At 45.3% G+C, this 144,179-nt stretch overlaps 1 protein-coding gene across 1 annotated transcript; it reads left to right on the top strand.

The window, feature by feature from the left end:
- Positions 1-47,781: 47,781 nt before the first annotated feature.
- Positions 47,782-140,053, top strand: ZDHHC12 (zinc finger DHHC-type containing 12). Its single transcript, XM_029613333.1, has 5 exons — positions 47,782-47,955; positions 48,545-48,681; positions 85,968-86,057; positions 114,511-114,677; positions 139,287-140,053. Exons 1-5 carry the CDS (start codon positions 47,859-47,861, stop codon positions 139,600-139,602), a joined length of 807 nt encoding a protein of 268 aa, XP_029469193.1. The 5' UTR covers positions 47,782-47,858; the 3' UTR covers positions 139,603-140,053.
- The last annotated feature ends 4,126 nt before the right edge of the window (positions 140,054-144,179 follow it).

Genomic DNA, 144,179 nt, shown 5'->3' with positions numbered 1-144,179 from the left:
GACCCAGAGAGTTACATTTGTTGGATGTCCATCTGTGCTTACTTTGGTGTCTGAAGGTTACCAATGGATTTCGACATCTTATCACCTTTTTGTGCTGATCAGTGGAGCAAAGAAGGAGTGCAAATCTTTGAAAGTTACAATTGCATGGTGGCTGAAAGAAGCCCTAATTTCAGATTATATTTGAAAGGGAAGGGCGCTTCCTGAAGGGGCCAGAGCATAGGTAACTTTCTGGGCAGAGTGTCAGTTGGTTTCTCTGCAGGAGATCTGCCGTACGGTGACTAGGTCACATTTTCATCAGATATTACCAAATAGATGTTCGGGTGCCCGATGAGGTGCTGTTTGGGGAGCATGTATTGCGAATTGGTCTTTCAGGTTCCTGCCCAGTTTAGGCGAGCTTGGGTACATCCCACTTGTCTGGACTGATCTGGGGTATGAACAGGAAAGGAAAATTGGATCTTACCTTCTAATTTTCGTTCCTGGAATACCACAAATCAGTCCAGAGCCCCACCTTATTGAAAGACCAATATCTTGGCTATGTGTATCATAGAGAAGTCTGAAAAGTCTTGTTGTTATTGTTTAACTTTCAGGGGTTTTGATCCCTGCTGTGGACTTAAGGCCTCTTATTGAAGGGCTCTATCTTTATTCTCCTGCTCATGTAGAGGAGGGAGTTAGGTTAGCGTTTGAATTTGTCTACATCTTGGCTTGGGCACGGGTCAATACTGAGGGACTGCAGGTAGCACTCTAGCTTATGTAGCAATTTCAGGAAAGATTTTGTTCTCTGACTCCATCTACTGGTAGGGATGCAAATCCGACGTGTCTGGACTGATCTGGGGTATTCCAGGAACGAAAATTGGCTGTGCGCCTCAGCTGAGAATTTTGGCAAATTATGTGCTAGTTCTCTCTGGAGCAGATGCTGCAGAATCAGACCTAACCCAGGCCACTGACTTCCTGACCAATAGTATTGTTTAATCTTAAACCCTTGTAGAATATTGTAAAATTACAACTTCCTGAGGAAAGGCAAGAAATGTCTCTATTTTGTAGCAATGGGGCAAGTTTAACCTGTTCAGTCCTGCATAGGTCAGGAGGTCACTTGTAAGGTAACTTAAGGTAAGGAGGTCACTTGTAAGGTAACTTAAGGTAAGCTAACTTAAGATTCACAAGGGGAGGAAGTTCTCAAAGGAGAAAAACGCAGTCCTAGGGCAAATCAAGAAATCATATCAGGCACAAATATCCCTGTTTTGCCACAGGTGCCATTAGCTGTTATTTGCAACTACCCTTAGATTTTCTGCCTATTTTATAGTTGCCCTTCCAACTTTCTTTTATTCTGTCATTTCGGTAATAGTCTTTGGCCAGGGCCACATATCAGGCCTTCTTCTGAAATCCTGCAATCATGGGCCCTAAATCTGGCTACTAAGTGTCAACATTACGTGATGATTATGCCTGTCCCCTCCCCCCACCAGGGGCTATGAACACTGCCCCAGCCTACTTGTAAAAGAAAAGAACTGAGTCAGGAATTGAACCAGGTCCTCCGAACACTGCCCCAACCTACTTGTAAAAGAGAACTGAGCTAGGAATTGAACCAGGTCCTCCACCTGAGGCACTGTGCTGGCCCTGGAAGGATTTTTCTAGCCTTTTGAGTCCATCACTAATAGCAGTGCTGCTATCCTGCTCATTTATAAATATGTATTTGTAGGGGAAACCAAGATAGCTGCTCCCAAGCAGTATCTGACTGGAGTTGCTCCTGTGGCGTTTTACTTTTTATTGGAATATATTTCATGAAACCCGTTCTTTGTGATGGGTAAAAGCAAAGGAGCCATTAAGAAGGGTAAGCCTGTAGAATCATCGGCTACCCTTCATCAGACCACAATTCCAGAGCTTGCATCTACCCCTGTATCGGCGGCAATATCCAGCTTGGCTTGAACTGGGGAAGCCAGCCCATTGGCGGCAGAGATTTCCCTCAGCCCTGACCACCGTTCCACTCCGCGTCTTCCTGAAGATGCCGCAATTTTCCTGGACTCCTCGGAAAGTACAGGATTGTTTGGCGGCTTTGTTCTGTCTTCTGGCTCTCCTCCTGCTAACCTGGAGCAGGTTTGGCTGCAGAGGTCAGTGGAGGTGATGCAGGAGTCCCGGGAAGCGCCCTTGCATGCAGAGGGCACGGTTGTGCAGTCTCCCTTGACTGGTGGATCCCTTGAAGTAAGTCCCAAAGTTTCTGCTGTTTCTTCATTGTTTCTTCATTGTTTCCCCCCCCCCCTCCCTTGTGGGCTCAGGCGATCTTGCTTCTTCGATGAAACCTCCTGTTATAACTCTGGAAAGTTTGTGGACAGTAATGATGTCGATAAATAAGTCAGTTTCATCTTTAGTATCTATGACCACTGACTTGCATAATCAATTTCAATCTCAAGAGCTTTGTTTAAATTCCCATGGAAAAGAAAGTATCTGAAGGAATGTCATCTTTGGAGAAAGTACAAGAAATGCAGGTTAATATTATCAAAGACCTTTCTTCTACTTCACGTAGAATTGAAAACATTGAAAATTATTTAAGGTCTTTGAATCTGAGGATTCTTAATTTTCCTCAGATTCCTCTGATGGCACTTGCTGATTTATTTACTACTTATCTGAAGGAAGTTTTATTACTAGCAGAAAATGCATTGCCTCCAATGGAAAACATTTTTTCCTGCCTATTCCTAAAAGTTCAGGGGGGCAACGCTGTGGTGGAGGTTCCTACTAATTTAACAGATTTCCTGGAGAATTCAGAGAAAGAGAACATGACAAGTTGTACAACCTTGATGGCGACTTTGTTTTTATGCAAGATCAGAATAACATCTTTCGTTTGTATTTCCGTAATAAGGATGTTCTTTTCAATGTAGAAAGAGTTTTTTTAGCAATGAAACCTGAAGTTCTATCTTTAGGAGCCACTTGCGTAGTGCGTTTTCCTTGTAAATGTGTGGTAACTTTGGACTCTTCACGTCTTTTCTTTTATTGACCCATTAAAGTTGAGGGATTTTTTGGACTCTAAACATAATTCTGCGACCTCTATTCCCTCTGCCAATGTGGAATTGTAATGATTTATTTTTATTTATTTATTTATTTATTTATTTATTTAAGGTTTTTATATACCGGCAATCATGAGAACATATCTTGCTGGTTTACATGAAACGGGAGTGCATTAAATACATCAAACTAGAACTGAGGTGACCGAAGGTACAGTTACAATTAACAAGGGTAGCAGAACTTGGAGAAGAGGAAGAAACAGGAAAGAATAAATGGTTAAACGATATACAAGTCAAATTACAAGTTATGTACAAATGGCATGATTAATGGCTGAATGTTTTGAGGAGTCCTTGGATTGTGTCCTTGGATTGTGTCATTAGATTGTGTCTGGGAAAGCTTGCTTGAATAACCAAGTCTTAAGTCTTTTCCTAAAAGTTAGGAGGCAGGGTTCCAGTCTGAGATCTGTGGGCAAGGAATTCCACAGAAGGGGGCCAGCTGTGGAGGTGGCACGATCTCTTAGGGTAATGTGTCTAGTCGTTTTCGCAGGGGGAACTTGGAGTGTGTCTCTATAAACATCTCTGGTAGGTCTTGTCGAGTTATATACTTGGAGAGGGAATTGAAGATCGAGGGAAGTGCATTGATGTATAGTTTTGAAAATGATACATATGGCTTTGTACATGATACGGAAGTATACGGGTAGCCAATGTAGCTCTTTCAGGATGGGAGATATGTGGTCTCTTTTTCTTGTGCCTGTTAGTAGTCGGGCTGCTGAATTTTGCACCATCTGTAATGGTTTGGAATAGGAAGAAGGCAGACCTAGCAATAGGGAATTGCAATAGTCTAATTTTGAAAAAATGACTGCCTGGATGATCGTTCTGAAGTCTTGGGCATGGAAGAGAGGTCTTATCCTTTTCAAAACCTGGAGTTTATAGAAGCAGTCTTTGGTTGTTTTGTTGATGTGTGCCTTGAAGTTTAGCCATTAACACTCCTAAGTCTCTAACTTGTGTGGTAGGTAATGATTGTCCATTAACACTCCTAAGTCTCTAACTTGTGTGGTAGGTAATGATTAGGTAATGCACTGCTTGGTTGCCTTCATCCTTTCTGTTTTTATATTTTTGCCATTTATTTATTTATTTATTTAAAACTTTTTTTATACCGGTATTAGTTGGTACATCATAACTGCAGGTTGAAATTACATTAAACAGGTACAGGGAGTGGGACTAGAAGGAACAAGAGCGATTGCTAGAAGCTAGCAAACTAGTGCAAAAAACGAATGCAATAAATAGGTAAACAAAGTAAACAATGTAACAGGTGGCAAAAACTGGTAAACAAAGTGATTTAACTTTATACATAAGCTCCGGTCAAATATTGTTGCAGCAAGGAATAAGAGTGTGGAAGGTCTAATCAGGGTAGGCCTGTTTAAAGAGCCAAGTCTTTAATTTGGATCTGAATTTGATGGTGCAAGGTTCAAGACGGAGGGTAGTTACATTCCCCCCCCCCCCCCTTTATCGGGGTCTAAACTTGGTAATATACATTGTTTTACTTTTTACTTTATTGTGTAAAATGTTCTTCTTAAATTGAAATTATGATTTGTATACTATCTATTTTTCTTTTCAAATATATTGTTTTTGTATATTTGATTAAAACTTATAAAGAGTTTTAAAAAAATATGTATTTGTAAATGGTTTGACTGTGCTCTGCAGGGGTGGTTCTATCATGAGGCAGGATGAGGCGGTGGCCTCAGGCGGCAGAATTTTGGAGCAGCAAAAAGTGCCCTTCCAAAACACCTGTACCACAGCCGCCGCCTCACCCTGCTTCCAAAATCAAACATCGGATCAGTCAGGATAAACCAAACCTCTGCCTGATCCTCTCAGTGGCAACCCCAGGCAGCAGGAGATGACATCTGGAGAAACACAACTCGTGATCTGCTGCCACAAGGCTGGCAACCCAAGAGAAGAGGAGGAAGCTGTGGCTGAAAAAAAGGTCTAGGCCCTGTGGGTGCTGCTTGGGTGTGGGTGGGTGAATGAACGGATGCCTTCCTGGGGTCAGAGAATGGGTGCCTACCTCTGTGTGTGTGTGTATGTGTGTGTGAGAATGAATGTGTGCATGCCTGGAGGGGGTGAGGAGCGGAGTGAGAATGAATGGGAGCTTGCCTGGGTATTTATTTATTTATTGTTTTTGTTATACCGAGTTTCATGATAGGCATCACATCAACCCGGTTTACAAATAACAAGGAGTGTAAAGCATAACGTAACGTAAAAAACAATATTTTCAATAAGAACCTTGAACTTTAAATACAGTGAATCAGAAAAAGGGAGAGGGAAAGTTACAAAAAACAAGGAAAATAAACTTGGGATGGAAGGGGAGAAATTGAACAGCACAATATTTACATTTCAGCCTATTGATACGTGTGTATGTGTGTGTGAGAGAGCCAGTAAGAGTGAGAGCGTGTGTGTGATTGAGAGAATCCGGGGGAGTAAGAGCTTGTGTGTGTGTGTGTGTGTGTGGGGGGGGGGGGGGGTTGAGGGTCTTAGAGCCTGAGAGTGTCAGTGTCTGTGAGAGAGGTTGTGGGTGTGTATAAGAGTATGTATGTGTGTGTGTGTGTGTGTATGTGACAGTGTATGTGTGGGGAGGTGGGGGGCACCATCTCATCCCTTGCCTCAGGCAGCAGAATGCCTTGAGCCACCCCCTGTGCTCTAACTCACCATCTTTCTGCTCTTTGCATTCTTTTACAGTTTCCGCAGTAATCTTAACATTAAGCAGATCACTGCCTGCTTTTGTGCAGCTTTTCTACTTGTACCTATGGAAGAAGTTACCCTCTTTGCTCTCTTCTGGTCCAGGTTAAAATCCCCCCATTTCATACATGCACACCCTGATTTTTAATACTTCAATTTTATGCCATTGCTAGTCTCGCTCCTCAGTTAACTTTGTATCACCCACATATTCCCAGATCTGTTGTTAACTCTTTCTGTGAGCCGCATCGGGTGGGGTGCCATATAAACATCTCTGAATGGCGAGGTAGATGTGTACATCACATAAAATGTGTTTGTGTGCTATTCCCCTCCCCTTGCATCACTGAAATGTGAAAATACTGATGTGTTCTAGTGGTGACCATTGTGAATAACACCACTGATAATGGACAGCCCTGCCTTGTTTCCCTGTGAAGAGAAATTGAAGGGAACAAAACCCCATTAGTTTTGCCTTCAAGCTTTGATACATGTAGATAACCAAACTACTAAGTTTGGGCAAGGAGGAAATCTGTACAATACTCCCAACAGAGTCACATGGCCCCACCCTGTCATGCTTTTTACCATCTAATGGCATGATTAGTGCCTTCCTGAAGAGGGAGCAGGAGATCAGCTGTGGCCTATGGCACTGCAAAAGGAATCTAATTGGACAGACTGGATTGGGGTCTGCCATGGGGTTTTACAGATTTAGGTTATGATTCTGCATTGCATTTTGAGCAGTTCTTCGTTTTATGTAAACCGGATTGATTTGTAGTCCATACAAGAACTTCGGTATATAAAAATTAAAAATAAATAAATAAATTGCATGGACCATTTTAGTAGCCTTGCTTGTAAACTTCCAGTTGTTGGTTTGGCCCTTATCTGAAGAGTCAGTGACCCAACACTCTGTTCAGTCTTCCAGTGTGGAAGTATAACCATCTTGTTTCAGGCTGGAATTTTGTTGTATACATTGTAGAGAATAAAATACTAGTCATAGTTTGAGTACAATATTACTCCTCCATATCACTTTTGCACTGGTTCTTGCACAGCTAGTCCTCTTTGAAATGCTGGTTCTAATTTAAAATAATGGACTACAAGTCCCAGAATTCCCTAATGCCAACAAAGCATTTCATGTAGTTGTGTCTCCTTTCCCTGCTGGTGTCTGTTATGCCTGGGATAGTCATTCGGGAGGGGAAAGGAGGAAGCTGGAGGTGGGCACATTGTGTACTTTGCTTCCTGTTTGCTGCTGTTGCCGAGATTCTTCATAATTGCAGACTGGGGAGAAAAAAAAAAGAAGAAATTAAAGCCAAGTGCCAGAGAAAGCTGCACAGGGCTACTGGGAACCGTAGAAAGCAAAGGAGGGCTGCAAGATCCGGCCAGTTACAGACGGAAACAGCAGCTGCTTTATCTTGCTTTGTGGATACAAAGGTTTCAGCCTCTGCTCTGTGACAAGTCCAATAGGCCCCCAAGTATCTTTTTTATTGGGCCTCCAGTCACCAAACATTTTTAAGGTAGGCAAATGTATTCTATGTTGTGTTATTGTCTGCCTGTTATATAAATATATATAAGTAGTTTTAAAAAACGGAGATTTTGTTTAAAAATTAATATACATAAATCATGAGTCATTTCATGGCCAACAGAGCCAGGAGGGTTTGGGTGTGCCATAGAGACAAGGCACCGGAGCCCAGCACGAGAGATGGCAGTGGCCACTACTACATTGAGCCCTGCTGCCAAAGAGGCTAAGGCCATCTAATCGGAGTCCTCTCTCCAACTCAGATGCATAGTCATGCCACGTGAGGTGGGCAGCGTGGGTTGGAGAGTAAAATCATAACAAGAATAGTTAATTTCATTTTATTAAAATTTGTTGATCGCCTGTCACAAAGTAGGTCTAGGCGATTCACAGTAAAAACATACACTATGTGATTTGATAACGTACATTACAGATAGCAAACATTCCATTAACCTTAAAAAAAAACCAACAAGACAAAAGATAATAAAGACATTTGCCGGAGGAAAATAATACTTAGTTTTTATGAAAACTGCACAGCTGTATTATCTTAAAATGTAAAATAAAAACAAAGGTAGCACACAGCTCAACATTTTCAAAGGAAAAATACTTTAAGGTTAACAGAAAAATTACCAGGTGCTCTTGGACAAAGCCTATATTAACCAGTCCATCTGGTATGTGACAAGGGATAACTCCAGCCTGGCACACCTGAGTAATCAATAACAATCCAATCAAACACCCAATTGGAAGCAAAAGACCCAGCAGAGACTACATGTGTCAGATTGACAAAGTGATAGCTTATGAAATTGCTCAGTTGGAAAAAATGTACCTAAATGAGTTGGTGTACATAACACTCGCTTGTGTAAATTGAAACATCATTATGTGTTTATAAAAGTAATACTTATATTAATGATATGAAAGCTGAAATAGGTTTCAAAGATTTTTATATTTCTCTTTCTACTGATCGGGCTGGGGCTAAAATTGAGTGAAGGCAGACAAGATGATCACCAGAGAAAAAAAGATGGGAAACTACAAGTCCCAGCATGCATTGGTTGACAAGAACCAATGGGACTCTGGGGATGGAGTCTTGAAGAGAAGGGTGGGCAGAGAGGGAAGCTGACCAGGTAGTAAGATCTGTTTGTACAGCAGCCCAGAACAGCCAAAGAGATCGTCCTTATCTGGAACAGGGCCAGAGGAGTATCTCCCATGGAAGTGTGGAGAATTCAGCCAGCGATGGAGACGTCAGCTTTTTGATTTGAGACTGCGAGACAGGCAGTAGTAATAGTTATCATTACAACTGTATGAAAAGCTTTTAATAAAGCATCATGTTTTTTCAAGTATTTGACAATTCGGATCCCAATGAACCTTCTTCAGGGCTAAAATTTGCCAAACTAGGGAGTCAATGTACTAATTGCAGAACTGATGTGCCAGTTATGATGGTACCCCCAAACGACGGTATATAAAAAACTATAAATAAATAATCTCAAATCTTGTTTCCAATTACAGTTTTGTATTCCACTGCAACAAACACAGCAGTCAATCAGTTGTGACAATAAAAGGTTATGGAACTGGAATTTAACATGTAAGTTCACTGCCACCCAGGCCCTCTGAAGTACTGGGTCTTGATAAACTGGGACCATTTTATCCCCATGTTTGAGGTGTTAGCCAACACATTTCACTTATTTTTTAATAAATGAAAAAAAATAAATTGAAAGTTTGAATTTCAGAAATACAAGGAGTGCATACTTCCCATGAAAACACTAATGGCCGGATTTTAAAAGGCCTGTGTGCATAAAATCCGGGGTTTATGCACGTGGCCTGGCCTTGTGCACGCTGTGTGAATTTTCAAAAAGGCCCGGCCACGCTCGTAAAACCCAGTACGCACACAAGTGCCAGGCCTCTTCGAAGGGGCAGGCGGGGGGGGGGGGGGGGGGTGGGGCCGGGACAGCACCATTGTATGCTGTGCCGAGGAAGTAGGTGCCGACAGCTGGGTGGCGCACGTAAATTCTCAAGGAGCAATAAGTAAAAAAATAAAAAAATTAGGGGTAGCTAGGTAGGGATTAGGGGTCAGGGTGGAGAGGGGAAAGGGAAGGAAGGTTAGGTGGGGGGTAGGGAACTCGGGGAGGCCAGATAGCGTCACCGCGCGTACTCTTACAAAATTTGGCCCGCCCTCCCCCCTGCGCGCACCGCCTGCACATGCGCGCGGGGATTATAAAATCCGGTGCCATGTGCGCGTGGTCCAAGGATTTTATAACGCCGCGCATGTTATAAAATCGGTGCGTCCGTATGCACGCGCCAGGAACCACCCGCACACGCATGTTATAAAATCTACCCCTAAATTTTACAGTTACATTAAGTTCCTGCTTATTTTTTATGTTATTATAGTCGCAGATGCTGAACACTCCTTTTTACATTGTTTAATTCAACAACAATTACTCTTCCTGAGCATTCATTTAAGAATGCATTAAACCATCTTTCCCCACACTTTCAAGGAATGGTCTCCACATTTGGCAGGGTTTTATGTCTAAAGGAAAGTTGGGTTTTTTTTGGCCCCTCTCTCTGACTCCACTTTGGAGTAACCCACAGTTCCATGGTCATTTTACTATAACAAACTTTGAATGACTATGCTTGCAACATTAAATTTGCAGGTCAGCTTCTTCATTCAACAAATGAAGGAAAAATTTTACCTAAATTATATATCCATATTTAAATATGTACAAATGAAGATCTACTCTGTAAGAACACAAGAAAACATGATCTTGTCTCAAATATGCAATAAAAAAAAAAATTGATTCTTACCTGATAATTTTTGTTCCTGTAGTACCACAGATCAGTCCAGACTCCTGGGTTTTGCCTCCCCTCTAGCAGATGGAGACAGAAGTTTACAAACCAAAACTCCGCCTATATCTAGGCTGGTGCCACCTACAGTCTGGCAGTATTACTTAATGTCAAAGCAGAATAAAAACAAACATCTCCAACTAACTATATAACCAAGATCCTCGATACCGGTTTACAACACCCCAACTGGGAACAGAACTGAACAATACACCATCGCATTCTGACTGAAAAACACACGAACACTCAGACAATGCTGCCTCTCCCGGCATCAGCACCACAACAGGGCGGGACTCTGGACTGATCCGTGGTACTACAGGAACGAAAATTATCAGGTAAGAACCAATTTTCTTTTCCCTGTAGTACCCAGATCAGTCCAGACTCCTGGGATGTACCAGAGCTTATCTTACTTGGGAAGGGAGCTGGAGAGGCCTGCTCTGAGCACTCCTTCTCCAAATCCCGCCGGTCCTGGAGCCTTGACATCCAGACGATAGTGCCTGGCAAACGTATGCAAAGATTTCCAGGTGGCCGCCCTACAAATCTCTTCTGTAGAAATATGGTGACATTCCGCCCAGGAAGTGGCCTGAGAGTGAGTACAATGGGCTCACAGCCCCAAGGGTAGCGACCGCCCCTGCATGAGATATGCTGAACGGATGGCCTTCTTCAACCAACGAGCAATGGTAGTCTTGGAAGCCGCATTACCCCGTCTAGGTCCACTCCAGAGAACGAACAGATGGTCGGAAACCCGGAGCGCATTGGTCACTTCCAGATAGTGCAGCAGTGCGCGTCACACATCCAACTTACGAAGATCCTTGGCCAAGGGATCCGAACCATCCAACTGCAAAAATGACGGCAGCTCGACCATCTGGTTCACATGGAACGAAGAAACCACCATGGGTAAAAAGGAGGGAACCGTACGCAACGAGACTCCCGACTCCAAAATCCTCAAAAAAGGCTCTCGACACGATAGAGCCTGAAGCTCGGAAATCCGCTGCGCCGAGGCAATGGCCACCAAAAACACCACCTTCAGAGTTAAATCCTTCAAAGTGACTTTGCGAATAGGCTTGAAAGGAGCCCCACACAATGCCTTAAGGACTACATTCAAATTCCAGGACGGACAGGGCTGCCGAAACGGAGGACGTAAATGCTTCGCTCCCCCTAAGAAACTGCACTACATCCGGGTGTGCCGCCAATGAAGCCCCTTGAATCTGTCCGCGCAAGGAACCCAGCGCCGCTACTTGTACCCGTAAGAAACTACATGACAGACCCTTAGACAAACTGTCTTGCAGAAAAAGAAGGATATCCGTCATGGCCGCTCGAGTAGGAACCACGTCGCGAACAAGACACCATGATTCAAACACCTTCCAGACCCGCACATAAGATAACGACGTAGACACCTTTCGGGAACGCAGAAGAGTGGATACCACCGTCTCCGCATACCTCTTGGATCTCAACCTTTGCCTCTCAAAAGCCATGCCGCTAGACAAAAGTGATCTACCTGGTTGAAACAAACGGGACCCTAGTGCAGGAGATCTGGGAGATACGGGAAACGAAGTGGTTCCTCGACCGCCAGATTCAGAAGATCCGCGAACCACGGGAGTCGCGGCCATTCAGGAGTGACTACTACCATGTCTGCCGGGTGTACCTCGATTCGCCGTAACACCCTGCCTATGAGTGGCCACGGAGGAAACACATAGAGCAACACATCGGTTGGCCACAACAATGCCAGAGCGTCCACTCCCTCTGCCGCCGTCTCCCGGCGCCGAGCAAAAAAGCGAGGAGCTTTCGCATTCTTGAAGGTTGCCATTAAGTCGACTGCGGGTGTGCCCCATCGGGCACAAATGAGCTGAAACGCGTCCCCCCGTGAGCTCCCACTCTCCGGGGTCCAGCCAGTTGCGACTGAGAAAATCCACATGAACGTTCTCTACCCCGGCTATGTGAGAGGCTGCTATGCTCCGCCCATGCTATCAACAGTCGAGCTTCAGTCGCCACAGCCCGACTCCTGGTTCCCCCCTGCCGATTGATGTAAGCCACAGTGGTCGCATTGTCTGAGAGGACCCTGACGGACTGACCGCGGATGAGAGATAGGAACTCTAGCAGAGCCAGCCGGACCGCTCGGGTCTCCAGGCGATTGATGGACCAAGACGCCTCCTGTGGAGACCATTGCCCCTGTACCAATTTTCGCAGACAGACTGCTCCCCAACCATACAGGCTGGCGTCCGTGGTAATCACCGTCCACGACGGAATCTCCAGAGGGACCCCTCGACTCAAGTTGTTCGGACACAACCACCAATCCAAGCTGGCCCTGGCCGCCGGGATCAGTGGCAATGGGAGACGAAATTCTTCCGATACCGGGTTCCAGCGGGAGAGCAAAGCTGACTGTAAGGGACGCATATGAGCGAAGGCCCAGGGAACCAATTCCAGAGTGGAAGTCATGGACCCTAACACCTGTAAATAGTCCCAGACGATCGGAACCTGCTTGGATAACAATCTTCGAACTTGCGCCTGCAATTTGAACATTCGCTCCTGCGTGAGAGACACTGTTCCCTGGTGCATGTCGAACAAAGCTCCCAAAAACTCCAGCGACTGCAACGGCACCAGGTGACTCTTGGATACATTGACTATCCAACCAAGGGTGCGTAACAATTGGAGCACTCGCTGAACAGCTGCTTGGCAGAGTGTCTCCGACTTGGCCCGAATCAGCCAGTCGTCCAAATACGGGTGCACCAACAGACCTTCCCTGCGTAGCTGTGCTGCTACCACAACCATGATCTTGGTGAACGTTCGAGGTGCCGTCGCAAGGCCGAATGGAAGCGCCTGAAACTGGAAGTGCTGCCCCAGCACTGCGAACCTGAGAAACTGCTGGTGTTCCACCTGAATACTGATGTGAAGATATGCCTCCGTGAGGTTCAGGGAGGCCAGAAACTCCCCCTGTCTTACGGACGCGATCACAGAATGCAAGGTTTCCATCCGAAATCGAGGAATCCGAAGACATCTGTTAACTCTCTTTAGATCGAGATAGGACGAAACGTTCCTTCCTTCTTTGGCACCACGAAGTAAATGGAATACCGGCCCCTGCGGAGCTCTTTGGGAGGAACCAGGACAATTGCGCCGAGATCTCGAAGGCGACCCAGCGTCGCCCGTACTGCCCGGCGCTTGTCTGAAAAACCGCAAGGCGATACCAGGAAACACTGGTGCGGCCGGCATAAAAAATCTAACGCGTAACCGTGTCTTATCATCTCTAGGACCTATTGATCCAACGTGATTCTGGTCCATTCCTCGTAAAACCGACTCAACCTGCTGCCGATTCTGGGTACGAAGGAATGGACCGGCCGCACATCATTGTGCAGGCTTACCCCCCTGCACATTCTGACCGGTTCCCGGACGACCAAAACGGCGCCTGCGAAAGGACTGCGAATAAGATTGTTGCCGGTTAGCACTGTGATGAAAGGAAGAAGTCGAGCCCCGAGATGTCCTAGGCCGGCGACCGCCGTGAAAACGAGAGCGAGAAGTTGGAACTCCCCTGTTCCTTGGTCTATCTTCTGGTAGCCGATACACCTTATTCTCACCTAAAGATTCAATCAGATCTTCTAATTCCTTGCCAAACAAAGGTTTTCCCTTAAAGGGTAAAGAACCCAATCGGGCCTTGGAGGTCACATCCGCCGACCAATGACTGAGCTACAGCAGATGCCGCGCAGACACCGCGGAAACCATTGTTCTGGTCGAGGTGCGCAAAAGATCATAAAAGGCATCAGCACTATAGGCAATAACCGCTTCTAAGCGCCCCGCCTGGTGCGCCTCCTCAGGCGACAGAGATTCATTGGCCAAAAGTTGTTGCGCCCAGCGAAGACCTGCCCTTAAGGAAAAATTACTGCAAATCGCCGCACGAATTCCCAACGCCAAGACCTCGAAGATTCTCTTCAGCTGAACTTCCAGCTTCCTGTCCTGTAAGTCCTTAAGTGCGGTACCCCCGGTTACCGGGATGGTGGTCGTCTTCGACACTGCTGCTACCGCCGAATCTATCTTCGGCATGCCCAACATCTCCAGGGCGTCTTCCGGCAAGGGATATAGCTTATCCATTGCCTTTGCCACCTTCAGCCCCAAGTCAGGAGTATCCCACTCCTTAAAGAGCAAATCCGAGGCAGAGAAATGCAAAGGAAAAGCTGAAGGAGGACCCCAAAGTCCCAAAATTTCCGGGTCCGTCATGCCGAGCCGCGACTCTTCCTGTGGTACCTGGATCCCTAATTCTTCCAGAATTTCCAGAATAAGGGGCCCAGCTCATCCTTTTGGAACAATCTAATCACCTTCGGGTCATCTCCCTCTGTCCCGTGGGGAACGCGGGAACCCGTGGCCCCCTGGTCTCCGTCCCCATCAACCCCTCTCGGGGGCTGGGACGGAAGGTCCTGATCCTCTGTATGCTCCTTCGGCTCATCCGTATCCGTTGTGGAATCTGGCTCACCTCTGGAAGCCCGGGGCCGGAGGGGCCGGGACCTGGCTGGGCCCTCTGGCACTGGGACGGACTTAGACCGCTTCCCCGCTCTAGACCCTGGGTCCAGAGTGGAGGTGTCCTGGGACCTCTTCCTGGCCCGTCTACGGGCCTTGAATGCCTTGTTCATAAGAAGTACAAACTGGGAGCCAAACGACGAATCCGAGGACTCCCCATCGTCATCCCCCTCATAAATGGGAGCCTCAATGTGAATAATTGGCCATGCAGGTCTGTCCCCCCCAGGGACCCTGCGCTGGGGTGATAAACACGGTGGAGGGTCATCCTCCCCCCGATCCACTGGCATCGCATTTGCCTTGGCTCCCTGAGGCGAGAAAATGGCTGCCGTTCCCGCCGAAAATGAAGAGGCAGAATTCAAAATGGCGCCCGTCCCCGGGATCCCCGAGGACGGCCCGACAGTAACCGCTGCTGTGCCTGCATTGGACCCGGCGCGCGTCTGCTTACCCCCCCCCCCCCCCGGGTCCCCATCGCAGTCGCCAAACCTCCCTCCCCTCCAGAAATGCAGGAGGAACAAAGGCTGTCCCTAGACAGCCGTGCCGACGCAGGCCCGACAGGCAGACCGCCTTGGCATGCTCTGCCGCGACGCGGGAGAGAGGAGCACACAAATCAAAACTTAAAAATAAACAGGCCCCGCTGATGACGACGATACAGCGCCCCCCCCCCCAGCGAAGGAAGGGAGACAAGGGAAATAGGCAATCCAAAAAAACGTAACTTTTTTTTTAACATGTTACCGATCACCTCGGGTCCGGAGCCAGCTGGGGGGAGTGAACTGGGCACCCCAGTGTCACCCCCAGCCTCGATAGCGTGCCGGAATATGGGGATCCCCCACTCGTCGGCGGCCTCAACCAGAAGGGATGGTCCCTTCAGGACCTCACAACCCTCTGGGAGGCATAATCCGGGACCAGCAGGCAAGCCTCTGTGGTCCTTAACTCTAGCTGAGCTTATCCCTTTTTTTTTTTTTTTTTTGAAACTAACTACCACCTAAAACTTAGGACTCAGCACAGACTGTAGGTTTTGCACCCTCTCCACCTGCTAGGAGACAGAAGAATACTGCCAGACTGTAGGTGGCATCAGCCTAGATATAGGCAGAGTTTTGGTTTGTAAACTTCTGTCTCCATCTGCTAGAGGGGGGGGGGCAAAACCCAGGAGTCTGGACTGATCCTGGTACGTACAGGGAACATAAAAATATGTGCATGTATATTGTGGACACATGGTAACAGACAGAAAAAGAGTTGAATGTGATGAGTGAATGTAAGATGTACTGCCATTTGAAAAATCTTTTAAAGATAATTGAATTGTGAATGTATATGAAAGATACAGTAAAGGACAGCAGCCAAAGATGAAGCCTTAAGGATGGTGCTGCTTCTCACAAACCTCAAACTTAATCTAACTCAACCCCTTTTGTATTAAAATAAAGCTATAAATGCATGCAGCAAACTGTTACATTGAACTAAGTCTAAGAAGGGATGTCTGGAAGATGAGGGCCTCTTAGTAAAGCTGAAGAGCCCCTCATCCAGACAGAAATTGTTCTGCTTTGGGGAGTCAAGGTGGGGGGGGGGGGGGGGGGGAGACATAGGGCCAGATTAATTTCTGACACTTATAGGCAGCATGGGGGAGGAGGGGGGGTAGGAGATGCAGGGTGGGTGTCCATTCTCAGCTGCTTACCTAAAGTGCTGGCATCCCAATTCTGCAGCAGCAGCAATTTAAGAAATTCAGTGTGGAGTCTGCAGCCCTTTCATACTCAAGGGCCTGCCCGTCATGCAGATTTTCATAGTAACAGAAAGCCCATGTGATAGGAGAAGACAGGGCCATAAGCATGCAGTGGGTGACTGCAGGCCCCTTGCTGAATTTTATTTTTTTAAGTTGCTGCTGCCACTGCCGCCGCAGGATCGGGATGCTGGCACTGTAGGTAAGCGACAGGGAAGCAGACCTAGACAGAGGCATAGCAACAGCAGTGACGTTCTGGTGCCTATCAAAATTTGGCACTGGAGGCAGTTGTCTATGCTGTCTATGCCTAAATCCAGGCCTGGAAAGACACAAATAGGGGTGACCGCCCTGGGCTCCACATCACCATGGTAGCTCTATCCCCAATGCAGTGATTTCCTGTCAGCTTGGGGGTGGAGTCATGCACTTCAACTTTCCAGGGCTCCACACCCCCTAAGGTCAGCCCTGTCCTCAGCAAACTGCCCAACTACTTCCCATTCAGCAGAAAATTTCAACTTAGGCCCTTAAAAATTAGGTATCTAAATTTAGGCTTGCACTTTATTTGTCTAGATTTAGGTGCCTAAGAGCCAGATTCATTAAGGCTTTTCTCCCATGTCGAAAACGCGCGTCCAACCCCCTGAAACTAATAGCGCCCGCGACATGCAAATGCGTTAATTTCTGCCAGCCCCGGGGAAGTGCACAGAAAAGCAGTAAAAACTGCTTTTCTGTGCACCCTCCGACTTAATATCATGGCGGTATTAAGTCGGAGGTCCTAAAAGTTTAAAATAATTAAAAAAAAATAAATAAATTTAAAATCGGCTCGCGGGTTGAAAACCGGAACTCAATTTTGCCGGCGTCCGGTTTCCGAACCCGTGGCTGTCAACGGGTTTGAGAATCGAAACTGGCAAAATTGAGCGTCGGCTGTCAAACTCGCTGACAGCCGCCACTTCCGTCAAAAAAGAGGCACTAGGGACACGCTAGTGTCCCTAGTGCCTCTTTTTACCGCAGGCCCTCATTTGCATAGGCCACCCTCCTGAATCGCGCACCCAGGAGAGTGGCCTGTGCGCGCGCCGGGAGAGCAGGTGTTCGCCAGCTCTCCTGCGCATTTTTCTGAATTGGCCTGTAAGTTAGGTGCCTACTGCTAAAAGTCAGTGCTAAGCTCCTAACTTTGTTTTCCTGCCCTACCTCCACCCTCCTAAATTTAGGCACACAGCCGTAGTCAACTTTAAAAGGGGCCAATTTAGGATCCTAACTTGTAAACCCTTTGAAAATTGCCTCTGGGATATTTAGAACATTCTGGACCTGATTTATGAAAACGTTTCCCTAGCATTGAATTGGAGAAAGCTTTGATGTTTATTAATCAGGCTAGGTTTAAGTCTGTCCTGTGTGATGGTAACTAAATTTACATGTGCATAATAATCTCTTACACACTTCCCATAGGTAACTAACCATGGTATACAACTGGGTGCTGTTTCCTTTACAAGACAGAGAGTGTTTATTTTTAGAGATTCATGCATGTGCAAGTAGAGAATATGTCTGGTTATAGCATCCTTGCCAGAAAGATTTTGCACAAGGAGGCAGCAAGTGGCAGTGAGTCTCCAGCTTTACAGCTTGGGGATCTTACCAAAGCACTATTAGTCCTGGAGGAGTCACCTTTTATATAATAGCAATACAGGGAAATGAAAACCTTTACTGATAAAAATGCCAGGCCCCCTTAGTCAATGTCGTTTGTTACTTGTCTTTCTCCATTTGTCACAAAACATTTTCTATCTCCTCTTCTATTCTTTTATGGTTCAAAGATGTCTCTATCAGATGAATCTCTGGAGGGCGACTGCGTAATTCTCATGAAGGACCTTGAGCAGCGTTTGAAAAGTCGGGTTCACAAAATGCAGCAACTGCAGTTGTGCTTAAGCAAGGTATGAAATCTCATTCTCACTACCTCCACAATACATGACAAACTGTACCTCTTTATAACACTGTACCTCTTTATAACACACAGTAAACTGGTTTATTTAGAATAAAGGAAAGAACCTTCTGCAATGAATTAGACAGGATATAATAATGTTCTCTTCCCCATCTACCAAGTAACTTAAGCCCAGTCTCTCACATCTTGCACCTCCTCTCCAAAATGCAGCTTCGAAAATCTTCCCTCTTCCTAACCAGTGATTGCATTTATAGGAACAGAGACAGCACCTTCCTCTCCTAGTCCCCACAGCTGAAGAAAGCAGTTTGCAGCTCATGTATTACTTGCAGGATTCATAGTGGAGCAACATAAGAATTATCCCAAAATAATGATGCAGATGAGCTTCCCAGACCATGATTTCAGTAAAAGAGATTCAGATCTGATGAAGGGACCTGCGTGTCCGTGAAAGCTCCTGTATAAGATATTCTCCGAATAAGTCTTATATTGGTTCCAAAAAAGGTGGAAACTAGAAAAGGTAAAGAGTACTGAAATTACCACATCAGTAGATACATACAAAAATGTAGAAGTTAAATTATACACATTATTTTATTTTAAAAAGACTGGCAAAGCTACTTAATGAGCCAAAAAAAGAAAAGCAGAGGCCAGAAGCAGTGTGCTGGAGACAGGAGTGTGGAGAGAAGAGATGAACCGGGGTTTTGTCAGAGACAGTAGCTTCTGAATCGGGGCTCATCCAGAGAACTGGGAGACAGGCAGATTGGGCAGCCTAGAGATAAGGATAAACTCAACACACTGAGGGAGACCATGTGATCCAATGAGCGAGTGAGACACGTGGCAGACTCGCTCCGGGTGTCTCCCCCACTTACCAGCCTACAAGAGTATTTTTTCAAGGATTTTCGGGTCTTAAACTCCTACTTTCCTGTAGCCAGATGGACTCAGAACAAGTGGGTATAGTGTGCTCGTGCTAGCAGTTGGAGACGGATCTGACGTCAGCACGGGTACATATACCCCCACAGGAAGTGAAGCTCTTCAGTAATTTCCATCTCCAAAGCAGTTTGGAGAGCCTGCACGCTCGCTGAGCGTGTTTCCAATCTACTTTCTATTTTCTACTTTCTACTTACCAAATTTCTACAGGAACATCGAGCCCCGCACTCCTGCGGTGATACCATTCGGTCCCTCCCCCAGTTGAGTTTCCCGAGGTGATTTCCGTGGTCCCTCGGAGGTTAGGCCTCGGTCCGGTGGCCGAATCGCGGCAGGGACCAAGCCCCTGAGCAGGAAGGCTTGGGTCGGGCTAAGAGGCGCCTCGGTCCAGGCGTGGACTTGGGAGGCAGTGGGTGCATTCCTCAAGCGCAGCGGTGAAGGTATTTCCCCTCTCCCCCCGCAGCCGGAGACCGCCCGGGTTTCAGCCGGGAAGCGCCGAGGATCAGGTAAGGCGCAAAACTTTTACTTTTGGTCTCCGAAGTTCGAGGATCAGCGGCGTTGCCTGTATGTGACACGCCGCGGAGGTCGCCATTTTGTTGGCCCTGTGCAGGTATTGAGCGCCCATGATAGGCACCTGTATCGTATTGAGCGCATATTGTGTTTAGCGTATATTGCTGACCGCATATTATTGAGCACATATTGTGTTTAGCGTATATTGCTGACCGCATATTATTGAGCGCATATTGTATTGAGCGCGTATTATATTGAGCGCTTATTGCATTAAGCAGATATTGCTGCCGCATATTAATCAGCGCGCAATGGAACAATTGATTGCCCCGGTGTCCCCGGCGGCGGCGCCTCCTGATTCCGGCATGAAAGCTCTCGGCCTCTGCTCAGCATGCCAGCTCAGAGCCACGCACAGCGAGGAGCCAGACTCCCTTTGTGCCCAATGTGAGGAGGAAGTGGGAGCCTTGGGCCAGGACCAGTCTCAACTGAGGTTTGTTGACAGTTCCCCAGGGGCCACCCCGGATCTAGCAGGCAGTCTCGAACAACCTGGGATCCCGGGGGACCTGGTACCCCGACGACTTGAGACCACCTCCATTTCCTGGGTGGATCTCTTTAAGGGGATCCATGCCTTTGTACAGATGCAATCAGCTTCCCGTCCAGGCCCTGCTGCTGCTGCTGCTGCTGCTGCTGCTCCTATTGCTGCGGCTCCGGTTGCTGCTCCAGCGGATCCTGCCCCTGGACCTTCGCGCCCTTATTGTGGGCAAGTACACCCGCCTCCGGGCAGTCCGGTTCAGGCGGACCCTGATGTCTCGGAGACTGAATCAGAACCCTCCGAGGAGGGGGAACTTCCCTCGGGGATGGAGCCATATCGAACCATGAGGTGGTTCTTTCCCAAGGAAGATCTCTCCGACCTAGTATCTCAGTGCCTGGCGGAGTTGGATAATTCAGGCCCCAGCACTACGGTGCTGTCTACACAGAACCCTCTACTGGAAGGTCTTCATCCTACAGCCCGCCATTTTCCCTTCTTGCAAGCCGCACAGCAACTGATAGATCTGGAATGGGCTGCACCAGCGGCCTCATTCAAAGGGGGTCGGGGCCTGATAGGCATGTACCCCCTGGATCCGGCAATCAAGGAGATGCTGGCGTGCCCTCAGGTGGACGCCTTGGTTAGCGCGGTGGTCAAGCGCACTACCATTCCAGTTGAGGGGGGGCGGCCCTCAAAGAGGCTCACGACCGGCGACTGGACGCCATCTTGAAACAGACATTTGAGGTGGCAGCTCTGTCTTTGCGAATCGCAACCTGCTGCACAGTGGTGACGCGTTCCTGTTTGTCACAGGTCAGGAACAATGCTCCGGCAGCGGACATGGAGTCCGCTCTTTCGTTCCTCACGGATGCCGCATCCGACCTTGTCCGTACAACAGCCAAGGGGATCTCATCTGCTGTGGCTGCCAGGCGGCAGCTCTGGATACGGAATTGGTCAGCGGATGCTCCTTTGACGACACGCCTCACCAGAATGCCCTTTAGGGGTTCTTTCCTGTTCGGCAGCGACCTTGATAAACTGGCCAGCACATGGGGTGCCTCTCCAATACCTCGACTGCCGGAAGACAGGTTCAAAAGGAACCAGCGCGCCTTTCCAAGGCCTTCCAGAGGCAGAAGTTCTCAACGCTTCATTCCCTATAGGGGTCGCTAACAGGCACCTCGTCCTCAGGCCAGGAACCAGTCCTTTCGGCCCAAGCAACAGAAGAGGGGAGCCGGCTCGGGTGCAGGCCCCGGCCGCGCCTCCCAATGAGATTCAGCCGATCCATCTGGGGGACGGGGCCATAGGGGGCAGGTTAACCCTCTTCTACCCCAGATGGGTCGAGATTACTTCGGACCAGTGGGTCCTCGCCATCATCCGAGAGGGTTATTTTCTGGACTTCCATCATCTTCCTCCGGACAGGTTTGTGGAATCTTCGTGTCCAATCCACAAGAAGGCAGCATTGGAAGCTACCCTGGCGAGGCTCCTGTCCCCGAGAGCCATAATCCCGGTACCTGCACGGGAAATGAATTCTGGGCATTATTCCATTTATTTCATGGTACCCAAGAAAGAGGGCACCTTCCGGCCCGTACTGGACCTCAAGTCAGTCAACCGATACTTACGGGTCCCGAGGTTTCGCATGGAAACTCTGCGCTCGGTCAAGAACGCAGTGCAGCCAGGAGAATTCCTCACGGCCTTAGATTTATCAGAAGCCTACCTGCATATCCCGATTCACCAGGATCATCAGTGCTACCTACGCTTCAAGGTGCTGGGACGCCATTTCCTGTTCCGGGCTTTGCCCTTCAGGCTGGCCACGTCACCACGGACCTTCACCAAGGTGATCGTAGTAGTAGCAGCGGCGCTCAGACGGGAAGGAATCCTTGTCCATCCCTACCTAGACGATTGGCTGATCAGGGCGAAATCACGAGAGGAGAGCCATCGGGCAACCAACAGAGTGATCGCCCTTCTGGAAAGCCTGAGATGGGTAGTCAACCTAAACAAGAGTTGCCTACAGCCTTCCCAATCTCTGGAATATCTGGGAGTCCAGTTCGACACCCAGGCAGACAAGGTCAGTCTCACCACCAAGAGAAGATTAAAACTTCAGATGCGTCTTCGGTCCTTGATGGGAGCCAGTCAGCCCACAGCTTGGGATTACCTGCAGGTTCTCGGTCTCATGGCATCCACCCTGGAAGTGGTACCCTGGGCAAGGGCCCATATGAGACCTCTACAAAGCTCCCTGCTCTCTTGCTGGAGTCCCCGCTTCCGGCATTACTCCATGCATCTACCTCTACCAGCCAGAGTGCGGACTCAGCTACGGTGGTGGTTGCAGTCCAACCACACGAGCAGGGGGTCAAAGATGTCCTCCCCCACGTGGACTCTGCTCACCACAGATGCCAGCCTGAGCGGATGGGGAGCACACTGCGAAGAACTCACCGCCCAAGGACGGTGGAGCAGGGAAGAGTCAGGGTGGAACATCAATGGACTAGAGGCACGGGCAGTCCGGTTAGCCTGCCTGCGATTTGCTCACAGACTGAGGAACAGAGCAGTCAGAGTGATGTCGGACAACGCCACCATGGTGGCATACATCAACCGACAGGGCAGAACCAGAAGCCAACAGGTGTCCCTCGAGAGAGCCCCGCTGATGGCTTGGGCAGAGGCGAATCTTCAGGACATCTCCGCCGTCCACATTGCCGGAAGGGACAACACCACGGCAGACTTCCTCAGCAGAGAAAGCCTAAATCCGGGGGAATGGCAGCTGTCGCCCACAGCCTTCCAGATGATTGTGGATCACTGGGGAATTCCGGACATGGACCTACTTGTGGACAGGTCCAATGCTCAAGTACCCAGTTACTTCAGCCGCAAGCGAGATCCGTTCTCTCACGGGATCGACGCCCTGGTTCAGCCGTGGCCTCCAGGGGCCCTGCTATATGCCTTTCCTCCGTGGCCCCTGCTGGGCACCCTTATCCACAAGATTCAGAAGTACCGGGGCCTAGTTCTTCTAGTGGCACCAGACTGGCCAAGAAGACCCTGGTACGCGGACATGAGAAGACTACTGGCAGGGGAGCCTCTTCCCCTGCCTCCGCTCTGGGACCTCTACGTTAAGGTCCCATCCTTCACGAGGATCCGGCTCAATTCTCTCTTACGGTCTGGCCATTGAGAGGGCTAGACTGAAGAAAAGAGGTTACTCGGAGCCAGTGATAGATACACTCCTCCGAGCTCGCAAGTTTTCCACATCCCTCACCTACGTCAGGATTTGGAGAGCGTTTGAAGCCTGGTGCGACACTCATGGCACCAATCCACATGCGACTACTATCCCTATTGTTCTGGATTTCCTGCAGGATGGGCTTCAGAAGGGTCTATCCCTAAGCTCCATCAAGGTTCAGGTGGCTGCACTGTCTTGCTATGGTCCCAGGAGGGATGGCAAGACCATTGCCATGCATCCCGATGTTTCTCGCTTCCTGAAGGGAGTTAAGCACATTCGTCTGCCACTGAAGTGGCCAGTGCCTTTGTGGAACCTCAACATTGTTTTGGATTTCCTCGCGGGATCCACCTTCAGACCCCTTCGGGGCCTGTCTCTCCGTTCTCTCACTTTGAAGATGGTGTTCTTGCTGGCTGTATGTTCAGCACGCCGCATCTCAGAGCTACAAGCACTGTCTTGCCGTGATCCTTTTCTCAGAATCACTCCTGAGACTATCCATCTTCGCACGGTTCCATCCTTCTTACTTAAGGTAGTCTCACAATTTCACCTCAACCAGACCATATCCTTGCCAACCACGGCGGGTTTGAAGAAATCAGAAGAAGGGCGTTTGCTACGCCATCTCGACATTGGCAGATTGCCGCCCAGATATCTGGAAATGACAGAAACAGTACGAAAGACTGACCATCTGTTTGTCCTTCACAGCGGGAGGAAACAAGGTGAAGCGGCCTCTCGGCCCACCATCGCCCGCTGGATTAAAGAAGTTATCAGAGCGGCCTACGTAGAGGCCGGGAAGTCACCGCCTCTTCAAGTCAAGGTTCATTCTACCAGAGCCCAAGCAGCATCTTGGGCGGAATCTAGGATGCTGTCGCCTGCAGAAATATGTAAAGCGGCGACGTGGTCCTCCCTCCATACCTTCTCCAGGTTCTACCGTCTGGATGTCCAGGCCAGGGAGGACACAGCATTTGCGAGGGCAGTCTTACACGGTCCTCAGGCAGCCTCCCGCCCAGTCCGGGAGTAAAGCTTTTGTACATCCCACTTGTTCTGAGTCCATCTGGCTACACGACAGGAAATGGTGAGATTACTTACCTGATAATCTCGTTTTCCTTAGTGTAGACAGATGGACTCAGCATCCCGCCCAGCTGCCTGTCTACATTGGTTTCACCGATTCAAGGTAAGCCTTATCACTTCTTACATGAGTGCGTCCACTCTGCCAGGTGTCGACGCCTTCCGGTTGGGAATGCTGGCGGTCTCCAGCTACTATCAATCGGTCAGGGGAATCCTGTTTTCACTATTTCATTGATCGTCAGTACACATATATCCATAACAGCTTTTGCAAGGAAGATTACTGAAGAGTTTCACTTCCTGTGGGGGTATATGTACCCGTGCTGACGTCAGATCAGTCTCCAACTGCTAGCACGAGCACACTATACCCACTTGTTCTGAGTCCATCTGTCTACACTAAGGAAAACGAGATTATCAGGTAAGTAATCTCACCATTTTGCATTTTACAGTTGTATATGGACAATTTTGTAATTCGTGGTGGTGGCGAGATATTGGTAAAGCCACAAAAATAAAAGAGAAAATGGCGGGCAAACAACTGGAAAGCAAAATGGCTGACAGGTCTCCCAGCCTGCAATCTCCGATAGCAAAAACTGAGGTGCTGGTGATTGATGTGACTAAGGCGGTTGTGGCTGCTTTGGAATCTAAGTTTGCAGCGATTTCTCAACCCAGGGCCTGCAGTGTGTTATTCAACATGGACTAAAGGGGTAGTTGTTGTTGCAGTGGAATCATTGTACTTAGATCATACCCTGGAGCAGTAATGTTCCAAGCTGCTATTATATAGAAATTTGCAGCTTGGAATTGCTACTTTATGTTCATAAAGTAACAGTAACAGTGTACTGTTGTCATGTTTTCATAAAAAGATGGGGATGAGGGGGACAGATCTATAAATATAACTGTGCAAAATGTTTACTGTTGACAAAATGATATGTACAGTTTATGTAAAACTAAAATAAAAGATTTTTTTTAAAAATGGCAAAATTTTAATTGATCAAATTAAGTACCAAATATTTAAAATTAATAAAACAAGATGTTCAGTTTGATAGTGTAAGGAAATGCAATATGAAGTCCAGAAGAGAACCAAATCTTCACATCTGTATGAAATGTCTCACATCTGTAAAGAGAATTATGAGAAGATGAAAATTGATACCTGTATGGAGTATAGAGCATCGTAAATGTCATTGAACATTACCAAATTGTAGAAATAAACTGGTGAAACCAATTCATAAAAAGAAAACAGTTCTGAAAGCAGTGGAAAAAATTCACTTGCAACAACTTCAAAGATGAGCTTTGTGCAAATGAAAGTAAGTTGCTGGAAATAATCCGAAGTTTGCTTATAGAACCGAAGCCTGATGATAATGAAGCTCAATGTTTGAAAACAAAAATCTTTTTACATTTACACTTAAGAACAGTCACATTGCCAATATTTAATTGTGCTTTGGATATCCGTTTTTTGGGTAATTGCCAGGTTCTTGTGGCCTGGTTTGGCCTCTGTTGGAAACAGGATGCTGGGCTTGATGGACCCTTGGTCTGACCCAGCATGACAATTGCTTATGTTCTAAATGTCTCTGAGTTACGTGAGATTCATTCTCAAAAGTTTCAAGAAGTGCAGAAAAAGGTGGGATAATATAGAGAAGCAAGTACAAGATATCCAGAAAGTCAATGTTACTATAATCTAGGGTAAGAACATGGTTCATAGGAAAACTGAGCAGCTTGAAAATGTTTCCAGGCGTTTGAATTTCTGTTTCCTATGTTTTTCCAAGGCTTTTGGAATTCCTGTTAGAGATGCATTAAAGAAGTATTTCATTGAAATTCTGGGATTGCCTGCTGAAGCTTGTCCCCCTATTGGCAAAATTTATTTTTTACCAACTCAGAGAAGAGATGGAAGCTCTCTTACAGCTTTATTGGGATCCCCGGTCGCTAACCCTCCACTGGATGTATCTGCCTTGTTAGAGAGCTCTATTACAGAGATGGAAGAAAGAGAGACTATTCTAGACTCTTTTTTGTATTTGAAACTCAAATACAAATCAACCACTCTATCTCTAAATAGAATAAGGCAAAAACACAGTATTTACTAGGGATAACAAAAAATGAATTCTTATCTTTAAATTTTAATAAAGCGATTTTAATACATCTTGAAACTCTCAATATATAAAACTTCTCATATTTTTCTTTTAATACATCTTAAATATTGAAAAGTATAGTAAAGAAAAAGAGTATATATCTCATTATGAATCTATTTATATGATATATGTATAATTGGTCTGATGTATGTCCTTCCAACACTTTTTTCTAATGGTGCTATTGGGAGTTTTTGGTATTATAGTTTTTAAATGATGTTTTGTATGTGTGAGTGTGGATGAGAGCGTGATACATCAAAATTAAATGTAAGATTATTTATGGGGGTTTATTTTGTATATTGAGGTATTTAAGATATAATAAAAGAAAAATATGAGAAATGTTGTGTATTGAGAGATTCAAGATGTATTAAAATAGCTTTATTAAAATTTAAAATTTAAAGATAAGAATTTTTTTGTTGTCCCTAATATATATTGTGTTTTTGCCTCTTTTGTATTCAAAAAAGATTTGAACATCATTTTGAAGTGTATTTTCATAATGCTCAATCATTGTTCTATGGTAAATGAATTTTGATTTACCGTGATGTGAAATCTACTCAGGAAAGAAGAAAAACATTGGGCCAGATTTTTGTTTCTACGCGCGGGTGTAGATTTGTGCGCGCAACCCGGCGCACAAATCTATGCCCAATTTTATAACATGCGCGCGCAGCCGTGCGCATGTTATAAAATCTGGGGTCGGCACGCGCAAGGGGGTGCACACTTGTGCACGCCGAGCCCTAGGGGAGCCCTGATGGCTTTCCCCATTCCCTCCGAGGCTGCTCCGAAATCATGCTGCCAGGCACACAATTGCCTTGTTCTGGAAGTTCACCTCATGCATATTACTGTGACGGAAGCAGTAATTTAAAATGAACATATTTGTTAAAAGGAAAAGCTGACAAATATGGCAATATGGGGAAAGTATTGGAAATATCCCTTCTGTGTCCTCCCATTGACATTTTGAATGCTTAATCGCTGATGTAACATATATGGTGAAATGGCAATGTACATGCATGTCGCTTCTGTATTTATTAATTGTGGTGGTTGTTGATTTAAATAAAAAGCTATAAAAAAAATAAAAATGTTGGTAATTAACTTGTTTAAATAAAATATGTGTTTATAAAATAGTTAGAATTTAATTTCCATTTTTTTGGTTCTATAAAAGATAACAGAAGCTGTAAAGGATTTCACTAGAGTATAGATCAGGTTCCCTTGCCACAGTCACTGTGCAGTAAGGAGGTAATTTTAGAAGGAGTTACAAATGTAAATGTAATATACTATTATAGCAATTATAAAAAGCAATTTACATGCATAAAGTGCACTTACACGTGAATATCCTATGGGCAATTTGATGGCATATATTGTAGCAATTTTCAAAAGCCCACTTACACGGGTAAAGTGTATTTACATGTGTAAAACCCAATTTTAGCGTGTAAAGGCTTTTTAAAATCAGACCCTAAGTGCAATGATAAGTCAGATGAGCAAGGGCTCAGTTACACTCACACTCTGAGACCTTGCTTGCATAGTAGAAACAGAGGTATTACAAAGAGGCTAACGAGGGGGTTTTGATTTTGTTATTAGGCTCTTGATGGCAGCAGCAGCAGCAGCAGCAGTACAGGCTTTGATTTTATCCAGCAGAACAGTACTGACCTGAAGGTGTCTCTTGCTGACCATATGAACTGGCTGAATGCACTAAATGAGCGTGTTGGGAATCTGCAGCTGAACATGCTGGTATTTCTCCAGGTAGAATACACTAGGGGATCTAAGGAAATTGCATACAGCATGTGCACACTGGGGGATCTGTGGAGATTGCATACTGAACTTTCACACTGGAGTGGAGATCACATACAGTATGTGCACACTGGGGATCTATAGGGTTCGCATATAGCGTATGCACATGAGGGGATTAATAGAGATTACTACAGCATGCGTACATGGGATTGATAGAGATTGTGGACAGCACGTGCCCGCAGGAGGATTGATAGAGATCATATTCAGCACATAAACATGGGAGGGATCTATAGGGCTCACATACAGCATGTTCATTCGGGGGGATCTGTATGGCTGACATATAGCATGTGCACATAGGGATCAAACACAGCATTTGCACATCAGCGTATCTGTAGGGATCACAAACAGCATGTACACCTTTGGGGATCTCTGGGGGTGCACATAAAGCATGTGCACACTGTAAGTTATAGGGAGGGATGATGTGCATATCTTGTAGCAAGACTGGTGATCTAAGGTGATCACATACAGCTTATGCCTAAACTTCAAATTTAAGGTCCTAACCCTCACATTCAGAGCACTGAAGAGCACTGTCCCCATATACCTATCTTGAGAAAGTAAAAGAATATTACCCACAAACATTTTTTTTGCTCAAGCCAAAAAAAAAAAGCTAGCCACCCCATCCATTAAAACTCTCCGATAACCCCCCCCCCCCCCCCAAAAAAAAACAAACTCAAAACGAGGACCTTCACAGGAGCGGTACCAGGACATAGTGCCCCTCGCTTCCATACACACCTAAAGGAATCAATGACTATATAGATTTCTGGTGGTAACTAAAAACATAACTATTTACCCAACATAGACCCTTTCGGGTAACATATCACCCTCAACACCCACAATTCACACAAAACTTACGAGTACAAAAACACTACAGTGCATACAAACTTGCCTGTAATGGAATGCTTCTAAATCTGATCTAACCAACCACTGAGTGTATTAGATGTAAACTTGCTGAATTTAATAATTTGCTTTTGTAAAGTATAGCCATCTTCTACTGTATCGATACACTACAATTCATACAATCTTCCCTGTTAAGTAAGATTTCTAAATGTAACCTAGCCAACAGTTTTGTAATCCTTCTTAGTGTCTGAAGAGCCACAAAAGACGGAATAAGAATACTAAAATTAAATTAAATGAATATAAAGGAACAAAACAGAGGTAGGATGTGGTACAGCATGATTGTGCCTGGCTTCCACAGTTGTCAGGACTGTGCCTTTTGTCAGCCCAGTTGGTTTCTTTCAGTCTTTGTTTTGATTTTGCTGCAGATGAACACAAAGCCAAAGATCTGGTGCCACAAACAGAATAACAAATGGAGAAGACCTCAGTTCTTCGATGACACCAGCTCTGAGCTGGGATGGAATCCAGTACGAACTCGAAGAAATAGCAACACTGCATCAGAAATATCCTGTGCCTGGTGAGCAAGGAAGGGTCCAACTCTCATATTCTTCCCTCACACTCTTGCTACTGCCCCTGCTCTGCTCTTGACCCTTCTGCAACAGAGCACTGTATCCCTGGCTGATAGCTAGGCACAGCTTCATGCTAGCTACACTCCTTGTGCTATATGGTAGGATCAAGGGCACTTGCAGACTGCATACAAAAATCACATTTAATATTTTTTTACTGAAATTTATATATCAAGTGTTTCCTGTATCTGTCCATGGCATTGAAACAACAATGAACAGTGATAGTGTAACCCTAACTGTGAATTCCACATTCTGACATACTAATAAAAGTGGGATCCCTTTAAGACTTCCACAAATCTTGTAAATCATCACAAAGGGTCTCTTGTTTGCCTGTGAGTTCGTTGCTTGTTTGCCTGTGAGTTCGTTGCATAGCAGACATGTAAAAGGACTGCAGTGCAGGTCATTTCCAGAGTTAACCAAGCTCTGAATCAAAACAATGGAAGGACTCTAATCTTATTATTTGCTTGAAAATAAGGGGTATCGTGGAGTTGCAGAGAAACAAGCAAACTGCAAGAGGAGCAACTACCTATCTGTTTACTATGTTGAAGTTTCAGCTCTGCAGGAAGCAAGTCCACATGGAGGCACTAGGACTACATTTGCAAAATCTTGTGTACATACACAAACCAAATTGAACTGATATTCACCTACAGACCCAAGAACTGAGCTCAGCAATATTATATAATTGCAAGTTTAAATAATCTAATGCTAGCAGGGTTTTCTACATCAGGGGTTTCCAATATTTCAGAGGCCCCTTTTCTGCTTCAAAATGTTATACAGGTGGCACCTAGTCCCGGAGAAGCTTCATAGTATATACTCACAAGTATCAGCGAAGTGCTGGAGAGGATGTGGACTATTGGGTACATACTTTCATGTATGGTGGACTTGTCCAAGGGTTGAAGCATTTTGGTCAGAGTTGTTGAATTGGAACAACACTATGCGAACGCGGATAGGGCTAGAGGCTACAATTATTTTGCTGGGTGGATCCATACCAGAGCTGGATGGGAACCAGCAAAAATTCTGTAGACAGGTGTAGATAGCAGCTCGAATGCTGATCGCCAGATGCTGGAAGTCTCAGGTCATACCGACTCTGGCGGAGGTCCTGATTAAGCTACGTACCCATCAGTGACTGGAGTACTTAACCGTGGTCAGGCATAACACACTAGACTCATTCCACTGGACATGGAATTACCTTAAAGCAACACCAACTTAGTAGCCACTCCATTAGGGAATGGGTGGGAGAGACATATTCACATGTACATAACACATACCTTCAAGGTTTAACTGGACAAATGGCACATTGTACATAGGAAAGAATGGTTGACTAAATACTTGTGATAACACTGAGGGATAAATATGCGCATCATAAAACTAACATAAGAATACTTACTGTATATGACTGTTGATAACGCAATATTTAGCATGGCTCACCAGTGACTGCCATGCCAGTCACATGTTCTGCTGTCAACTCTGGTTCTATACTTATACCTATAATTCAATTCTCGGAAGGCAGAAGCAGGAGCGCCTCCAAAGAGGGGGGAGATGGGAGGGGGGCAGATAAAGGATCAATTTAAAATACAGTACATGTTATTGTATAAAAGAGGGCACACTGATGAAAGGAGTTATGTCAATTCTGTTTATTTTATGACTTTTACGGTTGTATGTATCATTCCTCACCAGTGGTGACTGTTAAGCAATTTTCAATAAAATACATTAAAAAAAATAAAGTTTCATGGACCCCCACATTTCTCCTTCATTTTTGCATGCCAAAACAAAAGAAGAAATTGTTACGATCCTGCCTGCGAGGAGCGCGGGCAGGCCCTCACCTTCACGCGGCTAGCCGAGCTGCCGACGCTGCTGCCGCTGCTGCTGCGGTCCCTCCGCGGTGTCCGGGCTCCTCCCCGGCTGCTTTCTCCACCGTGCAGCGGGGCCGACCCACCGCGAGCTCTCCCTCGCGGCCGGGAACCCCGCTGTCCTTCCGGGCTTCCCCCGACATGCCTCTGCCTTCCCGGGGTCCTTGGCCGGCAGGGAGGGTGTCCCTGCCGGTGCCCGTGCTGCAGTCCGGGTCCTCGCCCGGCAGGGAGGCCGTCCCTGCCGGTGCCTGCAGCCTACTCAGCCTTACAGCCCCTGCAGCCAGCCTTACCTTCTCTCCTGCTTCTGACTTCACGGCTGGAAGCCGCTCCAGCAGCCTGCCACTTCTCCAGCTTCAGGGCAGGGCTGCCTCCATGCTTGCCTGGCTTCCATGGCTCCTCCACGTGGCTGGGAACGCCACCAGCTTCCAGCACCAGCTCTCTAGCTTCTTAGGGCGCGGGCGCGCACCTCTCGTCTGTTCATCAAGGGTCAGCCAGGTGTGGCCCCTGCTGGCTCCTCCCTGGGCGTTGTCCACCTCAGCTCTACAGAGGGATTCAGAGTCCAGTCTGTCTTTGCCTTCGCAAGGAGTTGGTCACTCCTGAGACCCTCGTTCCAGGAGCTGCCTTGAGTTCCAGCCTTCTGCAAGGTCCAGTGTTCCATGTTTTCCATCGAAGCTTCCTGTCCAGTGTTCCAGTCCTGATGTCTTCAGTTGTTCCAGTCCTGATGTTCACCTGTTCCTGTTCCTGCCTTGAGGTCTGATTCTTATCTGGTATCCATGATCCAGTCCAGATGTTACAAGCCTTGTACCTTGATCCTGAAACTCGCCTGAAAGCTAAGTACCTTGCCTTGAATCTCCTGAAAGCTAGCACCTTGATCCTGTGTCTTCCAATGTCCTGGTATCTCGCGGCAAGCCACGCCGTGGTCCGTGACCAGCCCTCGGGGCGGGCTGATTAGGGCCATCTGTGATGCAAGCCATGTACCTCGTTTCTAAGTCTCTGAGAAGTCCTTGTTCCTGACCCTGTCTCCTGCCTTGGCTGCCGGTGTGCAGCAATCCAGCTTCTTCCCTGTTGCCTTGATGTCGGTGCCAGATCCAGTTCCTGATCCAGTCCCATATGTGCTGCCCTTCGTCTTTGTCTGGCTCCTGAGCCTTCTGGCCTGTTGGGCCCTGGAGTGGCCAACAGGTGGGATTCGTCCCTGCGCTTTGGAGCTTCCCTTCCTGCCAGCCGACGGGGCTTCGGATGTCAGTATCCCAGCATCGGAGTTTGCTTCGCCTGGTTCTCTCCTGCATTTTCCCGTTCTCTGCGTGGTCCGTGACCTTCCCTCCAAGGCAGTGTTGGGGATGCGTGGGACAGGGTGGCCCGTGTCTCAGTCCCAGGAGTGGTCTGAGCAGGGTACCCTGAGGGACTGTGCTCAAGTCTTCCTTCAGTCCTTGTTCCTGAGTCTACATCTGCACCTTCAGTACCTCACTTCTGAATCTACCCCTGCATCTTCAGTACCTCGCTTCTGAACCTACCTCAGCATCTTCAGTACCTCGCCTTTGAATCGACCTCTACACCTTCAGTACCTTGCTCCTAAGTCTACGTCAGCACGCCCAGTATCTTGTCTTTGAGTCTTCGTCTGCACTTCCAGTATCTTGCTTCTGAGTCTACGTCAGCACATCCAGTACCTTGCTTCTGAGTCTACGTCTGCACTCCCAGTACCTTGCTTCTAAGTCTACGTCTGCACTCCCAGTACACTGCTTCTGAGTCTACGTCTGCACTTCCAGTACCCTGCTTCTGAGTCTCGTCTGAATCTATGTTCCAGCCTTCGCTATCCTGGCCTCTGTCCGGCCTGCCGCTTCTTGCCGTACCCTGCGGCAGGTCCGAAAGGGCTGGGAACGGTCGGAGGACTGTTCACAAGACCAACATTGCGTTGTTGGGTCTTCCGAAGCGTGCAGGTCTGGAGGAGGGCCTGTCGCCTGGTCATTACTCCAGTCTTGCTTCCGTCCTACCCATGCTCGGGCATGCCACGCCTCCCGCGGCCCTCTTCGGAATCCTCTGGGGTCGAGCCGCGGCCCAAGGACACACCTCTCTCAGGAAGTGGGATCGCTCTCCGAGCGCTCCGCAACAGAAATAATATGTAATCCAGAATCGTTCATAATGAATAAAACTTTGATCTAAACTGAATATGTAGGGAGGGCAATTTCCAAATCTATTTAAAAATTACCCTAATAATTGAAGGTTGAGGCCATTCCATCTTCTAATCCAGCTTCAATGGGGAAAAGGAGACAAGTGAAACAAGTTCCAGATTGACAACTTGGTATGAACCAGCAGAAAATCAGCACCAGTACATGAAGGCATGCAATCTAATTTTCAAAGGATAAGTGCAAGGTGATGCATATAGGGAAAAATAACCCATGCTATAATTACACAATGTTGGGTTCCATATTAGGTGCTACAACCCAAGAAAGAGATCTAGGCGTCATAGTAGATAACACATTGAAATCGTCGGTTCAGTGTGCTGCGGCAGTCAAAAAAGCAAACAGAATGTTGGGAATTATTAGAAAGGGAATGGTGAATAAAATGGAAAATGTCATAATGCCTCTGTATCGCTCCATGGTGAGACCGCACCTTGAATACTGTGTACAATTCTGGTCGCCGTATCTCAAAAAAGATATAATTGCGATGGAGAAGGTACAGAGAAGGGCTACCAAAATGATAAGGGGAATGGAACAGCTCCCCTATGAGGAAAGACTAAAGAGGTTAGGACTTTTCAGCTTGGAGAAGAGACGGCTGAGGGGGGATATGATAGAGATGTTTAAAATTATGAGAGGTCTAGAACGGGTAGATGTGAATCGGTTATTTACTCTTTCGGATAGTAGAAAGACTAGGGGGCACTCCATGAAGTTAGCATGGGGCACATTTAAAACTAATTGGAGAAAGTTCATTTTTACTCAACGCACAATTAAACTCTGGAATTTGTTGCCAGAGGATGTGGTTAGTGCAGTTAGTATATCGGTGTTTAAAAAAGGATTGGATAAGTTCTTGGAGGAGAAGTCCATTACCTGCTATTAAGTTCACTTAGAGAATAGCCACTGCCATTAGCAATGGTAACATGAATAGACTTAGTTTTTGGGTACTTGCCAGGTTCTTATGCCCTGGATTGGCCACTGTTGGAAACAGGATGCTGGGCTTGATGGACCCTTGGTCTGACCCAGTATGGCATTTTCTTATGTTGTTATGTAATAGAATGTGTGCACAAGATTGGTCATCTAACTCAACAAAATAATAAACCAAGGCTGGTGGTTGCGAAAATACTGAATTTTGCTGATAAAATGCGAATACTTTCGGCGTATAAAAAAAGATCTGGTTCTAGTCTTTTGAAGTATGAAGGCTCTCTGTTACTACTTTTTAATGACTACTCGGGCAGAGTTTCTGAGAACTGGCGGGCGCTCTCCCCTATTTGCTTGGAGCTTTTTCGTAAAGGCGTAAAATTTGCCTTGCAATTTCCAGCTATGCTGAAAATATTTAATGAAGATAAAATGATTGTTGCATTGACGAAAGAGCAGGCGACTAAGGCCTTAGAGCAACTTACTCATGTACCGATCAGTGGAAGGCACAGGTTTAAAATATATTGCAGGCGCCTTTCACTCAGGTCCTTAAAGAGTTGGGTGATGACGCAGTTACATATTGAGGATCGGCAAGGCTAGGGTGAATGGGTTATACAGTTGCAGCCTTCCCAATTTGAGGATTAATTTTTGTGTGTGTGTGATTGTATTTGTCAAGCTGTACCAACGATTTATTTTTTATTTGTTTCCATTTGATTATTGGAGCGACATTTCACTCTTTTTTTTTTTTCCTCTGGTGGTGGAACATGTTCAGGAGCTTCTGTTTTATTTTTCTGTTACTGTGCTGAGTTTCAGTTGACTACGATTGCGAAACTTATGTTTGGAAATCTATACCCTATTCTTGATGCTCAACATGATGGTGCAACATGTTATTTTTCTTTTTTTGAACAAGAATCTTACAATGTCAGTATATGCATGGAATATATAGGGCACAGGGCTTGCTGCCTTATCAGATCAATTGCATCATGAGTTCCGATGACTTCTTATTTATTTATTTATTAGTTTTTATATACTGCCGATCATCAGAGATATCACGTCGGTGTACAGAGAACGAAACAGCATACGCAATAGCGTTATACATAAAACAGTAAGGTAAATTGTGCAACTGCAGGAAAATTATTAATTTTCCTGCAGTTGCACAATTTATGCATGTTTGGTTTTTTTCTATCTTTATATTTTTTCTTTCGTGCTATAAGGAAGCATTGAGATTGGGATTTTTTGTTTCTTTTGGATATGCCTCTGAGAAGTTCTCCTACGGATACTTCCTGTTTTCGCCTTGTGATTTTTGTTTTTTCCTTTTTTGCATTATTGAGTTGCTGCTGCAGTCTGCCATTTTGTGTCTAATTTCATTGTAGTATTTTACAGTGGATAGTAATGCGAAATGTTACATTGCCCTTGGTTTGACTGTTATTTAACTAATAATTGGGATTCTGTTTTTCTTTGTGTGCATGCCAGTTTATACTGACATTTTTCCCCTTTTGAAACATTTTTGGATGGCTCTTCTGATATTCTTTGTGCTTTTCACACAGGCTTTCCTCTGTTTGATTATGGAAACATATTTTCTTTCTCTTAGTGAGTGTCCCGAAGGGCGTGTCTTCAGACTATTGCACTGAAAATATGACGATATAGTCCCTTGGAACAGCTGGGGGTGGGGGGTGGGGTTAATGATCTTGTGGTATTTTAGATGTTGGATGAGTATGAATGTTATGGCTGTCTATTTGCTATTGAGGATGTGATGATGGATGGATGCTTTTTTGGATGACAGAGACAAGTGATATATTTGTATGTATGGACCCTCTACCAACTTTAGGGTGGGGGTGGCCTTTCCCATTGATAAATATTGATGCTGGGGTGCTGAGGCAGTGTCTCAAAACAAGTTGTAATTAACCTTCTATTTGTTATGTTCCACTTTTGGTGGGTTAAATATGGTTAATTTAAAGAAAGTATCCCTTATAAAGAGGAGGAAAATTATTTCACTTTTAAAAAATGAAAAGACTCATATTGCCTTTTTTGCAGGAGATCAATTTGAATGACTCGGAACATCGGAAGCTGAAGAATGATTGGGTGGGGCAATACCACTATGCTTTCTTAGTTTCTGAATCCCTGTTTCCTAAAATAAATACCACCTCTGTTAATACATTTACTGTCTCTAACCATGCCCCAGTCCTGCTTGAGTTAACTTTAGGTTCCATTGGGTCCTCTGCATGGCTATTCTCATCTTTGTTATTTCAGGATGCTAATTTTCATACTTATATAACAGATAAATGGGATGGTTACATGAACCTTAATGCCATGCCTGTTTTGGGGGAAGTTTTTCGGAATGCGGGCAAGGCAATTACGCGGGGGCATATTATAGCCTATGTGGCGCATAAAAATAGATCCAGAGATCAAGAAATCTTGAGATTACAACCGCAGTTGTGGTCCATTAAGAAATCTCTTATTCACTCTTCCCAAGTTGAAACACAGCAGCAATTTGATTGTATTAGAAAATTGCTGAACCAATTGTTATACCAAAGGGAAGAACAATATATTGTACAATATAAAAGTCTTGTGTTCAGGCAAGGAAATAAAGCTGAAAAATGCTAGCACGTTTGGTAAAAGACACTAGGCTAACCATTATATCATAGCTTTAACTGAATACAGTGGCAATACCCATACCTCAAATAAGGGGATTACCAAGACAAAGTTGGACTTTTATCATCAGCTGTATGTGGAAATATCCGGTGGGGAGGCTGCTAAGGAAAAATTCTTCAAAAATCTTCACCTTCCTTGTGTATCGGAATTGCATACCCAAATACTTGATAAACCTTTTTCAATATCAGAGATTCTTGCAGTCATCACTTCCTTAAAATTGGCAAGATTACCAGCTTTGGAGGCGAATTTTATAAGATTTTGTATGATAAGGTGGTGGATCGATTGCTTCAAATGTATAACTGCTGTCTGGATCGTGGGGAATTTAGTGCTGATATGAACCTTGCTTGGATTGTGGTATTCCCCATACCTGGTAAAGACCTGTCAAAACCTGGGTCCTACAGACCAATTTCCTTAATAAATGTGGACTTAAAAAATGTTAGTGTCGATTTTGGCTAACCACCTCAATAGTCACTCCTCATCTAATTGCTGATGACCAAACGGGTTTTGTTAAGAACAGGCATGGAATTACTAACATTTATAAGCTTTTGGATGCTATAAGCTCAGGAAATCGTGTTAACTCACAAGGCTTGTTAGCATTAGATAATGTTCAATGGCCTTATGGGGTAGATTTTAAAAGGATGTGCGTGGGCGTACATGTGCACGCACTACCTGGCGCACGTTATAAAATCAGGGGTCGGTGCACGCAAGGGGGTGCACAATTGTGCACCCCCTTGTGTGCCCTCGCCCCACCCATTCCCCACCCCTCCCCGCCCCTTTTTGCAAACCCCGGGACTTACACGTGTCCTGGGGGTTTATGCGTGCCGCCTGGCCTTTTTAAAATAGGCCCGGCGCACGTAAGGCGATTTACACGCGTAACCTTTTGAAAATCTGGCCCTATATGTTTTGGGCATTGCAAAGATATGGTATCCCTCCAACTTTTATATTATGAATTTGGTTATTAGATATTCAACCCTTCACTAGCCTTTTTATAAATGGCAAAATGACAAACACCTTTATGTTGAAATGTGAGACTAGGCAGGAGTGACCTCTCTCACTCTGGCTGTATATTTTAATGGTGGAACCCTTGGTTATAAGCATCAGAAACTGAAGAAGTTCACTTAGGTGGTAAGGAGCATAAAATTTGTTTCTTTGACTCTTATTTCTCAGACGGCCTTCAATATTGCTTCCAAAGCTTATGACTATGTTAGATGATTTCAGACATTTTGCAGGCTTGAAAATTAATTTTTCTACATCAGAAGATTTGCCAATCTTGTCTACTTTACAATGTGAATGGAAAGAGTGTTTTACCTTAATTTGGGTATTGGGCGGTATAAAATATTTGGGAATTTGTGTGCCGAGGGATTTGTCTACCTTGTATGAGCTAAATATTAAATTAATGAGAAAGTACTACTTAGAACATAACATAAGAACATAAGATATTCCATACTGGGTCAGACCAATGGTCCATCAAGCCCAGTATCCGGTTTCCAAAAGTGGCCAATGCAAGTCACATGTACTTGGCAAGTACCCAAACATTAGTGTTGCATCCATCGGTCGCAGACAGCTGCGACCGCTCTGCCTTACCTCTTTTCTCCCCTTTTCCTCTGTTGTGACCGCCGGTTCGCAGCGAACCACGACCGGGGGGCCGGTCACTCACCTCCGCTATGTCGGGGCCGTCGTCGGCAGGCTGCCTCCGAGGCAGCGTTGCTGCCTTCCAAGATGGCTGCGGCGTCTTCAACGCGGCTAAGCCACGCCCCCTGAAGATCTCTTAGGCCCGCGCGGGCGGCAAGTGCCCGGCCTTAAAGGAACCCCTACAGGAAGTGTAGGGGGTTCCTTCCTGCTGTCTCCAGCTTCCCTGCACTATTTAAGGCAAGGTCTGGGGCCTAAGACCTTGCCTCGGCTTCGTGGCTCCAGTGTTGTTTTGTTCTGGTTCCTTGTTGCTTCTGTGTTTGATCCCTGGACTGGCTGTCGTTCCTGTTTGGCTCCTGACTTCTGGATTGGCTGCGGACTCTCTTTGTTTCTCGACTCCTGGACTGGCTGCGGCTTCTTCTGGCTCTTGACCCCTGGACTGGCTGCGGATTCTTCTGGCTCTTGACCCCTGGACTGGCTGCGGATTCTTCTGGCTTTCGACCCCTGGACTGGTTGCGGGGTATGCTGGCTCCTTGATCCTTGGACTGGCTGCGGAGTGTGTTGGTTCTGGTTCTCTGGACTGACTTCTGATACTTCTTCAGTTCCCATGACCTGCTGGAGGCGCCAGCTTCAGTTTCACGACCCACCGGAGGTGCTCATCTCTATTCTCTCGACCTGCTGGAGGCATCAGCTATCTGGACTAAATGACCTGCAGGAGGCGCCTGCATCCAGATCTTCTTCTAGTACCTCCAGTGACATCCGTGATTGGCCTCGCCCACCGACAAGGGGTCTACATTCCTCGCCGGACCAAGGGTCCACCTCTCAAGTCATAACATCCTCCTCCTTGGGCAAGATGGCTGCCTTCGGTGCTGAGTGCCTCGGCGTCTCCAGCTCAGCATGGGCGTTCCAGTCCACCATGCTCAGTCCCAGGGCCTCCTAGGGTGTGCTCGTCATGGCGGGAACCTCGGGGGCATCCCCACTACATGATATCGGTACCTCTGGGTATTTAAAGCCTCCACTTCGCTACCACCTTTGAGTTAGCAAGGACTTCGGTTTAGCTATTCTGACCGCTCTAAGCTGCACGCTTAGATGCCTCTCTACCTCCAGGTCTCACTCCTCACGAAGCTCTAGACACCCGCTCCTCGGGGGTCTCTCGCTTCCACCTTCCCTTCGGAGCTTCTACTAACTAAACAACCGCTCCTTGGGGGTCTCTCTCTTTTCTATTTCAGGATCTCTGGACTACCAGGTACTCGCTCCTCGAGGGCCTATCAGTCTGTGTATCCTGCACCTCGGACCTTCAATCCCATCATCATCATTACCAGGAAGACGCTACACCACGCTCCTGTGAGTACCTCTACGATCCGGTGCTCCAACAACACCCACCAGGCTTGGTGTTACCCGCACTGCGGGCTCCCACCCATCTGACATCTGGGTGAGGTTCTGCATCTGAGACTGTTGAACGTATTGGCACCTCGCGGACTTCAGTGCCTTATCTTTCTGCTTCATATCATCTATCTACAGCAGTACAATAAAGCCTTCCATTCACTCTGTGCCAGGATCTCGTATTCTTAAGGGGGGTATACACCCAAATAGGAGCCATAAGGGCGCCACCGGTATGGAGATATGCAAAATTGTAGCTAAATAGTGTGCTATCCGAGTCCAGAAAGATTTGATGGCAGGACATGCCCAAAAAGCATGAGCCAAGGTGCCCCGTTCCTCATGGCAACGTGGACACAAGCCCAAACGTGTGTGGTTGGGAAGCGGGTGGTTGGGAAGCGGGTGATCCTTACGGGTTGGTGTAGTAGATTCACCTTCTTTCTGGGCCTGGAGGAATCTTTTTTACGCCATGATGCATATGGAACAACTCTCCACTCGAAATTCTCCCACATCCCGCCGGCGATTTTTGAGTATTTGGGACCCATACATTCAAACTCTCCCGCACTCAGCCAGAAGCCGGATTCTTAACGACTGCACATAGCTTCGGACTACTTATGCTGTGTGGTGGCGCCTTAATGACTTGTTTGGACAGTTTCTGATGTCATACTTGTTTATGGAATACATGGGAGATTTATTGTTAACGATCGTAGGGTGGGGGGAGGGGTATGGGGGGTGGGTGGGATGACGAAGCATATATTTATGGTTCTATAGTGGTTTGCCTGGGTAGGGTGAAGTAACCAACCCACCCAGGATGTATGTACCATGTTTTGTTTTTTTAAATACCAATAAAAATTGTTTTTCACAAAAATTTATGATTTCTCCCAGTTTTCTTTAAATCCTGAGGCCTCACTAAAGGTCTGTAATTCCTGTTCTATTCCAAATAATGAATCATGAGGTGATCGAATATTAAACATAATGTCATCGGCAGATAAACATAATTTATACGATTCTCGTCCTACCAAAAAGCCTTGGATTTGTGTATTATGTCTGATTTTAGTAGCTAACGGCTCCAAAAAGAGGGTGAACAGGATTGGAGACAGCAGGCATTCCTGTCTAGTTCCTCTCCCAACTGTGAAGTGATTAGAATATCCTCCATTGATTTTTAAACAGGCTCTAGGTCGCTCATATAATTTCAATATCCAGTCACAAAAGTAGGGTCCAAATCCCATTTTCTTTAATACCGCAAATAAAAACGGCCAATGCACCATATCAAATGCCTTTTCGGCGTCAATAGAAAGAAAGAGTGATTCCAATTGACTTGTATGAGCCACCCACATCAAATTTATGAGTTTACGAATATTATCGCCTGCCAGCCTCCCTGGGATAAACTCCGCCTGATCTTGGTGTAGGAGTTCCGTAAGATATTTATTTACCCGGCCTGCTAGAATTTTTGCCAAGATTTTGAGATCAAGATTGATCAAAGAGATAGGCATGAAAGAGCCACATAATGCAGGGTCAAGTCCCTGCTTGGGTAACACCGTAATGCCTGCCACATTGGCATCGGTGCCGAAGGAACCCCCTTCTCTTAGGGAGTTATAGACTTTCTGCAAATAGGCGACCAAGTATGGAGCATATTGTTTATAAAATTTGGCGGTAAAGCCATCAGGTCCTGGCAATTTTCCTTGCTTAAAGGACTGAATAGTATATAGAATTTCTGCCACAGATATCTCGGCCTCTAGATCATTCCATGCCTCGTTTGTTAAACTCGGTAGCGCGGTGGAAGCCAGGTAAGTATCTAAACTATCCTGCTGAATAGACTCATTAGGGCAATATAACGGCATAAAAGTCAAGAAATCTATTCCGTATATCTGTATTATTAGTCAATATCACATCTCCAGCCCCTTTAATTTTCGCTATGATATTTTGGTCCTGAATCTTCTTTAGTTTATTGGCTAAGATTTTCCCCACTTTGTTTCCCCCTTTGAAATAGGTTTGCTTTGTCAACTGCAACCAATGGGCCATAGTCTATGAATACTTGTCCCCTTGAGTATTCATCCTGGAACCCACTTTCCCGGTGACCTCCAGCCTGGCTGCATGGGGTGATACTGGTGGTCCAGTCACTCCCCCTTTTTTGCCTAGTCTGAACCTGTTGAGGTACCTACCTCACGTCCCATAGCAGAGAGGTGGTTTTCTCCTCTAATTGATTAAAGTTTCAAAAAAAAAAAAAAAGGAAAAATTACAAGATATCAGACTTACAGGCAATCGGCAGCGTTTTCTGGTCAATTTCTGGGGAAGGAGCGAAGCAGGGTTCATTCCCTTGCTCAGGCTCATGGTCAGCCAGGCACTGCCGTCTTTCTCTCTGCTCTAGCGGCTGCGCTCCCCACCGGAGCTCATGCCGCGTTCCTCTGCCTGTCTTGCCTGCGGGGAGCCTGCCCTGTGGCTCTCCCGCAACGGGCTTTGTTCAGCAAGCTTCCCCGGAGGGGGAGGGTCCCTCCGGGGCAGTGGCTAGATCTCCAACTCGGGGTCGGGCAGTGAGACGCGCTCCCACGCGAAAAACCGCGGGAATGGCGGCCATTTTGTCTCCAGAGCTGCCTTCTCACACAAGCCCTGCTGATCCAACAGAGCAGATTTTTAACTCCTCGCTGCCCGATCTCAGTCCCGTGGATTCCCCGGGCCCAGTTTCTGTGCCCCCCCCCCCCCGTGATTCTTCCTCTCCCCTTGTGCCTGGCAAGATTCAGCATCGTTTTTCTCCTGAATTTGTTTGTTATTACATAAATCCTTTCTGGCTAGTCTGGAGGAAGAGAATGATCCCTCCCTGGGTCCCCCCCCCCCAGCCAAGGTCCCTCAGGTGGTCACAGGCCAGGGTCCTAGGGCCCCGGACTTATAGGCCTCTATTAGGGTCATCACCGTACCGGGCTTACCAGATCCCTCTGATCCCCCTCGCCGTCTCCTGCGCCGGATGCGGATCCTGATTCAGATTTGGTTCTTCCAAGCCCGCCGGTCAACGGGGATGATCCTTGGGTTCTGCAGCTGTTCCAATGAGAGGAGCTTGAACCGCTCATTCCTTTTGTTCTGGATGAACTGGCAATTGAAGTTCCTCCAGAAGAGCCCCCCACTCCTTCGACTTCACGCACCTTAGACCTGGTCCTGGCAGGACTGAGAGCTCCACCGCGCACTTTTCCATTCCACCCCATGCTGATGCAGCTCCTGCTATGGGAGTGGAAATCTCCCGAGTCAGGTCTCAGGGTGGGCAGGGCGATGGACAAGCTTTACCCCCTGCCGGACCAATGCCTGGAGATGCTTAAAATGCCTAAGGTTGATGCTTCGGTGTCGGCAGTCACCAAACGTACCACTAACCCTGTGGTAGGGGCCACAGCATTAAAGGATTTGCAGGATCGGAAGCTGGAGCTCCATCTCAAGAGGATCTTTGAAGTTCTGGCTCTTGGAGTCAGGGCGGCAGTCTGTAGCAGTCTCATGCAGTGGGGAAGCCTCAGGTGGGTTCAGCAATTACTCAGCACCTCAGCGGAACAGGCAGAACAGCTGGAAGGTGCCATTGGCTATGGGGCTGATACCCTTTACGATCTCCTCCAAGTGCAAGCCAGAGCCATGATTTCTGTGGTATCGGCCAGGCATCTTCTCTGTCTGAGGAATTGGGCTGCAGACTCCTCTTCTAAGGCGCAGTTGGGCACTCTTCCCTTTAAGGGTAAGTTGCTGTTAGGAATAGCAATCTGTAGCTGTAGCAATCTGCTAGGAGTTAGCAATCTGTTAGGAATAGCAATCTGTTAGCTGTAGCAATCTGCTAGGAGTTAGCAATCTGCTGGTGTTTGAGGTAGTTGTGCGTGGATCCTTGGGCCAGTGGCAGATGACCACGCCCCCAGGGGAAGATCCTGAGAGGGACCACCGGTTAGGCTCAGGGTATGGAGACAGACACACACTAGTTCTTTTATTAAACAGTATACTGAACCACCAGAGGTGGCAGTAGTGAGCTGGAAGTGCCCAGTAGGGCTGTAGTTCCTCAGGTAGTGGAACAGCGATCCTGGATAACTGAGCTGTAGAGAAACTGAATATAGTGAGGAGGCAGGATATACAGAGTTCAGGAACAGAACCTTGATGGTAACACTCACACAATAGTCTCTAGAAGTAATCCAGGTGTTGGAAAGAGTTAGGTCCTCGAGGAGCGAGTACCTGGTTCCAGGGAAAGCTCTTAGAGAGAGATGGTAACTCACTGGTGTGATAGGCAGCGAGGACTTACAGGCAGAATAAGTATTCAGCAACCAGTCCAGGAACATGGGCCCTCGAGGAGCGAGTACTGGTTCCAGACTGTGACTTGAAAAACAAAGAGAGAGCGAGGCCCCCGAGGAGCGGGTACCCCTGGTAAGTTCGAGGAGGCAGAGCAGCTTAGGTAATGTAACTCCTTGCTAACTCAGTTAGTTAGCAATTTCTGTGACCTTATATATCCGGAACGTTTGACATCATCTCGGGGTCGCTGCTCGATGCTGTCACTCCGCCCTCTTTACCTCTGTGGCGACTCCCTCTGGGTCTGATGGACAGTTGGCTGCCGCAGGTCTCCATGCTGTCTCCCTCCGGTGTCCCCGGACAGGCTCGACGTTGCAAATCCGCCATGTTGCCTGATGACCTAGGGCGCGCGCATGCGCCCGCTCTGATTGAAGTACTAGCAAGGGTGCGAACCTCAGGGGCGTCCCCCTGAGATGACGACATCCGCTTCCAATATTTAAAGGTCTCTATTTGCACTATCAAACTGAGTTAGCAAAGGTATTCGTACAGGAACTCCTTACAGAAAGGGATCATTACCCAAGCTACTCTGCCTCCTTGGACTTACCAGAGATACCTGCTCCTCGGGGGCCTCGCTCTTTACTTTCAGATTACAGATAGGAACCGGTACTCACTCCTCGAGGGCCCATGTTGCTGGACACTCTGAAGATTCTCTACTGCCTGGAAGCTATTGCTACTACAAACATTTGTGAGTTACTATCGCTCTCTCAGAGCTTACCCTGGAACCAGGTACTCATTCCTCGAGTGCCTGATCCTTTCCAGCTCCTGAGCATCCTTGAGGCCTTATGTGAGTTTTGTCATCTAGTTCTGTTCATGAACTCTGCCTACTCACTTTCTAAAGTTTCTCAACAGCTCAGCCATCCTGGGATTGCTGTTCCAGTACCTGAGGGACTACAGCCCTGCCGGGCACTCTTTACTCCTTCCATTGTGTGCACTCTATTGATCATCCACAAATAGACAAACTTTACCTTCTATCCCTTCCGCAATATCGCTCACAAAGATATTGAACAGAACTGGTCTCAATTCCAATCCCTGTGGCACTCCACTTAACACGGCTTTCTCTTCAGAGTACGTTCCATTTACCATTATTCGCTGTCTCCTATCAGTCAACCAGTTTGTAATTCATTCCATCACCTTGGCGCTCACTTGAACTTCTCATTTTGTTCTCAAGCCTCCTGTGTGGAATGGTATCAAAAGCTTTGCTGAAATTCAAATATATGACATTGAGTGCTCTTCCTCGATCCAATTCTCTAGTCACTCAATCAAAAAAATCAGATTTGTCTGACAGGACCTTCTTCTGGTGAATCCTTGCTGCCTTGGGTCCAGCAACTTACCAGATTGTAGATAGTTCAGCAGCCTTTCTTTCAGCAGTGTCTCCATTAATTTTCCCACCACCGAAGAGAAGCTAACCGGCCTATAGTTTCCAGCCTCCTCTCTGCTACCACTCTTATAAAGCAGGACCATATCTGCTCTTTTCCAATCTCACAGCACCACTCCCATTTCCAAGGATCATTGGACATGCCAGGCCATCTCTGAGTTTTCATAGTATTCTGGGATGTACCTAATTCAGCCCCATGGACTTGTCCACATTCAGTTTTCCTAGCTCTTCCCATACATACTCTTCCATAAAAGGAGTCTTGTCTAACCCATTCCCTTCTATGCTCTTGTCAACCAGCAATGGTCCTTCTCCAGGGTCTTCTTTAGTGAACACAGAACTGAAGAATTTGTTTAATATTTCCGCCATTTTCTTGTCTATCATGGTACATTGCTTCTCGTCACCTTTCAATTTCACTATACTCCTTCGGGCATTCCTTCATTCTCTTATATATCTGAAAAATGTTTTGTCACCTCTTCCGCTTGACCTTTTGCTTTTCTGCGTCTCCCTCATTTTCACCAAGTATTGATCCTAGTATTCCTCTTTTTGAGATAATTTATACTTCTTGATTGGTGATCTTTTTGCCTTTATTTTTGCAGCCACCTCCTTCGAGAACCAAAATGATTTCTTTTTCTTTGAACGTTTGTTTACTTTTCTAACATATAGATTTGTTGCCTTTGTAATAGCTCCTTTTAATTGGGCCCACTGTTGTTCCACCTCGCCCATTTTCTCCCAGTTTTTTATTTCTTTCTCCAGGTACATCTCCATTTTGTCAAAGTCTGTATATTTGAAATTCAAAACTTGGGTCTTCATGTGACTTCTTTGTATCTTATTCGCAAGATCAAACCATATCATCTAATGATCACTTGTACTCAGGTGGGCACCTGTCCGAACATTATCCCCATTTGTGAGTACTAGGTCCAGGATTACACCATCCCTCATGGGATCCATTACCATATGTTTGAGCATAGCCCCTTAGAGGGCATCCAGTATCTCTCTACTTCTTGTAGATTCCGCAAAAGGGATACTCCAGACCACATCCGGCAGATTAAAATCTGCAAGAGCAACACTTCTCCCTTCTTTCCCATTTTTTAGATGTTTTTGATCAGATCTCTGTCCAGCTCTTGTGTCTGAATTGGAGGTCTATAGATTACAGTGATGTAAATGGAAGCCTCCTCATCTTTTTTTTAGGCTAGCTCATAACGCTTCTTCTCTATCCCACGACCCCTGCAGTTCAATTGCTTTTTCCGACTTAAAGAGCTACTCCGCCTTTCCTACCCTCTCTGTCTTTTCATGGTTATTTACTCCACAAATAGTTCTCTTCCTGAGTTCTATATTGCTACCTACAAGAACATGGATTTAGCAAGTTTACCACCTGCAAAAGAGATCATATTTAGTTGTGACGTTTAAACCTTAACTGCAGAGTCTGAGCCCTGTGTTTAGGTCTATCCTTTTTGTCCGAAATTCAAAACCGGTGTAATATGGGTGAGATATGATACCCTTCCAGCCGATCCCACTAGGGACATGCTTACTTTATAATCATTCTGAAAGCAGGAGTAGTAAACCTGTTTTAAAAAAAAATCATGAACACAAATATATACCTAAAATCACGTGTTCCCGTGGCTCAAGTGCACCTGCGTAATTTCCTCAGCCCTCATTGTAACTGTCATTGGCTTAGCCCGCTTCATGACTTTAAACAACATTAACCAATCCCAAAACAGAAAGAGTCGGGCTGTAAATCAACCAATCGAGGTCAGTGTTATTGTTGCCATGGATCAGCACTTCCGGATTTGATTAGGTTCCGGGAAAGGAGCACTGGGGGCTCCGGGATTTGGACGTTATGTTCCGTAATGTGTTCTCCGCTGGTTTTTTGGTGCGAACCGCGCACACTGTGCTGACCTGGGCCGTCACCTTGGTGCTTTTTCTGCACAGCGCCGGTGAGGATGTACTAATAGCTCCAGAGTTCCGCCGCCTTTTACCATTATGTCTTGGAGACGTACATGTAGCTACCTCTAGGGTATACGCTGTGGGTTCTAGTTTTATGTATGATCTGTATGATAAGTTCCGAAGCAGAGAAAGAAAGTAGTTAGGTGTGCCATGCAGCTCAGCCTTTCATCTTCCTCTTCTTCTGGCGGTCTCCTGTTGCCCATAATCTAAGCAAGAGATTGTGATCACTTGTTAGTTCGGGGGAGCCTGCAGATCCGCTCCTGAGAGCGCAATGCATGCGACACTATCAGTAACTAATTAGTACTCGCTGCTCTGCTTTCTTTTCCAGGTTTACTAAAATTAAAAGAACTATTCAATATCAGTAACTGGACGATCATGTTGGAAATATTTTGGAAATATGTTTTTTCCCAGAGCACTTTGTAAGTCACTATTTCAGAGGCTGTGAATACCAGAGCGCTGTCTAGTTATCGCCTGTTTGGTTCAAGTTCTTGTCTCCTTTCTCTATATTTCTCCTCTCATTGCCGAGATGAAAGTGGCGTGTGTTGTGATGACAGGCGATCTTTCCTGCTGATATTCCAGATCTGCGCCATCAGGAAGAGTCTGGTGACCTGCTGAGACCTCTGCTGTTTGTGCTGCTTGTGCTCTTCTCTGTACTGCTGTACTTTGCTGTGTCTCTCATGGATCCAGGCTATGTCACGTGTGATGGGGACATGAAGGTACAGTATATATACACACCATCCTGTGACAGAGTCTGCAAGACTGAGTCATTAAATTAATGTATTGCTATAGTGTTTAACAAATAAGATGATGAGCGTATTACTTGGAGATTAGGAAATGGGTTCAGTATTGAATGGTATGTCATTGGTTTATTAACAATAAAGCATTTATTTGTGGCACTAGGGGAGGTTGCCATGGTGATTCCTTTTTTTAGTTATTCCAGTGTTTTGCATTTTTTTAAATGAATTAAGGATTGGTATAGTACCAATCACAAATATTCTTGCATCAGTGTTCCACTGGGTTCATAATTTAATATACATTCTTTATAATCATGACAGACCAATCCAGACTTGTGGGATTTGCCCCTTCTACCAGCAAATGGAGGCAGAGAGTGAAAACCTTGCACTGTCATCCCTCTTCCCTATATAATCTGGTATAACAGGGGAAATCAATAATTTTCTGCTTTCAGCAGATGGTAGAGGTCTGGTCTGGTTCAGCAGAAAAATTGTGTGCTCCTGGGGCGACAGCCTATGGCAGATTGATTTCCCCAGCAGTAGCCAGGACCAAGCCTGGAATCTATGGACAACAGTCTTTTAGGCTGATCTTCTTTGCCTGGGGTGTAGCGTCTCTTCAGATCCCAAGATTCTCTATTTTAAGAAGAGATTAAAAGGTAAAGCCTTCAAATCTCTCCCTCAAAAAAAGCTGATACTTCAGGACCATGGTGTAGACTCTATCCTTCCTATGCTGCTTCTTTGCTGTTTTCCCAACAAGAAACCTGTATGGAGAAGGGAAGGAAATATGGGAGATGTGGTGCATACCAGTAGTCTAGCAAAGCTGGCTCCGAGAGGGAGCCAGAACTCTGTGCCATAGAAGGAGGAGTGGTACATCAAGTCAGCATTAGAGCCCCGTGTTGTTACTATCTGCAAATGCAGCCATGGTATGGTCCTGACGCTCATCTACTACAGTGGTCCCCAACCCTGTCCTGGGGGCCCACTAGCCAGTCGGGTTTTCAAGATATCCAAAATGAATATGCATGAGAGAAAATTTGCATGTTATGGAGGCAGGGCATGCAAATTGTCTCTCATGCATATTCATTGTGGATATCCTGAAAACCCGACTGGCTGGTGGGCCCCCAGGATAGGGTTGGGGACCACTGATCTACTGCATCAAAATTGTGAGCAGGAGCCAAAGGAGCCCTTAGATACTGGGGGTAGGAATTCCCCATGGAGTTCTTGTGAGATGAAAGGTGGTAAGGGAGGAAGGGATCTTCCTAGGATGTCTCCTCTGGAACAGAATCTGCAGATAAAGAGGTCTCAGCTGGAATCAGGACAGGAGTCTCCTATAAGAGAGTCAGTGCTGACACTGCATGACCCCATTGACATGGGAGAAAAAAGGATAGTTGAGTGGGACTTGTGGGTGGAAGCAGAAGAAGGGGAGCTGACTTCTTCAGTTGCAGAGGAAACAGCTATGAGGTTATTTAGAAGAGAAGGACTGGGAATTTTCATTATAACAGTCTCACAGGCCTTGAGACTGACTGAGGAACAGCCAAAGATGGGGTATTTATTTATTTATTATTTTTTATATACCGACATTCAATTTGAGATATCACATCGGTTTACATTCAGGTACTGTAGGGGATCCTATCCTGGCAGAGATAAAGAAGCCTACCAAGATATTTCCCATACATCTTGAAACCTCAGATAAGGTGATTGCTGTGTTCCCAGAGGAAGCCATCACAAATATTTCTAAAAGTGTTTCAGTGGCATTTGAAGATCATCTAAGTAAGCTTCAGTCGGCTATGGATAAAATAAGAGAATTCAGAGTTAAAGTTGCAAAGAATCACATCCATAGAGCAAAGTTTTGCAGTGCAGGAGGCCAATCTGGATTGTGTGGAACAATAGTTATGGAACTAAAAAAAAAAAGAGAATGACGGGGTCACGTGATGCAATGATTTGGGGAAGACATGTTTCCTGAGGCTCTGGGTGCCTTTCCTCTGGGTCCTTTACCATCTGGATCCATCTCTCTTCTACAAGCCAATTAAACTAAGTGGTGGCGATAACCCTTCATTTTAGGAGCGTGGCAAAGTGCATCAAGAAGATTATGACCACTCGCTTGACAAAAAAAGAGAAGGAGAAGCCGAGTCTGCTGGAAGGGAAAATGGCCGTCACGTCGGATCCTGTTTTAATTGGAGGGCTTACAGCAGCTGCTGTAGTTGATCTTACTTCTGCAGTTGTCGCGGCTCTAGCCTCCCGATGTGATGAACTCCCCTCACAGATTGCAGATATTAAAAACTCCTTGTCGGAGTCTCATGTGCAATTGGAAACTGTGGAGGGCCAGGTTGGCCTAGTAGAAGGTGACACATTGGCACTGACTGCAAAGATGGAAAAACTTGAAAAATTAGTTCCCTGTACGTACCGGATCAGTCCAGACTCCTGGGTTTTGCCTCCACACCAGCAGATGGAAACAGAGCAAGATTTGACTGGCTCTGCCATATATACTAGGGTGCCACCCACAGTCTGCCAGTATTACTCTGTCTCCAGCAGATAGGAGTGCTTAACCCACAGTCTGGTTTGCTTAGTGAGATAGGTTTATGAGTTAGTCAGTTTTTGGGGAATAATTTTGATTTTAATTTAATTTCGTTCTGAAGGAGCATAGCTCATTTAAAAAAAAAAAAAAAAAAAAAAAAAGGTAAAGAAGCTCTGAAGAACTCCTCAGCCTCCCAGGGGGTTGCCAGGTCCTGGGGGACCATCCCCTCTGGTGTGTGAGGCAGCTGCGCTGTGGTCGAGGACCCGATAGCCATTACTCGGCAGCTTCGGGGTTGACACCAGGGAACCCGGCTCACTCACCCCAGGAGGATCAGCATCACCATCTTTAGCTGTATCGGGCAAGTAAAAAAAAAAAAAAAAAAAAGTCTTGTGTTTGGGTTCACGTTGGCTCTCCCTTCCCTTCAGCGGGGTTTTTTTTTTAGCTTGTTCTTGCTTGCGCCGGCATTTAAAAAAAAAATAAATTTTACTTTATTTTCTTCGGCCCGATGCTGCGGGAGCCGGCATGCCGGGCATGCGGCTCGGCGCGAGCTCGCTTACCGAGGGACAGCCTGGGCTCCGCCGGTCTGCCTAGGGGGAAGGACACCTCTGCGGCCACTGGGGGGGTCGTTCTCCGCATTACCTCGGCCTCCCATGCGTTTGGGGAACTCCCTGATGCTTTTGCTGCCCCGTTCCCGCTGGGTGCGGGAACGAGCGCCATTTTGTATATTTTTTGCGCAGTGGCTCAGGCTGCGTCGGGGGAAGGCATTTTGCCGCCTTCCCTGTCACCTCAGAGATCGCTTTCTGGGGGCATTAATTCGGCCTTCCCGGACCCGGTTTCGCTGGGAGATAACCCTGAAGGGGATGGGGACTCCTCCTCCTCATCGTTTTTTAGCTCAGATTTTGTTCTCTTTTACATAAAGTATTTACGGCCAAGGAAAGCTAATAAAAAGCAGGGGCTGGACAAAATTACTTCTCCTCTGCCCTCTAAGACCCGGAAACGGCCTAGGCATAGTGGTGATCAGGGGGCCCCCAAGGCAAAGCGCCCCTTGAGGTCCATAGCGCCTTAGGATGAATCAGACTCGTCCCCAGATACCTCAGTGGACCAGGATGGTCAGGACCTACCGGCCCATCCCCCGAGAGGGGTAGAGGGCGAGGGGGACCAGCAGCAGAGTGCTGCACGAGAGCCCCATGTCGTGGATGGTGGTGTCCCACAGGAGGTCAGGCTATTCCGGAAGGAGGAACATATTCCACTCATCCCCTCTCTTTTGAGAGAGTTAGGAATTTGGGGCGCCGCAGGAACACTCTCGCTTAGGGTCTATGGATCCTGTGTTGTGGGGCCTGAGGGGTCCACCTACATCCTTTTCCTTCCATTTTTCTGCTACAGACCTGCTCTTATGAGAATGGGATACCCCAAATTTGGAGTTGAAGGTCACAAAGGTGATGGATAAGCTTTATCCTCTGCCGGGGGAGGCTTTGGAAATTCTGTGAGCGCCGAAAGTGGATGCGGCAGTTTCTGCAGTCACAAAGAAACCTATTCTTACAGTTACGGGGTCCACAGCCCTTCAGGACCCACAGGATCCCAAACTGGAGCTGCTGCTTAAGTGGATTTGTGAGGTCTCGGCCCTAGGGCCGGGTGGCAATGTGTAGCAATTTTGGTCCACAGCAAGGTTCCACTACATGCAACAGCTGCAAGCCATCAGGAGCCTTTCGGAGGACGAAGCTCAGCAGACTGTCTGCCTCGAAGCGATTGTGGCTTATAGTGCTGCTGCCCTTTATGATCTTTTACGGACCTCCGCTCGCTCCATGGTCTCAGCAGTCTCAGTTCGGAGAGTATTGTGCTTGTGGAACTGGTCTGTGGATGTGTCTTCCAAGTCCCAGTTGGGTTCTTTGCCTTTTAAAGGCAAGCTACTATTTGGACAGGAACTGAAGGACATTATTCAGTCCTTGGACGGAAATACTGTTCACCGCCTGCTAGAAAACGAACCAAGGTCCAAAGGAGTTTTTTTATTCCAGGTCCCGATTCCGAGGGAGTTGAAGATCTCGGATGACCCGAGCGCCCACGTCTTCATGTCGGCAGCATAAGGGCAATCAGCAGTCCTGGTTGCAGTCCTTTTGTGGGCGGCGTTTTCGTCAGTCCTGGCACTTCCCAGAAAACTCAAGGTGGTAAGGCTGTACAACGATGGTCTGCCGGCCCATTCCTCTGTACCGGTGGTCGGGGGCAGACTGCCTCTGGGTCCAGAGGAATAGGGCAAAATCTCATTGGATCAATGGGTATTCTCTGTGATAAGACACAGCTACTCTTTAGGTTTGGCACGCCGGCCCAGTCCACGGTTACTGGTCTCACCATGCGGGTGGGCAGAAAAACGTCAAGCGGTGAAGCAGCCCTTGCACAGCCTTCCCGATCTGGGGGCCATGGTTCCAGTTTCTCCGTCAACGCAGGGGCTGTTCCTCCATTTATTTAGTGGTTCCAAAAAAAAAAAAAGAGGGTTCCTTCTGGCCCATCTCTATTTAAAGTGGGTCAACAAATGTTTACGAATTCCCCGCTTCCGCATGGAGACGTTGAGGTCAGTCATCGCCTCAGTTCGGCTGGGAGAATTTCTGGCATTCTGGATCTGACAGAGGCATCTCTACATATATCGTCCCTTCGGCCTTGTGAAAGCCTCCAAGACGTTCACCCAGATAATGGTGTTGGTGGCAGCACAACTGCTATGAGAAGGCTTGTTGGTACATCCGTACTTGGACGATTGGCTGATTCGGGCGCAGTCCGAGGCTCTGTGTCTGGCAGCGCTCCTTCACGTGCTGCAGTTGTTGAACACTCTTGGCTGGGTGGTCAACAGGGTCAAAAGTCATCTAACCTCCTCCCAGTCGTTGGAATTTTTTGGGAGCTTTGTTCGACACCCGTCAGGGGAAAGATTTTTCCTAACGTCGGACCAAATTATCAAATTACAGGGGTTAGTGACGATTTTGTTGGCAAAACAGCCTCCAAGACTCTGGGATTATTTGCAAGGTCTAGGTTCCATGTCTTCGACTATGGAACTGGTGTCATGGGAGTTCACTCACATGCAGCCCTTACAATCTGCGTTGCCTTCTCAGGGGAGTCCAGTTTCCGAACAGTTCTATCACCTCCTGCCGTTATCGGAGTCCACTCTGTCCAGTCTGGATTGGTGGCTTTGCTCAGACAATCTGACGTGTGGCGTTCCCTTAGTGGTTCCAGAATGGACGGTAGTCACCACTGATGTCAGCCTTTCCGGTTGGGGAGTGGTCTGTTTTTCAGAAGTCAGAGCAGGGGCTCTGGTCTCCAGAGGAGTCTCGGTGGACAATCAGTCATCTGGAGACCAGAGCAATTTGACTGGCATTGGAGGCCTTCCTCCCTCTGGTCCAGTGTAAGTTGGTCAGAGGGCTGTCGAACAATGCGACACGGTGGCTTACATCAAACAGCAGGGAGAAACTAAGAGTCGTCTGGTGGCGATGGAAGCCCGCTTGTTAATTGGGTGGGCAGAGTGGAACTTGGTCCGCATATCCGCGACCCATAAGGCGAGTGTTGACAACGGGCCCGCGGATCTTCTAAGTAGAAATTGGCTCGATCCCGGAAGGTGGGAACTGGCAGATGGAGCCTTTTCAACTCATCTGCGACAGATGGGGCACGCCTTGCGTGGATCTGATGGCGACGTTCCAGGATGCCAAGGCTCCGCGTTTCTTTGTGCGTCCCAGGAACATAGGGGCTGGGGGCGTGGACGCTTGGCTTCTTCCATGGTCGATGACCATCCTCCTTTGTGTTTCCTCCCTTGCCCTCTTATCGGCAAAGTGCTCCGGTGATTGGAGTATCACCCGGCAGATGTGATCCTGGTGTTTTCCGAGAGTGGCCTCGCCGGCCGTGGTTTGCGGATCTGGTCAATCTCGCAGTGGAGGTTCTGCTGCGGTTTCCCGAACCTGCTTCATCATGAGCCCATCTGTTTAGCCCAGGTCAATCATTTTTGTCTAGTGGCATGGCGTTTGAGAGCCAGCATCTAAGGAACAAAGGCTACTCCGACGCGGTAGTGACTACTCTGTTAAGATCGCACAGTCTTCACTTCTCTGTTTTAGGTGCGTGTCTGGAAGGTTTTTGAGTCGTGGTGTGTTGACAAGGGTATTATTCCCACCCGGGCATCTGGGTCAGATATCCTAGGTTTTTTCTTCAGGCGAGGTTAGCGAAGGGTTTGTCCTGTAGTTCCTTGAGAGAATAGGTGGCAGCTTTAGGTTGCTTACGCGAGCCCATTTGGGGGTACCTTTGGCTGCGCACCCTGATGTTTCTCCTTTTCTTGGAGGGGCAAGCCATTTACGTCCACTGGTGAGTTCTCTTTGTCCATCCTGGAATTTGAATGTGGTTTTCAAGACTTTGTGTGCGCTCCCTTTTTTGGGCCGTTGAAGACAGCTTCTCTGAAAGCCCTTACGTTGACAGTGGTATTTCTGGTGGTAATTCCGTCGAGTTTCTGAAATACAGACGTTGTCATGCCAGGAACCCTTCTTGAGGATTTCTGATTCCAGGGTTAGTTTACGAACGGTACCTCTTTTCTTCCGAAGGTAGTTTCCTCCTTTCATTTGGATCAGTCGGTGGAACTCCCCTCGTTTTCCGATCTGGATAGGTCGGATCCTCTTTCCAAGTATTTGTGAAAGCTGGGTGTCTGCAGGGCGCTGCTGCGTTCTCTGGAAGTTGCCGACAATTTTAGAATCTCGAATCATCTTTGTTCTCTGGAATGGTCCAAAGCTGGGTAATATGGCGTCCAAATCCACAATCACCCGGTGGCTGAAAGATGCCATAAATTCTGCCTAATTGATTTGTGGTCAGCCCTTACCGGTTGGGCGTAAGGCACATTCCACACGCTCGGAGGCAGCTTACTGGGCTGAGTGTCATCAGGAGATTTGCAGGGCAGCAACTTGGAAGCCTTTGCATACTTTGGCGTGACATTACAGATGTCCAGGATCCAAAGGGGGGAAATTTCGGAGCAGGTGTGTTAAGAGCGGGCCTCTCTGGATCCCATCCCACGTAAGTGTAAGCTCTGGTACATCCCAGGAGTCTGGACTGATCCGGTACATACAGGGAAAAGAAAATTAGGTCTTGCCTTCGATAATTTTCGTTCCTGTAGTACCAATGATCAGTCCAGAGTCCCACCCACTGAGTGCATAGAGGTGAGGGAGAGTCCGCTACTTCTGCCTTGTTTTCCTCTGATCTAAGGTTTTCTTCCATTTTTTTGCCCTCTTTTAACGGATCTGGTTTATTGTTGGGGTCAGTGATCCATGTTCAGGTTTCGATTCCTGTATATAGTTAGTTTGTTTGGGAATCGTTCTGCTTTGACATTACGTAATACTGACAGACTGTGGGTGGTACCCTAGTATATATGGCAGAGCCAGTCAAATCTTGCTCTGTCTCCATCTGCTGGTGCGGAGGCAAAACCCAGGAGTATGGACTGATCCTTGGTACTACAGGAACGAAAATTATCGAAGATAAGACCTAATTTTCTTTTAAAGCACATGAAGACAAAATCAACAATCTTGAGAACCGCTTCCATTGATCTAATTTGTGGTTCCTGAGTTTCCCTGATTCCATTACTGATGACAAACTGCAAGAGATCTTGAAAAAATGGCTGCCAGAGGAGCTGGGCATGGCAGACCTTGTCAACTGTTTGAGAATAGAGCGCGTACACTGAGTGGGGCCTATATCTATGGACAAATCCAGACCACAGGTAGTTCTTGCCAAAGTTTTAAACTTTGCATACAAAATGCGGATCCTGCAGGCGTATCGCCGGTGCAAAGAACTTACCTGTGAAGGTCACCGTGTGTTTATTTTCCAGGATTTCTCTGCACCCATTTTGGCCATGCACTGAGAATTTAGACTGACCTTTGTGGAAAGGGTGAAGGGACATGCAATTTGCTTTAATATATCCTATATGATTGAAGATCTGGTCTATGCAAGGAATTCAGTGGTGTGATTCTGTGCAAGCGGCTAAGGATTTCCTAACTTTCTGCCAGAACATATTGTTGAGGAGCCACAGCATTGATCTAGCACTACGGCGTTCAGACCATGCGTGACGTTCTTTTTTCCTAAGAGAGGTTTAGATGGGGAACCTGATCTCGGTTCGTGGCGGGGCTGGCTCTTTTGATTCTGCTAGACAACCTAAGTCAATAACTTAGCCATGCAGGCTTTACCAGCATGCCTGCCTAGTTTATTGACTCTGTGTATATTTGCCGATGTGCCGGAGAAATCAGTTCCTGAACATACCCAGATCAGTCCAGAAAAGTGGGTGGTGTATCCGTACCAGCAGATGGAGTCAGAGAGCAAAACTTTGGGCACTGCTACATAAACGAGAGCGCCACCTGCAGTCCCTCAGTATTTCTCTGACTCCAGCAGATGGTAGAGGTGCACTCCTGCAGTCTTAGTTAGTTAGTTAGCAGTTTTAGTTAGAACTTTTACTTTTGCTAGGTCAGCTTCCTGAGTTGTTAGGCACCTTCGTGGGCCATCCCTCAGTGGAAGCTGGGCGTCCGGGGGGTTGGACACCCCTGCCTCAGGTTTCGCCTGCAACAATTCGGGGTGTGAAGACCAGGGGCTCCTGGTTTGCTCACAGCCGAAACTGCTCCCTCTACTCCCTGCACCAGAATTTGGCTCCATAAAGTTTAAAAAAAACCAAACCTACAACTTCTTGGCGTCTTTCCTGTTTGAGGTGAGGAGTTGGTGCTTGGGGGGGCCTGCCTTTCAGCGGCTGGTCGGAGGTGGGTGCATCGTCTCTCACACTTTCCCTCAGCTCCCGGGGCTTCGGATTGCTTTGAGGAAGGAGGGGGTAAGTGTTGCTTGCAAGGCACTTTTCAGCGTGACTCGGCGAGGCTTGCGTCGCAGCTGCCTCGGTTAGGCCTCACTGTGATTTTTTTCCCGCACCACCGGCAGCGCGCGTCTTTGCCCGATATCGGCCTACCACCCCCTTCAACCTACGACTGTGTGGCTGAACGGTAATTTTTATGGAGCCTCGCACCAAGTCGGCGGCCTGCCGTACGTGTGGGATTTATTTTATTTATTTATTTAACGTTTCTTTTATACCGATGACCGTTCGCACATCGCATCGGTTTACAGTGAACAAAAAACCATTGGGCGGAGCCCTTACAAATAACAGGGATGTGCAGTCAGGTCCTGGATTCTGCCAATCTTTGCTCAGCCTGTTCTTCAGGAGTGGAGGGCTCGTTGGGCCCAGTTCCTCTCCCAGCACAGGAGATCCTCGCGCGGCAACTCGCAAGAGGAGGACTCCCCTCCCGTTTTGGTCCCCATGGGGGAAGATCCCTCCAATCCTGTGCCACATGACCCCTCGGGGGGGGGGAGGGAGATCCGGAGGAGTTTTCTCTGGAGTTTATTCTCTTGATGCACTGAGAGGAGAGGATCAACTTGCTGGTGGCTCATCACCTTGATGGTGGCTGAAAGGAATCAGTAAGTTTTTTGCTTGGGAAATTGTCTTTTTTAAAAGTATTGGGGCAAAGTTAACTATTTGGGAATATTATTTAGTGTGTTAGTGTGTTTGTGCTTTTAATAGTCAGTAAGGCAGTGAATAAACAAGTTAGACTGTTTGTATTTTTAAATAGTCCGTCAATAAGGCAGCTAGTAAGCAGTAGGTAGTGTGTTTATTTTTAAAAGTCTGTAAGGCAGCTAGTAAGCAGAACTGAGTGTTTGTATTTAAAAAAAACCCCAAAAAACACACAAAAAAAACCCCCAACCCAAAAAGTAGCCAGAAGCTAGAAATAAGCTAGGAGCAGTGTATACCTAAGTATACACTGCTCCTGGTGGGCGTGAGGATCGCCTGGTAACATGCCTACCTGGTGCGAAAGTGGCGGACCTCACGCGTCACCTAGATAAGATTTTAGACAGTGCTGGGGAGGAGCCGGCTGTCGTGGTACATGTGGGCACCAACGACATAGGAAAATGTGGGAGGGAGGTTCTGGAAGCCAAATTTAGGCTCTTAGGTAGAAAGCTTAAATCCAGAACCTCCAGGGTAGCTTTCTCTGAAATGCTCCCTGTTCCACGCACAGGTCACCAGAGGCAGGCAGAGCTCCGGAGTCTCAATGCGTGGATGAGACGATGGTGCAAGGAAGAGGGATTCAGTTTTGTTAGGAACTGGGGAACCTTTTGGGGAAGGGGGGAGTCTCTTCCGAAGGGATGGGCTCCACCTTAACCAGGGTGGAACCAGACTGCTGGCACTAACCTTTAAAAAGGAGATAGAGCAGCTTTTAAACTAGAATAAAGGGGAAAGCCGACAGTCGCTCAGCAGCGCATGGTTCGGAGAGAGGTATCTTTAAAGGATACTAATGATGCATTATTTTATATTTATTTATTTATTTCGGATTTTTATATACCGGCATTCGAGATAGCAATCACATCATGCTGGTTCACATAGAACAGGGGTGCAAAGTAAAACATTAACTATAACAATGGTGCGGAAAAAGGCAGTTACATTTAACATTTAGCATTAGAGTTAGGGCATTCCGACAGTGAGGTTCCAATAATTAGAAAAGTAGTCCAAGTGCCTGTAACTAAAAACTCACCTGAGCTAAAAAATTCTAACATCCCTATCAATTAAAAAGCAGAATGAAAATACAAACAAAAAACAAACTTTGAAATGTTTGTATGCTAATGCCAGAAGTCTAAGAAGTAAGATTAAGTAAGAAGTAAGAATTTCAAAAAATTCATTAACGCTACTACTAAAGAATGTTTCTTTAAGCTTCAGGTCCTGAAGCAGCTAAGACCGCTCTTACACTTCCAGGATTTCCGTTCAGTGCTTCAAGCCATACTGTTTTCAAAGATCGACTATTGTAACGCTTTACTACTCGGTCTCCCCGCCTCTTCTACTAAACCTCTACAGATGCTGCAAAACGCAGCCGCCAGGATCCTTACAAACACACGGCGTAAGGACCACATCACACCAATCCTAAAAATCCTACACTGGCTACCCATCCAATACAGAATACTTTTCAAGGCTCTCACCATCATCCACAAATCCGTCTACCAACAATCCACACTCCAACTCGCCATCCCTCTCGAACTACATACTTCCGCAAGGCCGACCAGAACCGCCTACAAAGGTTTGCTCAAGGACCCCCCCAAAAAAAACCTCTGTCCACAACTCTATTCACAAGCGAGCACTTTGGACAGCAGGTCCGCACCATTGGAATTCGCTTCCCCCAGATATACGCCTAGAACAATGCCATCTCTCCTTCAGAAAGAAACTGAAAACCTGGTTGTTCACACAAGCTTACTGTTGAAGGAACCTCTATTAACCAAGATTGACTCTCACCCTTCTATTTCTTCCCTTATCACTCCACCCCCCCCCCCGCTCACCTCTCCGTGTCTCCTCCTCCCACCGGATATATTATGTTAATAATCGCCTAGGATAAATCTCTGTTTAAGTCTCGCTACTCTATGGTTTTAGTTGATTATTTTTATCACGCTCCAGTTGTTATCGTTTTAAAATCTTTCCTGTGTTCCATCACCCATGTTTTTGCTCCCTGTTTAATGTAACTTTACCTTCTACTTAGTTGTTAATTGGTTTCCCCTGTTCTAATGTAAACCGGTACGATAAGACCTTGTCTTGAGTATCGGTATAGTAAAAGAATTTAAATAAATAAGTAAAGATGGGAGAATTAGTATGTATAGCAGTGAATGATGACATAGACTAAATTGGCATCTCAGAGACATGGTGGAAAGAGGATAACCAATAGGACAGTGCTATACCGGGATACAAATTATATCGCAATGACAGAGAGGAGCACTCGGGAGGAGGTGTGGCGCTTTATGTCCGGTTTGGCATAAAGTCCAACAGGATAAACATCCTGCATGAGACTAAATACAAAATTGAATCTTTATGGGTAGAAATCCCTTGTGTGTCGGGGAAGACTATAGTGATAGGGGTATACTACCGTCCACCTGGTCAAGATGGTGAGACGGACAGTGAAATGCTAAGAGAAATTAGGGAAGCTAACCAAATTGGTAGTGCAGTAATAATGGGAGACTTCAATTACCCCATTATTGACTGGGTAAATGTATCATCGGGTCACGCTAGAGAGATAACGTTCCTGGATGGAATAAATGATAGCTTTATGGAGCAATTGGTTCAGGAACCGACGAGAGAGGGAGCAATTTTAGATCTAATTCTCAGTGGAGCACAGGACTTGGTGAGAGAGGTAACGGTGGTGGGGCCGCTTGGCAATAGTGATCATAATATGATCAAATTTGATTTAATGACTGGAAGAGGAACAGTGTGCAAATCCAAGGCTCTCGTGCTAAACTTTCAAAAGGGAAACTTTGATAACATGAGAAAAATTGTTAGAAAAAAACTGAAAGGAGCAGCTACAAAAGTAAAAAATGTCCAAGAGGCGTGGTCATTGTTAAAAAATCAAAAAATAATAAAGAACCAAAGCACTTGTTTTGTCAATCAAATCGTATACAACCAAAAAAACAAGTATCTTGTAGTGTAAACCGTATCTTCAATGTGCTATCATCAAACAAATTTTCAAAAAATGTATTGTATTTTACTTTAAATTTGTAACCGCATCAGCAAGCCAGACAACGGCAGTGAATACACTTGCCGTCCGGACTACTCGTCATTTGCGGCAAGGTGGTAAATCAACTGTCTTTTTATCACCTAGCTGATAAAAAGACAGTTGATTTACCACCTTGCCGCAAATAACGAGTAGTCCGGACGGCAAGTGTATTCACTGCCGTTGTCTGGCTTGCTGATGCGGTTACAAATTTAAAGTAAAATACAATACATTTTTTGAAAATTTGTTTGATGATAGCACATTGAAGATACGGTTTACACTACAAGATACTTGTTTTTTTGGTTGTATACGACATTGTTAAAAAATACCATTCTAGAAGCACAGTCCAGATGTATTCCACACATTTAGAAAGGTGGAAAGAAGGCAAAACGATTACCGGCATGGTTAAAAGGGGAGGTGAAAGAAGCTATTTTAGCCAAAAGATCTTCATTCAAAAATTGGAAGAAGGATCCAACAGAAGAAAATAGGATAATGCATAAGTTTTGGCAAGTTAAATGTAAGACATTGATAAGACCGGCTAAGAGAGAATTTGAAAAGAAGTTGGTTGTAGAGGCAAAAACTCCCAGTAAAAGCTTTTTTAAATATATCCGAAGCAGAAAGCCTGTGAGGGAGTCAGTTGGACCGTTAGATGATCGAGGGGTTAAAGGGGCACTTAGAGAAGATAAGGCCATCGCGAAAAGATTAAATGATTTCTTTGCTTCGGTGTTTACTGAAGAGGATGTTGGAGAGGTACCCGTAATGGAGAAGGTTTTCATGGGTAATGATTCAGATGGGCTGAATCAAATCACGGTGAACCTAGAAGATGTGGTAGGCCTGATTGACAAACTGAAGAGTAGTAAATCACCCGGACCGGATGGTATACACCCCAGAGTTCTGAAGGAACTAAAAAATGAAATTTCAGACCTATTAGTAAAAATTTGTAACCTATCATTAAAATCATCCATTGTACCTGAAGACTGGAGGATAGCAAATGTAACCCCAATATTTAAAAAGGGCTCCAGGGGCGATCCGGGAAACTACAGACCAGTTAGCCTAACTTCAGTGCCGGGAAAAATAGTGGAAATTTGTTCTAAACATCAAAATCACAGAGCATATAGAAAGACATGGTTTAATGGAACAAAGTCAGCATGGCTTTACCCAAGGCAAGTCTTGCCTCACAAATCTGCTTCACTTTTTTAAAGGAGTTAATAAACATGTGGATAAAGGTGAACCGGTAGATGTAGTGTACATGGATTTTCAGAAGGCGTTTGACAAAGTTCCTCATGAGAGGCTTCTAGGAAAAGTAAAAAGTCATGAGATAGGTGGTGATGTCCTTTCATAGAGTGCAAACTGGCTAAAAGACAGGAAACAGAGTAGGATTAAATGGACAATTTTCTCAGTGAAAGGGAGTGGGCAGTGGAGTGCCTCAGGGATCTGTATTGGGACCCTTACTTTTCAATATATTTATAAATGATCTGGAAAGAAATACGACGAGTGAGGTAATCAAATTTGCAGATGATACAAAATTGTTCAGAGTAGTTAAATCACAAGCAGATTGTGATAAATTGCAGGAAGACCTTGTGAGACTGGAAAATTGGGCATCCAAATGGCAGATGAAATTTAATGTGGATAAGTGCAAGGTAATGCATATAGGGAAAAATAATCCATGCTATAGTTACACAATGTTAGGTTCCATATTAGGTGCTATAACACAAGAAAGAAATCTAGGCATCATAGTGGATAACATATTGAAATCGTCGATTCAGTGTGCTGCGGCAGTCAAAAAAGCAAACAGAATGTTGGGAATTATTAGAAATGGAATGGTGAATAAAACGGAAAATGTCATAATGCCTCTGTATCGCTCCACGGTGAGACCGCACCTTGAATACTGTGTACAATTCTGGTCGCCGCATCTCAAAAAAGATATAATTGTGATGGAGAAGGTACAGAGAAGGGTTACCAAAATGTCAAGGGCAATGGAACAGCTCCCCTATGAGGAAAGAATAAAGAGGTTAGGACTTTTCAGCTTGGAGAAGAGATGGCTAAGGGGGGGGATATGATAGAGGTGTTTAAAATCATGAGAGGTCTAGAACGGGTAGATGTGAATAGGTTATTTACTCTTTCGGATAATAGAAAAAACTAGGGGGCACTCTATGAAGTTAGCATGTGGCACATTTAAAAGTAATCGGAGAAAGTTCTTTTTTTACTCAACGCACAATTAAACTCTGGAATTTGTTGCCAGAGGATGTGGTTAGTGCAGTTAGTATAGCTGTGTTTAAAAAAGGATTGGATAGCTACTACCGCTATCCACGAGACCCTGGACAAGTTCCTCACACCTCCATCGCTCACCAGGAAATGCTCTACAATGGTAAAAAAAACTTCACCTCTTGATCTCCTCGGACAGGACTACCAAACTGGCAGTCTTATGGACTCAGGACTTACATTGCCAAGTTTCTTCATCTTATATAACTAAAGGTTTTAAAAGCATAGCCAAATGTGTCGAAAATGTACAACTGCGGGAAACCCAGTTCAAGCTACTACATAGACTTTATATCCCGCCTACTCTCGCTTACAAATGGAAGCTGACTGTGTCAGCCGCTTGTATTAAGTGTGGTACGGAGCCTGCGACTCTGATTCACAATCTTTGGGACTGTGAGGCAATTCAGAGATTCTGGACCAAGATCCTTCATTACCTGAGCGGCCTCTTAGCTTTAAATCTACCCTTGAATCCGCAACTTTGCTTACTGCATCTCATCAAAAACACGCTTTCGGGACCGCCTAAGTATCCTACGTGCCAATTCTTATGCAAAGCCTTCTTGTTAGCCACACAGACAATCCTCACTCAGTGGCTGGCGAAGGAATCTCCCTCACTAACGCAGTGGAGGTTAAGACTGCACAGACTGGCCATATTCAAGCATATGTCAGCAAAGTCGTCGCCATCTCAACGACGCTATGACCTTTACCTGGACATATGGAATCCGTACCTATTGTCCCTCAACCCTAGAGCTCGCAGTAAAATACTGGCCTCCTCGATATGACTGTGCTGACACTCTCCTGGTTCCCGGAGGGACTTCTCCTATTTGTCCTATTCTCCTATTTGTCCTATTTTTCAATATCTGTTCCTCAAGCTATTCCTGCTTATTGGATCTTACCCAGGGAGAGCACGTCATCGCGGTTATGGAGAGCAGAGGTAGACCTCTGACATGTTACACATAGACAACTGAACACTGAACCCTTACTTCCTAAGTCAAGTGTTCGGCTATTGTTGAGACTCATAGGATTATCTCCTGTTTATATAATTAGTGCCTTTATGAAGCTCGTGCTATATCAATCCTTCGTTATATCTCAGCCTTAAATAGCGCTCGGGGTAGGGAGGGAGAATGGGGGGGGGGGGGGGAGGGGGGAAACGTGCAGGCTGGAAAGTAATAACTTCTTGCTGTATTCACTCTATTCCTTTAATGTTATGGGTCACAGTTTTATCATTATATACCAGATGTTTCCTATTGTTATTTCTCCCCTGGCTCAGGGTTGCTGACCAAGGGGCCTTTCCAATCTGTTACTCACTTCAGTGGTTGTTTGCGATATGATCCATGTTATTGAAAAATGTGATAAATAAAGGTTTCAAAAAAAAAAAAAAGGATTGGATAAGTTCTTGGAGGAGAAGTCCATGACCTGCTATTAATTAAGTTGACTTAGAAAATAGCCACTGCTATTACTAGCAACGGTAACATGGAATAGACTTAGTTTTTTGGTACTTGCCAGGTTCTATGGCCTGGAATGGCCACTGTTGTAAACAGGATGCTGGGCTTGATGGACCCTTGGTCTGACCCAGTATGGCATGTTCTTATCATTTAAAGCATAAACTACTTCTGTATGTCAACAAATCAGGTAAGCTACTTGCGAACCTAGTACGGGATCAGCTTTTGTTGCTGGGTTGCATTCTGCTTGGGGAAATTTGGCCACTATGAATCAAGACATCAGTGCACTCTTTAGAGAGTATTATGCCACTTTATATGCAGTGGAAGAGGGGGATGTTTAGTGAGACGTCAATTTCTGAATGCAATTAGGTTGAGCGATAAGGATGCACCAAGCTAGAAGTTTTTAGTAACCTACATAAGCATATTAATGTTAAAATCAAACTGCCTAATTTGTTCCTAACAATCAGGTTTAACTTACACACCTAGTTTATTATTTTAAATTGTTACCGTACTATGATGGCACACGAGTAATTTGTAATCTATACCACCCATATTTCTCTTTATCGTGCCCTTCTGTAAACCGTTGTGATGATATTTAACTTAACGACGGTATAGAAAATTTTTTAAATAAAATAACTCCTTCTCAACTGACCTTTCTTAATAGACCTATTATAGATGCAGAAATACTGTCTGTTATTCAATCTAAACCTAATCTCAAAGCACCAGGACCTGATGGTCTGACAGCTCATTTTTAGAAGCTTCAGTGTAGGTTAGTTTGAGGGAGTTGTACACCACCATGATTCAAATGGGCGTGATGCCGGAAACATTATGTATGGCGCATATAGTTGTTCTTCCCAAGCCAGGCTGCGATCAACAGTTGGCGTCTTCATACTGCCCCATCTCTTTATTAAATGTAGACATAAAAATGTAGCATCAATATAAGAAGGCTTCATGTGTTGCTGCATTTATGCAATCGTGGTGCCTTTATAGACCCCGTCTTGGTGGGATTTGATGCAGAGAGAGATTTTGAAGGGTCTCCTGGGATTTCCTGCTCAGTATTTTGGAGTTATTTGGCTTCTTGGGGTTCATAACTTAAGCGATTAAGGTGCTTTATAGAAATCAGATGGCAAGGATATGGATTAATGGTGTTCTTTCCGTACCATTTCAGTTGTCCCGAAGGACTAGACAGGGGTGCCCTCTCTCCTCTCTGTTGTTTATTTTAACTATGGAACCCCTGGTGGCGAGAGTGAATGGGATACTTCAGGAACATGTTGTTTACTAAGGTATCCCTTTTTTGCTCTCATTTTTGTGGATGATATTCTTTGTTTGTGGACAATATACCACGCGCTAAATGTTTACTTCCTAGGGTATTAGAAATTTTTGCAGAATATGGGTTTTTTTTCCAGACTTAAGCTAAACTTGGAAAAATCGGAAGTACTAGATATTTTGGGGCATTTACATGACAACTGGGGATCTTTCTGTTTGTGATGGGAGATTTCTTGCATCAAGTATTTAGGGGTTTATATTCATAGTGATCTCAGGGATTGGTATCCAGCTAATGTCCCTATTAAAATTAGGGAATTTTGAAATTGTACGATGGGCTGGATGAATTTTCCTTTATCCTTAATGGGACAAATAGCATTGCTTAAAATGTCTCTTATTCCTAAACTGCTATACCCGCTGCAAATGTTGCCACTGGTGTTGTCCTGTAAGGACTTGCAAAATATATTATGTATTTGTTCCAGATTTGTGTGGAATGGCCGGAGAGCTAGGGTGTCTATAGGAAGATTAATGGTACCCAAATCAGAAGGTGGCTGGGGATTCCCCAATATTTGCTATTACAATTTGGCATGCGCCCTACGTGCTATAGGAAAAGATTTGTTTGAGATGTTTGCATGGAAGCTGCCCTTGTTCGTCCATATAGCTTAAGCTTTTTGCTGCATGCTGGTGCTGAAGCGGCGGATAACGTACGGAAGACCATTGATCTACTTTGGTGGGCTAAGCAGCACCAAACACCAGCGGTACTCTTCGCAGTGGATGTGGAGAAGGCATTTGACATGGTCCACTGGCCTTTTCTCTTCCAGACATTGGAGAAAATTAATTTTGGTCCTACATTTTGTAGTTGGATAGCTAAGCTATATGAGAGGCCAGCGGCCCGAGTCAAAGTGAATGGAGTCTACTCTGATCCATTTCCCATATGTAGGGGAGTCTACTCTGATCCGTTTCCCATATGTAGGGGAACAAGACAGGGTTGCCTGTTGTCCCCACTTTTATTTGTGCTTTTTTAGAACCCTTCACTACCTATGTTAGACAGGATTCTTTGATTTCGGGTATACCGGTCGGGGACTTGGACTATAAACTGTCCTTGTTTGCCGACGACATATTATTTACATTATCAAAGCCTGATATCTCTTTAGCGAGAGTGGTTGATCAGTTACACAGATGTAGCTCAGTGTCGGGATTCAAATTGAATCTGGATAAATCGGAAGTGCTAAATATATCTTTAACGTCTGCCCAGGCTGCCACCTTGCAGACCCAATTCCCCTTTAAATGGCCACGCCAATCCATTAAATATTTGGGCATACATATTAGCAGTCAATTGGATGAGCTGTATAAATTTACTTTTGTCCCTCTCACGGCCAAGATTTTTCAGGACTTAGATTCTTGGATAAATTACTTGATTGCGTGGACGGGTCGTATTGCTATGATAAAAATGAATGTCCTACCCAAATTCAATTACTTATTCCAATCACTTCCCATTCATATTAAGAACATAAGAACATAAGAAAATGCCATACTGGGTCAGACCAAGGGTCCATCAAGCCCAGCATCCTGTTTCCAACAGTGGCCAATCCAGGCCATAAGAACCTGGCAAGTACCCAATATTCCCAATAAGGTTTTAAAGGGGTGGCAGAAATGAATATTCTCTTTTATCTCGGAGGAGGAATGGGAGTCCCCAGGCTACAAGGATATTATGTTGCGGCTCAGCTTAGTGCTGAGGACCCTCCCAGATGGGTAGCTATTGAACAGGCAGCAATGGGTGGAGTACCTATTCGGACCCTTCCTTGGCAACCACGTGAGACGTGGAGAACTCAGGGAGTAATGCCCATTCCCACCCACCTCACCTTACAACTATGGGTGCAGTGGAAACATAAAGTGGTTGGGGCCAGAAATTATTTCCACAACACTCACCTACATCATAATCAGCATTTTACACCGGGATGGGAGATCAGGCCCTATAGGGACTGGAAACGTAGAGGGGATTGTTTCCCTTGGTCAGCTTTGGGGTAGGGACGGTCTCATGACCTATAGCCAACTTCGAGACACATATCAACTGCAACATCCCCATCCCTATCCCTATTCATATTATCAAATACAACATTTTATACGAAAATACAATATAGAGGGGGAGCTCTCTCAGGGAAAGGTACAATTTGAAGTATGGTGTGAGGCAGCGGATCAGCTTAGGGGAAGCTTATCAAAAGTTTATGGTATTCTACAGAGCTCAGCCATGGACGGCTTGCCATATATTAAAGCGTGGGGACAAGACCTGCAAAAATCATTAACTAAAGAGGAATGGGATACTGTGTTTCTCCACACTAAGGGTTGCTCCATATCCGCTGCCCTCACAGAAAATAGTCAGAAGGTCCTGTTCCATTGGCATTTTACACCATATAAGTTGTACCAAGCGAAACTTAAGACGGATGATCTCTGTTGGAAGGGATGTGGACTATCTGGGACTTTTTATCACATGTGGTAGACATGTCCAAATGTTAGCAAACTGTGGAGGGATGTACTTTATGTAATTCACAGCATTTTGGGGTCTTCCATAATGTTATTGCCAGAATGTGCATTACTTAATATCCCCATAGAAGGTGATAGATATACCCAGACACTTTTTTCCCAAATATGCTTAGGAACCAGATGTGTATTGGCGCAAACCTAGAAGCAAGCGATGGTGCCGCCTGTGGAAGTAGTGCTATAAAAATTGGACATTATGTGCACTCTCTATAAGATGACAGCTCAAAACCATCATCGTCTGCCTCGACATGATCGGGTCTGGTTGCCCTATCAAACATGGAGACTGAGTGCGGTGCATAAGTAGGCAATATCTTCTCGGATGGACAAATAAAGACACTTAGTCGCAACTCACTTCATACTACTTTATTATAGCTTCTTTAGTTTTGTCTTTCTCGCTGTTTTATTGCTCCAAGACGATTGTTAATTACAGACATGTCATGCTCACCTGTTCTATGTTTATGCTGTTATCATGCTTAATGCCAAATAAAAATTTCAATTATAAAAAAAAAAGAAACCATTGACACTACGCCTGAACTTGTTGTGGTTCTGTCAGAGGGATCTACCCCAGAAACCGCTGATCTAGGATGCTGAACTCCATACAGCGGTGAGAAATCACCTCTTCTACCCCAGATAGTTTCCTTGGGGGAAGTCGCTGGAGCACCAGGGCTGAGAGTAACATCAAGGTCTGGCAAGACAGCCGCTCGCTCCTCAGCTGAAACTGCCAAGGACGCCTCTGGTATTAGCTCACATGCTGAGGTGAAGAACCCCTGAATTAATGGCTGAGAGGGGTCGGATCTGGGAGTGACTGGGATCGACTCCCTGATCTTAGCCCTATGCTTGGTATGAGGCATATCAAGAGGAAAAATCTCAAGGTAATGTGGAGCTCAAAAAACCGTACCTCCCTCAAGGTTTCTATGTATCTTTATTTGTTCTCAGAGAGCAAAAAAAAAAACAAAACAGAGAACAAGGAACTAGATAGAGGAATCTGTGCAGCAGCGAGGTTCATGGGGGGGGGGGGGGAGCTAACTTAGCAGCTTAGGGAGTTCAGCGATGGGGTTTTTCAGCAGCTTCTTTGCTTGCTGAGGAGACGTATGTTGGCGCTGAGGGACTGTTCCCCTGCTTGTCATTGAGGCGCTGGTAGTGCCATGGGTGCGGGGAGGAACAGCATGTGCATGAGCAAAAACATTCAGGTTCTGTGTCAAGCAGGACTGCACTGGTAGACCCCATCACCCGTGAGGCTTGTTCTAACACTGAGGCTTTCTCCATCAGTGCGGAAACGGTGGCCATTTTTTATTCCCTAGCAACGTCGACAAGAGAGGCAGGGAAATCCCCTCAACTATCACTGGCAGTCCCTGTCCCGCAGAGGGGCAGAGAGGCACTTGCACTGAGGAGGAGTCGCTGGTTCTGGTAGAGGTCTTCTGCCAGTTTTAATTTGCTTATGTGCAAAATGTGTTTCCCTGTACGTACCGGGATCAGTCCAGACTCCTGGGTTTTGCCTCCCCTACAGCAGATGGAGACAGAGAAGTTTTGGCGGATTCTGTCCTATACCCCTAGGTGCCACCTATAGTCTGCCAGTATTTCTCTGTCTCCAGCAGATGGTGGAGGTGCAAAAACTTACAGTCTTAGTTAGATTAAAAAAGAAAAAGATCAGAAAAAGTAGAAGGCTTAGGATTTTACTCACAGATTAATCTGTGGGTATAGTTTAAAAACAAAAAAAAAAAAACCAGAGGACTTAAAAGAAATTTCTTCGTGATCAAGACAGCTTCCCAGGGAGTTGGCAGGTTCTGAGAGAACCATCCCCCCTGGTATCTGAGGCACTTGGAGTGGGGTCGAGGACCCTATTTACCACTCCTCCCCTGGCGCTTTGGGATGATACCGGGGAGCCCGGATCACTCACCCCAGAAGGCACTGCACCCGATGTTGACAGGTTGTAAAAAAAAAAAAAAATCTTAAATTTACTTGTCAAAGGAGAGCTTCTGTCTGGGTAGTGCTTCTTGTTGAATTTTCGGGCTGTAGCGCTATCGCTAGGGGTGAGCCGCGTTCGGCATTTCTTTTTTTTCGTATGGTGCCGTTTTTTTTGCTGCTCAATGCCACGTGGTGCGGCCTGTAAGGTGTGTGGAGACGCACGCATGCGTCTCCAGGGAAGGCCTTTGCTCCGCCTGCCTACCCAGGGGGAAGGGAACCTCCGGAGCCGCCGAAATTACAAAAATCAAGCCGCGCCGCAAGCTGGGAAGCTTCGGCCGACCACAGCACCGGCCACAGCACAACGTTGCAGACGTGTTCCAGCTCAGCGTGGGAGCGGAGGCCATTTTGGCCACTTTTCGCACGGCTGAGCATGCCGCGGGGAGGGGGGGGGAGGGGAAGTGAGTGATCCGGGCTCCCCGGTATCACCCCAAAGCGCCAGGGGAGGAGTGGTAAATAGGGTCCTCGACCCCCCACTTCAAGTTCGTCGGCCCTCGTGGGGGGCAACCCTTCTGATGATTTTTCAGTTGATGATGCAGCTGAGGACAGCCCTGAGGGGAGCATCTGGTTCCTCTTCATCTTCCTTTTCCTGAGACTTCATTTTGCTGCTGCATAAGGCTTTTAAAGCCTCAGGTGGCAAAGAAAAGTTCTGATTCCCTGACAGTGATGTCTAGCCCCTCTGTGAAGCGGCCTAGGCCCCCTGCTAAGGTGGACATGCCGAAACTGCAGCTTCCTCTTCTGACTGCGCCGTCTCGTCCACAGGATAATTCTTCGGATTCAGAACCGGAGGACCAGTACTTGGGGGACAAGCCCCCGAGAGGGGCGGATTTGGACGACAGCCTTAGGCAATGCAATGCCGCAGGCTATGAAGGGAGATGACCCTAAGGTAGTCCGTCTTTTCAGGAGGGATGAATTGGGACCGCTCATCCCATCAATTCTGGAGGAGTTGGGTATTGAAACTCCGCAGGAAGATTCCCGGATGGGGAATATTGATCCTGTTATGGTAGGTCTCCAGGGACGAACCAGATCCTTCCTGTTTCATCTCTCAGTCACCGATCTGCTGTTTCATGAATGGGACACCCCGGATTAGGATTTGAAGGTCAGCAAAGCGATGGATAAGTTGTATCCATTACCGGAGGAAGCCCTGGACCTTCTTCGAGTCCCCAAGTTGGATTTGTCAATGTAGGCCGTAACAAAAAAGACCACCATTCCAGTGACGGGAGCAACGGCGCTTCGAGATCTCCAGGATCGCAAGCTGGAGGTTCAGCTCAAGAGGATATTTGAGGTTTCCACGCTGGGAGTCCTGGTGGCCATATGCAGCAGCAGCTTCTCCTTGCGGGCAAGTCTTCCATGGGACCAACAATTACAAAGTGTATTGTCTCTTTTGGAGGAGGAGGCCGCTCAGGCGGGTCATCTCGAAGCCGCTGTGGCCTACAGTGCAGATGCCCTATATGACCTCCTCCGTACATCCGCCCGCTCTATGGTGTCAGCTGTCTCGGCCCTCAGATTGCTCTGGCTGAGAAACTAGTCTGCTGATGTCTCCTCCAAAGCTCAGTTGGGATCTTTACCGTTTAAAGACAAGCTGCTCTTCAGAAAGGACTTGGAGGCTCTGATCCACTCCTTAGGGGAGAACAAGGTCCATCGGCTGCCAGAGGATAAACCCAAGATGAATTTCCTTTACTCCTCGGTCCCGCTTCAGGGGGAATCGGAGATTTCGTTCTTCTAGATCGTCGGGGTCCTTGGCTAGACAGTCTTCCAGCCGGCAACAGTCCTGGTCACAGTACTTTCGAGGCCGTCGCTTCGGCAGACCTGGGTCAAGCCAGCCTGCAGGAGTGCCTAAGTCCTCACAATGAGATGAGGCCGGTCCTTTCCTCGGTTCCAGTTGTGGGAGGCAGTCTTTTGCAATTCTACAAGGAGTGGACCAAGCTGACATCTGACCGGTGGGTCCTCAGTGTAATAAAGAACGGCTATGGTTTAGATTTTGTTCGGCGCCTGCAAGACCACTTTCTTGTCTCCCCATGCTCGTACACGGAAAAGCGTCAGGCGGTGCAGGACACATTGCAACACCTTATCCATCTCGGAGCCATCATTCCAGTGCCTCCCACCGAACAGCAGAGAGGCCGCTACTCCATTTACTTCATGATGCCAAAGAAAGAGGGCACTTTTCAGACCGTCCTCGACTTGAAAAGAGTCAACAGATGCCTTCGAGTACCCCGGTTTCGCATGGAGACCCTGAGATCAGTCATTGCGTCGGTGCACAAGGAAGAGTTCCTAGCATCTCTGGATCTCACCGAAGCTTATTTACACATCAGTATCTGGCCCGATCACCAGAAGTTCCTGAGATTTTCGATCCTGAGAGAGCATTTTCAGTTTTGGGCTCTGCCGTTCGGTCTTGCCACGGCGCCAGGACCTTTACCAAGGTCATGATTGTGGTAGCGGCACATCTACTGAAGGAAGGTCTCTTGGTTCATCCGTATCTGGACGATTGGTTGACCTGAGCGAAGTCAGAAGCTCTCTGACATACAGCGATTCACCGGGTTATTCAGCTGCTGCAATCACTGGGTTGGGTGATCAACCTAGCCAAAAGCCATCTGGTTCCCTCCCAGTCCTTGGAATTCCTGGGAGCCCGGTTCGATACGAGCCAGGGGAGAGCATTATCAAACTACAGGGACAAGTGCGAGATTTGTTGTCCAGACAGCCCCCCAGAGTGTGGGACTATCTTCGGGTCCACAGTTCACTGACTTCAACTCTGGAATTGGTCCCATGGGCATTTGCTCGTATGAGACCTCTATAATCAGCATTGCTATCCTGTTGGAACCCGGTGTCAGAACAGTTTCATCTTCCTCTTCCGGAATATGCTCATTCCAGTCTCGATTGGTGGCTCCTCTCGGACAATTTGATCTGCGGGGTCCCTCTGGAATTTCCCGTTTGGACGGTGGTGACCACGGATGCCAGTCTCTCAGGCTGGGGAGCAGTGTGTCAGGACAATTCAGTGCAAGGTCTGTGGTCAGTGGAGGAATCCCAATGGTCTATCAATCGTCTGGAGACCAGGGCGGTTCGTTAGCATTGCAGGCTTTTCTACCACTTTTTTGGGGCAAGTTGGTCAGAGTTCTGTCCAACAATGCGACAGCAGTGACTTATATCAATCGCCAGGGAGGAACCAAGAGCCAACCAGTAGCGATCGAGGCTCAGCAATTGATGCATTGGGCGGATCAGCATTTAGCCAGAATTGCTGCCTCTCGCATTGTGGGAGTAGACAACATTCAGGCCGATTTCCTCAGTCGACACAGACTCGATCCCGGGGAGTGGGAGCTATCAGAGGAAGCTTTTCACCGCATATACTTCAAGTGATCCTGGCCGAGTATGGATCTGATGGTGACGTTTTGGAACGCCAAGGCTCCTCGCTTCTTCAGTCAACACGGAGAACCAGGAGCAGAAGGCGTGGATGCCCTCATTCTTCCTTGGCTGATGACGGTACTGCTGTATGTGTTCCCACCCTGGCCCCTCATCGGCAGGGTGCTGCGTCGAATAGAGTCTCACCAGGCGGAGGAAATCCTAGTGGCTCCGGAGTGGCCAAGATGTCTATGGTTTGCGGATCTTGTCGGCCTTGTAGTGGACGGGCCCCTGAGATTTCAGGGACTCCCGAGACTTCTACATAAAGGTCCCATTTGTTTGGTAGAGGCAGATCGCTTTTGTCTAGCGGCATGGCATTTGAGAGGAAACATCTCATGAGCAAAGGTTATTCAGACACAGTGGTGGCTACCCTTTTGCGATCTCAGAAAACCTCTACCTCCCTAGCGTACGTCAGGGTATGGGAAGTCTTTGAATTGTGGTGCGTCGCGCATAGGGTAGATCCTATTTGAGCCCTGGTACCATAAATTTTATCATTCTTACAGGCGGGCTTAGCCAAAGGTTATCCTGCAGCTCTCTCAGGGTGCAGGTAGCAGCTCTGTTGTTTGTGTGGTAAAGTCCATGGGGTATCCTTGTCTGCACATCTAGATGTTGCTCGTTTTCTCCGGGGAGCAAAGCATTTGCGTCCGCTGATTAGAGATCCTTGCCCCTCATGGAACTTGAATCTGGTACTTAAAGCTTTGTGTGAGGCATCTTTTGAGCCCCTGAAGAGAGCACCATTAAAAGATCTGACGTTGAAGATAGTTTTCCTCGTGGCTATTTCCTTGGCGCGCAGAGTTTCGGAGCTTCAGGCGCTATCTTGCAGGGAGCCCTTTTTGAGAATTACGGATACGGGAGTTTCCTTGCTGACGGTGCCTTCCTTTCTTCCGAAGGTGGTAACCTCTTTTCATTTGAATCAGTCGGTTGAACATCCGTCCTTTCCTACTTTAGACCGGTCTGATCAACAGTCTCAAGACCTGAGAAAGCTGATGTACGCCGCGTCCTGTTGCGCTACTTAGAGGTTACCAACAGTTTCCTTATGTTACATCATCTTTTTGTATTGTGGAGTGGTCCTAAAAGAGGACATAAGGCGGCTAGAGCTACAGTCGCCTGCTGGTTGAAAGAGACTATTGGATCAGCTTACTTACTTTGTGGTCAGCCACTCCCAGTCGGTCTTCGAGTGCATTCTACCCGGTCACAGGCGGCCTCATGGGCAGAGTGCCAACATGAATCGCCGCAGGAGATTTGTAGAGCAGCCACGTGGAAGTCACTTCACTCCTTTGCTAGGCATTACCGGTTGGATGTTCAAGCCCCAGGTTCTGGGGGATTTGGTGAAGGGGTGATCCGAGCGGGGTTCTCCGGGTCCCACCCCGTGTAGAAGACTTTGCTACATCCCAGGAGTCTGGACTGATCCGGGTACATACAGGGAAAGGAAAATTGGTTCTTACCTGCTAATTTTCATTCCTGTAGTACCACGGATCAGTCCAGAGTCCTGCCCAGTTCAACATACAGTTGTGGGAGAGTCCGCTCGTTCAGTTATCGAATCTCATTGCTCTGCAGATAAATTTTTCATTGAACTTGTGTTATGTTATCATGGGCTCTAATGCCATTTGGGGTTAGTGAGCCTGGTTCCTGTGGGAATACATCCCAGCGGTTATAAATTGTAGTTAGTTAAGTTGGGTTTTGATTCATTCTGCTTTGATACAGTGCAATACTGGCAGACTGTAGGTGGCACCTAGGGGTATAGGACAAAGTCCACCAAAACTTCTCTGTCTCCATCTGCTGGAGGGGAGGCAAAACCCAGGAGTCTGGACTGATACGTGATATAGGAACGAAAATTAGCAGGTAAGAACCAATTTTCCTTTAGCGGGGTGCTGGTTCTTGGCCCCAGTCTCCATGGATTCTTGGCCAGTCAAGAGGCCTGAACTGTTAAGAAGCTCTTCAGGCCAATGATTTTCGGTGCCAGATGTTAAACTGATTCGGGCCTAAATGCGCTGAAGGTGCAGGCAGGCTTTACTTAGCCATGTGGTAGGCCACTGCAGCAGTTCTTTTCTCACCTGCATAGGCGTGTGCGAGCATTCTCACCATGTGGCGGTTGCATGTGCTGGAACCTGTGTGCATAAAGCCATGGCCTAGATTGGAGTGTGTAAGTCTACGACCTAGACTTGAGCGCATATTTGCACAGGTACTTGAGAGCATATTTGCACAGGATACGACCTTATGCGCATAAGTATCTAGACTGGCGCGCATATTTGCACGGGTACTTGTGCGCGTAAGACTGCAACCTAAACTTGATCGCGTATTTGCACAGCTATTTGTGCGCGTACAACCATGGCCTATAAGTGCTTATTTGCACATGTACTTGTGCGTGCTCTACCGTGACCTAGTCTTGAGCGTGTATTTGCATGCGTCCTGGAGGGGTATGTGTGTATGCACAGGTGGCATTGGTGTGCACACAGGAGGTTGCCTAGAGCCGAAGTTCAGGAGACGAACAGGTACAAGTGCCTTGCTATCTGTTAGGTGTGCTGTCTGATAGCAATTCAGTCCTCACTCTCTCTCCATTTGTATAAGTGCTGTTTAGATGCTCAAAGCGATTTGACTACTACAGATTTTGCCCATGTTGGGACATCCCTTTCGCCTATGGTGTCTCTTCAGGGGGTGTGGAGGGGGAGGCGAGGCAATGGTCAATTCTCCTCCCTTGTTCCCAAGGGCAGAAGCTTCCTCGAGAGGTTGGAGAGAGCAAGGTTGGGCCTATGGACTCTGGTATAGATCTGTTCTCCTCCTTCTGGGTGGAATGTTTCCAGGGCCTGCAGAGGTGCCCAGCGAAGGCAAAGCAATCTACTATGTAGGAATCATGTGCTTGAGCCTCCCATTTGTCAGTCACGGCGGGCAATTGCCATAGGGAGGCCGACCCTGGTAATGTTTGAGGGGGTGTGGATCATGAGACATCGGAGGATTCTAATGGGGAAATGGCTTTCTCACTTCTAGAAGAGGGAGAAATTGCATATGATTGAAAGCCGCTTTGGACTCTGCTCAGATTTTTCTTTTTTTCACAGAGATGTCTTCTTGAGTTTGTTGGCTCAGACCCTGAAGACGCTCGGCATGGCCCAAGTCTGTTGGTTCAGACCCTGAACATGCTTAGGGGTAGATTTTTAAAAGGTTGCACGCATGTGCACAAGGGGATGCCCAATTGTGCAACTTGTGCGCACAGACGCCTGCGGCCTTCCCCCATTCCCTCCCAGGTCTCTGAGCTGCCTCGGAGGGAACTTCCCAACCCCCTAACCTACCTTCCCCTTCCCCTAGCCCTCACCTAGACCTCCCCCGACCTTTGTTTTACCTGTTGCGCCTGCCTCTGGGCAGGCACAGGTTGCGCACGCCAGCAGCCTGCAGGCACGTGATCCCCCAGCACAGCAGCAAATGGCCACTGTGCCGGGAGCCTCTGATCCCACCCCGCCCCTTTTTCGAAGCCCTGGCACATACGCGCGTCCTGGGGCTTTACGAGCATCGCGTAATTTTGTGTTGAATGAAAAAGAATTTTCTCCGAATTTTTTTTTTTTTTTTTTAAATGTGCTACTTGTTAACTTCATGGCGTGCCCCCTAGTCCTTGTATTATCTGAAAGAGTAAATAACCGTGTCACATTTACCCATTCAAGTCCTTTCATGATTTTGTAGACTTCTATCATATCCCCCCTCAGTCGTCTCTTCTCCAAGCTGAACAGTCCTAACTGCTTTAGCCTTTCCTCATAGGGGAGTTGTTCCATGTCCTTTATCATTTTGGTTATACTTCTCTGTGCTTTCTCCAGTGCAACTATATCTTTTTGAGATGCGACAAACAGAATTGTACGCAGTATTCAAGGTGCAGCTCAACCACTGAGTGATACAGAGACATTATGAAATCTTCCATTTTATTTGCTATTTCCTTCCTAATAATTCGTAACATTGTTTGTTTTTTTGACCGCCACAGCAATTGAGCTGATGATTTCAATGTAATATCAACTATGACACCCAGATCTTTTTCCTGGCTGGTAACTCCTAAAATAGAATTTAACATCGAATAGCTATAGCATGGGTTATTTTTCCCTATATACATCAGATTGCACTTGTCCACATTATATTTCATCTCCCATTTGGATGCCCAATATCCCAGTCTCACAAGGTCCTCTTGCAATTTATCACAATCCGCTTGTGATTTAACTACTCTGAATAATTTTGTGTCATCTGTAAATTTGATCTCCTCATTCATTGTACCTTTTTCCAGATCATTTATAAATATATTAAAAAGCACTGGTCGAAGTACAGATCCCTGAGGCACGCCACTGTTTATATTTTTCCACTGTGAAAACAGACCATTTAATCCTCTCTATTTCTTGTCTTTTAACCAGTTTGAAATCCACAAAAGGGCATCTCCTCCTAATCCCATGACTTTTTAGTTTTCTTAGAAGCCTCTCATTGAGGGATTTTGTTTTTGAAAATCCAAAATCACCACATCACCGGGTCATCTTTATCCACATGCTTATTCACCCCTTCAAAAAAATGTAGCAATTTGTAAGGCAAGACTTCCCTTGTTTAAATCCATGCTGGCTGTGTCCCATTAAATCATGTCTAGCTATATGTTCCTTGATTTTATTCTTTATAATAGTTTTCACGATATTTCCTGGCACTGAAATCAGCCTCACCAGTCTTAAGCTTCCAGGATCACTTCTGGAGCCCTTTTTGTATATCGGGGTTACATTGGCTACCTTCCAGTCTTCAGATACAACGGAAGATTTTAATAATAGGTTACAAATTACTTGTAATAGGTCTGAAATTTCATTTTTTAGTTCTTTCAGAACCCTGGGATGTATACCATCCGGTCCAGGTGATTTGTTACTCTTCAGTTTGTCAATCTGGTCTACTACATCTTCCAGGTTCACTGTGTTTTATTTATTTATTTATTTATAAATAACTTTTTTATATACAGAGGTTCAATTAACAAGATTAATTATCCCTTCGGTTTACATTACAACCAGCAAAAAAATAACAGAGACAAAGTCTTGTTTTACAATGAACAGGGTGGAATTAACAAGATTATTATTTCATGTTTTGGGTCATTTCATCTGAATAGTCACCCTTGAATATTGTCTCCAGAACGGCTATCTCACCAACATCTTCCTCGGTAAACACTGAAGCAAAGAATTAATTTAGTCTTTCTGTGATGGCCTTATTTTCCCTAAGTACCCTTTTAACCCCTCAATCATCTAATGGTCCAACTGATTCCCTCATAGGCTTCCTACTTCGGGTATATTTTAAAAAGTTTTTATTATGAGTTTTTGCCTCTATGGCCAACTTCTTTTCAAATTTTCTTTTAGCTTGTCTTATCAGTGTTTGTTTTTCATTTAACTTGCCAGTGCTTATGCTTTTTCCTATTTTCTTCAGATGGAACCTTCTTGCAGTTTTTGAAGGAAGATCTTTTGGCTAAAATAGCCTCTTTCACCTCACTTTTTTTAAACATGTTGGCAATCATTTGGCCTTCTTCCACCTTTTTTTAATGCATGGCATACATCTAGACTTCTAAGATAGTATTTTTAAACAATGTCCACGCCTGTTGAACACTCTTAGCCTTTGTAGATACACCTTTCAGTTCTTTTCTAACTATTTTTCTCATTTTATCAAAGTTTTCCTTTTGAAAGTTTAGTGCTAGGGCCATGGATTTATTTACTATCCCCCTTCCAGTCATTAATTCAAATTTGATCATGTTATGATCACTGCTGCCAACAGCTCCACCATCGTTACCTCTCACCAAATCCTGTGCTTCACTAAAAATTAGATCTAAAATAGATCCCCCTCTCATCTATTCCTGAACCAATTGCTCCTCAAAGCTGTCATTTATTTTTATTTATTTATTTTTATATACCGATATTCCTAAAAATGTTTTATGAAATTTAAAATTCATAAATAACACCACTAAAAATATCTTCATACAGTGTCACAAACAAAGATAACTTAATAAAGTACATAAAATACAGTAATAAAACATGGAAATAAAATGATACATATTAATATAAAATACATCAATTAATAAAATAAGACAAGAAATGGCCTAAAAACCTTTTGGGAACTTAAATATCATATATGCTCACCGAATGACTGCCGGAATAACCAAGTTTTTAAGTTCTTCTTCTTAAATGTCTGAAAATTACTGTTAGGCCTTAAGTCAGATGGTGAAGTATTCTATAATTTGGGCCTGGCCAATGACAGGGCTCTCTCTCTGACACAAATTAAGTGAGCCAGCCTAGGAGATGGTATTGTTAGTAAACCCTTATTACTAGAGAGCAGATTTTGTTGAGGTGTGTAAAAATGAAAATGAAGAGCAGCACTGAACCATTCGACATTATCGTTAAATAGCTATTTATGAATTAGAGATAAAACTTTAAAATGGATTCGATAAAAAATGGATAACCAATGGAGATCTTTTAAAATGGGTGTAATATGATCGCACTTCTTTGAGCCTGTTAAAATTCTCATGGCTGCATTCTGGAGAAATTGGAGGGGTCTGATAGTGGCTAATGGAAGGCCCAACAGAAGGGCGTTACAATAGTTTAATTTTGAGAAGATCAAAGTTTGGAGAACTGTTCTAAAATCATTGGGGTATAAGTATGGTTTTAGTTTCTTTAGTATTTGCAGCTTATAAAAGCCATCTTTAATCAACTTATTGATGAACCCCTTCAAATTTAATTTACTGTCCAAGATGACCCCTAAATCCCTAACTTCATTAACTATAGAAGCTCTTGATTCGATATGCTCAGCTTCCAGTATCATTTTGAAATCACATTGGTTGCGGTTCAGCAGAATTTCAGTCTTTTGTTGGTTAAGAGATAAATTCATCTTAGCTAATAATTGTTGGATAGAAGAAAAATGTATATCCCATAATTTTAGTGAACTTTTCACAGAACCAGAAATAGTGAGCAAAATTTGGACATTGTCTGCGTAAATATAGTTTGTTAAACCTAAACCTGCTAGCAGTTTGCATAACGGCAACATGCAAATCTTGAAGAGTGTCGCAGAGAGCGATGAACCTTGTGGTACCCCAGAAGATAAAAGCACTGAGTCAGACTCTAACGTTCCTAGCTTGACTGGGTAAGATCTATTGCTTAGATAAGTTTCAAACCACTCTAGAACTTTCTCAGATAGATCAGTTTCAGATAACCTATGAATCAATATTCCATGGTTGATTGTATCGAATGCGGCTGAAATATCCAACAAGAAAAGATGATATGATGATTGCCCACTGTCGAGTCCTTTGAGGACTGTGTTGGTTAATAAGAGGAGGGTCTCAGTACTGCAGGATTTTCTGAAACCGAATTGTGCTGGGTATAAAATATTATTTTTGTCTAGATATTCTGAAAGTTATACATGTACTACCTTTTCAATTAGTTTAGCTAAAAATGGGAGATTGGACACAGGCCTAAAATTGTTTAGGTTTGCCGTATCAGAGTTCACTTTCTTTAGCAGCGGTCTGAATATGGCACATTTCAACTTATCGGGGAGCTTTCCTTGTTCCAAAGATAAATTAACAATACTAGCAACTGGCCTAGCTTTTATATTAGATACTAGCTTTAATGATTTGATAGGAATGGCATCGCATGGATAGGCAGCGGGATTCATCTTTCTAATAAGGATTTCTATTTCGGAGGAAGATACACACTCAAAGGTAGACCAGATCTGGTCAGGAGTCTTAGAAAGGCTGATCTTTTGTTTAGTTGCAAATGGGATGTTATCAATTAAATTGGAGATTTTGTCCCAGAAAAAAAATGCTAATGCTAAATCATTACATTTCTCGACTGAGGTGTCATGAATGAGATTAGACTGGTTAAGTTTATTGGGATTAAATTTATAGTCGTGGATCTTCCTAGTGAAAAAGTCACACTTAGCAAATACAGAATTAATATTGTTAAGACTAAGTGAAGCCCTATAAACCCCATCCAGGAACTTTCCTGATGTTAACATTTATCCAGTCAATATTGGGGTAATTGAAATCTCCCATTATTACTGCACTACTAATTTGGTTAGCTTTCCTAATTTATCTTAGACAATGAAATGCTCTCTCATGATTTTGGCCATCCTTACGGTAGTATACTCCTATCACTATACTTTTCCCCAACACACAAGGGATTTCTACCCATAAAGATTCTATTGAACATTTAGGGCAGATTTTTAAACCTATGTGCGGACGTAGATTTGTGCGTGCAACCCGGCGCGCACAAATCTACACCCGATTTTATAACATGCGCGCATGTTATAAAATCCGGGATCGGCGCATGCCGAGCCCTAGGGGAGCCCCGATGGCTTTCCCTGTTCCCTCCGAGGCTGCTCTGGGATGGGAGCAGCCTCGGGGGGAACTTTCCTTCTGCCCCCCCCCTCCTTCCCCTACCTAACTGACCCCCCAGCACTATCTAAACCCACCCCCCTGATCTTTGTTGACAAAGTTGCGCCTGCCTCCAGGCAGGTGTAGGTTGCGCACGCTGGTAAGACCGCTGTGCCGGAAGGCCTCGGTCCCGCCCCTGCCTCGCCTCTGGCCTGCCCACTCCCCACCCATTTTTTTCAAGCCCCGGGACATACGCACATCCCGGGACTTGCATACGTTGCCGGGCCTATGCAAAATAGGCTCAGCGCTCGCAGGAGCGGGTTTTCGGGGTTACGTGCGTAATATATGAGGTAGATTTTATAAATTTACTCGCGCGCGTATTTTTGTCTGTGCACCAGGCGCAAACAAAAGTACGCTGGATTTTATAAGATACGTGCGTATCTTATAAAATCCGGGGTCGGCGCGCGCTGCCTGTTCCCTCCGAGGCCGCTCCGAAATCGGAGCAGCCTCGGAGGGAACTTTCCTTCCGCCTCCCCTCACCTTCCCCTCCCTTCCCCTACCTAACCCACCCCCCCGGCCCTATCTAAACCCCCCCTACCTTTGTTGGCAGATTTACGCCTGCCGGCGGGCTGCTGGCACACATCACCCGACCCGGGGGCTGGTCCGGAGGCCTTGACCACGCCCCTGGGCCGGCGCCACGTCCCCTCCCGCCCCTTTTACAAAGCCCCAGGACTTACGCGCACCAGCGGCCTATGCAAAATAGGCCGCGCAGGGCTTTTAAAATCCGGCCCTATGTGCATAACCCTTTGAAAATCTGCTCCACAGTCTCTTGCATAGAGTCCTGTTGGACTCTATGCCATCCCAGACATAAAGTGCCCCCCCCACCCTCCACCAAGGTGCTCCTTCCTATCATTGCGATATAATTTATACCCTGGTATGGTGCTATCCTGTTGGTTATCCTCATTCCATCATGTCTTTGAGATGCCAGTTAAGTCTATCTCATCATTCACTGCTAATCACTCTAACTCTTGTGTCTTACTTCTTAAACTGCTAGCAGTGGCATACAGATTTTTCAAAGTGTGTTTTTTGTTTGTATTAACAGCCTGCTTTTCAGTTGACATGGATAATTTGGAATCTTTCAGCTCAGGTGATTCTTTACTTACAGGACTACTTTTGCTTTTATTGGATCCTCTCTGTTGGGATGCTCTAACTCTCCTGCTTCATTAATATCCTTTCAAAGATACCTTCTTCTGAACCATGTGCTGCTGAGCCCTAATATGTCAGTTTTTCCCTTGTTCTAGTTTAAAAGCTGCTGTAGCTGCTTTTTAAAGGTTAACGTCAGTGATAAGATTCCAATTTTTTTTTTTTTTTTTACAATGGACTATCTTTGCCATAATCTTTCTGCCCTATGCATATCTCTCTTTTTATTCCTAAGTTCTTGTGAAAACCAATCAACTCTCCTATTTTTAAATGCTAGTGTTTTGGTTGTCAACACTGAGGTTAATAAAATGGCCACAGAATTTGCAGAATCGCATGAAATTGCATGTTTTCATTTATCTCATTCATGTCTAAACAAGTCTTTATCTACAGGGGGACGCATTTGTTTTGTAAACTGCATTTTATGCTCAGGCAGCTGCAGAGAAATAATGATTGGTCCAAGGAACCACATTTACTAATAGAGAATCATAAACATGTACATTTTAAAAGTTCTGCTGGAAACAAAATATGGTCTAAAATATGACCAGCCTTGTGCGTAGGTACATTAATAAGCCAAGTGAAATTAAATGAAGATAACAGCTCTACAAAATCTTGAGATACCTGCTTATACCCAGGATAGTCATTGTTTAGGTATATCCTACAAGTCTTGACTGGTCTGAAAGGATGACGAGGAAGGTGAAATTTTAAAATCTTGTTGTTAATTTCCTTTTCTTGAGCACTGCCAGACCAGTCCAGATCCCACCCCAAGTATAACGAGGAGAACGAATACTTGGGAAGAAGGAAGCATTAAAAAAACCCCAACTTGTTTTCCCCTCTATTCCCAGTCAGGGATGCAACCCAGGGAAGGAAGGACAGGGAGCCTGCTCATTTCCTTTTTTTTTTTTTTTTTTCTTTTTTCTTTTTTCTTTTTGCATTTTCTCTGTTCTTAATTGGTAAAGAATTTTTTTTTAAGTTCACTCAGTCACTATCTTGAGAAGGAGTCTACTGATGACTTCCCCTGCTTTACCAGACTATATAGGGAAGAGGGACATAAGTGCAAAGTTTTCACTCCCTGCCTCCATCTGCTGGTAGGAGGGACAAATCCCCACAAGTCTGGACTGGTCAGGACTCAAGGAAAGGAAATGAGTAGTTAAGATGCTAATTTCACCATGATGCTGATGATTTCTGTGACAAGTATGTGCAATTGGTCACTAACGTGTGATAGAACTGAAAAAGGATGGGTCAGCCTGGTGGCTAAGTGGCAGTGCTGTGCATTGTCATGCAGAAGACCTGGACTAGATTCACAACTCATGTCTTCTGGTTTGCCAGGTGGCCAGTGCTGAGAAAGCTGCAGAAGCAGCATTTACAATCTCTGTTGATAGAGAATCCAAGTCATGCAATGGTGACATCTATTGGCTGGTTTCAGGGCTTATTATTGCATTGTTCCAGAAAAAGCCTTAATATGTGCCCCTCCAGACAAGGACTGGCCCTGCGATGACTGGGCTAAATGAATTGGATACAAAATGGGGGGGGGGGCGGAAATCCTTTGGTCGTTGTAAATGAAGGCTTATGATGCTGGAACCAGCCCTGGTTCTGAATGAGCTGGAGACCCAAAGCAACAGGAAGAAATTGAGACTAAAATAAAAAAAAGAACTATAAAATAAAATTAAATATAAAATATGGATACAAGAAACATGCTGTACTATCAGAAATTGAGAGCATTATTACAGACTGTGCAGATGGGGGGACAAGAGTATATTTTGTAGGTGTCAAGCAGATGTTATGCACATGTTGCTGAATACCCCAACTTTCTTTTACAGGTTCTGGCAATTAATGAGGATCAAGAAGAGATGATTTTACAAGTTCCTCAACCACTGCGACTGCGACGCTGTGGATATTGTATGTTGCAGGTATGGCAGGTGTCTTTCTATAGGTATAGGAGTAACATCTGTAGAAGGAACGTTTGTGATCCTGAAAGTTTATATACATTATCATCTTTGGATTATTATATTGGTCCAATAAAAGTGATCACAGCCTGCAGAGAATCCAATGGACAAATATAACAAACTGCCACACAAGTTGAGTGACATCATCCAATGGCGCTGAGTCAGGTTGTTTTCTCCCAAAGCCCTGAAAGTTTTACTTTGCTTTCTGAGCATGTGTGGGCCTTCCCACATGTGAATCTCCTCAGTCTATTTTTGTCCGCCACAGTGAAAAGTCAGAACTTGTCTATCTCTCTCAGCATCACTGTGAAATTTCAGGATGTCTGTGGAGAAGAAAAGGAAAAGCCTATTCAAAAAATGTCAACAGTGTGGACACACAATGTCCATACTAAATTTGCATTCTCATTGTCTAAAATGCCTGGAACCAATCATGACTCTTCTAGTTGTGGACCCTGAAGGCACAAGTTTACCGAGAACGCTGACTCAGACATGAACACCCAAGCTTATCAAAAACCAGTTCAAAAACAATTCCAGTCCAAAAAAAACAGGAATTGTTAGTAGCGCCAAAAAGTGTAGGCATATCTATGCATAAGAGGCACAGTTCAGAACTATCCACGCAAAAGAGGCGGCACAATATAGCTTTGGAGCGAAACATTTGAGCCATGAGGTACTGGGTCTTGAAAGAACATGGCATGGAAGCATCTGCACAAAAGGATTGGTGCAGAGAATCACTGACACAGGAAAACATTTCAATTAAGAGCCGACGTACTTGCACACCACAAAGTAGATCTTCAGTATCAAGCTCTTCCTTAGATCCTATTGATGTAGAAACAAAACATACAGAAACATCAAGCAATATGACTTCACCTCCTACATTGGAGCCTCAAACTGAGTCAACTTAAGTCTAGAAATCCTACTACAGCAACCTGTACAGGATTGTCACGCTTTTATACAGACTTCATAAACACATACATGAAGCAGATGCTTAAATAACAATTTTCAGCTCAACCCATATTAGAGAGTTGAGAGAGAACCTACAATCAAAACCCCCATCTTATTTTGAGAAGAGAGGAGAATAGAAGTGAAGCACAAATCAGAAACTGCTTCATATATCTTTTTATATAATTCATATGATCCCTATTAATACATAAGAGCATGCCATACTGGGTCAGACCAAGGGTCCATCAAGTCCAGCATCCTGTTTCCAACAGTGGCCAATCCAGGCCATAAGAACTTGGCAAGTACCCAAAAACGTAAGTCTATTCCATGTTACTGTTGCTAGTAATAGCAGTGGCTATTTTCTAAGTCAACTTAATTAATAGCAGATAATGGACAATTGGCTGTTCATCTCTAGATCCATTATCTGACCCGATACCAGAACAGCCCAGGAGTTATAACCACTGGAAGATTCCTCATATCCAGATTTTCTGCAGAAGATGTTGGAAGCAATACCATTCAGCTTAAAAGAGGATACAGAAGAAATAAATGACTTATAAGGAGTCATTCACCCTCCAAAACAATACAATGTGCTACCAATGCATGACGCACTAATAAGAGTCCAAACTAAACTTTGCGAGACATCTTGCTCCAGACCACTGGTAGCAAAAAAATATTGATGTGAAACAGGATACAAAAATGACTAGAACATGAAAGAGTGCAACTTCCACATGACTCCATTATTGCAGAATCCACAATGAAAAAAGCCAAAATTATTACTCAAATTCACTACCAAGTAAAGATCCAAGAACGCTTGATGCGTAGGAAAGAGAATATATCAAGGTGCTACCTTGCAAGCCAGAATTGGTGTGAATCATATATGAAAGACCCAATATCTCTATAATAACCTTCAGAAACTTCAAGAAAGATCAATAAAGTTGCCCGATGAAGAGCAACAACTTTTCAATGAAACATTGGCAGATGAAGTCATGTTTTTGCACAATCTTTAAGTTATGACTTCTTTTGACATCGCTACAAAGGTATCTGCAACAGCTATTGCAGAAAGAGACTAGCATGGTGGATATATCTTGCAAAGGCAGCAATTTATTTGGAGATAAGGTGAAAGAGTTGAAACTATAAGAAACCAGAAAACCGCTCTGCAATCTCTCGCTTCATCTCATCAAGACACTTCCACACGATGGCGATACAAACAAGAACCATACAAAAGGTTATACTTCTACTCACAAAGGAGAATGTATAACCCTTACTATTCCTATGGACAACATCCAATAAACATACAACACCACCATTCATAGCAACAGAATCAACAGCTGCAATCAAGACAACAGAATTGTTACATACCTCAATAGAAGCAAAGCAAATAGGCTCTCCTGAGATCCATTCCATCCTTTTGTCTATAGTGAAGCATACATACAAACCCATTTCCAGACCTGGAAGTAAGGGATTCAGTTTTTCAAGAACTAGATTCAGATAACTCGGACAAATGGATTTTGAAAATAATAAAGGACATTTTCTAAACTTTGAAAGCTTGCCACCAGCAAATACCTTGATTTACCAGCAATATTCACTAGATCAGCTTACCATTCTACAGAAAGAGTTGCAGTTGCTTTTCAAGCAAAATCAATTCAACCAGTACTTCATTCTCAAAAGGGAACAGGTTTTTATTCCAAATACTTCCTGATGCCAGAAAAAAACCCAGATCTTTGCTCAATTACAGATCTCAGGAATTTAAATATCTACCTAAAATAAGAAAAGTTTAAGATAAATTCAGTAGGTACAATATTACCACTCTTGTTTAAAAAAAAAAAGAAAAAGGGACTGCTAACATCTTTGGACTTGAGATGCCTATGTGCACATCCCAATCAACAAAACTGACTGAAAATACCTACAGTTCACACTGCAAAATCAACACTACCCGTACAGGGTGTTGCCTTTCAATCTGACAGCAGCACCCAGGGTATTCAACAAATGCCTAGCAGTTGTAGCAGCTCATCTAAGAAAACAGAACATACTAGTATTTCCTTACTTAGACAACTGGCTAATATTGAATCCAAGCTACAAAGACTCAATGGAATACACAATGCACTACCTTGGATTCCTAGTCAATTATGAAAAATCAACATGCAGGCCAAGGCAGCATCTGAAGTTTATAGGCACGCAGTTGAATATGATAAAAGCCAAAGCATATTTTCCAGAGAAGAGTGAGGAAACTAATCAGCTTAGCACAGGAAGTAAAATCAAGGAAATCTATAACAATCAAGAAGTTAATGAGACTACTAGGACACATTGCTTCAACGTACATGTAATGCCAAGTCACGACCGAAAATGAGACACGCACAATGGTATCGAAAAAGCAAGTGAAACTAAGTCATTTGCTAAGTTACAAACTCCAGCTAAACAAGAAGTGGAGAATTTACTCACATGGTGGTCAATCAAGAGAAACTTGCTTTGTGATCAAAATTTTCACTCACAAACTATACGAACAGTAGTAACAACAGATGCATCACATCACAGATGGGGAGCATATCTCAATAATATGTGGACTCAAGGAGAATGGTTACAGAGAGAATCTAAGCTTCACATCAATCTTCTAGTAACGAGAGCAGTTTTCAATGCTCTAAAGGCGTTTGAGCCATAGCTGAAAAACAAAATGCTATAGATACTGACAATCAAGTAGCCATGTTCTATATAAACAAACAGAGAGGAACAGGTTCTTACCAGCTTTGCAAAGAATCCATATCAATATGGAATTGGGCAATCAAACAAAAAATGCAAATCTCAGCAATCTATCTTCCAGGGAAGAACAACATATCTACTTTTTGGAATCTTGCCAGGTACTTGTGATCTTGATTGGCCACTGTTGGAGACAGGATACTGGGCTTGATGGACCCTTAGTCTGACCCACTATGGCAAGTTCTTATAGCTGGCAGATTAAGCCATCAGTTACAATTGCACGAGTGGTCTCTGAATGATCTCACGCTGCAGGACCTTTTTGTGACATGGGACACACCAGGAATAGAATTATTTGCATCTCGTTCAATCACAGACTACCACAGTATTGTTTAAAATGGCCATCACAAGAAGCAAAGAAAAGGGTTCCTTTCTAATTCCATGGAATGAGGAGATGGTGTATGCTTTTCCACCAATTCTGATAATAGCAAAAATCATTCTAAAGTTGAGAGAGGACAAAAAAAGAATGATCCTGATAGCTCCCTGTTGGCCATGACAAAGTTGGTGGTTAATCAGACTAGCAATAGATACACCTGTGAGGTTACCAAGCATAATGGGTTAGACATGCAGGTTAGAGAAGCCACCTCTTTTGGGACAAGTGATGCTACATCCCTAATTAAGAGTAGCTTGGGTATATCACATGCGTTCTGGACTGGTCTGGTGGGATGATAAGGAAGGAAAAGTTTGGTGTTTTATATTCTACTTTTCTTTTCTTTACTCTTACTAGATCAGTCCAGATACTCTCCCTGCTTTTATTTGTCATCTTGCTTTATATTTTCAGATATTCTGCCTTTTAGTATTTTCTCAGGTTGGTAATTTGTTTTTTTACAGGCCAAGTTTCTTTAGAGGCCCATTTTTAATTCTCTTGTTTGTTGGTAGGGATTGGAAATTTAGTTTAGCATGTACTTTGCTTTCAAATAGATATACTGAGCTGCTGCAGGCTTCACAGTACCTTATATAGAGTGACATCAGCAAAACAATGTTCTCTACCTCCATCTCCTGGTAGGAGGAGTAAATTCCATGCAATCTGGACTGGTATTAGGTAAGAAACCACATTTTTCCATTGAGATTCACTGACACAGCCATGGCCTTGATGTGCCCTTTTTTTATAATTCACATTTTATTAAATTTTTCATAAAGTAAGCATTCATCTTACACCATACAGAAAAAATACAAAGAGTTGTAATATCACTAACAAACTCATTAACATAATTTCTCATTCACAAGAAAACAGAAATATTACATCTTCTTTTTTTTTTTTATAAGGAAAAATAAAAACTGAAGGCCCGGTAATACTAGGGGAGATAAAGAAGAAACAAAAAATTATCAGGAAATAGGCTTAACGGATACGGGGGATATATAATTACTTGATTGTCTTAGGGGTCTGTTACCCTATGATTGATATTCAAATTCCTGGCATTTAAGATGGATTTCAACTGCTCTGATAAGGTAAAAACAAAGCATTCTTCTTTCCCCTAACCACACATCTACATGGATACTTTAACACAAACGTATACGCTAAAAGCAATACTTGTGGTCTCATAACGAGAAATTCCCCCCTTCTCATTTGGGTTGATCTAGAAAAATCTGGAAATACTCTTACAGCTTGATCATAGAAAGTGAGAGAAATATTTTGGAAGTACCTTTTCATTACTTCATTCACATCATTATCTACTACAAAGGACACAAGTAACGTTCCACGATCTATGATCTTTGCAGATGAGTTTTCCAGAAATTGAGTCAGATTAGTGAGAGCTTCTAACTGGTTAGATTTTTTTTTTTTTTTTTTTACTAGCACTAGGTATAAAATACGCTTTATTCACCAATGGAATTTTCTCAACTTCAAATTTTAAATTTTCCAAAAAGAATTTTTAAGAGTACTAAGAATGTCCATTCCCAACACATGAGGAAAATTTAAAAACCTCAGGGGACTAGGAATGCCTTATGACCACCGATTTATGCCTGATGCTTTATGACCTCTGATTATTGTATATTGTTACTCATGTTCATAGTTATTTATCTTTCTATTTATTGATTTATTAATTTGCGTTGCCTTTCAGTATTATCTACTCCCCCTGTTTATTGTTTATCTATCGGTTATATGTAAGGGCCATGCCCAATAGTTCTTGTTTTTTGTAAACCGATATGGTGTGCGAACGGCCATCGTATAAAAGAGACTTTAAATAAATAAATAAATAAATGCCGGACATGGTTTTCCAGGTATTCTATTTCTCTGGACTGAATTCCGCAATCCTTTATCAACTTCATGTTGCAGGCCTGAACTTGACTTGTTGTTAGCTCTACCAATTCGACTATTATTCAGTTCCTTAATCTGGTCTCCCAAATTTGTATTTAGGGCTTGTAAATCCTTAGCCAAATTAAAATTTTTATATTGGCAGTCCTTCACTAGAACTCCTAGACTAGCCACCAGATCCTAGACTGCTTCTAAGCTTACTACAGCCTGTTTCGGGGGGAGCTGATAAAACTCACCCTCTAATCTGACTGCAGCAGTTTCAGAAGGATGCATTACTTGCGCAGCCATGATCTTTCTTTCCTTGTCTTTGAAGTCCACCGATGAAAGTGATGTTTCAGGCTCTGTAGACTCTTTCGGCATTGCTGCTTCCAGCAAACTTGAAGAGAACTGCGGTGGCAGTGTTTTTCCTCCGCATCGGTTTCCCCCACCCGTCGTGTGGATGATGTCATCTCTCAGCGCTGCTCCTTGCATCTGTAATAGTGACGCTGGTAGCAGTGGAGGCTGACAATCAGGGGAACTCAGAGTGGTTTCCCCATACAGCACCGGGGCTCCTTCTCCAGATGCCGAAGCGGGGACAAATTCACCCCCTTTGTCTACCGTCTGAGTCACAAAGGAGATTATCGATCTCTGCCCAGTAGGTAGAGTTGGTTCTGGGGGGAAGACTCGAACCTTCCCTTTTCTCTTAGAAGGCATTATTAAGGTAAACGATCACAGGCAGGGAGTAGCTCCCCTTGCATCTATTCACGCCGCCATCTTGGGCCTCCTTATGCCTGATGTGCCCTTCTAAGGACTTAAGTGAAGGATATGCAATCAACTATCCAATTAGAAAATGACATCTTTGATGCTGTAATCCTAGGATTGTTGGGGCAAAAAAGAAACATAAATCTAAGTAGATTTTCTAATGGCATCAGTCCGCTCCAGATGTAATATGACAGCTTTTACAATCCAGAATGCGAAAGGCTTATTTGCCTTAAGAACATTAGAACTGCCATTCTAGGTCAAACCAAGTGTCCATCAAGCCTGATATCTTGTTTCCAACAGTGGTCAATCTAGGTCACTAGTACCTGACAGGATCCCAAATAGTAGATTCCATGTTGCTTATGCCCAGGGATAAGCAGTGGCTTTTCTCAAGTCTACCTGGTTAATAATAGTTTATAGATCATTATTAGAATGTGGCCATGGAAAAATGTTGGAAGGACAATTGACTGATTTAATATGGAAATCCACCATAAGCTTAGATACTTGTGTGACTGATGAACTCCCTGTCTTCAGAGACCACCTGTTATAGCTAAACAACTACACTTTACAGACCCAGTAGGTACTGTCTCTCCGGGAGTGCAATAGGCCAACACCTAAAAAAAAAAGATCAAGTTTATGAATTCCTGTGAAGAACTCTTATTCTTTTGCAGCCTGCAGTCTTCCCCAATCATCTGCTAGACTCAGTAGGACTTCCAGGAGAGGCTTTGTAAATGATGCATTTTTTTAAAATGATCCTATTATTCATTTGGATTTTAACAAAACAAATATAACATAGTTGTCATGTAACATCTCGGCGCCACCTCTAACACCCACTCAGTGTTAACCCTGTGACCACTCAGAGGGTCCTGCTGAGCATCTGCGCATGTGCTCCTACATTGGCAACCTCCCACCTGTAATTGGATTCCCACTGGTCTCTGGGCAAGTCTCTACCCACAAGGTATCATCTGCTAGTTTCTAGGGACACTGGGACCCCACACAGCCCAGGGTCACATGGTTTCTAGAAATGCACCTATAGATGAAATTCAGAAAACACTGGGAACATTAACAAGTCCAGGACAGGCAGAGCTAACAAACTTCTAAGTTTAACAACACAAAGTGGCAAAACGAGGGCGTTAACCCGGTTCTTGAGGGTCTGTGGGGTCCTCCCAGTGCCTTTCCCATTCCAAAGAAGATCCAGAAGCTCATTAATCAGGAGTGGGACTCCCCAGATGCAGGTTTGAAGGATGGAAGGGCCATGGCTAAGTTGTATCCCCTGTTGGATGAGCACTTGGATCGCCTTAAAATGCCTAAGGTCGATGTGGCAGTATTGGCAGTGACCAAGAAGAATACGATTCTGGTGGCGGGGCAGCTGCCCTCAAGCATATCCAGGATCATAAGCTGGATGTTCAATTGAAGCGCATGTTTGAGGTGTCAGCGTTGAGTCTCTGGGCGGCAGTGTGCACTACGTATGATGCAGCGTGCTTGTTTATGCTGAATCCAAAAGCCTCAGGAGCAGGCATCCCCAGGTGTGCTGTCCCCCACACAAGCAGCCCGCCTGGAGGCGGGGGTGGCCTATATGGCAGATTCCTTATATGATTTGGTGCGCACTACAGCTAGGAGTATGGTCTCAGTGGTGGCAGCCCAGCCTCCACAATTGGTCAGTGGACATGTGGTCTAAGACTCAGTTGTGTAACCTTCCCTTTAAGGGAAAGCTTCTCTTTGGGGAGGACCTGGACCAGCTCATGAAGTTCCTGGGAGAAACCAAGGGTAATCGGCTGCCGGAAGATAAGAAGGATATTAAGGAAAACTTTCCCGCTCGGCCTCACTTTCAAGAATCAAGGTGGTTTCGGGCCGGTAGAAGCTTCTCTTCCGCAGGGCAAAAGCAATCGTTGAATCTTCAGCATTCCTTTCGAGGTGTTTAGCCGGTTCTCCAGCGGCAGCTCCGGGCAGGGGGCTAGAAGAGGTAAACCATCCCAATGAGGCCAGGGGCACCCACTCCTCGTTGGTGGCGGTAGAGGGCAGGTTGTCCCATTTTTATGAGGAGTGAGTCAAGATTACCTCAGACCAGTGGGTTCTGGAGGTGGTAAGGGACGGTTACGCCTTAGGATTTTCTTGCCCACTCAGTGACACCTTCCTGGAGTCACATTATTCTTCTTGAAGGAAATGCGACGTGGTGGGAGGAACTCTGCGCAGGTTGATAAGCTTGGAAGCCATCCTCCCGGTTGCCCTGGGCAAGCAGGAGCAAGAAAGGTATTCCATCTACTTTGTGGCGCCAAAGAAGGAGGGCACGTTCTGTCGTGTCTTGGACTTGGAGAAGGTGTGTTGCGATGCTGCTCACGGGGCCCATTCCGTAAGCAGCCTCTCACCTAGCCCGACACCACCTGCCCTGCCTTGTGGCGGGAGTTGCCGCTCTCTTGCCTCTGTCGCTGCTGCAGGCCTTTTTCTGCCTTCGCAGCTGGGGAGCTGCCTCCGACTCTGCATCCTGCGTGGCTGGGAGCTGCCACTGCTGCTGCTCTTCGTGATTCCCTCCATTGTGGCTGGGATGCTGCTGTTGCTGCCTCCCCTGCCTGACGCCGGGTTCCTGTTTAGGTACGTGTGCACGCCTCTCTTTGAGTCTTAAAGGGCCGCGGTGGGAAAAGCCCCGCAGCCCCTACTGATGATGTCACCACCGTGTCCTGCCTTCAGCCCTATAAAAGGACTTTCTGTCAGTTCCTCGGGGCCTTCGCAAGGGAGTTCATGGTCATCTATGGTGTGTCTTCCTTCAAGGTGTTTCGTGGTCGTCTTCTATTTGATGGTCTTCTTGTTCCTCATTGGATGTTTCTGTGCCTCTGGTTCCTGGTTTCCTTGTTCCTCGTCAGAGCTCTGTCATGTTGCTTGTTCTGTGTTCCTGGTCTCCTGCTGGTTCCTCAACCAGTCTTTTGAATCTTCACCAAGTTCTCGACGTTCCGGTCTTCATTCCAAGGCCAGCCTTTTGGATCCAGCATCGTGGTCCATGACCAGCCACGGGCAGCTGTGTAGGGTGCTTCCTGGCACAGGGCCTGTTCCCAAGTCTGTCTTCACTGGATCAAGTCCTCTGAGTCCATCCTTGTTTTTAGGTTCCAAGTCAAGTCTCAAGTTCCTGTTTGTGTTCCAAGTTCTGGGCTCATGGAGCTTGTCCAGCCAGCGGATTGCCATGTTTCTCGATCCAAGCAATGTTCCTCGTTCCAAGTGATGGCCTAATTCCTGCCCTCCTCTGAGTCCTGAGCCTGTCTCGCTCCTTGCATGGTCTGTGACTAACCTGTGGCAGGTTGTGTAGGGCGTGCAGTGGGACAGCATGGTCTGCGACAAGCCCGCGGGGGGGCTGTGTATGGCGCGCTGAGGTGCAGTGCCCCGGTATGCTGGACTCCTCCTGTACCTGAGTCTCTGTCTCAAGTTCCAAGTCTCCAGAGTCTCCGTCTCTAGTTCCAAGTCTTCATCAGAGTTCCATGTCATGTGGTGTTCTGACCTCGGCCTTCGTCTGTCCTGATGCACAAGCCGTTCCCAAGTGGCAGGTCCGAAAGGGCTATCGAGTGGTCTGAGGGCTACCCCAGAGACCAGCATTGTGTTATTAGGTCTCATTCTGTGCATACAGGCTCAGCGGAGGTCTGTGTACTACGTTCCAAGCCCAGCCCGTGCCAGAATTGCTCGCCTCCCACAGTGCCTGCCATGGAGTCTCACCCTGAGATTTTGCCATGGTTCAAGGGCTCACTCTTCTCGAGCAAGCGACCGCATTCCCCGCACTCGCAACAAGGTGAACTTGAGCTTGCGGGTGCCACGATTCCGGATGGAGACTCTGTGTATGGTGATTGTGGCTGTCGGCAAGGGAGAGTTCCTGGCGTCATTGAACCTCACTGAGGCTTATCTGCATATCCCTATCTGAAAGAAACACCAGACGTTTCTGCGATTCAAGGTGCTGGGTCAGCATTTTCAGTTTCAGGCCCTTCCCTTTGGTCTGGCCACGGCTCCTCGAACCTTCACGAAAGTGATTGTGGTGGTAGCGGCGTCCTTGAAATGGGAAGGAGTGTTGGTTCAGCCATACCTAGACAATTGGCTCATCTTGGCGAAGACGGAGGAGGAGGGCAATCGTTTGGTGCAGCGAATGAGACAGCTTCTGAGCTCCCTGGGTTGGGTGATGAATGTGGTGAAAAGTCATCTGGTACCCTCTCAATCTCTGGAATATCTCAGAGCATGCTTTGATATCCGGCAGGGCAAGATATATCTTAACAGCGGACAGAGTGGCAAAATTGCAGGCGCAAGTTTCCCGTTTGCTGCATCTTCCAGTCCCAAATGTCTGAGATTACCTGCAGGTCCTGGGATCCATGGCATTTATGTTGGACCTGGTTCCGTGGGCATCTGCCCACATGCGACCACTACAGAGGGCATTATTGTCTCAATGGAATCCGTCGACGGAAGAGTATTATGTCCCCCTGCCCTGATGCGGGATGCCAGATCCAGCCTGGCGTGGTGGCTGTCTCGGCCCAATTTGGACAAGGGAAGGCCCTCGAAGTTCCGGATTGAGTGGTGCTGACCATGGATGCCAGCCTCAAAGGCTGTGAAGCAGTGTGCATGAGACATGCGGCCCAGGGTCTCTGGTTGATGGCGGAGAAGACTTGGTCTGTCAATCGCTTGGAAACAAGAGCGGTGCACAGGGCTTTGGAGGTGTTCCTTCCCCTGGTCCAGGGTTGAATGTTATGTGTGTTGTCTGACAATGCGACGACAGTGGCTTACATCAACTACCAAGGAGGAACAAGGAGTTATGCTGTGGCTCAGGAAGCTCAGCTGCCGTTTGTGTGGGCGGAGCGTCACCTCAAAGGGATCGCAGCCTCCCATGTTGGGGGAGTAGACAACGTGCAGACAGATTTCTTAAGCCAACAGCAACTGGATCCCGGGGAGTGGGAACTGTCCCCAGAAGCCTGGAACCACATTTGTGCCAGATGGGGGGGGGGGGGGGGAAGGGGGGGTTCCTCAGCTGGACCTCATGGTGACAGGGGCCAACTCAAAGACGTTACGATTCTTTAGTTGCAGACAAGAAGTTGGTTCGGTGGGCCTAGATACTCTAGTGTGCCCTTGGCCGACGGGGATTCTTCTGTATATGTTTAATCCGTGCCCGCTCATTGGACGACTGCTGCGTTGCATAGAGGCGTATCCAGTGCCGGTGGTTCTGGTCGCGCCAGAGTAGCCACGTCATCCGTGGTTTGCGGATTTGGTGCATCTGGTGGATGACGGTCTTCTCCGATTAGCTCATCTGCAGAAGTTGCTGCGGCAGGGCCCCATATTTTCAGATCGGGAGGATCACTTTTGTCTCGCAGCTTGGCTTTTGAGAGGCAGCGACTGCACATGAAGGGTTATTCGGAGCCGGTTATTTCTACCCTTCTTCGGGCTAGACTGCCCTCTACTTCCGTGGTTTGACAGAGTTTGGAAGGTCTTTGAGTCCTGGTGTGGCAGGAGTAAAAGAAAAGAAATTAACAGGTAAGTTTAAATTTCACCTTTTACTGCATCTCTGGGAGCTCTGATAAAATTAACAAACTCCAACATTATATTTGCATTTACCCATTCCACACCATTTATGCTTTTTGTAGACCTCTATCATATCTCCCCTCAGCTGTCTCTTCTCCAAGCTGAAGAGCTTTAACCTCTTTAACCTTTCCTCATAGGGGAGGAGTTAACCCCCTTTATCATTTTGGTTGCCCTACTCTGTACTTTATCTAGTTCCACTATATCTTTTTTGAGATATGGCAACCAGAATTACACACTGTACTCTAGGTGCGGTCACACCATTTAGTGATTCAGAGGTATTATGATATTTTCAGTTTTATTGTCATTCTTTTCCTAAGCATTCCTAACATTCTGTTTGCTTTTTTGACGCTGTCCCACACTGAGCAGAGGATTTCAGTGTATTGTCCATGACATGGTTCTCCAAATAGAAACATTGTAAGGCTTTGTTTTGGAACCACTGGAGGAAATGTTAGATGGGATCTATTTCAAATGTTTTCTGATGACCAAGAACGTATGAGGCTTTTACTGTATTCTAGACTTAGGAGACTTCAAAATGGAATCTCTTAGGACCGTAATTGAGGCAGTCTGACCTGTTTTCCATGAGCTTCAGGATGCCTGTTCACATATCCAAGATATCTCAGGTTTTCCCTGGGGTAATGGCATTTCCAATACATGGTTCTCCTCTGTTTCACCATGGCCCCACAGGTTTTCTCCAAGGTCATCGTGACCCTCATTATGAAACAAGAGAAGGAAGGGTCTGTCTGTGTTTTCATATCTAGATGATTATTTTATAATGGCAGAGACAATCTGGAGTATCCCAAAAGTCACAATAGTGTGGTATTAGTGTTTCATGATTATGGATGGTCATCCTTTGGAACTGCTCCTTGGACTTGTTGCAGGATTTGATTCAGTTGGGAGTATTAGCCTAGGCCTGATGAAGCTCCTGGAGGATGGGATACTCTTCAGGTAGCAGAAAAAAACTTGGATCCTGGATTGATAGAGATGGCCTTTGGCAAGGTTTCATATGAGAATGTTACAATGGCTAATATGGAGTTGCCTTATGCCCAGACTTGACTTGATGTTAGCACCAGATGTTAAAGATTCCTTGATATGGTGACTAATCATAATGAATCTGTACAAACTTAGGGCTGGTGGTTCCATTAGACCATCTATCTGTTTGCCTAGAGAGCCAAAATATTGGGGGCAACAAAAGCCCACCAATGCAAGGTACAGAGGGGTGCTGTGCCAGAACCAATAGTGTCAAAGAAGGGGATGCTGTGCTGAAGCCACTGTTGCCAGCAGGAGGGAGTACTGAGTGCTGGACCTGCTGCCATTAAGTGAAGTTGAGGGAAGAGAGTGCATGACCAAAGCTTTACCTAGGCTGCCAAATACTCTTGCCCCAAACCTGGGCCCAAGTATGTTGAGATTACTACAAATTCAAATCTTATGGTGTGGGAAGCCATAATTCTGCATAATCTGTTCAGGGGATCTGCTGTCTAGAGGAAAAATCCTTACACATGAATGTCTTGAAATCAGGGCTATTCTTTTGTCCTTAAAAACTGTTTAGAATCTGATTTGGAACATACAACAACTAGATTGCTGAAAAGGCAAGAGTATAAGCCCTGGCAAGTTAGATGTATAACAGTAGTTAGAAAAGCCAAGAGAGACTTTGAGAAAAAGCTTGCCATTAAGAAAACAACTAATAATAAAAACTTTTTCAAGGGGGGGGGCGGGGTTTGATGACATCACCAGCCTAGATGGCTACTTGAGTTTTCTTTCCCATTTCCAGAAAGCCCTAACAGTGTTTTTTTCTAGCCGACATTGGAATTTTAGGGACTGAAATTGCCCTATTGTGCTGCTGAAAGTGTGTTCTTGTCTACCTGGAAGAAAACCCGATTTGAAACAATTTTCATTCTCAAAACTCGGTGAAGAACTAAGCGGTATGGACAGAGATTCTGAGCCTACTGACTCTGCAGTCTTCACCTGCGGATTCTGACGTACCCTCGCGTGCCAAGTTCCACGACCTTTGTAAATATATCCGCAATAATAAAGCGGAGATGGTGACCTTAATGTCAGAGCTTCGAGAAGAATTACTAGAGATCGGGCGGCATGCGGACCAACAAGGCACGACTATTGACACGCATGTAATTCAAATTGAAAATCTTCAGAAGCAGTGCTTCGCTCTCCGTGATGATAACATCTTACTCTCTGAAAAGCTAGAAGATATTGAGAACAGGTCTCGGCAGTGTAACCTCCGTTTCCAAGGAATAGTGGAGAGTTCTAACGCAATGGATTGCAAGGCCTTAATCCAACAATTTTGTGCCGCCTTGATGGACTCTGAGGAAGCCTCTGCCTTTCCACGCCTGGTTGACATCACTATTGAATGGGCCCATTGGGCCCTGGGTCAGCATGCTGCATGATATTGTTGTCTGTTTCCACTCCTAAAGTACTAAGGAGTGTTTACCATCCAAGGGACCACGTATAATACAAAATCACTGAGTGAGGTTGTATACTCTGACGCACTGCCGGGTGTGTCCTTGTTTATTGTATATGCACTTTTTATCTTGTTGTTTCTTGTTCCATAAGTATTGTTATACCACTGAAATCTCAATAAAATATAAATAATAATAAAAAAAAAAATCACTGAGTGAGGCGGAGGCCATTTTGAAAGACCTGGGATTTGTGATGGCTGCTTCCAACGTTCCTTCTAATGTTGCATTGACACGCCGTGAAGATCAACCCCGCTGGCAGCTGGTGGACAAAGGAAGTTGCTGACTTCAGCGTAACTCGGGAGGTCTTACTCCTCCCCGGGACACTGTGACTTGAGTATAGTTGCTAGTTTACTCTAATCTTTTGCTTTCTCTTGCCGTGTTTGGTACTGAAGGGCTGTGGGGTTTATTGGGCTCTTGATTTATTCTGTATTCTAGGGCTTGGGGGGAGGGAAATCTCAAGGTCTCATGGCTGTCCCCCAGTTTCAATCTTGTTCAGGGTTGAGCAGATACTGGGGGAGGGGGCAGTTATAGTTCGGATTACCTCAAGGGAGGGTATTCTATAAGCAGTTCAGTACGACAGTGTTTGCTTCATTGGGTTCAGTGTCTTGGAATCCCCTTGACTATTGCAGGGCAGTTCCTTTTTTTATTTTCTTGGGTGTTTTGGAGGCTAATGGGATCTTTTTTTCTTATTTCATCAATGTATCAGGTCTCTCATTCTCTAGATGGCATCATTTAAACTATTTTCCCTGAATGTGAAGGGATTAAACACTTTTAGAAAGGGGAAGTTATTTTCTGATTTGCTTAAGAACATAAGACATTGCTATACTGGGTCAGACCCAAGGGTCCATTAAGCCCAGCATCCTGAACTTGTAGCCAATCCAGGCTACAAGTTCATGGCAAGTACCCAAACACTAAGTAGATCCCATGTTATGATGTCAGTAATAGCAGTGGCTATTCTCTAAGACAACTTAATTAATAGCAATTAATGGACTTGTCCTCCATGAACTTATCCAAACTTTTTTTAAACCTAGCTACACTAACTTCACTAACCACATCCTCTGGTAGCAAATTCCAGAGCTTAATTGTGCATTGAGTGAAAAATAATTTTCTCCAATTAGTTTTAAATGTCCTACTTGCTAACTTCATGGGGTGCCCCCTATTCCTTCTATTTTCCGAAAGAGTAAATAACTGATTCACATTTATCTGTTCTAGACCTCTCATGATTTTAAAGACCTCAATTATATCCCCCCCCCCCCCCCTCAGCCATCTCTTCTCCAAGCTGAGCAGCCCTAACCTCTTCAGCCTTTCCTCATAGGGGAGCTGTTCCATCCCCTTTATCATTTTGGTCACCCTTCTCTGTACCTTCTCTATCGCAACTATATCTTTTTTTTGAGATGTGGCGACCAGAATTGTACACAGTACTCAAGGTGCAGTCTCACCATGGAGCGATACAGAGGCATTATGACATTTTCCGTTTTATTCACCATTCCCTTCCTAATAATTCCTAACATTCTGTATGCTTTTTTGACTGCTGCAAGGTCTCTATTGCCTTCATTCAGGAGACCCATTTGAAGAGGAGGCATGAGTATTTAATGGTCTCCCCTTCTTTTCCCAGAAGTTTTTTTTTTCGGCTGCATTTCAGGGCCATGAATACTCAGGGGTGGATATACTCTTTTTTTCTTCTCAATTCACTTGCCATATCAAGCGGAGTTTTGAGGATCCCCATGTTATTATAGAAGTAGGGGATGAAACTCTTACTTTAGTTACCATATATGCTCCCAACACAGATCATGGCTATTTTTTTTGAGAATCTCTCAGTTATTCTGGATGCCAGGGTCAAGGGTAATTATTGTGGGAGATTTTAACATGCCCCAGTTTCGCACCTAGATACCTCTTCAGGTGGTGGTCAAATTTCTAAATTGTCTAGGAGCAAATTTAAGCAATTTATGTCTAGCTGGGATCTAGTTGACTTATGGAGACATAGGTACCCTAAGTCTAGAAGCTATACCTTTTATTCTGCCGCCTACAATTTATATTCTTGGATTGATCACCTGTGGGTGGATATGTTTTTGTTACATCAAGTCACTCATACAGGCATAGGGGTTATTCTCATGGTTTCACCACACCCCCGGTATGGTTAGACCTATCCTTTCTAGATATAGGCTGTGGTCGTCGCTTTTGGAGACTTAATGACTCTTTTGCTAGCAAATTACTCTTATTGCTCCACTTTACAGGGGGTGATTAAGGATTACCTACAGCATAACACTGAGGGAGATGCTTCCCCAATAGTTATTTGGGAGTACCTCAAGGCGGTAGTGAGAGGGCATGTAATATCCTGAGCGTCTTTCCTGAAAAAAGAGAAGGCCCGACAATGTCCAGGATTGCTGACATTGAACATTTGCATTGCCAAACTTTAAAGCCATACACAAAACAAAAAAGGACTTCTATGCAAAAAGAATTCATAACTTCATCTTCGACTCTAAAGCGTTATTCTCTTACGTATCATCTCTCACCAAACCGACACCACCATCCATTCCAGACCAACTAGCGCTCAGCAAGGCCAACGAATTAGCCACCTACTTCAAAACAAAAATCTCAAACCTCACTAGCTCCCTCACAACCCATCAAACTCTACCAATACCTCATAGCTCATACCAACCCACTCTGAATTCTAGACTAGAGTCATTCGAGCCCACATCCGCCATGGAGATTGAAAATTTACTTAAAAAAATTAAACCATCTGCATATCCATCGGACCCACTCCCTACCAATCTGCTCACTGCCATCCCTAGCACCGTCGCAAAACCTATTGCAGAAATCATCAACACCTCTTTGGCCATGGGCACAGTTCCTAACCAACTAAAACTTGCAATCATCAAACCCCTACTGAAAAAACCAAATGCATCACTAACGGACCCAGCTAACTTCAGACCCATTGCAAACCTGCCCCTGATCTCCAAATTGATGGAAAAAGCCGTAAACAAACAACTTTCCGATTATCTCGAGGAATACAACATTCTCTCCCCTGCACAATATGGTTTTCGAAAATCACTAAGCACAGAGTCACTTTTGCTTTCTCTCACTGATAATTTACTTTTGAACCTGGAGAAAAAACAATCATTCTTACTGGTCCTACTAGACCTATCCTCAGCGTTCGACACGGTAAATCACTCACAACTCTTGGAACAACTATCAAACATAGGAATTAAAGGCACAGCTCTCAGTTGGTTCAAATCATTCCTATCAAACAGGTTTTACCAGGTCAGAATTAATAACAAGGATTCTAACCCCATCCTATCAGACCAAGGTGTACCTCAAGGTTCTTCCCTCTCTCCCACCCTGTTCAACGTCTACCTCCTCCCCCTCTGCCATCTGCTATCACAGCTTAAACTTACTCATTACCTCTATGCAGACGACATCCAGATCCTCATCCCTATCACAGAATCTATTCAAAAAACCTTCGCCTACTGGGAGAATTGTCTTCAACCAATTAAACAAGTACTCTCCAGCCTGAACCTGATTCTAAACTCCAGCAAAACAGAGTTGCTACTGATTTCACACAACCCGAACACCCACACACCTAACCTGACACAAACCACATCTTTAAACATTGAGCTCTCTGCTGACGTCAGGAATCTAGGAGCATGGCTGGACAATCAACTTAACCTAAAAAAATTCATAAACACAACCACCAGGGACTGCTTCTTTAAACTACAGGTCCTAAAGAAACTAAAGCCACTCCTTCACTTCAATGACTTTCGCCTCGTACTTCAATCCATTATTTTTTCGAAACTTGATTACTGCAACTCAATCTTACTTGGCCTCCCCTCCAACAGCATCAAACCCCTACAGATAGTACAAAATGCCGCAGCCAGAATCCTAACTAACACGAAGAGAAGAGACCATATTACCCCCATCTTGAGCAACCTCCACTGGCTACCCATCAAACAGAGAATCCTATATAAAACATTAACCATCATTCATAAAGCAATTCATAACGTCGCACCTATATCTCTACAAACCCAACTTCGTCCACACTTATCTTCCAGACCCATCAGAAGCGCATACAAAGGCACGTTAGCCGCAGCTCCTGCCAAATCAACACTAAGAAAAAGAGCACTCTCCACTGCGGGACCACACCAATGGAATGCGCTCCCACCAGACCTTCGACTCGAATCCAATCTACTAGAGTTCAAAAAAAGGTTAAAAACCTGGCTCTTCAGGCAAGCTTTCCAATAGGCACCTCCTCCTGACTTTCAGATCCAACCATTGCAGGGTATCACCAACACCTTGCCACTTAATTTTCATACCGTAATTGCTTATTCACAATTCTAACAGTCATTATTCACCTTTATATAACCGTCTACTGCAGACCATATTCGCTACTAAAGTTCTTTGTAAAAAAGGTTAAATCTGTTAAATGCTATTGTTACATTCTATGTTATTTGTAATAATGTTCAATGGTTTATTGTTATTGTTCCATGTTCTATGTAAAAAAACCCAGGTCTAACTTCCCAGACCAGGGCAACCTCTTTCGTTACTTGTAAACCGGACTGATTTGTATTGCATACAGGAATTCCGGTATATAAAAATTTAAAATATAAATAAAATAAATATATCTCCAGCTTCAAGCTCTTAGGGGGGAAACTTCATGCCCTAGATTCTAATTGTATTGCCCATCAATTAAATATGACAAACAAGTGCATTTTGAATGGGGAGACAAGGCTGGGAGGAAATATTTGGCCCACAAATTGAAAAGTAAGATATGCCAGCAGCAAATAACCAAAGTGAAGGATATGAAGGATATGTTTAAAAAACATACCTCCACCAGACCGATCAGAGAGTCCTACAGAGATTCACTACAGGTTCCTCCTGCCAAAACCTTTCACCATATGACTCTTAGAGACAGGGCCTTCTCTACTGCAGGACCGACTTTGTGGAACTCCATCCCACCAGAACTGAGACAGGAACCCTGTCTTCCTACATTTAGAAAAAGACTTAAAACCTGGTTATTTATGAAAGCCTTTCCAGATACCAACTGAACTTACTTTCAATTCAAGCAACTCAACTCCGACAGAGTAATCAACAACCTTGGACAACTCCTTAATGTATTTTTCTTTTTCTAATTTGGCAGGTTGTATTACCTTGGCTATTTCTTTTTTAGCTCATTGTTAATTTCTCTTTCACCTTCTCTACAATCCAAGTTGCATTATGTCCCTGTTTTATTGTAACTGCTATCTTCCTATTCTATCACATGTTAATGTTAAGTGTTTTTAAGTATTTATCCTTTTGTCACACCCTGTTTATTGTAAACCGGCATGATGCGACTCCCATCGCGAATGCCGGTATATAAGAAATGCAAATAAATAAAATAAATAAATAAATATGGAGGGCAACTTATTGACCTCAGCGACCGATTTAAAAGAGAACATAATTGCCATACTGGGTGAGACCAAGGGTCCATCAAGCCCAGTATCCTGTTTCCTGCAGTGGCCAATTCAAGTCACAAGTACCTGGCAAGTACCCAAACATTTAAATAAATCTCAAGCTACTATTGCTTATTAATTAATAGCAATTTATGGATTTTTTTCTCTAGGAACTTATCCAAACCTTTTTTAAACCCAGTTACACTAACTGTTGTAACCACAATCTCTGGCAATGAATTCCAGCGCTTAACTATGCGCTGAGTGAAAAATAATTTTCTTTGATTTGTTTTAAATGAAGCTACTTGCTACCTTCATGGAGTGCCCCCTAGTCCTCCTATTATCTGAGAGAGTAAATAACCGATTTACATTAACTTTTTCAAGTCCCCCCCCCCCCTCCGTCGTCTCTTCTCCAAACTGAACAGCCTTAATTTCCTTAACCTTACCTCATAGGGCAGCCATTCCATGCCACTTATTTTGGTCGCCCTTCTCTGCACTTTCTCCAGTGCAACTATATCGTTTTTGAGAAGTGACCAGAATTGCACACAGTATTCAAGATGCTGTCTCACCATGGAACAATACAGAGGCATTATGACATCCATCGTTTTATTTGCCATTCCCTTCTTAATAATTCCTAACATTCTGTTTGCTTTTTTGATCGCCACAGCACAGACTATTTCAATGTATTATGCACTGTGACGCCTAGATCAGTTTCCTGGGTGGTAAGCCTAAGATAGAACCTAACATTGTGTAACTACAGCAAGGGTTATTTTTCCCTATATGCTTCACTTTGTGCTTGTCCATGTTAAATTTCATCTGCCATTTGGAAACTCAGTCTTCCAGGTTCTCTCAATTCTATTGTGATTTGTATTCTCATAATGCTAGCATATCAGATGCAGTGTTTGCTGATTTTCTACAAGGTGTTTCGTTACCTAGCCTATCAGATGAATAGCACACCGTATTGAATGGAGAAATCCAAACGGTGGAGGTTTTACAGGTCTTTCGGGATTTAAAAGCTAATAAATCCTGGGCTTGGATGGTTTCTCTCCTAAATTTTATAAACATTTTGCCCCTTATAGTGTAGTGCCTCTATCAAATATGTTTAACTCCTTAAGACAGGAGGAATCACGGTTTTAGCCAAGCCCAGGAGGGACTCCTCACTATGCGGGTCATATAGACCAATTTCCCTTTTAAATGTTGATCTTAAAATACTGGCAAAGTCGTTACGAATAGGCTGAATGTTTTTAACAGCACCTTGATTCACGTGGAGTAAGCTGATTTTATACTGCAATGCATGGCAGCAGATAATGTTCGTAAAATTATAGATATTCTATGGTATGCATCCAGGGTTGATGTTCCAACGGTCTTATCTATAGATGCTGAGAAAGCATTTGATTTGGTATACTAGGAGTTCCTGTTTAAGGTCTTATAAAATATTGGCCAAAGTGCATTTTTTTCTAGGTGGAATACACAAGCTTTATGACAAACCTCAGGCTTGTGCGAAAGTAAACGGTGGATATTCTGAGCCTTTCATTGTTAATAGGGGTACACTTCAGGGGTGCCCATAATCTCCTTTGCTGTTTGCACTATTTCTAGAGCCACTGGTGATTAAGATTAGGGGAATGCCACCATTCATGGGGTTCAGATCGGTGACAGAGCGTACATGCTCTCTCTTTTCACCAATTATATCATGTTTACTCTTTCCAGGCCCCAGGAGTCACTCCAAGAAGTTATGGCTGAATTGCATTACTTCAGTAAGGTTTCTGGGTTTAGAATTAACCTTGAGAAGTCTGAGGTCCCTAATATCTCTGTTCCCAGTTCAGACGTATTAGCTTTGCATAAGGCCTTCCCTTTTAAATGGGCCTCACACCGGCTTAAATATTTGGGGATTTACCTGGTTAAATGATCTATTCAAGCTTAATTATACCTCCCTTGTTAGTGCAGTCTATAAGGACTTAGAACGTTGGGACTGGATTGGGTTATCATAGTTTGGGAGGATAGCCTCTTTAAATATGAATATCTTGCCTAGATTCCTTTATCTTTTTCAAACCCTTCCAATTCCCATTCCTTCACATATGTTGTTGCGGTGGCAGAAGCACCTCTTCTCTTTTCTGTGGAAACAGAGACCTCCCAGGGTGTATAGGGTATATATCCTCTTTTTACCTAAATCCAGGGGCGACCGGATCGTATCCCACTCACCCTCTGAAATTGGGTGGAGTAACCCAACCTGGTATGGTACCTTTCGGCTGCCCAGCTTAGGGCTATTTTAGATTGGTATCGCTGGTGTGAACTTAAAGCCATGGGTAAATATAGAGCAACATTTAGTGGGAGAGATGCCTTTGGATGCATTAATTTGGCAGCTGGCTCAAACTTGGTACCCTTTTCATAAGAAGCCACTCAGTACCTTTACTACATTAAGGGTGTAGTCGCGTTGGAAGGTCCCTCTTGTCGGCCATAGGAACTACTTCTGTAGCACATCCTTGGATAACAATTGTGCTTTCACTCTAGGTCTGGAGATTCTTCGTTTCCAACCTTGAATTGATAAGGGAGTTCTGTCCTGCAGGCAAGTTTGGGAGGGTTCTTGTGTGATGGCCTAGGATGCTTGAAAAGCTAAGTATGACTTGGACAACAGGATGTTTTTACAGTATGTGCAATTACGACACTTTCTGAGTAATTCCAATATCTCTAGAGATCTCACCCTGGGCAGAACTCTCCTTGAAGGTTATTGTCTTCAGGCTATCAAGATAAAAGGAGTGGTGTCTAAGCTATATAATTTATTAAATGCTGATTTGGCAGACAAGCAATCTCACATCCAGGCTTGGGAGAGGGATGTTGGCCCAATTTCAGAGGGTGAATGGGATACGATTTTTTATCAAATGACAAAAAGCTCTATTTCGGTGTGACTTTTGAAATATTCCTATAAAATTTTGTATAGGTGATATTTGACTCTGGAGCTTTTGTGCCAGATGTATCCTCAGGCAGATTCTGCTTGCTGGAGATAATGTGAGAAGAAGGGCACCTTCTATCATATCTGGTGGGAATGCCCTCTCATATTGCAGTTCTGGAAGGATGTTTACATATTTGTGGAACTTTTAACTGGGTTACATATAGAGCCCTGTGCGAAATCTGTTTTATTGAATCTTCCCACTGAGAAGAGTAATACTCATGCACAATTTTTGTTTCATCAAATCTTCATAGCAGCGAGAGGAGCAGTTGCTTCTCAGTGGCAACTAGTTTCAGTGCCATTTCTGTCTGAGATTTATAGTTGATTGGACAGGATATATCTACTCAGTAAAATCATTGCCAGCAGATCACACACAGTTTCCAAATTTGATGTCATATGGGCTCCATATGTCTGTTGGAAAACTATGCAGTGAGATAGTTCAGTGTAGCTTGTGGAGTATGTGTTTTGCTCTTTGTCTCGGAGTTTTGTGTTGGTGGTGTGTCTCATTTTACTTCTTTGGGATATTTTCCATGCTGTAGGGTTTTCTCATGTGTACTCACTAAGAGCTATGAGATGCTGCGTACTGAATATCTCATTTCTACTGTTCATCTGTCTGCATAATGGATGTTGTAGTTGGAGGGTTGAGGGGAGGGGTTTTTCTGGTTGATATACTTTGAAAGATTGATTTCTCTGTAATGTTGTTTATTGGGCCTGATTATTCTTTCAATAAAATTTAAATTAAAGAACTCTCTCAAGAAGCCTGTGAGGGAGTTGGTTGGCCTATGTGGGACAAAAGGGGTGTTCATGGAGGACAAGGAACTAGCAGAAAAAGTGAATAAATTCTTTGCATCGGTCTTTACGGAGGAGGATGTTGGGAACATACACACATCTAAAACATTCTTTAATGGTAGAGATTCGGAGTAACTATAACAAATATCTTGTGACAATGGAGGATGTAATAGATCAGATTGACAAAGTAAAGAGTAACAAATCACCAGAACCAGACAGCATCCACCCCAGAGTTCTAAAAGAACTAAAACATGAAATTGCTACCCTGTTGCTAATAATCTGTAACTTTTCATTTAAAAGAGCCACAATTCCTGAATGGTGGCCAGCATGATGCTGATTTTTAAAAAGGACTCCAGAGGTGATACGGGAAAGTATAGACTGATGAACCTGATGTCAGGGCTGGGCAAAATGGTAGAAGCCATTTTTAAAAACCCTGGCCATATAGACATAGCTTAATGGGGAAGAGACAATATGGGGTATATTTTCAAATAGCGTGATTTGGCGTACTTTTGTTGGCGCATCAGGCGCAAACAAAAGTACGCTGGATTTTAGTAGATACGAGCGTAGCCGCTAAAATCCGGGATCGGCGCGCGCAAGGCTATCGATTCCGTATAGCCGGCGTGCGCCGAACCGCGCAGCCAACCTCCGTTCCCTCCGAGGCCGCTCCGAAATCGGAGCGGCCTCGGAGGGAACTTTCTTTTGCCCTCCCCTCACCTTCCCCTCCCTAACCCACCCACCCGCCTGGCCCTGTCTAAACCCCCCCTTTACCTTTGTCGGGGGATTTACGCCTCCCGGAGGGAGACGTAAATCCCCGCGCGCCAGCGGGCCGCTAGCGCGCCGGGACGCGACCTGGGGGCGGGTCCAGAGGGCACGGCCTCGCCTCCGGACCGCCCCGGGCCGTAACCACGCCCCCGGGCCCGCCCCCGAAATGCTACGGCCCGCCCCGAAAACGCCGTGTGGATTGGGCCCGCCCCCTCGACACGCCCCCGACACGCCCCCCCTCGGAAAACCCCGGGACTTACGCGAGTCCCGGGGTCTGCGCACGCCGGTAGGCCTATTGAACATAGGCGCACCGGCGCGCAGGGCCCTGCTCGCCTAAATCCGCCCGGATTTAGGCGAGCAGGGCTCTGAAAATCCACCCCTATGGTTTTAGCAAGGGGAAGTCTTGTTTTACTAGTCTTTTAGAATTTTTTTAAAGGTGTAAATAAAAATGTAGATAAAGGTGAGTCAGTTGATATAGAGTATTTGGATTTTCAGAAGTCTTCCATGAGAGACCCCTCAGGAAATTACAAAGGCATGGATTAGGAGGCAGTGTTCTATTGTGAATTAGTTAAAAGGCTGAAAATAGCAGGTAGGACTAAATAGCTTTCCAAATGGAGAAAGGTCTTTAGTGGAATACCACAAAGATTGGTACTAGGACCTATACTTTTAACTAATCTGGAAAAGGGAACGACTGATGAGGTGATCAAATTTGCAGATGACACAAAACTATTCAAAGTTATTAAAATGGTAGCGGATTGTGAGGTCCTCAGAAGACCCTTGTGAGACTAGGAGGTGGGACAACTGAAAGGCAGATGAAATTTAATATGTAAAAGTGCAAAGTGATGCACATAGGGAAAAATAATTCCAACTACACAATGCTGGGTTCTGTATTGAGCGTCACTAAACAGGAAAAGGACCTTGGAGTCCTTGTGGACAATATGTTGAAATCCTCAGCATGTCAGTGGTCAAAAAAGGAAATGGAATGTTAGGAATGATCCAAAAAGGAATGGAGAATAAAATAGAAACTATCGTATTGCCTCAGTATTCAAAGTGTAGCTGCTCCATGGCTCGATACAGTGTGCAGTTATGGTTGCCCCATCTCAAAGACATAGTGGAACCAGAAAAGGTGCACAGAAGGGAAATAAAGATGATAAAAGAGAGCATATATCCTATGATGAGAGGCTACGCAGGCTAGGGCTCTTCATCTTGGAAAAGAGACAGATGCAAGGAACATATGTAAAAGTTGATAAAATCATCAGTGGGGTGGAACTGATAGAGGACAGTTATTTACCCTTTCAAATAATACTAAAACAAGGAGGACACATCCTGAAAATAACCAGCAGATTCAAAACAGATTGTAGAAAGTACCTTTTCACTTAATGCACTGTCAAGCTGTGAAATCTGTTGCCAGAGGACATGATCAAAGTGACTAGCATAGTGGGGTTTAAAAGAGGTTTGGACAAGCCCCTGGAAGAAATGTCCCTAACACATTATTAGCCAGGGCAACTAAAGAAAGCTATTGCTATCCCTGGGAGTGAATAAGAGAAATTAGATCTACTTTATCACATCTGCCAGGTACTAGCAGGGACAGGATGCTGGATTCGATGGACCTTAGTCTGACCCAGCATGGCAATTCTTACATAGAAGGAAGCATAAAAATGCTTGAATAATACAGGAAAACTATAAAGTGTGGGGTAGATGAAGGCCCATTTAAGCAGCATAGGGGCAACTTAGATTATGAGCAGATCCACACAGAGGCTGTAGTGGGGGAGGCGGTCTATTCAAATGTAGCCTTTGAGTGACAGGATCATGAAGCTGCTGATAATTCCATCCTGTGTGGTACTGCTGTGCTAAATCCCATTTGTTCTATTAGGCAGTGTAACAGAGTAGGAATTTTCTTCCTGTTAATTTCCTTTCTATGAACTCATGCAACAGTCAGGACCATTTCACAGAGATTGATCAATCCAGCTGCTAATTGCATGTGTTGGAAGGGAGGGGAGGCAAGAAACCTCTCAGTGATTTTTGATAGATACATATCATTGTTTCATCATCATTTATTTCATGCTTTTCCAGCAAAAGAGCTCAAAGCATGTTACAGTAGACCAATGTGCAATACAAAGTTATGAATATATATAGTAATTAGATAATGGCATCTGTTATCAGTCTGCAGTTTGTAATCATATACTCTTAGGTGATAGCTAAGGTTCTGTTTACAATTCAGAAGTGGGGTGGTGGGTTTTCTATGGGAGTGCTGTTTTACATGGTAGGATAGCAGAAGATATATTACAGGAAACTCCCTCCAAAATGGATAAATATAAATGAAGTGTAGAAAGAGGGAGAAAATGTACTTTTACATTTTATTAATTATATAGTCTTGAACATTTCTTTCTTATACATATTTTTAATACAAATGTTTTACCAAAGCTTACAATAGAACAGGGTCATCACACATTACTTGCTCTTGATTTAAAACCTATTACACTCACCTAATAATTCACCCACAAGCATACATACATACACTCAACCTGCATACCCATGCAAACCAAATACACAAAATTATAGCAAAACCCCAACAGAGAACCCAGTTTCACTATGAAATAGCTTCTTCAGGGGGATTTCTGAACACCATGAAAAAATTAAAATAGACCCAATACCTATTGTGACATCCTGTACTGTTTGAAAACATTCCACAAGACATCTAGAATTTACATTCCAATAAAGATTAATTGTACAAATGTGTTTCAATAAGGCCGCATGAAATAGTTAACTTCACATAGTACAGGCAACAGCATTACTCATTCCAGTTGAAAAACTAGAAACAAGAAAAAGAAACAGAGAAAAAAAAACAAAAGCAGAAAAAATGTAAAAAGATGCCGGCTAGGCTATCTTCCCATGGCCTCATCAGGATGTTATTATAAACAGAACCTGTGTATGATCAAAGGCATAAAAACGAATTAAATAAACATACCAAAAATAAACTACCAATTTTGAAAGGCAGGTATTTTTAAATGTACAACTATGCACTGCATCACATACTAGACATGAACTCAATACATGTGTTAGTAGTCTTCAATAAACAACAAATTATATCACCCTGAAAAATAACAGAAAGATAACAAAAAAAACCCTTATATAATGGGCAAAAACCCCCTATGTAATGGGCAAACGGAAGTACAAGTGCAGCACAAGAAAAACAACCGACTCAGAGAATATTAGAGAACAAGAGTTAATGTGATCTTATCAAATTTGTTTTTGTCAACATTCATGCTACAGTATTTTGTAGAAGTTGCAGCTGCCAATTTAGTTTGATGGTCATCCCGATGTATAGTGAGTTGCAGTAGTCCAGGCAGGAGATCACAGAGCCTGCATGACTGCTGCAAGGCCAAGTAATTTGTGGCCTGAGTTTCAGCTTGTTTAGTCTTAGCCAAGTAGAGACTTTTGCTAGGCACTCATTGAGTTTCTTAATTTCTTTTTCTGAGCCTGAACAAGTAATTATTTATTTGAAAGCATTTATATTCCACCAATCTAAAACTCTTGGTGGATTACAGAGTTATTTTACATTAAAATTATATTCTTAGTAACGTGATTGTAGTGAAGTACTCATATAGGAAAGGATTGCAGACAGCATGAGTCGTCTTCACAGAATTCATATGATTGAAGATTTTTTGTAGCTGCTGGTCTGTTTCACTCCACAAGAAGCAGTACCTATAGTTCCTAACAGTTGTAGAAGTTAATAGAAGGGTATTTTCTTATCATCAGTTTCCTATTTCTAATCTTCTATAATGAATGGTAGTCTTTTTCATTTGTTGTTACATAGCAGCCAATGAGAGCTCGTCACTGCCAGGCATGTGGGCACTGTGTGCGGCGCTACGACCATCACTGCCCCTGGATTGAAAACTGTGTGGGGGAGAGGAACCATCCACTCTTCATCATTTATCTACTCATTCAGCTGGTGGTGCTACTATGGGCTTTCCGCCTAGCCTGGTAAGAGTTCTATCACCACCTCCCTCCCTTTTTCAGGAATGCTTCCAATACTATTATACCTGATTGCTCCTCTTAACGAATATCTTCTGCAATGCTCATTTCTCCAGGATCCCTCACAGGAATGCTTCCCATTCCGGCCTGTATTAATTTTTTGTATTTGCATTTATTTATTTACTCCTGTCCTTCTAAGCCCAAGATGGCTCACATAAGTACATACCGTAATAATACAATTTAACACAGAATTCCAATCCGATAGATAGAACAATACATACAGTATTTCTGAGTAGCAAAGACAATAACATGGCAATGACAAGATAAAACATAACAAGATGATCATACTAATACAACACCACAATTTTCTCTTCATCCAGGTAGGCCAGACTCTATGAATGATTATGCATGCCAACCAGCAGTGGAGATAAAGACTCGCTGATGTCACCTTCTTATACTGTTGTACTGCATCAGTCTGCCAGAATTTTCTGTCTCCGGCAAATGGTGGATATGTATTCTATGTTGTGGACTGCAGCCTAGGTATGCTGAATGTTTAAGAATAGAGAGGCTCCTGTAGTGAAAGGCTTTTTTTCCCCTTTCCCAGTTGAGCGTGACCTTGATGGATATTGGCCTCTAATGCATGGCTCCTGAGATGATAGTGGGGGCTCCCTCCCTCAGTTCAGCAGAGCCTTCATCCTGTTAGATGGCATTGGCAGCTCATGAGGTGACAGAATAGTCCCCCTCCCTTACTGGAGTAGATTTGGAGTTCGGGGAGGGGGCTACTGATAAGTCAATGCTTGGTCCTCCCCTCTAACACCTGATGGCTTATGTTGACAAAGTTCAGGAAGAAAAGCTTGATTCTTCATGGAGACAATTAAAGTTTAAAAAAAAAAAAAGCAGGAGCAGGGAAGAGCAGATGGCAAACATGGGTGAGCTGGGCCATTGCTTTGCAAATATAAACAAAAAATAGCAAGACTGGGGTTTTTTTTTGTTTTTTCTTAGATATATTAGTGATAGAAAGAAGTGCAAAAGTTGCATTGTGAGACTCAGAGGTGAAGGGAAGGAATATGTAGAGGCTGATGAGGAAAAAGCAAAATTGCTTAAATATTTCTGTTCAGTGTTCACTGTGGAAGGGCCTGGAACAAAACTACTTAAAACGAATACAAGATTGGAAGTGAGGTAACCTTAAATGATTTTCTGAACAATGTGTTCATGAGGAGCTAATTAAACTTAAAGTAGATAAAGTGAGGGGGCTGGATGGGATACATCCAAGAGTACTAAGGGAACTTAAGAGATGTCCTGGCAGCTCAGCTGGCTAACCTTTTCAATGCCTTCTTTAGAGTTTGGAGTAGTCCCGGAGACTGGCAGATGTGGTTCCTGTTCCTAGGAGGAGGCTGGGACCTACAGACCAGTTAGTCTGATCTCTGTGGTGAGCAAACCAAGGAAATCGCTGCTAAAACAAAGGATAGTGCAATATTTGGATTCCAATAGATTGCAAGATCCGAGGCAGCATGGTTTTACCAGAGGTAAATCTTGTCAGACGAATCTGATCGATTTCTTTGATTTGGTGACCAGAGAATTGGATCAAGGGAAAGTGCTAGATGTAGTGTACTTGGATTTCAGCACGGCCTTTGACATGGTTCCGCACCGAAGACTTATAATTAAGTGAGTGCCCTTGGTATGAAACCTAGAGTGTCTGAATGGGTTAGAAACTGGGTGAATGGGAAGTTAGAAATGGTAGTGGTAAATGGAGTTTCTCCTGTGACAAGCAAGATGGTAATCCTCACATAAGGGTGACATCATTACATGGAGCTCGGCACAGAAAACTAATGTCAAAGTTTCTGTAAATTTGACTGTGCACACTGAGCATGTCCAGCATGCCCTGAACCACACATCCACACAGAGTCCCCTTTTTCAGTCTCTTTTTTTTCCCCACAGAGCTTTCGTCTTGCGGTTAAGTTAACTTTTGCCTTTTCTTCAAGAAATTGCCTTGGAAAACATTTCACCGATTATTTTTGGTTTTTTTGCACATTTCATCAACGCCAGGTCCCTCTCTGTTCCCCTTAGACTCCTCAGTCAGGTATTTCAGAGGCTTAGTAAGTTTATTTTTGCTTCTGTTCCCCCCTGTGCCAGTGGTGCTTCGGGGCCCACTGGAGTCAACTGTTTGCTGTCACGGTCTCGTTTTTTCCCCTTCTTTTCATTCCTCATGACCTCATCTGGTTTCTGTCGATGCCCCCAGTGTTCAAGGTGTATCCTCTGTCTAAGGGACATCATGCTCAAGTCAATAAATTGGAGAAACTTTGGGTCGAAGAAATCTGAGCCATCTGCATCGGCGGCATCTGCACCGATGGACACCAAGCCATTGACATTGGTGGGGCCACTGGCAGATAGGTGTATTGGGTATTGGCCCCTGTCAGTCTCTTAACAGGTCGAGGATGTCAGGTTCTTCGTAATCGACCTCGGCTCTGGGGAAAGACCGGGCTGAGCACTGAGGGAAATAGAGGAAGCATCGGCATTGGTCACCTTTGCATGGTGCCGGGCTCAGGAAGTCACCAGCTCATGGCGTGATGCCCCCGAAGTGACCCCTGCGGCGAGGAGTGCCCATCCATCAATGCAGGGGGTCTGCGATGGTCTCCACCGATCCTAGTGCCAGTTGCCAATCCACCTTGGAGGAAGAGCTGAAGCGCAGAGTCCAGCTGGCAGTGCCTGTTGGCGTCTGTTCCCAGGAAGCACTGTGCCGGTGCCAGTTGGCATCTGTTCCCGGGAGGCCTTCGATACCCGACAGGCCATCATTGCTTCCCCTGACCAATATGGTGCTCATTGCTGATTCCTCTGAAGAGGAAGCTCCATTGAGGCCGGCAGGGACACAGAGGTCTGCAGCCCTCCGTCCAGCTTTGCCAGGGCCGGCACTGGTGCCCATGCCTCTGGGCGAAGGCCAAGCACCTAGGTCCCCATCCCATGTGAATTACAGTGAGGATGAGGCCCCGTATGACCCCTGGGGGGATGATACTGCAGAATCTTCTTCAGAGGACTAAGAAGGTCTCCTTTCAGAGCAGCCTCCTCCAGAAGAACAAAAGAGGTCTTCACCAGAGGACTTGACCTTGGCAGGTTTTGTGCAGGCAATGGCCGAGGCCATCCCTTTTTTTTTTTTTTTTCAAAATCCTTTTTATTAGAGAGCAACACAGGTACAATCAATAACCCAATCTTAGGGAAAAGAGTACAATGGGAATCAGATATTATCAGCATGAAACAGTATAAGAACAATCCCCAATATAACGATATCAATTATAACAACATCCCGTGTACTCTTCTTTTTGTGGTCCTCCGACCCAGCGAAACAGATTAAACTCCAGACATATCCCACCACCCATTCACACCACACACCACTGCTAGCATTTTACACACGCTACCTTCACAACCACTCCCCCCCCCTTCCCTGGGAGACACCCCCTCCATAGCTAGCATTTTCCAACATTAGTAACATAGCAACATTACAGGCCTTTGCAAAATTCAGTCATTATTGTAATGCACAACAAACACAGAGCAAATCACTTCCAAGAGGGGTGATAACCAGCAGTTGTTAAAATGCAGAATAGACCATGTTACCAAATGTCCTCTAGCTATGCACCTAACTCATGAACCCCTAATTCAGTCTGCGATACCCCATGATTATCATCTTAGGCCTCTTATGTATCTAATGTTACTAATGCTGTAAATGCTTGTTTAATGTTTTATCGGCTTGTTCACTATCCTTCTATGCTTCGCTATTGTTCTCCCCCACCAAGTTCCCTCGCCTTGTTATAATGTAATTTCTGATCTGCTGTTAATATGTGAACCGGTGTGATGTCCCCACTAACGCCGGTATATAAAAGTTTTAAAATAAATAAATAAATAAAATGGCAGTAGGTCATAACAGGTAGACCAGCACGACTGATATAGCATATCCCTTTCTCTCTCACTATCCATGGCAGCCATTCGTTCCATTTGCATGGAGAAGGCCAGCTGTCCAAACCATGCCCGCAAGCTTGGCGGTGTATCTGGCGCTATCCAGTCAGCTAAGATCGTGCGGCATGCCAGCAATATTGCAGTGTGACCAAATTTATCCAAGGATAATTTGTAACAAGGAAGAGTGCCTCTTAAACCAGTAAGAAGTAATTTGCCTGTCCAGCCAATAGAGGAGCCAGTACATTGAGCTACTACTGCAAGCACCTTCGTCCAGAAGGTTCACAGAACTGGACAAAGAAACAATCTATGTGCCAAAGTACCTGTCGCTTGATGACATTTAATACATTTTGGGGAGGGTAACCGTCCCATCCGACAGCGGCGAACATCATCGCAAAAAATGTGAATCAAAATCTTAAATTGTAGCTCTTGAAGAGAGAGATCTGGTAGACGTTTGGGCATAAGCTTAAAACACGAAAGCAACTAAGAAGTAGGGATATCCATAGTCCACGCCTCAGTCCAGTATCGTGCTAAAGAAGCCACAGGCGGCACAGTGCGACTTTTTCTACCAAACTCACACCATCCTTTAATGGAGTTACACTTGAAAGCCCCATCAAAAATCTCTGAGTAAAAGCTGACTCTTGACGAAAGGACTCTTCAGTCCAGTGAAAGGATTGGAGATAATGATGGGTCTGTAAATATGCATAGAAATGTTTAGCTGGTAAATCATATTCTCGAGCTAAATACGCAAAGTCATGTACTATTGGCGAGTCAGTAACATAAAAGCAAAAAGTAAACGCCAAACCTTTTTGTAGCCATGTATCAAAAAGAAAATAGTTGTCTCGGCCTGGAAGAAAGTCTAAGTTGCCCATTAAGGGCATGAAAAGAGAGGAAAACCCCTCCAGTCCTCTTCTAGACCTTATCCATCGCCAGGCCCGTCGACATGGCTGTTCCAAACTACAAGGGATATTTAAGGTCCGATAAGCCCCAGGACTAGCCTGGATCAAGTATAGAGGGGACCAAGGTGCAACCATACTTATAACCAACCCATCTTCACAATATGCATATTCATCGAGGATCCTTTCCCCCACAAATCTAAGTTGGCAAGCCGCATTATATAATCGAAAATCTGGCAGGCCAAGTCAACCCTCCCCTCTCGGAGACATCAACACCTGATAGCATACCCTCACTTTTTTCCCCGCCCAAAGAAATTTTTGAAAGGAAGACTGCAACCACTTTAAATTTAGAGATGTGTATCGTGTGATCGATCGTCTTAACGATCGATTTCGGCTGGGGGGGGGGGGGGGAGGGAATCGAATCGTCGCGGTTTTGTGTTTTTAAATATCGTGTAAATCGGGGGAGGGCGGGAAAACCTGCACACTAAAACATCCCTAAAACCCACCCCGACCCTTTAAAATAAATCCCCCACCCTCCCGAACCCCCCCAAAATGTCTTAAATTACCTGGGGTCCAGTGGGGGGGTCCCGTTGTGATCTTCCACTCTCGGGCATCGGGCGCGTTGATAGAAAATGGCGCCGGCGCCATTTTGGTTCCTGTTCCCCGACGTCACGAGCGTAGGAGATCGCTCCCGGACCCCCGCTGGACCCCCAGGGACTTTTGGCCAGCTTGGGGGGCCTCCTGGCCCCCATAAGACTTGCCAAAAGTCCAGCGGGGGTCCGGGAACGACCTCCTGCACTCGAATAGTGTTGCCGTACGGCCGGCGCCATTTTGCTGTACGGCAATATGGCCGGCGCCATTTTAAGCAAAATATGTTTATTTTAAGCAAAATGGCGCCGGCCATATTGCCGTACAGCAAAATGGCGTCGGCCATATTGCCGTACAGCAAAATGGCGCCGGCCGTACGGCAACACGATTCGAGTGCAGGAGGTCGTTCCCGGACCCCCGCTGGACTTTTGGCAAGTCTTGTAGGGGTCAGGAGGCCCCCCCAAGCTGGCCAAAAGTCCCTGGGGGTCCAGCAGGGGTCCGGGAGCGATCTCCTACGCTCGTGATGTTGGGGAACAGAAACCAAAATGGCGCCGGCGCTACCTTTGCCCTGTCATATGACAGGGCAAAGGTAGCGCCGGCGCCATTTTCTATCAACGCGCCCGACGCCCGAGAGTGGAAGATCACAACGGGACCCCCCTACTGGACCCCAGGTAATTTAAGACATTTTGGGGGGGTTTGGGAGGGTGGGGGATTTATTTTAAAGGGTCGGGGTGGGTTTTAGGGATGTTTTAGTGTGCCGGTTTTCCCGCCCTCCCCCTCCCCCTTCCCCCGATTTATGATTTTTGATGATAAATCGGGGGAATTCCTATTAAATATCGCCTCTAACGATTTTTGACGATTTAAAATATATCGGACGATATTTTAAATCGTCAAAAAATGATTCACATCCCTACTTTAAATCTTTGCTAGTAAGCCAGCAGGGCAACATATGCAATTTATAAAGAAGTTTAGGCATAAGTACCATCTTAATAAGAGCACTTCTACCAAAAAGGGAGAGGGGCAAAGAGCGCCAAGCCTTCAGTTGAGCATCCAAGTCCACCAGCACACTTTTGATACTCAAAGCATAAAGATCCAAAGGGTCTCGAGGGATCCAAACCCCCAAATATTTCAGTTTGTTCTGAGCCCATGCGAACGGGAACCCCCCCAGCCAATGTTTTTGCACATCAGGGTCTAGAGCAAGCGCTTCTGATTTAGAAAAATTAATGGTCAGGCCCGAAATAGTGTGAAAAACAGTAAAACATTGTATAATAACAGGAATGCTCACCCGAGGTTGTCCCACAAACAACAAGATATCATCAGCGAACCGTGCTAACTTCATCTGATGACGACCTATACAGAGGCCGTGAAACCTATCCTCCAAGCGTAACTTGATAGCCAGAGGCTCCAGGGCTAACACAAATAAGAGGAGACAAGGGGTATCCCTGGCACACCCCACATAGGATAGGAAAAGCTTCTGACAAAGTACCATTGATAAGTAACCTGGCACTGGGATTAGCATACAGTGCTCGCAGCCAAGATAAAAAGAAGCCCGATATGCCATAAGCTTGAAAAGCCCAAAACAAATAATCCCACAAAACGGAATCAAAAGCTTTTTCAGCATCCAAACTCAACACCATGGCTTCAGTTTTAAAGTGAAAATTTAATAAGCCAATCAGGCGTCTCACATTTTTAACGCCTTGGCGGCCCTTAATAAAGCCGGTTTGGTCACCATGTAGCAAAGTGGGCAGCAAGAGACTCAATCTGGCTGCCAGCACTGCCGCCAATATTTTTAAATCCCCATTGATAAGAGAAATGGGCCTGTACGAGCCCACATCCTGTAAGTCCTTCCCAGGTTTGGGTAGCAACACTATAGTGGATTGATTCTCCATGGGTGTCACTGGATTCTCCTGGACTAAGCTGTTATAATAGGGTCGCAGTGCAGGTAAAACAGGGAATTTCAAAATCCAGACCATCTGGACCAGTCGCCTTTCCCAACTTAAGGCCATGTATAATGGCATAAATCTCGGAATCAATTATAGGCATGTTTAACGAGTGAATCTGCGCCTCAGTAAGGTGCGGCCAAGGGAGCCCAGAAATAAAAAAACTCTCTTGATGGGATATGGCTATCCTTTTTCCCATAGAGTCCACTATAATATTCCAGAAAACGCTCCGTAATTGCTGCCGCGGCAGTTTGACTGGACCCCGAGCTATCTTTAATACTAGTAATAAAAGATTTAGGGCCCCGTGCTCTAACCAAGTTAGCCAACAACTTACTGGGCCGATTACCATATCGATACAATTGGTATTTATAATATCGCATAGACTTGGACGCTCGCTGAAACAAGAGCATGTGCAGATTTTCCCTCAACTCATCTACTGCACGTTTGCTCGATTCTGACATGGCACTAATATGCCTGAGCTGTGCCTGCTTCAATTCGGTTAGTTTAAGAATCGCAGCATTGCACTTCCTATTCTGAGTAGCGACAAAGGCAATAATATGTCCCCGCATTACCGCTTTGCCTGCCTCCCAGAGAACCCGGGGTGTAATATCTGGAGTATTATTTAGGAGCATATATTCTTCCCAACGGGTTACAAGGTAGCGAGAAAACTCTTTATCCAAGATCAACCCCGGAGACATGCGCCAGGAAAAGGGGGGCTTAGGATTACGTCCATATGTTACTGTAACAGAGACTGGCGCGTGGTCCGATAAGGCAAAGGTGCCTATGGCAGCGGCCGTCACCCTGGGGAACAGGAACTCCGAGATAAAAAAATAATCCAAATAGGAATAAGACCCATGAGGATGGGGAAAAAGAAGTATAATCCTGTTCCCCAGGATGCAATGCCCGCCAAATGTCCAGCAAGCGCAATTCACGGCACAGAAAATTAGGGCCCTTATGACCATCATTAGGTTCGACAGATTTAGGAGGTTTGCAGTCTTCCAACTTGTTGGCTACCATATTAAAATCCCCTCCCACCAACAGTGCACAATCAGAAAGGACACCAAGGATCCCCACTAGACGAGTAAAAAACACATGCTGATAGACATTAGGCGCATATACATTACACAGAGCCACTCTTTGCTGATTACATAAGCCCTGAACTATGACATATCGACCCTCCGGGTCATGCCATACCCGCTCGGATGTAAAAGGCAGTTGTTTATGAATAAGTATAGCCACCCCTCGTTTTCTGGACGAATATGAGGAGAAAAAACATTGCCCCACCCATTCTCTTTGTAATTTGAGATGTTCACTCGTTGACAAATGTGTCTCTTGAAGAAACACAACCTGCGACCCCATACGTTTAAAAGCCATAAGGAGTTTCTTTCGTTTGATAGGGGAGTGTATACCATTTACATTAAGAGATGTGCATTTTACTGTAGCCATAGCCTGATGTACTTAAAAAATATTACCAATAGAGTACGACACAAACTGCCATGACAACAAAAAGAAATCCCGGGGCTCCCCAGCCTAAGCCCCCAGGATCATAAGGAGCTGAGCCAATAGTCGGAGACAACTGCCTTAACACCTGAATGAAAGGGATGTCTCCCAGGACTCCCCCCCCCCCACCCCCCATCCCATTCCCAGCAGATCAAACTTCGCAACCCAGGCACACCATTTGCACCAATCATACCACAGCCATACCAACTCACTGACACACACAACCCATAACACAAACACCTGCCCCAAGAGGCTCAAAGCCACTCCCCCCATTCCTGGAAACAGTAGGGAAAAGGCCCCCCCCATGCCCTCCCTCCCCTCCGAGCCAACAACGTAACTTGTGCATATAACCAAACAACATTAACAGCATTTGAGGGTCATGATGAATCCACAAGGTCCCCAATCAAGTGGACCCTGGTATGCCAGTTGTACTCCAATGGCACAGGCGATACATCGAAGTCAAATTGGATCGCACCTCAGCTGCAAAAACTGGTGACAGGCCACATCTATCCCCAAGGCTAGAAAAGCGCAACTTAACAAGAACCAGGATCCTCAGACTTCCTCTCTTTGCTCCGCAACCAGGAAAACTTCCTACGACAATCAGCGATTATTCTTCCCCTGCGGCTGGCAAGGTAGCTATAAATGTGTCCGCAGCATCTCTGGACGTGAAGAAAAGAACCTTGTTGTCATGGGAAACTCGCAGCTTAGCTGGATAAAGCAACCCAAATTTGATGCCTCTCTTATGCAGTTCTGTGCATGCCGGGGACATGGCCTTTCGTTGTGCCGTCGTTGCCGCTGAAAAATCCATTGAATAGAAGGATCTTATGGCCTTGAAATTCCAAAGACGCCGCTTAGACGCTCGCATGATCTGCATTTTATATGTCCAGTTCAGTATTTTCGCTAACACCGGTCTGGGTCTCTTCGCACCTTCCCGTAAGATTCCAACTCGGTATACTCCTCACAGATCATTGGCGTCCCAGAAAACTCTAGACCCAGTTGTCTCGGCAACCAAGATTCCACAAATTCGGGCTACTCACTATCTTTGACTGACTCTGGCACCCCGATAATACGAATATTGTTCCTCCGACTTCTGTCTTCTAAATCTTCAATTTTGGCCAGCAAATTTCATTGGGTAGCTTGTAGCGCTGTCACACTGCGCTCCGACTTGCCCAGCCGGTCGCCATGATCCGACAGAACATGTTCCACTTCGTCCAACCATTTTGTCTGACCTTCTAGCACCGATTTGATGTCATCCATAGATGCTTGTATTTTGGTGAGACACAGGTCTAAGGCAGCAGTGACACTTTGAGAGATTTGGAGAAGCGCATCCGCAGACAGCGAATCAAGGACCTTTGTGCCTGCAGGAGCCTCCGCCATCATGGCACCAGGGATGCGAGGCCGACAGACTATACTCTTCCGTGCGCTCCTCTGGCGCATCGCCCCTTCCTCCAAACGATAAGGGTGGACCCCTTAGGCAGCCGTGCAGCAGCGAAGCTAGAAAATGCACGAGTAGAGATCTAGGCAGAAGAGCTCCAAATACTCAGCGGAATGTAACAGCGCAACCAGCAAGTACAGCATGAGACATCGGAGAAACTAAAGTCCATATATTCAACAAATTGCCACAGCAAATCTTGAGGTTGCAGTACGTGATATCTGAGAAGTAATGTTCCAAAGAATCACCAGGATGTAACAGCGTAGTCAGGGAATACAATATGAGATATCTGAGAAAGACAAGTCCACATATTCAGCAGACTGCAACATCAAAACCTGACATTGCAGGATGTAATATCTGAGAAGCAAAGTTCCAAAGAATCATTAGGGTGTAACAGCGTAACTAGAGAATACAGCAAGCCAGAAATTGCAATAAGTGATATCTGTGAAGCAGCGTTCCAAAGAATTTTCAAGGTGTAACAGCACAATCAGAGAGTATAACATGAGACATCTTCTGGAACTCCAAATAGCCAAATGCCACGACCAGGTCTGAGAATTCACTGTGGAATATCTGAAAGGCGGCTGTCCAAGTTGTCAGTAAAATATTGCAATGAAACTAGAGAAGACAATCTGATACCACAGCACAGCTTGAACTTGCAGGTAGACACCACCCTTGATACAAAAGTCTGTCAAGGCCAAACTTCCGGCTTCCATGGAAACCCACGCCGTCTGTGCACCCGGAGAATGTGGTCCTCCCGGCCTGGCAGCTGTTCCTGCGGGACTTGGCTTCTCACTGCCTCATCAATCACAGTGTCAGATCCACAAACCTTCCGGAAGGTAGCCCCATGCTCTGCTTAAAAAAAAACAAACACCGCTGGGCCGCTCCATTTTCAAGCCGGTACGCGCGGGCCACACCACATGGCCGCCGCCATCTTAGCCGCGCCGCTGCTGCACTCAACCCGACTCTAATCAGCCGGCATCCGCCACCCCGGGAGCTATTACTAATCACTTCGGAGGCCAATCGACCGGCAAAAACACCCCCGAAGCAAAAGGTACACGGTATTTAAGTGATTGGTGCAATTGGTGGGGGGGAAAGACCCGCGGGGGACTACGGAGCTCAATTCTTCTCCTCCGCTCCGGATGACGTCATCACCGGAAGTTTTTTTTTCTGGTGTTTTAACCGCTTGCTTAAAGCTCCGGACCTGGTGGCATGCGATCGGGAGGGCTCCAGAGGTGAATCGCCGCCGTTCCGCCTACCTAAGGCCGCCACAGAGGGGGGCAGTGCAGCATGCCGTCCGCCATCTTGAAAGCTCTGCGCTGAGCTGATGTGGCCTCCCGGCCGAATCCGCTACCATCCGCCGCTCTCAAGCGCCGAAAGTGGCTGCAGCAGGGGCCCAGCTGCGTCTAAAGCCCTCCTAAGCTGATTACCACAGGTATCTTTGCCAAGACATGGGGTTAGCGGGAGGGAGGCCGGCGAGAGGTCTCGGAGCTCAAAACGCTTCCTCCCTCACCGGTGATGTCATCGCCGGAAGTCGAGGCCATCCCTTTTTAGTTGATGATAGAGGAGGCTGCCAGGCACAAGATGATGGAAATCCTCTAGTTCATGGAGGCTCCTAAAGAGATTGTGGTGGTCCCGATATCTTTAAGGAGTTGCTGCTAAGGATCTGGGAACACCCCCTCACAGTACCTCCTGTAAACTTTAAGGCAGATGGGGTTTTACCTCATTCAACAGGCTATAGGATTCAAGAAGCATCAGCTGTCACACCAATTGGTAGTGGTCAAATCCGCTCTAAAGAGGGTCAAGCACTCTTGGACCTAAGTCTCGGACCCCTGGGGAAGGATCACAGAGCGATGGATACTCTTGGGAAGAAAGAATTCCAGGGGGCCATACTCATTGCCCGCATCACTTCTTATCAGCTCTACATTTATTTATTTATTCGTTTTTATATACAGTCATTTGGTTTAGCCATCACAACGGCAATACTCATGCAACCTCTGGAAGCAGGTATATGAGGCGGCCGAGTGGCTGCCTCAAAGCAGCAAGACACCTTATCACTGATGTATCAAGGCCTGGAGTGTGGAAACACAAGGTTCATTCAACCTACAATGTTTTTGAGATGGCATCAAGATTCTCTGCCACAGGAATCAGCGCCCGCAGAATGGCATGGTTGCAGGCCTTGGATCTCTAACCAGAGGTACAGGAAAGACTTGCTGACTTGCCGTGTACAGGAGAGAATCTGTTCGGTGATAAGATGAGGGACGCAGTGGTCCAGTTATGAGATCACTATGAGACCCTCCAGCAACTCTCCATCAGTACTTCAGCCCTGCCCTCCTCAGCCAGGAGGTCTGTGAGGCAGGGTCACAGGAAGTCTTTATACTGCCAGAGGAAGTACTAGCTTCTGGTCCCTCATTCCCATTCGCAGAGGATGAGCTCCCGCAGCCATCCCAGGCAGCAGAGAGCTCTCAAGCCCTAGCTGGTGCCCCATCCAAATCCCGGGACAGGGTTTTGACTGGATTGTAGGGAGTATGAGCCAGCTACCTGTAGCCAAGATGCTGGATCAAGGCTATGGTTCTTTGCGGATTGGTGACTCAGTGTAACCTCGGACCAGTGGGTTCTGTCCATCGTCCATCAAGATTACCAATTTAACCTATTGGGTATCCCACCAAGTTGTCCTCCATGCCTGTTTTGGGGGCCAGTAGTGCATCAGAAGGTATTGTTAAGGGAGTTTTCTGCCCTCTTAACGGCCAGAGTGGTCAAGCATGTCCCACCAAGACAAAGAGGGCAGGGATACTACACCGGTCTTTCCTGATTCCAAAGAGAACAGTGGGACACCATCCCATCCTAGACTTAAGGGCCTTGAACAAGTTTCTCAAAAAAAGAAAAGTTCAAGATGATTTCCCTTGGCACCCTGATTCCCCTCCTGCAAAAGGGGACTGGCTATGCTCCCTCGATTTAAAGGATGCATACACTCAAATCGAGATCTTCCCAAGTCACAGGAAGTATCTCAGATTTGTGGTGAGAAAACAGTACAAAGTGTTCCCGTTTGGGCTCGCTTTGGCCCATGTATCTTTACAAAATGCCTGGCCATGGTGGGGGCATACCTCCACAGGCTGGGAGTTTTTCCTGTACTTGGATGATTGGCTGGTCAAACGCACCGCTCGGGCAGGGGCCGATCAGTCCCTGTGTTTGACCATCTGGGTGTTGGAGTCACTAGGGTTTATCAACTACCCAAAATCCTATCTCAGCCAGTCACCTCGCTTGGACTTCATAGGAGTCCTGCTAGACACAGCTCAGGTAAGAACCTTCCTGCCATATCCAGGGCGGTCACCTTGGCATCTATAGCAGCAGTGATTCAACAGAGCCAGCAGGTATCAGCTTGTCACATGATGAGGCTGTTGGGCCACATGGCTGCAACTGTCCATGTTACTCTCTTGGCATGTTTATACATGTGCAGAACCCAATGGACCCTGAGGTTGCATGGAGCCAGACCACACAGAGCCTCCAGGCTCGCATCAGAGTCACTCTGTCTCTCTGGGACTCTTTGTCCTGGTGGCAGGTTCTCTTGAATTTGGAAGGGGAATACCTTTCCAAAATCCCTCTACACAGATTTGTCTTAACCATGGATGCATCCACCTTGGGGTGGGGAACTCATGTAGAGGGGCACCACATCCAGGGCCTATGGTCTGCCCAGGAAGCACTGTGTCAAATCAACTTCCTGGAGCTCTGGGTGATCAGGTACATGCTGTGAACTTTCAGAGATTGGCTGTCCAACAAAATTGGCATGATTCAAACAGACAACCAGATTTCGATGTGGTATGTCAGGGAGGCACAGGGTCATACATACCTCCTGTGTCAGGAAGCGGTCCAGATCTGGTCCTGGGGCTGGTCCAAAGGGATGGTACTCAGGTCCATGTATCTGGCCGGAACAGAGAATATGATAGCGGACAGACTGGTTGTGCCTTCAGACCCCACGAGTGGTCTCTGGACCGGGGGGTAGCAAACCGGATCTTTTGCCTCTGGGGAAACCCGGATGTGGATTGTTCGCATCCCCCTGCAACAGGAAGGTGACTCAGTTCTGCTCCCTGTACAGGTCAGCCAGTGAACCAGCCTCAGATGCCTTTGCCCGCCCTCGGACCAAGGGTCTTTTGTACACGTATCCTCAAGAGTCCTCTGGTAACGAAGACTCTCTTGAAGCTTCGCAAGGACAAGGGGACTGTGATCCTCATAGCCCTTCACTGGCTGAGACAAATCTGGTTTCCACTCCTTCGGGAGTTGTCCATCTGGAGACGGATCAGTCTAGAGACTTCCCCAGCTCTCATCATACGAGATCAGGGCAAGCTGCAGCATCCCAACCTCCAGCTTGGATGTTGAGAGGTTAATTCTGCAGCTATTTGATCTCTGAGGATGTGTCTCGGGTCTTGCTGGCTTCCAGAAAGCCTTCCACTAGAAAGTTCTGTGGACTGAAGTGGAGGGGGTTTTCTATGTGGTGTGAGCAGAAGGCCCTAGAATCTTCTGCCCCACACAAAAACTGCTTGACTACCTCCTACACCTATTGGAGGCTGGCTTGAAGATCAACTCCGTTAGAGTTCACCTCAATGCAATTGGCGCATACCACCAAGGTGTAGATGGTATTAGGATGTGCATTTGTCCAGGACGAATTAGGCATTCTGGATTGGGGAGGCCAAAACCCGAAGGAATTTTCCCCGAAATACGAGAAATTCAAGAAAAAAAAATACGAGATTTCCCGCTGTGGGCCAAAACGAAGCCAAAACAGATAGGTTCGAGCTTCGCACATCCCTAGATGGTATGCCTATCTTTGTACAGCCGATAGTTATATGTTTCATGCGGGGTCTTCTTCACCTGAAACCTCCCCTAAGGCCTTCTGATGTTTCTTGAGACCTCACTGTGGTGCTAGCTCAGCTGATGAAAGCTCCCTTTGAGCCGCTGCGCTCCTCTGACCTGAAGTACCTGATCTGGAACCTCATATTTTTGGTGGTGGTCACTTCAGTGCAAAGGGTCAGTGAGCTCCAGGCCTTAGTGACTTATCTACCTTATACCAAATTTTATCATGACAGGGTGATCTTGCGTGGTGGGTGACTGATTTCCATTTTGATCAGTCAATCGTTCTGCCAACATTCTTTCCCAGGACCCATATGCACCAAGGCAAACGAGCTCTGCACAGTTTGGATTGCAAGAGAGCCTTAACCTTCTATCTGGAATGGACAAAAACCCAGAGACAGTCCACCCAACTCTTTATTTCTTTTGACAGGAATAGGATGGGTGTTGCCACTGCCAAACAGACACTATCCAATTGACTAGCAGACTGCATCTCCTTCTGTTATGCCCAGGCGGGACTGCATCTTGGGGGTCATGTCGAGGCTTATTCTGTCAGGGCCATGGCAACGATGGTGGCCCAATCTCGAGCAGCTCCCATGGAGGAGATCTGCAAGGCTGTGACATGGAATTCTCTCCACACAATTTGCATCTCACTATTGTCTGGATAGAGATGGCTGACTTGACAGTAGGTTCGGCCAGTTTATCCTTTAGAATCTCTTTGAGGTGTACAACCCAACTCTCCCTGCTTAGGGCCCATTGTGTGTTACCAGCAGCATTGTGGTTGTTGTGCTGGTTGGTGCTTGTTGGTCCCCTTTTGTGTTGGGGAGCAGCATGTAGCTAGGGATTCACCCATGTGTGAGGACTTCCATCCTGCTTGTCCTAAGAGAAAGTAGAGTTGCTTACCTGTAACAGGTGTTCTTCTAGGACAGCAGGATGTTAGTCCTCATGAAACTTGCCTGCCACCCCACGGAGTTGGATTTCTCTTGTTTTTTATTTTAGTCGTAATTCTATGTTATGAGACTGAAGACGGACCCCACGTGGATGCATGCTCAGTGTGCACAGTCAAAGTTCTAAAAACTCTGACATAAGTTTTCTGTGCTGGGCTCTATCCGATGATGATGAAGACTAACATCCTGCTGTCCTAGGAAAACACCTGTTACAGGTAAGCAACTCTGCTTTCTCTGCGGAGGGGGGTGTTACTAGCGGTGTGCTTCTGGGATTGGTCCTAGGACGGGTTCTTTTCAACATTTTTGTGAGCGACAAAATGGAAGGATTGTCAGGAAAGGTTTGTTTCTTTTTCTGATTATACCAAAATTTGTAATAGGGTGGATGGACAGGAAGGTGCGGAAAACTTGAGGGTTTTAACAAAGCTTGAGGAATGATCTAAGGTCTAGCAGATTGAATGTTAAAAAATGCAGAGTAATGCATTTAGGATGCAAAAACTCAAAGGAAACCTATAGTATTGGAGGTGAAATTCTTCTAAGCACAAAAGAAGGATCTGGGGGTGATTGTATTTGATTATCTTAAAGTGGCCAAACATGCGGATAAAGCGACGGTGAAAGCTAGAAAGATGTTTGGCTGCTTAGGAAGAGGAATGGTCAGCAGCAAAAGGGAGGTGATATTGCCTCTGTATAGGTCCCTGGTGAGATCTCATTTGGAATACTGTGTACAATTTTGGAGACCTCACCTTGAAAAGGATATAATCAGGATGGAGTCTGCCAGAGGATAACTACTAAAATAGTCAGTGGTCTTTGTTCTAAAGCATATGGGATAGACTTAAAGACGTACATATACACCTTGGAGAAAAGGCAAAATAGGGGAGATATGATAGAGACATTCAAATATCTCAAAGGTTTCCATGCACAGGCATTGAGCCTCTTTCAATGGAAAGGAGGCTCTAGAATGAGGGGGTCATGCAATGAGGTTGAAAGAGGGTAGACTCGGGAAATACTTCTTTACAGAGAGGAAGGTGGATGCATGGAACAGCTTCCCAACGGAGGTGGTAGAGACAAAAAAAAAGTATCTGAATTCAAGAAAGCATGGGATAAATACAGGGGAACTTTAAGGAAGTGTTGGGAATTATAATGCCAAATTAATTGGCAGATGGGCAGACAAGATAGGCCATACAGTCTTTTTCTACTGTTGTGTTTCTGTTTCTAAGTCCTCTTCTGGGGCAGATGTCTCAAGGTGTCCTCTCCAGTGTTTACCTCTCCACAGAAATCAGATGGATAGAGAGGTGCATAATAATGTAACAAATTGAAGACATAATAGAACAATTGAGCCATCTAGTCCATGGTCGTAACTGCTGCTCTGTGCAGGTTATCCACATGTTTTATGTTATAACAGTAACAGCCGCTCTATGCAGGTTACCCTCTTGCCTTCTGTTAAGAGTAGTAACTGCCGTTCTTGCCTCTTGCCTTCTAGTAAGAGTAGTAACTGACGCTCTGTGCAGGTTAAACCCATGCCTTCTGTTAAGGTGGTAACTGTCAATCTGGGCAGGCTACCCTCAAGCCTTCTGTTAAGGTTAGTAATTGCCAGAATGCAGGTTACTGTCATGCCTTCTATTAACATAGGATTTGGGCATAGCTGAGATTGAAGACCCATGGTGGGGATTACAGGTCTGCAGATTGTGGACTTGGAGGTGGTCTTGATGAACTTGAGGGTCTGTGGGGGCTTCGCTGTGAGTTCTGATTACCTTGCACTTCAGGGACATGAAGGTTTGGTTCTTGCTGTGCTGAAAGGCTAACAGTGGAACCTGCTTCTTTTTCTAGATTGTTACCATTTGTCCATAAGCACTCACTTAAAAAAACAATGGAAATAGAGGGGCCCTTCTTCCATAGTCTGCCTCTTCTGCCTGGAAGAGCCTTCTTGGGGAATACAATTGGTTAGCGGATTCTGTTTCCTACACTGACTTGTCTAGGTTTCCTGACTGCAGTCCAAGGAGGAGGTAGGGATGGAACCACCAGTTCTGGCCCTCTAGGACATTGTGGGAAGATCTGGGAATCTTGGTCTCTGTTCTGATCTGGGATGAGCCTAACTTACAATGGGCAACGAATTCTGGAAAGGTAATCTTGGGATATGCACATCTTATTTTCAATGCCCTAGGGGTCATCTTAATGTCAGTCAAGGAATGAGAAGCGGTAGGTCTATTCTGCAAGCACATTTTTTACATCAGGCTCTATTGAAGGGCCACAAAGGTTTAGAGACTTCTCTACTTCTTTCATGGTCTCAAGAGAAATAGGAGGAATTTGTTCCATACTGGACTGGAAGCAAGTCCATTGGCTTTGGTGGTGATATCAGCAATGCAATACCAGAAGGATATTTTGCCATACCCTTATCATATAACTGGCTAAGGCTGTAAGCTTTCTGGAGTTCTTCTTAGCTACTTGGCAAGGAGGGCATCTTGGTCCATCTATAGCAGAGCAGTGAGCTAATCTGTGCAAAGTCCTACCGAGAGAGCCATGCAGCCTCTCAAAACATAGTTCCCTGCTTGTAGGATCTGTGTTGGGTGCTCAGCCTTTTCAAGGGCAGTCTGCAACTATCAAAGAGCCTGGTTTATCTGGGAATTCAGTTTGATATGGATTGAGATGTACCTGATAGAGTAGTGACTTCAGAGCTGTGGATATCATATAAGGAATTTTCAGGCACCTGGATAGTGCTGGTGAACTGGGAGTGGATTTCCTTGAGTCAGAACACACACATTTCCTCTTCAGAAAGACTTGCTTTTTCCCTGGAACTTCTAGTATTGCAACCACTTAGTAAAATTACCTCTTCGCTGACTTGTGCCCTGGAGCTTGCATTAGTGGTTGCAAAGTGATGTGGACAAGGGGATGGTTTTAGGGCTATTAGTCTGGACAGTAGTGACCTTGGTTGCGAATCTGCATGGATGTGGGGCTCGCTGTCAGGAGCTCAGTGTTCAGGAGCAGTGGTTTCCTGAAGTGGTAAGCTGATCCATCCATTATCTATATGCTTGAGCGATTCAGTTGGCGCCTTTAGAATTCTCACCCTGGTTTACTGGTTGAACAGGATCAGCAAGGACAGACAACGCCATGGCGTTAGAGGCCATAAAGGGCTCCAGGGTCAGCAGGAGTGCTCGGAGATTTATTGCTGCTGTGAGCAGAACAACATCTGCAGGTTCTTTTGGCTTTTCACTTGACAGGCATGGATAACGATCAAGCAGATTGTCGGCCGTCACACTCTGGATCCAGGGGAATGGTGTCTTTCATCTGAGGCCTTTGGTCTGATTGTTTCCCTATAGGGTCTATCATTCTGGATTGGATGGTGAACAGAATGAATGTAAAGGAACATCTCTTGTGCAGTTGCAGAAGGGTTTCTCTGATAGCTGGCATCAATGCTCTAGCACAGGATTGACTGCAGAAGAGGATGATGTATGTATTCCCTCCTTGGCCCATAATCAGCAGAGTGCTTCCGAAGGCAGCACATCATACAGGTCTCATTCTTCTGTGGCCTCAGTATGGCTTCAGAGACCATGATATGCATCTGTTGGCATTGTTTGGTCGGCAGTCCTCTGTCTTCTGAGATGCGGCTTGCTTTGTCAGGGTGCGATATTTATCAATGCGCCAGATCCATTTGGTCTTATAATCTTGATTTAAAAAAAAAAAAAAAAAGGGGGGGGCTTGGAGGCGCTGAGATTTCTATGTCCATAGTTTACCTCCATATCTGGAGAGTATTACAGGATTGTTGTTCTGAACGTCTGTGTTAAGTCCTGATGCCTCTACTTCTGGATTTTCTGCAAGAGGGTTTGGTGAAGGGATTGACCCTTAATTCTCTGAAAGTATATGTGGTGCTCCTGCTTGCCATTGAGGGCATGTTCGAGCTTAATCCTTCTCCTTGCACCTTGATGTTTCTAGATTCTTGAGGGGTGTTAAACACCTTCAGTCACCACTGCGGCTTCCAGTGCCTCTTTGGGATCTGAATCTAGTATTGATCTTTTTTGTCAGGGCTTACTTTCCTTCCTCTTATGCATATGTCCTTGTGGATTACCTTAAAGATGGTATTCCTGGTTGCGGTCTCTTCAGCACGTTGTATCTTGGAATTAGAGGTGCTCTCTTGTAGGGAGCTATTCCTGACGATTAGTCAGGATAGATTCTGCTTTGAAAGTTGCTTTCCTTTTACCAAAGGTTATTTCGAGGTTTCACATATATCAATCGATTTCATTGCCTTCACTGGATAGGTAGATGGATGAGCGAAATTTGAGCAACTGCACCCCTTAGATGTACAAAAGCATCTTTTGCATTATCTTAAGGTTACCAATGCCTATTGGCAATCTTATTATCCTTCAAGAGGGCATGAAGAAGGAGGCGGCAGTTTCTTGTGCCACAGTGGTATGTTGGAATATGGAAGTAATAATGGTAGCCTATATGGCTTTTGATATACCCTTACCAAGGCAGATTAGGCTTATTCTATGAGAGCATCATTCTACCCATGGTGAGAGCATAGGCTACATCATTGGCAGAATTCCAGTTAATATCTCCATAAGAGATCTGTAGGATGGTGACTTGGTCTTTGCTAACTTTTTCTAGACATTATCGTCTGGATATTAATCTATCATTAAAATCATCCATTGTAGCTGAAGACTGGAGGGTGGTCAATGTAACCCCAATATTTAAAAAGGGCTCTAGGGGCAATTCAGGAAACTATAGACCAGTGCCAGGAAAAATAGTGGAAACTATTCTAAAGATCAAAATCAAAGAGCATATAGAAAGACATGGTTTAATGGAACACAGTCAGCATGGATTTATCCAAGGCAAGTCTTGCCTCACAAATCTGCTTCATTTTTTTGAAGGGGTTAATGAACATGTGGATAAAGGTAAGCAAGTAGATGTAGTTTATTTTGATTTTCAGAAGGCGTTTCACAAAGTCCCTCATGAGAAGCATCTAAGGAAACTAAAAAGTCATGGGATAGGAGGCTGTGTCCTTTCATGGATTACAAATTGGTTGAAAGACAGTAGGATTAAATTAAGAGTAGGATTAAATGGTTAATTTTATCAGTGGAAAAGGGTAAACAGTGGAGTGCCTCTGGAATTTGTACTTGGACTGGTGCTTTTCAATATATTTATAAATGATATATTTATAAATATATTTATAAATGATCTGGAAAGGAATACGAGTGAGGTAATTAAATTTGCAGATGATACAAAATTATTCAGAGTAGTTAAATCACAAGCAGATTGTGATAAATTGCAGGAGGACCTTGTGAGACTGAAAAATTGGGCATCCAAATGGCAGATGAAATTTAATGTGGATAAGTGCAAGGTGATGCACATAGGGAAAAATAACCCATGCTTTAGCCATACAATGTTAGGTTCCATATTAGGAGCTACCACCCAGGAAAAAGATCAAGGCGACATAGTGATACATTGAAATCATCAGCTCAGTATGCTGCAGCAGTCAAAAAAGCAAACAATGTTAGGAATTATTGGGAAGGGAATGGTGTTTAAAATGGAAAATGTCCTGGGGACATGTTAAGTTAGGTTTTATGCTTATTTCAAGGCACACAATAAAAATTATAAATTAAAAAAAAATAAAATGGAAAATGTCATAATGCCTCTGTATCGCTCCATGGTGAGACCGCACCTTGAGTACTGTGTACAATTCTGGTCGCCACATCTCAAAAAAGATATAGTTGCGATGGAGAAGGTACAGAGAAGGAAAGACTAAAGAGGTTAGGACTGTTCAGCTTGGAGAAGAGGCGGCTGAGGGCGAACATGATAGAGGTATTTAAAATCACGAGAGGTCTAGAATGGGTAAATGTGAATCAGTTATTTACTCTTTCAGATAATAGAAGGACCAGGGGCCACTCCATGAAGTTAGCAAGTAGCACATTTAAAACTAATTGGAGAAAATTATTTTTCACTCAATGTACAATTAAGCTCTGGAATTTGTTGCTAGAGGATGTGGTTAGTGCAGCTAGTGTAGCTGGGTTTAAAAAAGGTTTGGATAAGTTCATGAAGGAGAAGTCCATTAACTGCTATTAATTAAGTTGTCTTAGAAAATAGCCACTGCTATTACTGGCATCAGTAGCATTGGATCTACTTAGTGTTTGGGTTCTTGCCAGGTACTTGTAGCCTGATTGGCCACTGCTGGAAACAGGGTGCTGGGCTTGATGGACCCTTGGTCTGACCCAGTATGGCATGTTCTTATGTTATGGCAAAATTGATAGAAGCTCAGGCAGCATCCCACCCTAGGAAGAAGTAGCTTTGGTAAATCCTATTTGTATGAACTGGCCTGACTGGATGAAGAGGAAGGCAAAATTACCTCTTACTGATAATTTCCTTTTTCTGTGATAGGCAGGCCAGTCCATGCTCTTGCCCTATGCTGCCTTGACCTGGTTGAACTTTCAGGCTTTGGAGGCCTGCTGTGATGCTCTGGGTCAGGTATGGGCTTGGTAAGTCTATGCCTCTTTTCCTCAATCAAGGGCTTGCTTGTTTTTCTGGAAGTTAAACAAAATAAATAAAAAATTAGATGTTTAACAGTTGTGCACAGTTAGCTTTTCAAGAATTTTGGCCGGCTGATATTAGTTCAGCAGTATATGAAGATGACAGTAAGTCTGTTGATCTCCTCCTCCATGTACTGGTTGGCATGCATAACGATTCATGTGGACTAGCCTGCCTGTCCTAGAGCAAAGGAAATTATCAGTTAAGAAGTAATTTCAGCATTGAATAATACAGATATCCCAACCAGTGCATAAAAAAATCTGGTGCCAGTCCATCAGTTGTAATAATAAAATAAAGTGCCTTCTAAAAGTCTTCACAGCCTGGTACATTTTTCACAGAAGTACAAATCAAAATGCATTAAAGTGGGGGTTTGTTTCATTGATATACATAACACATTCTGTATTTTTCATTGTGAAAATGACTATAGAATTGTTCTAGAAGTAAATAAAAAAATTTAAAAAAAAAAAAAAATCTTCATTGCACAAGTCTTCACACCCCTTGGTGAAAGCCCCTTTTGCAGAAATCATCTACCAACTTTACACACAGTGAGGAAATGCAATTTTTGTGCATTCTTCTTAACAGAAGAGCTGAAACTCTTTCAGGTTGCTTGGGGATTGTTTGTGGAATGCAGGCTTCAGGTCTTGTCACAAATCTGTTGGATTCAGGTCAGGCTTTGAGTTGGCCATCTGAAGGCATTCACTTTCTTCTGGCTGAGCCACTCCATCATTGTTTTGCTTTGTGCTTTCCCTGCTGAAATGTGAATCTTCTTCCCAGTTCCAGGTCTATGACAGACTGGACCAGGTTTTCCTAGCAGGATTTGCCTGTTCTTTGCACCATCTTTCCCTTGATTGTCACAAGTCTCTCTGTCCCTGCTATGTGAAAAGCATTACCACAACCTAAAACAGGGATGCTGTTAGCAGAGTAATTTGCTTTTGTTGAACACCACACATCGCTTAACACTGAGACCAAAACGTTCCTCTTTGGTTTCAACCACAAAACCTCCTTCTACATGCATGCATGGTCCCCCATCTGTTTCTTTGCATACGCTGTACAGCACACCATATGGTTTTTCTTCTTGCCTCCCATGCAGACCATGTTTGTGGAGTAATATTGAAATGGCTGAGACTGGAGAAAATGTTGACAGTTCAACTGAGACCTCTATAATTCTTTTAAGGTAACCTTAGGCTTCACAGTGAACTTCTGAAACAGTTTCCTTAACACTCAGCTACTGACTTTGAAGGGATGCTCTTATCGCAGCAGTGTCTTGATGATGCAAAATAGTTTCCCCTTTACGGTGATAGATGTGATCGTGCCCCAAGAGATATTCAAAAACTTTGGTTAAATGCTATAAGAAAATTTCAATTTGTATCTTTGAATAATGGAAGCCTGGAGTTCTTTCAGAAGCATCTTGTTCAGCATGTTTTGACCTTTACTTCTGATTCACTTCATGCAACAGAAACAGCTCACTTCTTCATCCAGGAGTATTTGAATCAGCTCAACTTCTGTGACTGAACACAGGTAGGCTCTATTAAACTTATAATGGAACTTGTTAAGGTATATTTTTGAACCAAAGCTAATTTGGTTTGCTATGACATAGGTTATGAATACTTATATAATCAAGACTTTTTGATCTTTTATTCTTAATTGCTTTTGGACTATTTCTATAATTGTTTTCATGAAGAAAGTGTAGAATAGATCAATGAAACAAACTCCTAATTTGATGCAATATGATCTGTATTTTTTCAACAGCAGTATGTGAAAAATGTACAAGGGGCTGAAGACTTTTATGAGTCACTGTTGGTCTTAAAAGAAGAGAGAGATAATACCTCAGACTTAAAAATAGTTTGCCTCAACTTGGGGATAACTGTAGCTTAGTAATACAACAATATCCTGATCATGAAACACTGATATCGCACCATTGTCAATATTGTCTCTGCCCTTATATTGTGTATTTATTAAACATTGTCACCAATCTGCTTCTATCTAATATAAGGTGTCTCATCAGTGACTTTGTCTTGTGCTAATAGGTCGGGATTCTTCCTAAGACCGTCTTGGACAGAGTGGCTGCAGCTGAACATGTTTCTGCTCTTGGCCTTTGCTATCATTGCTGTTTTCACTGTGGTTGTGATGCTGTTGCTGGTTTCACACCTATATTTAGTCTCATGTAATGTCACCACTTGGGAGTTCATGTCCCACCATCGCATCTCTTACCTGAAGCACTGCTCCTCGCAGGAGAGCCCTTTTGATAGGGGCATTGGCAGGAACTTGCACAGCTTCTTCTGCACCTGCCACTCTGTTGCCTGGGAGAAGATTTACTTCCAAGATGGAAATAACTTTGTTTAATCACAGCAAATGGAACCCCAGTCTCTACTGATTTTATTCTCATTGGTGGCAGAAGAAAGGTGTGAATCCCACAGAATTTATAAACTCTTCTGAATACAGCATCAATATTTTGGCCTGGAGCTAAGTTTGGTGCAATGTGACTGTTATAGACTCATCTTCTGGGCTGCGGCTATAGAAGCAATAGCCATGGTTTGTTTTTTTCTTTTTCCTTTTGCTATATGGTTAAAGGGATATTGCTTCGTCCCCTCTGTAATACAGAATAAAAGGTGCTGCAGTAAACCTGGCAAGAATGGTTTGGACACAGCTATAGTCACAAGATATGCTTTGAGAAATATACCATTCTTGACATCACAGGAATTCTTTATGGAAACATGAATACAGGGATACCTCACCTCTGAGTAGAAGAGTTTGAGGTCATAAGCAGACAAATGTGATGTTACAAGTTGTAAGTCATCTACCTTATAAATGGGCTCTGACCGACGGCCCGCAAATGCGCAGTAGAGAGCAGCTCTACCGCGCATGTGCGGGCCAGCACGTTGGTCAGAGCCGTGCGTAAAAAAATAAAAAAAAAATGGCGGCGGCGGTGGCGGTAGCGGGCGGCGTAGCGGGCGGCGTAGCAGCAGCGGCGTGGCGGTAGCGGGCGGCGGGCGGCGACAGCGGGCGGCGGCGTAGCGGCCAGTAGCGAGGGAGGGGAGGGACGGACTGAGTGGGAGGGAGGGACGGAGAGAGAGAGTGGGGGGGAGGGACTAGAGTGGGAGGGACGGAGAGAGAGAATGGGTGGGGAGTGAGTGAGGGGGGGACTGAGGGAGAGGGAGGTGAGTGGGACTGAGTTAGTGAGAGGGGGGGAGGGAGAGTGGGACTGAGTGAGTGAGAGGGGGAGGGAGAGTGGGACTGAGTGAAAGGGAGAGGGGGACTGAGGGGAGGGAGGGAGTGGGACTGAGTGAGAGGGAGTGAGGGACTGAGAGAGAGAGAGAGGGAGGGAGTGAGTGAGACTGAGTGGGAGGGAGGGAGGAGTGGGTGAGGGGAGGGGGGGAGGAGGTGGTGAAGAGTGAGGGGAGAGAGAATGAGGGGGAGGTGAGAGACAGAGGGATGTAGCCCGTTTTAACGGGCTTAACGGCTTGTTTATATATAAAGCTGAGGAAAAAAGCAGCAGTGGACAAACTTTGTAAAGGTCAATAAAAGAGTCTAATCTAGTTAGAATAAGGTGAGATCTTTTTATATTTATCTTATTGCCAAGCACAACAAAATGCCACACAAGATGGGTGGTGTCATCTGATAGCACCAAGTCAGGTTGTTTTTCTCTGAAAGCCCAGAAAATTCAACTTTGCTTTCTGAGCATACGCATGCCTTCCCATGCTAGAGTCCCATCAGTCTATTTTCATCCGCCACAGCAAACGGTTGGAAATATTCTCTCACTGTCTCCGCTATTTCTCAGGATGTCTACAAAAAAGAAAGGAAAAATTCCATTCAAAAAACATCAGTGTGGACACAAAATGTCCATAATAGATTTACATTCCCTTTGCCTGGGGACCAGATCATGAGTGTTCAACCTATAGCCCTGTTGAAGTATGTCCCGAAGATGCTAATTTACTGAGAACTCTGACTCAAATATGAGCACCCAACTCATCGAAAGAGACCAAATCAAATACTGGTTCAAAAACAACTCCAGGCTAGGGACGCCAAAAGTCGTAACAGCGCCAAAAAGCATAGGTATGCGTATGCCTAAGAGGCACAATGCTGAGCTAAGTCAAAACCAGAAACCATCCACGCAAAACAGGCACAGTACAGATTCGGAGCTGAAACAGAGCCAAGAAGCAGCAGAGCAAAAAAACACATTAAGGAACCATCAGCACAAAAACATCGGTGCGGAGAATCATGAGCACTGAACCATCAGCGCAGAGAATTACTGGTGTGTGAAAAATGTTCCAACTCAGAGCCAAAACCAAGGCGCTAACGTACATGCATACCATCTTCATTGTTGAGGTCTTCCTTAGAGCCTGTTCAGGTAGGAAGAAAGCATACAAGAAAGACAAAACAGCAGAAACATTAAGAAATATGTCTTCACCTCCTACACTGGAGCCCCAAACAAAGTCAACAAAAATTATTAATCCAGAAATTCTACCACAGCACCTGCATAAGAATGTCACTCGTTAGTACATTGATCATGGGCAGACTTCATAAACACATAAATGAAGTGAGAGCACCTACAGTCAAAACTTACATCCTTTCATTTTAAGAGAGAGGAGAAGAGAAGCAGAAATCTAAAACTACTTCATTTATACAAACTATATCTGACAATTCATAGAGTTCCAATGGATCCATTATAATAGAATCAGATATACCATCACCAGATCCGCCATCGGACTTGACGCCAGAACAACCCAGGAGTTTAACACCATCAGAAGACTCCACATACCCAAATGTATTGCAAAAGATGTCAGAGACAATACCATTCAGGTCAGAAGAGGACACAGAAGATATAACTTAAATTGCAAGAGCTGGTAAGATTAACCTATCCACTGAAACAATACAAAGCACAACCAATGCATGATGTGCTAATGAAAGTCCAAATTAAAATCTGGAAGACACCTTTCTCACAGGACAAGCAGGATGGTAGTCCTCACATATGGGTGACATCACAGGATGGAGCCCAATCACTGAACACTTCTGTCAAAGTTTCCAGAACTTTGACTGGCCCCTACTGGGCATGCCCAGCATGGCACTAACCCTACAGCCAGCAGGGGTCCCCCTTCAGTCTTCTTTTTTTCCGCGCAGCAGTAGCCACGCGGTTAAGGAGCTCTGCAGAGATTCCCGACAGGAATTTTCCTCACGGAATTACTAAAAATTAATTTACCCCACAGGGATCCCTCCTTCAACTTTTTCAAGCTGCGGTACTCTGGTAAGTTTTTTACCCATTTTCTGTTGATTACCATCGAGTTTGGCCCTCGCGGCCTACAATTTTTTCATGGCCATGGCGTCAGGGTTCCGCGGTGCCCGGACTGTAATCACACCATGTCCATCACAAACCCTCACAAAGTCTGTGTAATGTGTCTCGGAAGTGAGCACAATGTCCTAACCTGTACCAAATGTGCCCTTAAGACACCAAAAGGTTGCAAGGCTACAATGGAGAAGATGGAGCTCAAACCCAGACGCCGTCCATTGCATCGACGTCGTCAGAACCGGCACCGTCAACTTCGCGCCAGCATCGACTTCCGGCCGCTTACTGTCCGGCATCGATGACTTCTTGGCCTTTGTCACCCTCTACTCCCCCTCAGGATCGAGGGGATCGTAGAGATAAACCTTCTCACCGGCATCAAGAGTCTCGGACCATCGAGGGAGTAAAATCATCGACCTCGCCATCATCCGAGCCGCCGAAGAAACCCTGTCCAGAAAAGGCACTGACCTTTTCGGCGACTGGGTCACCAAGGCAACCCTCACCTGACAGGGTATCGGGAGCCGCGACTCCGCCTTTAACGGTGGTCCATCCGGCTATGCCTCTGCCTCCTTCTTCTGTTCTGGAGCCAGGGCTGCTTGTTCCAGGTCTCTGAGAAGAACTGGACCGGATGGTTCAGGAGGCCATCGACAAGGCGATGCATCAACTCCAGGTTCCTCCAGCACCGACACTGGTACCGATTGCTGAACCGACCACTGACCCGATTCCAGGAGCGTTGGCACCGCTGCTCTCGAGGATGGAAGCGCTTATGGCCGCTTTTCCACCGATGGACCCTGGGTCACCGATGGCTCCGGTGCCCTCCCAGCTTGTGTTGTCATCTGGAGGAGAAACACCGTTCCGCCGATGCCTCAGCCGTCGGTGCCACCGATCCACCCATCGGTGCCAACGCGTCCATCAGCACCATCGAGCCATCCATCGATGCCTACACCAGTGCCTTCGATGCCTTCATCGGTGCCTCCAGTTATTCCTTAGAGTCCTTCGGAACCTTGACCAGGGCCTTCAGGTATCCCACCGTCCCGTCCTCCTCTACTCCCTAGAGGAGCAGGTGCTGATCCCTACGACACCTGGACTGATTATTCTTCACCAGACACCGATGATTTGCCTTCGCCACCTTCACCTACTGAAATTAGAAAGCGTTCTCCTCCAGAGGACCTTTCCTTCATAAATTTTGTGAAGGAGATGTCTGCATTGGTACCCTTCCAATTGCAGACTGAACAAGATGACAGGCATCAAATGATGGAGCTGTTACAATTCCTGGATGCTTCAAAGGAAATAACCTCCATCCCTATCCACCAGGTTCTTCTAGATCTCCTCAAAAAGAACTGGGAACATCCTGGCTCTGTGGCTCCAGTCCACAGGAAAGCTGACACCACCTATCTAATTCAGTCAGCTCCAGGTTTTTGCAAACCTCAATTGGATCACCAATCTGTGGTTGTCGAATCTGCCGAGAAAAGAGCAAGGAGAGCAAAACCTCACACTTCCTTTCCCACAGGCAAGGAACAGAAATTTCGAGATGCCTTTGGTGACCGTGTCTTCCAGTGATCAATGTTCATCTCTAGAATTGCCTCTTATCTATATGACCCAATGTAATAGGGTCTTATTTAAGCAGATACAAGATTTAACA

This window comes from Rhinatrema bivittatum, chromosome 8 (assembly GCF_901001135.1).
Source record: "Rhinatrema bivittatum chromosome 8, aRhiBiv1.1, whole genome shotgun sequence".
Lineage (NCBI taxonomy): Eukaryota > Metazoa > Chordata > Amphibia > Gymnophiona > Rhinatrematidae > Rhinatrema > Rhinatrema bivittatum.
This window is presented reverse-complemented; position numbering and strand designations above follow the sequence as displayed.

Coding starts and splice junctions, on each gene's coding strand:
- ZDHHC12 (XM_029613333.1), top strand. CDS start 47,859: ATGTTCCGTAATGTGTTCTCCGCTGGTTTTTTGGTGCGAACCGCGCAC. Junction 48,682..85,967: donor CGTGTGATGGGGACATGAAG/GTACAGTATATA, acceptor TTTCTTTTACAG/GTTCTGGCAATTAATGAGGA. Junction 86,058..114,510: donor GTGGATATTGTATGTTGCAG/GTATGGCAGGTG, acceptor GTTGTTACATAG/CAGCCAATGAGAGCTCGTCA.